General features: G+C 41.8%; 7 protein-coding genes across 7 annotated transcripts; 3 read left to right on the forward strand and 4 right to left on the reverse strand.

The window, feature by feature from the left end:
* Positions 1–7,264: 7,264 nt before the first annotated feature.
* Positions 7,265–8,295, reverse strand: LOC120443164 (ATP-dependent RNA helicase DDX54-like). Its single transcript, XM_039621193.1, has 5 exons — positions 8,181–8,295; positions 7,978–8,091; positions 7,779–7,889; positions 7,573–7,663; positions 7,265–7,409 (listed from the first exon to the last, which is right to left on the reverse strand). Exons 2-5 carry the CDS (start codon positions 8,025–8,027, stop codon positions 7,341–7,343), a joined length of 321 nt encoding a protein of 106 aa, XP_039477127.1. The 5' UTR covers positions 8,028–8,091; positions 8,181–8,295; the 3' UTR covers positions 7,265–7,340.
* Positions 8,296–12,819: 4,524 nt separating this feature from the next.
* Positions 12,820–31,298, forward strand: cds2 (CDP-diacylglycerol synthase (phosphatidate cytidylyltransferase) 2). The gene is made up of 13 exons (XM_031742832.2): positions 12,820–13,027; positions 20,798–20,940; positions 21,427–21,523; positions 22,255–22,352; positions 22,831–22,970; positions 24,346–24,404; positions 25,478–25,560; positions 25,674–25,761; positions 25,933–26,001; positions 26,829–26,981; positions 27,252–27,371; positions 27,484–27,587; positions 29,451–31,298. The coding sequence occupies exons 1-13, from the start codon at positions 12,956–12,958 to the stop codon at positions 29,587–29,589; spliced, it is 1,365 nt and encodes a 454-aa protein (XP_031598692.1). The 5' UTR covers positions 12,820–12,955; the 3' UTR covers positions 29,590–31,298.
* Positions 31,299–33,222: 1,924 nt separating this feature from the next.
* On the forward strand, positions 33,223–49,359 carry arhgap25 (Rho GTPase activating protein 25). The gene is made up of 11 exons (XM_031742807.2): positions 33,223–33,842; positions 37,792–37,994; positions 40,079–40,166; positions 40,328–40,441; positions 43,200–43,404; positions 45,080–45,212; positions 45,336–45,409; positions 45,603–45,724; positions 46,113–46,267; positions 47,613–48,157; positions 48,584–49,359. Exons 1-11 carry the CDS (start codon positions 33,779–33,781, stop codon positions 48,780–48,782), a joined length of 1,902 nt encoding a protein of 633 aa, XP_031598667.1. The 5' UTR covers positions 33,223–33,778; the 3' UTR covers positions 48,783–49,359.
* Positions 49,360–51,685: 2,326 nt separating this feature from the next.
* On the forward strand, positions 51,686–55,665 carry bmp10 (bone morphogenetic protein 10). Its single transcript, XM_031742834.2, has 2 exons — positions 51,686–52,499; positions 53,020–55,665. The coding sequence occupies exons 1-2, from the start codon at positions 52,091–52,093 to the stop codon at positions 54,051–54,053; spliced, it is 1,443 nt and encodes a 480-aa protein (XP_031598694.1). The 5' UTR covers positions 51,686–52,090; the 3' UTR covers positions 54,054–55,665.
* Positions 55,666–59,186: 3,521 nt separating this feature from the next.
* On the reverse strand, positions 59,187–62,973 carry ch25hl3 (cholesterol 25-hydroxylase like 3). Its single transcript, XM_031742772.2, has 2 exons — positions 62,279–62,973; positions 59,187–60,880 (listed from the first exon to the last, which is right to left on the reverse strand). Exons 1-2 carry the CDS (start codon positions 62,716–62,718, stop codon positions 60,505–60,507), a joined length of 816 nt encoding a protein of 271 aa, XP_031598632.1. The 5' UTR covers positions 62,719–62,973; the 3' UTR covers positions 59,187–60,504.
* Positions 62,974–64,043: 1,070 nt separating this feature from the next.
* erlin2 (ER lipid raft associated 2) lies at positions 64,044–85,795 on the reverse strand. The gene is made up of 12 exons (XM_031742809.2): positions 85,688–85,795; positions 80,757–80,864; positions 80,305–80,386; positions 74,013–74,059; positions 73,712–73,773; positions 73,470–73,595; positions 73,290–73,363; positions 69,852–69,910; positions 66,774–66,865; positions 66,579–66,668; positions 65,961–66,040; positions 64,044–65,866 (listed from the first exon to the last, which is right to left on the reverse strand). Exons 1-12 carry the CDS (start codon positions 85,771–85,773, stop codon positions 65,687–65,689), a joined length of 1,086 nt encoding a protein of 361 aa, XP_031598669.2. The 5' UTR covers positions 85,774–85,795; the 3' UTR covers positions 64,044–65,686.
* Positions 85,796–109,416: 23,621 nt separating this feature from the next.
* On the reverse strand, positions 109,417–112,966 carry znf703 (zinc finger protein 703). The gene is made up of 2 exons (XM_031742818.2): positions 112,314–112,966; positions 109,417–111,758 (listed from the first exon to the last, which is right to left on the reverse strand). The coding sequence occupies exons 1-2, from the start codon at positions 112,569–112,571 to the stop codon at positions 110,256–110,258; spliced, it is 1,761 nt and encodes a 586-aa protein (XP_031598678.1). The 5' UTR covers positions 112,572–112,966; the 3' UTR covers positions 109,417–110,255.
* Positions 112,967–144,179: the final 31,213 nt, after the last annotated feature.

Here is a 144,179-nt window from a genome sequence, read left to right on the forward strand (position 1 = left end):
TCGCCCATTTGCTGGGAGTAAGGGAGCCCTCCGTTTGCGAGGTGCGCCTGCTGCTTGCGGCGCAGAGAGGAGAGGGCGGGGCGGCGGGGGATTCTCTGGCTGACTGGAGCGGCATCTAATAACCAACTAGCAAAATAAAACAAAATAACAAACACGAAAACACCAGACATCATGATACAGACTTATAATTTGCACCGATGTTTTTTTCAAAATTCTATACACGAAAACTGAGCGCGAGAGCCCTCGGTGCGCCTGCTCGCTGCTGAAGTCAAAGTAAACTTTATTGTCATCTCCGCTACATACAGTCCAGTATATAGAGAGACAAGACGACGAGGCTCCAGTTACAGCAGTGCAAGTAAACAAACAATAAATATAAGAAGAGTAAGAAAATAAATATACACTTTAGGACTCGGGGTAAAGGGATCAATGACAATTCAAAATTTACAGTTTGATGATTTAAAGTCCCACACACAACCAGTCGAAAGGGGAGGAGCCCCGGCTGCTTCCAAATCGAGCACATTTCATTCCTAATGTTGTAAATCCAAGTCTGTTATGTATTCATGATTTGAATCCTGGGTTGTGTGAAATCTCAGAAATGCACCCTAGACAAAGTGAATCTGTGAACTAAGGTGTAGGTCTATTAGGTTATGTTGTGGTGATCCTCGGGTTGGGGGATGGGTGTTCATACTGGAGTGCAAAATTAAAACCAATGGAAGATGGACAAGAAAAGTTCAAAGCCATCAGGTGCTCAGTTTAGAAAAAATAGAAAAGAAGAGGAGAAGAAACTAACAAAAGATACAGGTAAGCAGATGTGTCATTGGATAATGGCAGGTCATCCTGAAACAGTCAGAATCAGAATACTTTATTAATTCCTAAGGAAATTACGTGTGTTACAGCTGCTCCAAGAAGAAATGGTAAAAATAGTAACACTAACAGATTAAACTCCAAACAATACATTATGTTACAGATTTTAATATTAATTAGTCATTGTCAGTTGTTGATTTGTCCTGTTCTCATTGTATGAAGAATTATGATGTCTGTTTGGTAGCCGTTTGCATACTATGCATACTCTCTCTGTCTTCATATGTGTGTGTGGAACACAGTTTTATGTTAATGTACGATCCTTAATATGTTTTGTGTGTGTGTGTGTGTGTGTGTGTGTGTGGTGGAGGGGGGGCGCCAGAGGGAGTGTTCGCCCAGGGCGCCAAACAGGCTAGGACCGCCACTGAGAGCATGTATAAAAAGGGTGTAAGTGTATTAGATGGAGGAGTTGTACAGGGAGATGGCCACAGGCAGGAATGATTTCCTGTGTCGTTCAGTGGTGCTTTTTGGTAATCTCAGTCTCTCACTGAACGTGCTCCTGTGAGTAGCCAGCAGAAATGGGTAATGCGTTACTGTAATCCGATTACTTTTTTCAAGTAACGAGTAGGGTAAGGGATTACTATTGCAAAAAAGGTAATTAGATTACTGTTACTTTCCTCTAAGAACGCTGCGTTACTAAAACTGTGATTTTTTTGCGAGAGTGTCTCATGACAATGACGTAAGTGAGTGCGACGTTCATGGCAACAGCTGTGTGCAGATCAACAATGGATAATATATGGAGTGTGGGAGAAATTCACAAACAAACTCGCGGATTCTTCCACTGATGGCTGCGGCACACCTGCACCAGGGCAAACATCCGCCTGCTATACAGGTGAAAATAGAGCAACAGGACCGCTGAGTCTTTGATTTTATTTATTTTCTGTTGTGTTTCACTTGCATTTATTTGAAAGAGTGAGTGTAAGCACAAAAAAATATTTTATTTTATGTGCTGGAATGTGCAGAAAATAGGTTTAAATGTTAAACAAATTTCTTCCAGCCAGAGAATGTTGCATATAATTTAATTTTTGCTTGATGTATAAAGTTAAAAGAATAAAACTAATAAAAAAAAAAAAACTAATAAAACAAGTTTTAAAAAGAGATTTTTCCATTTGATTAAATTTTGTATGATGGATTATGCAGAAAAAGTAGAATTGGGCTGAAAGATCTATTGCTTTATTACCTATTCAGGTTGTAAATCGTGTTTTTAAAAAGTAACTAAGTAACTTAGTAATTAATTACTTTTGAAAATAAGTAACCAGTAAAGTAACGGGATTACTTTTGGGGGGAAGTAATCAGTAATTAGTTAATGATTACTTTTTTCAAGTAACTTGACCAACACTGGTAGCCAGCATGTCATGGAATGGGTGGGAGGTATTATCCATGATTGTCCTTATCTTGGACAACATTCGCTTCTCAGACACCACCCTAATGGAGTCCAGCTCCATCCCCACAACATTACAGGCCTTGTGGATCAGTTTATTTAGTCTGTTGGCATCTGTGACCCTCAACCTGCTGCCCCAGCATGCAACAGCACAGGCCACAACAGGGATACAACAAGATAACATTAATTAGTAGGGATAGTGAAAACTTCTGTTTACGTTTGTTAGCCACTTGGCTTTGATAGCAAACAGTAGACACTGATGTAGCTTACTGAATCTTTTGGACCGTGTTCAGCACAATAATAATTAGTCAGTGTCAATTGTTGATTTGTCCTATTCTGATTGTATTAGTCGTTTGCTGTTTGTTAGGGGGGGGCGCCAGAGGAAGTGTTAGCCCAGGCGCCAAACAGCCTAGGACCGCCACTGTTTGCACCAATCAATTGTTTTCATCTTCAGCTGCATTCACACAGACAACTATAAGCCTCAAGTCTTCATGAGCCAGGAGCCAGCAGCAATCAATAAATGGGTAACTTATTATGGTATGTATGCATATCATCCCGAAACAACAGGAGCATTATAATCACATCCAGATGGACCAAATTAAAATTTTATCTCATACTTCTAATGTGATTTGGCCCCATATGCATAAAACTGAATTGAACTACATTTAATTTCTTTTGTAAATTTATCTATTAATATCTTACATTTCAATTTTATGAATAAAAGTAAATGTGGATATTATAGGCATATAAAGCAACTGATGGCTCGGTCATTGTGGCTTTTTATAAAACAGGAATTATGTTTCTTATTTTGTTGGTTTGTTATTTTTGTTGGTTAAGTGAACATGCCCAATACAGTTATAATAAAGGTCGTCAACGTCACAGTTATCTTAGAACATACACGTCAAATTTCCTTTCTTCAAACTTTCCTTCCCTAAATGTAAGTGACTGACAAAAAGAAAAATTTACCAGACAAGATTAAAAACATTTTAAAACTGGACATGTAAATGATGTTTACTATTATGTCTGCGCTTTACGGAGCGGAGATGTGAAAATTACTAAATTACTTAAAAAAAAAAAACTTCTATACCAGCGCAATAACTGAAAAACAATATACAATAACACAGTACAGACTCACTATCCACTAACCTATTCAGCTGCTTATGAATGCAAATATCTAATCAGTCAATCACACGCCAGAAAAAAAAAAAAAAAAGGTGATTTAAGTGACTTTGAAGGCAGCATTGCTGTTGGTGACAGATGGGCTATTTTACGTTTTCAGACACTCCTGATCTTCTCAGATTTTTCTCAGGAATTTACAGAGAATAGTCCAAACAGAAAAAGCGAAATAAACATTTCCTGGGTAAAAATGCCTTGTTGATGCCAGAAGTCAGAGGGGCATGGCCATGCTGAAGGCAAGAGGAATTCTAAGCCAGTTTCTCAACCCAGCCATCTGATATCAATAACCACAACACATTCAAAGTCAATTAAAAGTCGCCTTTCTTGCCCGTTCGATGCTCGCTTTGAACTTTGAAATGAGACCACTTGGACAGCGGTAATGATAAATAATTTTGAATAGGACATGTGGAGAGGGTGAGCAGCTCCACAGTGAGACCCACCACATGTCTTTTAGATCCAAACTTTTAAAACACTTTATGGATTTCTTGAAGCTGAGCTTTTATACATGATGAATTGCTCTCTTCAGTCGGGTGTCTTCCTGCTGCCTTTAAAACGGCGGTGGTGAGGCCCTTCTGAAGAAGAGCAATTTGGATTTAATGATTTTAATAACTACAGACCTGTATCCAACTTACCATTTTTAAGTAAAATTTTGGAAAAACTTGTTTTTACTCAGATTAATGACTTTTTGAATGATAGACAGATCCCGGAGATATTTCAGTCTGGATTTAGGGTGAACCACAGCACAGAGACCGCTCTCCTAAAGGTTTTAAATGATCTTAGATGTAACTGGGACGCCAAAAGCTCTCAGTCCTGGTGCTACTGGATCTAAGCACAGCCTTTGATACAGTAGACCACGCTATTCTTTTAAACAGACTGAAACACATGGTGGGCCTCTCTGGTGCTGTACACAACTGGTTCACTTCCTATCTCAGACAGAACTTTTATGGTGAGTATGGATACATGCTCCTCTATGATCCATAAAATGACATGTGGTGTGCCTCAAGGGTCGGTTTTAGGCCCTGTACTTTTTAATTTGTATATGCTCCCTCTTGGCAGTGTCATCAGGAAGCATGGAGTGAACTTCCACAGTTACGCTGATGATACTCAGCTGTATATCTCCGTGTCTCCTGATGACACCAGACCAATGGATGCCCTTTTAACTGTATTCTAGATATTAAATCTTGGATGGCAGAAAACTTTTTACAGCTTAACCAGGACAAAACTGAAGTTTTAATCATCGGTCCTGAGGCTCAGAGAGAGAAACTCTTGTCTCAAATTACAGGCATTTTCACTATGTCCTTCGCTACAAGTGAAAAACCTGGGTGTTATTTTTTGACTCTGAGCTTGGTTTTATCCCACATATTAAACATGTAACCAAAATTGGATTTTATCATCTAAAAAATATAGCCAGAGTCCGCCCTATTTCTCTCTCGGGCCAACACGGAGATGCTGATGCATGCTTTTATTACCAGTCGCATTGATTACTGTAATGCCCTGCTCTCTGGTCTCCCCAAAAGAATATTTCACCTTTACAACTTTTACAAAACTCTGCAGCTCGTGTGTCGAAGACCAGAGGGCGGGCCCACATTACACCAGTTTTAGAATCGCTGCACTGGCTCCCCGTGTGTTTCAGGATCGATTTTAAAGTTCTTTTATTGGTTTTAAATGTCTTAATGGTCTTGGGCCTTCTTATCTCTCAGATCTGCTTTTACCATATGAAACCTCGCGGACCCTGAGGTCCTCTGGTACTGGCCTTTTGAGTGTCCTAAAGTCAGGACACATACTCACGGAGAGGCAGCTTTTCAGTGGTATGGTCCTCGTCTGTGGAACAGCCTGCCGGAGGAGCTCAGGGCCGCAGAGAACGTACATGTTTTTAAAAACAGGCTCAAGACCCACCTTTTTAATTTAGCTTTTACCTAACGTTTATTTATTTTATGCTTATTTATTCTATCCTGTTATTCTATTTATATTATTAATTTAGGTTTTACCTAATATTTATTGATTTTATTCTTATTCATTTTTATCTTCTTACTCTATTTATATTTATACTGTATCCCATTCTTATTTATTTTATCATTTTATCCTGTATATATTCTTATTAGGTCATATCTCCAGTGTTTCCTCGGAGGGGCTCTCTGCACTGGGGCTGTGATCGACCGTGGCTGCTGGGGCTCTGTGGGTCTTCTCAGCCTGGCTGGGGGCTTCTTTGCCTCCTCTGCTGTGTGCCCAGCCTGGAGGCTGCGGTCTGTGACCGCCCCGGTGCAGACGGCTCCCCTGTGATAGTGTTTCCTCACCTGGCTCATGTGTGCCCAGCCCAATTTTACTTTTAAGTGTGTGTGTGTGTGTGTGTGTGTACTGATTGATTGATTGGTTTACAGAATTTAATGTGGTTTTTATACAGCACCTAACTAACTGGACGCCATTGCTGCTGCCCTTCACTATTCCCCTCCCATCTGGAAACGAAGACTTATACATCAAAGTACTTTTTGTTGATTACAGCTCCACCTTCAATACAGTCATCCCTTACGAACTCACTCACAAGCTGGCAACACTCTGTGGCTGGCTACTGGACTTTTGACTGGCAGGCCCCAGTCCGTCAGGATCGGCAACAGGACTTCAGCCAGCATTATTACAAACACTGGTGTTCCACAAGTCCTCAGTCCCATCCTCTACACTGTGTCACCTCCAACAAAGATAACATCATTTTGAAGTTCATGGACACGCTGCAGTGATTGGTCGCATCACTGGAGGGACAAAGCAGCTTACAGGAGAGATGTGTCATGGTGTGAGGACAACAACCTCACCCTCAACACTGATAAGACAAAGGAGATAATAGTGGACACGAGGATGAAGAGGAGGCCTCACCAACCGCTGTTTATCCGGGGCTTGAAGTGGAGAGGGTGAGCAGCTTTAGATACCTGGGCGTCTACATCTCTGAGGACCTCACCTGGACACCGAACACCACACAGCTGGTCAAGTCCAGAGTCCAGAGGAGAGCTGCCTCCATCCTCAAAGACCCCACACACACCCAACACGGACCGTTCACAATGAGACGAAGGTTCAGAAGTGTAATCCAGAACATCCAGACTCAACAACTCCTTCTTCCCCACTGCTATCAGGCTCATGGACAGCTGACCTATTTTGAACAGTAATAATAACTTTTGCACATCAGGTCATCCTGCATATTAAGCTCATTACTCTTTTACACACATCTCTGTTTCACACTTCAATATTTTGTCTTCTTTTTTGTCTTCATTTATTTATTTGTACTATTTGTATTTTATATGTTGTATTTCTATTGTACATATTAATCAGCATCTGTGTGTGGACAGCAAAGAAAGAATTTCATTGCACAGAGAAATGCCTTTTTGTTCTTTGGACACATGACAATAAACACTTTGAATTTTGAATCTTGAAATTAAGCACCTAATATCTGTATTTTCCCAATTTGATAAGACATATTTCAGTACTCCAAAACACTTTTATTAGACTGCCAACATGCTTACAAGTAGTAAATCCAGGTTAGTGGATCATAATTAAACATAACTCTGTGGCAAACGCAGAGTTCAGCAGGCCATCAAGGAAGAAGTGACGTGCATTTCTGCAGTGTAAAGATGCACAAATCATTGTCTCCTTAATCTACAGTCACACAAAGCGCCAGGAAAATCTTTGGTGATGTTCTCAGGTGATTCTGATGCTTACTTCCTCGTGATGTCCTCCACACCATCAACCCTCTGTCCTCCTCACAGCTTCTTCCTCAGCTTGTTTTCTTATGGCCACCCTTCCAAAACCTGACTTTTTCACTTCTCCGAGCCACTTTTGTTCTTGGAGTGGAGCTTGCTCATCCCCCCGCCCTGCAGGAACTGGTGCTTCTGCTTTTTCTTGATGTGATCTGATCACATCAAGATCTGATCCTTTGTTTTCAGCTCCGAGCGTGCTTTGTGGTCACCGGAGCTCTGTACGTTTGGACCTCGTCGGCCACGGCCACGACCTGGGAGAGGCACGACACAACAAAGAGGTTGGAGGTTATAGCTTGCAAGGCTGGAAGAGTGACGTTAAGTATTTACTTTTAGACTTGAGTTAAAACATGGTGGCTGATGGTCTATATTTAACAGGCAGACGTGTTTGTGCTATTCATTTTGATGCCGTCCTACCTCTTGCTGGCTTCCTGCCTCCTCCGCCTGTTTCTCCGTCTGATCCAGATCCTGTATCATCAATCTTGTATTTTTCTTCCACTCCTCATAACTGACATGTTGTCAAGTGATACAACATCTTCACAGTACAGCTTAACATTGTCATAGGAGTAGAGAAGAGGGTCATTGAGAGCAGCACACAGAGAAGCTTTTTGTTGGAAGGATACAAGTTCTTCCTGTTCTTCTTGTTACTGATAACCTGACCGCTGTCTGTTTTGATCTTCTTCTTCTGGTCTTCTTTTCCCGTTTCTCTCACAAAACGCTTCTTCTTACGGTCCCTAATAAAACAAAGGGGAAAAAGACTTTAAATTATAGTTTTAAATGACCATTTTATGGATATTGAGTCAAACATAGGGAAATTTGTACCATTTCATCATTTTTTTCTGCTGGTTAAGGCGATCGCCTTCATCTCCCATGAGATCAAGGACAGCTGAAGAGGCCTGCTGTTCAAAAGCACTGCCCTCTCCACCGAGACTCAACCTGTCGACGCGTAACACAGGACAAAACAGCATAAAACACAAAGCCATTCACATTTTTAAAGAAACAGATGCAACAGTTTAATGCCTCACCCTCTCTCAGAGTCAAAGTCTTTAGGTCTGTAAGGGATATAATACTCTTCATCTTTGCCTGACTGCCTTTTTTCTTGGTCTTTGGTCGTTCTACACCATCTTCCTGCTGACCTCTTCTTTTTTACCACCTACCACCTCTGAAAACACCCCTGGTGGAAATGGAAAGAATTACATGGTACAAAGTGACAAAACATGATACAGAGATCCTACTATCTTCCTCTTCTAGTTTGTATACAACATCAGCTACATCAAAACTGCATTTTATTTTGCTTCATCTCCATCAGACAGCACAAACAACTTTTCTTTTGACTCAAATATTGGTTTTGAATGAAAATGATGAAACAATCCTGGGTGTTTATTCAACTTGTGAGCAGGTTTCTAATCCACCGTACTATTATTATTGACACTAGTACATGTTCATGCTGCTGGCGAACTAATACACTTAAGAACATAAAGCAAAGCAAAAAAGTGAAAAGTAGGTCTTGCCTATATAAATAAACATAAGACAATTGTGAGACTTTGACATAGTAACATCTGCAGTAATATTTACACCTCTGATGACATCTCACAAGGGTTAGCTTTATTTTGAAACCAAGATTGTTTACACAAAGTTTGTAATTGCAGAGAAATACTCCATTTATTTTGGTCATTTCATTTTCGAGCAGGAAGCTCACCTTTTTTGTTATACCCTTTAGATGAATAGAGAGTTTTTTAATTAAATACATATTCTTTAAATAATGTTCCCTCTTATAAAAAGTAGGATAATTAAATTTTTTTTAAATAAAACAGAAAAATGTCTGTTTTTCTGTTGTCTGTTATATAACATTAGGTATGTTCGTGGCAATTAATTTCTTAATCAGCAAAACAGGTCATTTAAGAAACAGTTAAATATTAAGTTAAATTTGAAAACAGTTTAAAAAAAAATATCCCCATTCCAAAATTTCACACGACAATCTCATTGGCTCACGGAGTGATGATGTCACAAGGTCGCCTTTAAGAACCTTTAATCCTTTGAAGTTTTTTTCCATAAATAGGGGTGAGACACAGCTATTCTTAGTTCGTTTCTTCGCAGCATTTGTGTTTGCAGCCTTCAAACGTTCACCACAGAAAGTTTTGGAAAGCTTTTCAGAGTCGTTGTGTACAACCTTCAACATGTATCCAACAAGACACCAACCAAAACAAAATGAACACGCCGCTTCTCCTTCCTGGCGTGGCCGGCCAATTTCCCCAAATGACCTCTTATTCATCCAAAGGGCATTACATGACAGTAGGAAGGAAAACTACCACCTCCAGAATAAAATTCAAAAATTGAAGAAGAGAAACTTCAACTGGAGGAGAAGTGTAGACAGATGGAAGCGCAAAATAAAAACCTGGAGGAAAGACAACAACGCCAGCCCGACATAGAAATTATTAATGAGGGCTGGGGAATCAGGTTTGGACAAGCCCGAGAGCAGATCGTCTTCTTGATTAAAGAAAACAAGCAGAAGGCGGCGGAACTAAAGGAGATGTCCAACCAGCTTCAAGACAGCAAAGCTACTGTTGAGAAGACAGAATGGGATCTCCAATATATGGACCAAATGAATCAGCTGCTCCAAACAAAGTTTGATGAAGCTGTGAAAAAAAATAAAGAAATCCTCCAACAGAAGGAAGAACAGGAGACAAAGCAAATAGACTTGCAGCACAAACTCAAAGTCACGGAGGAAAACTACAGATTGCTGAAAGAAAAGTTGGATGAAACAGTGCGCCAAAATAAAGTCCTTCTTCAAGAGAAAGTGCAACAGCAAGAAACATTGAAAGAAGAGAAACGTATTGTCAAAGACTTTGAGAGTAAAAATCTAAAACTGCAACAGTTTTGTAATGAACTGAAGAACAAAACAAGTGAACTAGAAGGGGAAAAGGAAAAACTGGACAAAAGATGCTCACAGATGCAGAAAAGGATCGATCACATGGCAAGAAACAACTCAGAGCTCACTAAGGGGATATTGTTGGAATACAACAACTTGAAGCGCAAACACACTGAAATGCAGGCGCAAAAGCAACACCAAGACAAAATACATGACGACCTGCAGCGTACTCTCCAAGACATCCACAGAAGAAATGAGGAGTTAGAAGACATGTACAAAGAAGTACAAGAGAGAAATGCAGACATGCACAAGGACAAACTAATGCAGGAGGCAACATCCAAAGAACTCAAAGAAAAGCTGAAGAAGAAAACAAGCAACATTAGATGAGGTGGAGCAAACATGCAAGAAACTTGACAAGCAAAACGCAGAAACAATCGATCAGTTGAGAACCCTCATCCTGGAGAAAAAGGCGCTTGTGGAAAAGTCCATGAAAAAGAAGAAAAAATGCTTCCGCTTGCCCTGGAGGAGGGACTCTACTGCTTCACCTGATGTAGCCTCGTCTTGCTCCACCTCTGTCCTTCCCCCCAACCAGTCCCGGCAGTTGACTGTCCCCTCCTGAGCCTGGTTCTGCCGGAGGTTTCTGCCCGTTTAAAGGCAGTTTTTCCTCCCCACTGTCGCCCAGTGCTTGCTCAGAGGGGATTGTTGGGGTTTTCTCTCTTTTACCTTGTTTCATTATTTACTAGTTTAACATTTTTGTTCTTACTTCATTTTACCTTGTTTCATTAGTTACTTAACATTTTTGTTCTTACTTCATTTTACCTTGTTTCATTAGTTACTTGTTTAACATTTTTGTTCTTACTTCATTTTACCTTGTTTCATTATTTACTTGTTTAACATTTTTCTTCTTACTTCATTTTACCTTGTTTCATTATTTACTTGTTTAACTTTTTTTGACTTGCTTGTTTATAATAAACCAATTGAATTTATCTTTTGAGTATTTTTCGTCTAATCTTTACAGAATTTTTCAAAAACATTCATATCTGTCGCTTATTTTCTTCTTGAAACCTCATAAATGGTGAAGGAAAAACCCTGGAACATGGTTTGAAACACTGAAATTGTTTCAGCTCAAACCGCCAAAGTCATACGTGCGTGTGTGTGTGTGTGTGTGTGTGTGTGTCACAGGTGACACGGTGTCACTGATTAGGTCATCATGTTTAGGCTCATTCACTCAAGAAATTATTTAGGCCAAATCTTTAAAACTGTATCATTGGATACACATTTTCAATTCATTTCAATCACAAATGCAGAAATAATTATTTGCAGTATCTTATCTCATTTATTATGAGAACGTCATGCCTGATCATTTGCACCCACACCATCAAAAATGGGGGCAAAAGGGAGGAGATCGCATTTAATCGGTTATAACAAGAGGTCAGAAATATAAGTGCTGCAGAAACCTCTGAATCTCAGCTAAAAGCTCATGTAAACCATTTCTACAATCACAAAACAAATCGAAGTCACCAAACAGTTAAAAGAGCAGTTACGTCACCATGAATCTGTGGACAGGTAATATCCATATTTTGATTTATGATTTCCTGGAGTTCAATGTGTGTGCTTAATCCTTTATGAAACTGATCTGAACCTGCAACTACAACGAACCAGGGAGGAAAGAAAGAAACAATACTTCACCCATGCTTACATTTAGATCACTCTCCTCCTTTTCTGTGATGTCACAGTCAGCAGTAGTGGTGGGGTTGATTGGCTGCTGCAGCCTGCTTTCTGCAGCTCGGTCCTCTCTCTGCTTGCTGAATTTGTCCACTAGCCGAGTGTCTTTAGAGCGTTTGCCTTTTTACCTTCATCTGATCACTGACCTTTGAATCCACATCCAAACGAATCAGAACAGGTTCTGTCAGGCCTGGGAAAAAAGTTTGTATACACCCGTGTGAATATAATTAGGATTATTTGCCTTTAGATGCTAAAAAATATGGAAGCTAAGTTGAATGAATATGTTTCATGATGAGAAAATAAGCCAGAAAATCTTTCAGAAACTTCACCGTGGAGGGTCAATTTATTAAATTAACCCAATGTGTAAAGAAAACATTACTTCTTTAGTTATACACAACAAACACGAAAACACCAGACATTATGATACAGACTTAAGTCTCACACACAACCTGTCGACAGGGGAGGGGCCCCGGCTGCTTCCAAATAGAGCACATTTCATTCATAATGTTGTAAATCCAAGCCCATTTCATGACCGCCACTGACCCTACAGACGGCCGTTACTGTTGTTAACTACAACTGGATTAAAAAAAACAAAACAAAAACAAATCTATGATGTGACTTTTTTTTTCTACAACCGGGGTGAAAATGAAAATTGGAATTTAGAAGAAACAAATAGCCACATTTAGTATCAGCTTATCGTGAATTCATATTGCAGTCGTACAATATGCAATACCGGTATATACGTTAAATATTTGGGCAACATGAAACAACGTGAAACTTCCGGATAAATCAAGTTAATAAAGCCTGGAGGTTTACCAGTTTATGTTGAGAGTAGTTTCAAGCATCTTATTGTTAACATTTTTTAAAGGCTGTCAGTAAAGACGAAAGGAACATAAAGAAAAAAAAAAGGTCTGTTTCTTGAAGCAATCCCTAAAGAGTTATGTGTTGCATAAATTGTAATAGTACCATTAATATTTATTCTAAAATAAGATTCTTTAATACCATGTTAGCATGATGTTGGGTAGTCAATAAAACCTTTATTTTGAAAACAGGAAGTGAATGATCGTGAATTGGGTGGAAAGTGTTGTTGACAGAAATTTAGCTAGGAGCTTAGCAGAGGAGGTGTCAGTCTCCCAAAAAAAAAAAGAGGTTGTTTGTGGGAGCCGCAGGACCTTCGCTGTTGTCGTCAGGTCACGACCCGCTAAGATGGCAGAGCTAAGGCACCGTGGACCCAAAGACACCGACCCTACGGTTCAGCAGCAGCCGTCAGAAGACAAGGTAACGTTGGCTTGGACTCAGTCCTGCCATTTAGCGGTCCTGACGCTAGCTAGCCACCTAGCGATTTGAAATTCCCGTTACACTGTGACTGGTGTGACTAAGAAAGGTCATGTCAGAATGAATAATACGGCATGTTTAAGTTTTACAAGGCAGTCGTCAATTTACTCTTATAACAGCAGCTTACAACGTAAAAGCTGTTAAAAGCATCTGAAAGACGCTATACAAACCATCCGCCAAACTACTCAAATTTTAAACTTGATTGGCTGGCGGTACACACCGTCTTCCTGTGTGTTCGTTCGATGCGAAAACAACAGCAAACCAAATGCAAAAGTTCAAATTTCATCGATTCTGGAGCTGCCCTTTTCACCTACGTTATGCCGATGTGTACAGCAGCTGATCTTGTCCAACAAAAACCCTTTAAATATATTTGAAGACGCTTTTTCTTGAATGCTAAGCAGTCTATCAGAAAATCCAAAAATAATAAACTTAGATTTGTAAGGCGTGCTGCAAGCTAGCCACATACGCCGTTGCACACAGAGGTAAATAAGCGATGAAGGTCTCCATGTTGGCCCTTTATGAGCTAGCAACGATGTTAAATGTTCTGCATCAACATTAGCTAAACGTGTTATTTTGTTTGTCTATTTATTCATTTATTTTTAATTCTGGTTTGTTATGACCGATAGCGATGATGTTCGCGAGCCCTGGTAGGCTAGGTGTTTAGTAGCAGTAGTTACAAAAACAACAACTGCTTAGCGTCGTAGACTGATGTTTAGCACGATATTATAATTAAGCTCTTTGAACAAACCGTTATTAAGTTGTTGCAGTCAGAGTGAGGGGAAATAAAAGCAACATTTATGACTTCAACATGGACGATGCGTGTCATTGAATGAAGAAAGGGGCGTGGTGATAGACGTGTGGATATCTAGGACGAGATAATTACAGAAAATTGGAGAGTAGCTGAAAGCAGTTGGAGAAAGTAGTGGAAGCATTAGTGACATCCTCACAGTGAGCCACACAGGCTAATGTAATTTTCCAGGGAAGCGCACTGTGACTGGTTTAACGTGTTCTTTATTATTTACTTTTTTGCCATGACTTGTTTAAGAGCAGCCTACCTCATGACCTTGAGCTTGCAGTTGTGCAATCAGGTGAATAATTTGTATTATTTTCTTTAATAATAATAATGCTACAATTCTGATACAAAAGTATCCATTTTATGTCCACCTCTGTTGAAATAATAGAAATTGACACTGACAATACAGAATACCCAACCAGATTATTTGCAGTTAACTATTTATCAGTAGTTTGCCTGAGCAGAACCAGGGTTTATTTGAAAAAGTCTAGCCTGGTGGAGGCGCACATGTGGACAAACATTTGTAACTCTGTGTAATATCACGCACCCTATAAGGTGGGGATTGGTGCCGTTTGGTTGATGTTGGATCTCGGGGATATCCACCCATAAACACTGATCTTACTAAGGAAAAAGTTGCTCTAAAGACAGTTATATTAGCTGATGAAATTACTTTTGTTGAGGTAGTTTTATGGTGGATTGCATAATTTGAAATATAGTGAAATTCAGTTCACAAGCACATGAATGCTTCAGTCTTTGATTAGGTTACATAACCAGTAATACTCCTCATGGTACAGCTGCAGTGCCTTGATGACGGCAGTAGAGTAAAACTGTTTGATCACAGTTGTCTGCTTTGGCTACTTTCCAGCATGGTGCAGCTAGATCACAAGCCTGCACTTTTGTATCTGCCTCCCCGTGAAGGAATCGCTCTCCTCTTGGCGTGAAAACCGTGAGATCCAAATAAAAATGGCCTTTTATGGCTGACAGAAGCAGCTTTTTCTAATCAGTTAGAGATTAAAGAAAAAACCCCAGATGTGCAAGACAACATAAAAGGGAAGGAGTGTTTATGTGAAAGAAGAGTCTATTTTTAACTCAAGCATCCTGAATGACGGATATTGTCTCCATAGAAACCAGGAAAAGGAGAATGGGCCTGTGTGTATGTGGATTCTTGTGTGTGCTTCTGCATTCGTCTCCTGGGTTTTGACTTCTGGGTGACAGTGCACACTAGTGACTGTTTCATATAATTTGAAGGGAACTTAATTAAATTTTCTAAGTCTTACAAAACATACAATGTTTTTTAATATATATTTGGCTGACTTGTAACAAACATGATGCAGCCAATCAGGGAATCACTATTTTGTTCACAACACTAACAGAAACATGTGATCCTCAACCTCTGGATTAAATCTCTCTTAAAAAGCTTGCAAACTTAACAGAGCAGTGTTTTGTTATTAGAACCTTTTCTGCTTTAAGTTCTTGCTCACAGGAACTATTTATCTTGAACCAAGTTTTTAGTTTTAATATGTTAGTTTGAATAACAGAAAAAGTAGGGATACTTACCAAAGTCAGTCAGATACATAGACCTTGGCCTGGGGCGTGGGCAGATGGAGACTATCAAGTTAGAGGAGTACTAGTCTGATATTAGTGTAAAAAGCTCAAATAAGTCGTTCTCACTCTCTAACGTGTGTGTCTGTGTCTCTTCAGTGTTCCTTATAAGTATTTATTGCATCTAATAACCTGTTACAACCAACTCCATTAATATTGTTTGACTTCATTTATCTCCTGGATGGTCAACTGCTAATGTAACTTGTGTATGAGGAGCAGTAAAATGAGGTGCACTTAGACTGAGACGAGGAAAGCAGAAACTATTATGACTTTAAATATCACACAGTGCTGAAGTTAGATTACAGGAGATAAATTAGGTGAATACATTTTTAATGCTTTTTATTTTGGTTCTGTTTCCATTTAACTGGTCATTTGGATTTAGTCAATTTATATTCAAGGATATATATATTTGCTACATTTTCTTTTATAAAGTTACCAAATCAGTGTTTTGAGCCTGATATTGTTCACGTCTCTTCCTCGCTGTTTTGGCAGACTTTAGGCTAAGGCAGGAGTGTCAAACTCCAGTCCTCGATGGCCAGTATCCTGCTTGTTTTTGAGATATCCCTGCCCTACCTGCTGCTGATTACCTGGATCAGGTGTGCTTTGCCTATAAGAAGCTACAAGGGCAGGTTAGTTGGAAAACAAGCAGGACAGCAGCCCTCGAGGCCTGGAGTTCGACACCTGTGGGCTAAGGTATCTGTATCTTGTCTGTGTGGCTAAGTAAATGTAGAACAAAGTGAAACTGAATTAAATAGAACAACTCACCAGCATTTTACCAAATGTCTGATCACGCTAGTTCATACTGTACTGATATCAATATCAATATTTGAGTGATGCATGCCTAACAAGAAGTATTATTATGTATTAAAGCCGGAGCCCGACTCATATAGATATTTGATGATGTAAATGTCCAGTATACCAGCTGATTTTTTTAGGACACATTGTTATTTGTTTGTTTTTAATCTAATAAATATCCAGCTGTAGTATGGATCATTTGCCAAATTGTAAATGTGAGACCAAGTGGGTGTCACAAAACCACATGTCAGCCATCTGCTGGGTGAATTTGATGTGACAACTCCAAGCCTTATTTGGTCACCAGCAGCAGAGAGGGCAGCAGGGGGTGAATGAGAAGTGAAAGAACAAACTGCCTTAAAAAAAACCTCCCTATTATTGGCACAGGAGCTCTAACCATCCATATTTTTTCAGCATTGCCGCTATGGGGGGATAAAGATCAGTCAGACCTTCATTAGCAAACAGATGGTTTTGAGAAATCAACAATATGGATGGAGATGATTTGGAGCAGTGTTTAGCCTCCCACACACAACTGTACACTGACAGTCCATTAATCATAATATGTTCATCTTAGATGAAGCCGATTTTTTTTTTCTCTCTTTTTCCATACACTCAGACACACCCTGAGCAAAATTTGTTGTTCGCTCTAAACCACTTCTCAGAAAACATTGCTCTGTTGCTTTATATTTCTCCTCTTGCACAATAAGTCAGTAACTGACATTTAGTATCCATCCGTCCATGTCTCTCGGGAAAGAGAAGGAGATTACGCCTCTGCGGTGTGTGCGCTACAGCGAGTGAAAGTAACATCTGCAGCACGATGTTTGTTGCAGAAGTTTGAGTGAGAAAAAGAAAAGTATGTTTATAGTGGTACCTACTGCAGACAAAAGAGAGTCTAATGGACCCAGACCAGAAAGCTAGTTACCAGCCACGAGCCAAACTCAGAACACTAAGCATTAGCCAGAGGTATCTGTACTTCGGAGCCGGGGGATCTGGTGATAAATCTGCCATTCTGACACTTATGTGAACATGGGAAAAGTATGCTTTTGTTGCGAAATCAGTTTTACCCCGGTTCTTTTATTCCTTGAGGCATCCAGAGACGGCACTGGAACTCAGTAGTTATTTTCACAAAACCTTTATTCATCTTTATTCATCTTCATTTAAGCATGCACTTCTAGAAGGGAAGACGAGGCCGGTGTCCCTCTGCAAAAATCTTCACCCCTTTGTTAGTTACAGCCAACTTTATAGGGGCGACCCCATCATAAAACCCCCATGGTGTGCTCCAAACTCTGTCTCTGTGTGTATGCACGAGCACGTGAGTGCCTGTGTGTGCGCGTACCCGTGTCTATGTAAGTGCAGGGCTCGCAAAATCACTAGCCCGACGTCCTGGGGCTAGTGATTTTTCCAGTCGGGCTACCAAAATCCATCTCAGCCCTGCCCGTCAGGCTATCATAGGAAGGAAAAATATATGTCAATGCTTTTGCATTTTCTTTCGCAAATGTAGCTGAGTAAGTATGTTATTGGCATCGATGAGCCACTGTCAATATGTGACATATTGAAATTGTGTTTGAATTTGTGCTTGTTTTTTGCTTTCACTTTCACTTTGCGATTGCGCGACCAGTGTGTAGAGAGCGGCAGTACTGATTGGTGAGTGACGATTAATTGCACACCAATTCCTCTGACATCGTCTTATCACTCATTAGCTTACTATTCAAACCTGACAAGTGAAATCTCCCACAGCAAGCTTAAACATGTGAGAGGTTGATTGCGCAGAGAATTGCTGACCGTTATGTGAGTGCATGTAAAAGCAGCAGGATTTATGCAGGTATTTTAGTTCTGCTGAGCCAAATAAGACAGGTCAGGGTGAAGGAGGGGCAGCCAATGAAAAAAGCCTACCACAAAACGGAAAAGTTATGACAAATCAGACTATGAGGCAAAAAGAAAGCTCAGCTTTTTTGGTTTCATGGACAAAAGAATTTATGTGGCTGGAATATGACGAGCTAAATAACATAATGTTCTGCCGGGTGTGTCGTGAGTTTCATTTCATTTGAGTCGACAAGCGCCTTTGTAACTGGGACCAGTAATTTTAGAAAGACCCCATCAGAACCCATGAGAAACGCAAGAAATGCATTATTGCCCAGTCTGCAATATCTTTCCCAGAACAAACAGCAATTGCAAAAAACATACTAAAAATAAACCAAGCACAAGAAGAAGTCCTGAAAAATCTTTCAAAAGCGTACTATGTTGCAAAGAGTGAACCACCATTGGCCAAATTTAGCAGTTTCTGCAAACTTCAAAAAGCAAATGGCCTCGATCTTGGTTCCACTTATCTCTTACCCTTGACTTCAGTGGAAATTTCAGATTCAGGATCTGACACAGACTGATTCATGTTCTACACAGTTCTTACAAGTTCATAGAAATTTCTGTTCAATTAGAAACAAGTATTTGAGTTGATGATTTTAATTTTTATACAGTTGTTGTGATTTGTATTTTAACAATTTTCTGATTAATTTTTGTTTCCGTTACAATATTATACTTTAATGTATAATATTGTAAAGGAAACAAAACATTAAAAAATTGCTCTCTTTTTTATTCGGGCTACTTAAATTTATTTTGGGCTACCAAAAACTGAAGAGGGCCTGCCCGAAGGGCTACCAGAGATTTTGAAATTTTGCGAGCCCTGAAGTGCACGTGAGTGAGTGTGCATGTGGATGTGTGAATGTAACAGTTGAAGCACTGTGTGTGTGTGTGTGTGTGTGTGTGTGTGTGTGTGTGTGTGTGTGTGTGTGTGTGTGTGTGTGCTGTACGTGACTTCCTAAGGGTCATAAAAGCCCATCTCCCTTCCAGACCACAGTTATCCAGTTACAAATGTTGAGACCCCCACCCAGGTATCCTTTGGGAATTTCCACTCAGCATTAACTCCTCTTTGTCTTACTTTCACAGTTCAAACTGGGGGAGGGTCTCCTAAAATCTACTCCTAAGTTCATGACACAGTCAGGCCTTTATTTATATCCAGGACAGTGTCAATTTCTCTACAACAATTCTATATCCTATCTAACACATTCCTAAACTCTAAAATAAGCTAAACATTCCTACACTTTCGATATGGAGGGAAATATGTCTCAAAGTGTTGCAAATGTGTCACAAGCAATGATTTGTACACATTTGTTACATTTGTACACTAGGACTGAAACACAGCTTACATTTGTGGATCTGTGTGAAGCTGACATCTTTAAATTAGTCTCAAAACTATGTGGGCATGCGATGTCATCTGTGCGTATCAGGCGATTCATCCACATGTATTTAAGGTTTTGTGAGCGAGCGAGAGACTTGATACATGTAGTTTTAGACACTTGTATGCACAGAAAGGTTTTTGAAAGAGCTGATGCAATTTTACATTATGCTCAGGGCTGGACAGTTGATTTCTGCCTGCGGCTTGATGAGAAAACAAGATGACAGCACACTGAAATGGACTGAAGTCATAATTACATACAAACAGTTTTCATGATTATTTGAAAGTGGGACTCAAATAGACCTGCAAAATGATGTTTTATTTGAAAGTAAGCCTGCACATGTCAGAGCTGTTTTTTCTCCTCGTTTGTTAAACAGATCTTAAAAAGTAAAACAGGTCTTATTATGAAGACTTCTTAATATTCTTGCATTACAAGTATGTAATAGTATGCATTATCCTCTCCATAATCTGTCCATTTGTTACCCACCCACTATCACCACACACACACACACGGCTCTTTTTCTCCTAAATCAGTAGCCTAGCATTACTGTTTTTGTTTTTACATTGTTTAGTTTTGATAGTTTTATAATACATTGGTGCTGTGTGAAGATGGAAAATATTACAGACGCCAGCAACCAACAAAGAGCAGGTCTGACAAGCTGTCAGTTAATATCTCACTTATTCAGTTTTTTGGGGTTTTTTTTTTTTTTACTGAAACTGTTAGAGAAGAACCACTTCACTGCTATTTTAAAATTGTGTGGTGTTTTCACAACCACCATCTCACCTCAACCTGAGTAACTGGCAGAACTGAAAACATCTGTGCAGGTTTACATGCTGTTAGTTCTAACCAGCCTGGTTTTCATACAGTATTGGTAATAAAGTGTTTGCGGGGTGGGGAGTTTTTAGACTTGCATATGTTACCATTTTGGGTACGATCGATTTAATTTTCAACTCAACGGTAAAGGTGGTGTCAGTCTTTTTTGTTTGTGTTACATGTGTCACAAATGTGTCATATGAGTGTTGGGCAAAAAGTACCAAGAGACTACTACCAGGTATTTTATCGCGTGACCACAGCACCAGCTCATTGCCTCTGTAAATATGTAAAAAAAACAAAACAGACATGCGTCATGTTCCTGGATAGCTCAGAGAGAAAAGGTAAACTCTCCTAAGTTCATTCTTGAGCAATGATTAAACAACACATATCTAAATGTTCTGTTATGGAAATACTAGAATAGCTGTTTTTCTTCCCTTTCAGAGCCACATCTTCCATTTCTTCTCTGTTTTTGTCTGTTTGCAGGGCTCGGACAATGAACTTAAGGCAGAAAAAGATGGGGTGTCAGACAGTGAGTCCAAAGTGGACTCGGGCGTCCCAGAGGTGCCGGTCCCTGCTGACGACACCCCTGAGGTTTTAAATAAGGCACTGTCTGGACTCTCTTCAAGGTATGCTGAGTATCAAAGGAAATATAAACGGCAAGCTGTTTGCAGAGTGTTTTAAAAGTATGACCGTAAAGACGTATCCTCTTCCTAGAGCCGGAACATGCTCGGTCTTGTTTATTGATATCGAACACCCCCATTGTCTCTGTACTGTGAGTTGCTATGCACTCATTTTAAACCCACCCACCTAAACAAGAGGCCCGTATTTTTTCTGGACTGCATGTAAGCATGTAATGTTGCCAGTGTGGAGGTGTCATGATTCACACAAAGGAATTCCTTGTCACATATTTGAATGATTTAAATCACTAAAAAGCAGGATCGTTTGTTAAAGGGAACATTTTGGCCTTTTTGATAACATAGTATAACTAAAAGTTTTAGCCCAGGCTCTTTCAGTAGTGCTTACGTTTAAAATACAACTCTCTTGTTGCTTTATTTATTTATTTTTTTTGTATTGTCATTTTGCCAGTGTCATTGTTTATGTCTTTTCTTCAGATGGAAGAACTGGTGGGTACGAGGCATCTTAACACTAGCCATGATCTCCTTCTTCTTCTTCATCATCTACTTGGGCCCCATGGTGCTTATGATGATTGTGAGTACAAACTACTGATATGTCTTGGTTGACTTGACTTGATTTGTCATTCCACTTTTAGAGCCATAGTTTGTGACTTGAGAAAAATTAAGCTTTTTGATACAGAATTATTTCAGTTAAGATGAATCGTGTTACGAATCAGACTTTTTCTCACTGAGTATATACAGAGGACGTGTTAATGTTCAGAGCTACTCTAAGCAGCGCAGTCAGTTAATTTTTAATGCAAATTAAAATCAAAATATTGTGGATTAAAGAGGATCCAGTCTCTCTAATCATTTGCAGGATAGCTGCCACCGTCATCGGGGAATACCCTGAAAATAGGCCTGTCAGCCATTTTGTGTCAGTAGGACACCATACTGTGTCACACACACAGAAACGCACACTGAGTTATGCTCAGGGTTTTCCTGCACAGAGGAGTATTTAGTGCCCTACAAAGAGGTTTAACAGAGCTAATGGAGAATCAGCAGTGTTGTAATAATGATCTTTTTTAACTAGTTTTGTTTATTTTGGTCTTATTTACACAAGTGTGATCCACAGTTTTGCTCATCAACACATTCAAAGACCAGAAATACCAGGAATATTCATCCGTTTCTGTCAGATAAAGTAACCGGTGTCTTCTGCTGTACTTTGACTGATCGTGCCATGTTTTCTGCCCAACCCAAAAGCCCATTCTGGTTTGCCCTATCAATATTTTGCCTTTGTGCTGCTGACACAGTGTTTTATCTACGCAGGTCCTCTGTGTCCAGATAAAATGCTTCCAGGAAATCATCACCATTGGTTACAGTGTGTACCACTCCTACGACCTGCCGTGGTTCAGGACATTGAGCTGGTGAGGACACAGACACACACAGTGTTCACTTGGCAAGACAAAGAATCGGATATTAAAAGCAAATGTCCATGTGGCTTCTTTCTTATTGTATTGTCTCATGTTTTTACTTTGTTACAGATGTCCTGAGGTTTGTTATCAACCTATTTTAAATTAGCAGTATCTTAAAGATTATATATTATAGCAGAATTACAATGAATCATCAGCGCTGTTTGATTTGTAGCAGTAGTGGTTTATAGTGTAGTGTAGTCCTGATATTCACTATGCCAGGAAACTGGCAGTGTTCCAACTCCTTGGAACACTGTTCTCCATGTACAGATGTAAACTTCTAGCTATCTGCAGTTTTCATGAAGAGAAGTTAGTTAGCCTTGTTGATTTATTTGTATTTATGTTTTTTCCTCCGCTGGCATATTGAATTCAGAGTCTGATTAGCTGCTGTGACAACACCATCAGATGTGTGCATTTACTCTAACCCTTACAGGTACTTCCTGCTGTGTGTGAACTACTTCTTTTATGGTGAAACCGTGACTGATTATTTCTTCACACTGGTTCAGAGGGAGGAGCCCCTTCGCATCCTCAGCAAATACCACCGCTTCATCTCCTTCGCGCTCTACCTGACAGGTAGAAAAACATAAAGTCCTACTGTAGATTCTGTGGTAACGTCATCATGCCAGAAGTTTTTCAGTAGTCACTTATAATAAATGTTTATTACAGTAGAACAAACTGTTGAACATGGCATAAGTGCACAGTAAATAAACAGACATTAGATAGAGTTTACATTGTCATAGCAACCAGAAGTGTCAAATTTCTTTTAACAGATGTCAGTGATTGGTCAGTCCGACTTGACAAAATACGTTTACAATCAGTGATATTTCCATGTGTCATTAAACAGTTCAAAGTTTTATTGTTGTATGCACGGTAAAGAAAAATGTTTCCCTGTACAATGAAATTGTTCCTTTACTATCACCAACAGATGCCAAACAGAAAAATCCACATATATAAATAGAATAAATGCTCATTTAAAAAAAAGAATAAAAAGTTGTAAATACTGCATTTGATAAATACATTAGAGATGAAAGAGATGGGAAAAATAAATAACTTTGCAAATAAAATAAAGGAATCTGAGTTGCAATAAGCTGTGTACATATTTAGAATGCTACATCAGCTGTATGTGCATGAGAGAGAACTGAGCAAATGTAGACAGGCACTGAGGTATGTAATTCTATTTTAGATATCTCTTTAATCTCTTAAGGTTGTTTCTTCAGATTTGGCATTTTTGGTTATAACCAATGACTTTATATATTAATACATATCATATTATTCAGTTATGTTATTTGAGTTTCAAGGGATGTAAACTAGAACTTGACTGATTGGCAGAAGCACACAGGCATGCTTTGATGGAAAAATGAGTCTCAAGGTTTTATATGTTAGTTAGTTCAAAGCTCATTGTTTCAGTTACTATGCTAACTTTGGATGTTCCACTTCCTGTACTTCTGTGTTAGTTAGTAATATATTACTACTATAGCTTCTTGCTGATGCCAAACAGGATGTGGGGAGGAAGGAAGCACCCAGACTGTCTTACCTACTAGATTTAAGGTGCAATTGAATGGCCCGTTATGACTTTGAGCACAAATGCTCTGAAGCTCGTGATTTGAAGTGACATAAAATGCAGAGTTTTGTCATCCTGTACATCTTAATGTCTTGCTTGAAGAAGCTTTACTGTCAGTCTGAAGAGTCCAGGAAACCAACAACGTCAGTATGTCTGAGTCATCTTCCGTTCCAGCCACATTTTCTCAGATATTCTTTGCTTTACAACATCCTCTCGTTTCCTCAGTCATGTAAAAAAAAAAACTATTCACTGCATCCTAAAGTAGGCATGCTGTGAAATAGGTCAAGCTAAATTTAATCACTTTGACCAAAGATGACCTTAAGGAGGTTTCCTCCTCTTTACAGATGCTGTTGGTCTGTGTCTTAATAAGTTGTCCTGTTGTTGCAGGTTTCTGTATGTTTGTGCTGAGTTTGGTGAAGAAACATTACCGCCTTCAGTTTTACATGGTAAGTGCTGCCCTGCATACTCTGTGCATCCTGCCTCAAGGCTACTGGCTTATTGATGAGGCTCACTAAAATATAAACCCTCAAGTAAAAGGGAAATTGGGTCAGAGACAGATCCTGCAGAAAAAAAACCCACTAGTACATTCTTCTTTCTATAATACACCACTTTGATTTGGCCATGCCTAATGTGCCTGTTATTTCTGTCAGATTTGTTTTGCTGTTGACAGGTTATGAAAGTGTTGTTTCTTTTGCATTGAGAGCAACTTTGACCTCCATTTTGTGGAGGCCAAATGCAACATATAGAATCATTTCCAGACCTGCTTAATCTAAGATAATGAAAGAATAGCTGTAGTTACAGTTGAATCAATAAAAATATGGAATTATGTTAAAAAAAAAAAAGACTTCCTCAACAGTTCAACATATATCTTGAATACGTCTTTGTCACAGTTCAATTCAATTCAATTCAATTTTATCACAACAACAGTCGCCTCAAGGTACTCTATATTGTAAGGTAGACCCTCCAATAATGCATACAGAGAAAAACCCAACAGTCTTTTTTGGTGACAGTGGGAAGAAAAAACTCCCTTTTAACAGGAAGAACCAGACTCAGGGAGGGGCAGCCATAGTTGAAATAATGTTGTCAATGTACCAAAGTAAAAGGATCCAGCTGTGTGTTTACAGTAGGATGGGTTTATGTTGAAACACTAGTGGTCTTAAGAAAAACACACCCGAATGGAAATACAGTAACAGTTTTTTTTTGTAACACAAAAGTTTGTAAAAACCATCTAAAACATAACCAGCGGGTACTAATACAATACAATACAACTTTATTTATATAGCACATTTAAAACCAAAGGTACACCAAAGTACTTCACAACAAGGTTAAAACATAACAAATATTTGTACCCTGTTATGGTCTTATAAACTAACAAGTGAGAAACGCTAGTTAAACAATCAATACAGATAAAACTCTTCAACGTGACACTGCTTATAAACAAAATTTACAGAGCCTGTGTCATTTTCCAAAAATGTATGAATTTAACTACACGTCATTGATCTTGTGCCCGTCTGCGCAGTTTGGTTGGACCCATGTGACTCTCCTGATCGTTGTGACCCAGTCTCACCTCATCATTCACAACCTGTTTGAGGGAATGATCTGGTAGGTTAAAGGCTCCCTATCCAATTATCTAAATCTAATTAAAATTCAGTTATTTTTCAGTATAATCCAAATATCCATACACCTGCCATGTAAACTGTTCTTTGTGTGATCAGGTTCATTGTGCCCATTTCTTGTGTGATCTGTAATGACATCATGGCCTACATGTTTGGTTTCTTCTTTGGGCGAACCCCTCTTATCAAGGTCGGTTATTTTGAACGTTTGAAGCTGCTTAAACCTGGAATGCAAATACATAAATGTTTAATGTTTTTAATATAATGTTTATCGTGAATTATTGATGCATGTAGCAAATCACCTAAAGGCTGTTGTGCTCTGTATGGTGGTGTATGATTTCTTTGATACTGGCTGTTGCAGCTGTCGCCTAAGAAGACTTGGGAGGGCTTCATCGGTGGATTCTTCTCCACCATTGTTTTTGGAATCATGGTAGGATGTGAATTTTATTTATTTATTTTTTTCCTTTTAGCTGTTAGCGATGTAGCATTCTGTAGGAGCTACTTGCAATTGAATATGCAAAGTGGTATTTATCTCACAATGAATTATGGTTAAATAGAGCAAAATCAGCTGTGCAGGGCAGAAAAACTCACTCTCCTCATGTCATATACCAGACACACCTTCCTGATTTAGATGCCCATTTAAGCTGCATCTTCTCAGCTCTCACTCTAACATGTTATTGCGGCTGCTTCCTTGTGTGGGTGTCTGCTGTTTTAACCCCGCTGCCACCCCATCGTTTACCTATAGGCCTCGAGGGGATCATTGTTCATCACTTCAGTTTCTGTATGTGTCATATTTCCGGGGCGTAATGAGCTCTGAAGCTTTTGTTCTGCTGAATAACACAATGTGTTTGTCTGAACTAAATTAAACATGCACTCATCACAAATGTTTGTGGCTGAGACTCACACTGAGGCTGATTGCTTGTTGCTGGCTCTGAGCTCTGGATATCTTTAGCTTTAGCCTCTTTGGCAGCTTCTTTAAAATGCCCGTGTTCAGCTGGGTGGTGGTGTCTTAAGTGTCTGACTGGATTTGCTGTAGCTGTTGTTTCCAGTCACAGTGACTACTTTCCACACTAATCACACATAAATGCCTTACTGGTGCTGGCACTGTGCACATGCATGCACAAACTCCTTTGTAACTGGTCATATGGGAAGGCTGACTGGCGGGCCGAGAACACAGGAAACCAGTCAGTTCTGATCCCTGTCCAGTTAGCTGGTGACAAGTGACATGGTTGAAGTGTAACTTTGCTCTCCTCTCAGCTCTCCTACGTCATGGCTGGCTGTCGCTACTTTGTGTGTCCGGTGGAGTTCAACAACGACTCCAACAGCTTCCAGGTGGATTGTGAGCCATCAGAGCTGTTTCAGCTCCAGGACTACGCCCTGCCCAGTATGCTGGAGTCTGTCACTGGTTGGGTAAGAGTCAGTTTCTGTTGCTGTTCGTTTGCCAGTATTTAGGCTTTTTACAGTCCTCTCACCAACACATTAAAAGTATGCAGAGCTTGTAGAATTTTATTGAACACCGCTAAAGGAAACCTTATAGCCTGTTACAGCTTGGAACACAGTATACAAAGTTTTATACCCACCTAGAGAAAACATAAAGCAATATCTTATTAAAACTGTCAGGACCAAGTTGTTAGTTTCAACAACACTGGATGTTGTAACGTGTCCTCTTTGTTTCCACAGACCACAGTGTGCCTGTATCCATTCCAGATCCACAGCATTGCCCTCTCCTCCTTTGCCTCCATCGTGGGACCCTTCGGTGGCTTCTTTGCTAGCGGCTTCAAGAGAGCTTTCAAAATCAAGGTATGGATGTGGACCAACAGGACCTATTCACCACACATAAGGTGGATGTGGCCTACCACATGATTATCAGGCAGTGTTGTGTTGCTTAAGCCATTGTGTCATCTTCTTTCAGGATTTTGCAAACACCATCCCAGGTCATGGAGGTATTATGGACAGATTTGACTGCCAGTACCTCATGGCCACATTTGTTAATGTCTACATTGCTAGCTTCATTAGGTAAGCATAAATTTCCCATATGAAGTTTAAAATATAATGTATTTCATCTTGCTTTTTGTCAGTCTTTGTCCTCTTTGTGTTGCTGAAGCAGCGTTTGAGCTTGTAATAAAACCTAATAATAGTTTAGTGTAAGCTAATGTTCACCATCTGCACAGACTGAAGGGATAGTTTCTGTGAAGTGGGGTTGTATAAGCCACATCTGGGGGAAATTGCAAATCTTGATTTGTCAGTTTCAACTTTTGTGGATACAGTGAACGTTACAGACATAGACCACAGCCTTACATTTAATAGCCTATTGGGCTAATAACTAGACGAGGAACAGAAGATCAGGAGAAATAACAGCCCTACATGATGAATTTATCTGTGGTGTGAGGAGAATCAGTGGTCTTAGTGACTGCTAACATTAGTTAATGTGGGCTTATTAAGCAGTACTGTACAGTTGGCTCTCTATGTTTGGAAGCTTACTACTCTTAGCTTCCAAAAACACAAGAAAAATGCATTCACATGAAGGGCTTCTCACTCCTACTAAGGAGTCTGCAATAAGGTGCTCAATATTTACAGTGTATTATCAGTATTTAATAAAACTATTTGCATGATAGATATGGGCGTCTTCAAACCTTCAGGCTCAACTTCTAACTACCACTGATGCTATTTAAACAAAACTCTCAGTTCAAATAGCAAACTGTCAGGAGCGCGCGGTGAGGAGAGGGCTGAGGTCAGTGTCAGCTGGAGTTTAAGGGTGTTTTCACATCTGCGGTGTATAATCCGTTTAAATCAAACTGGTTTGTTTCTCGGTGCGGTTAATTTATGCCATGTTTGTATTCTGTATGCAGCAATGGCCTTGCAACTAGCCGTAAAATAAATGTAAATTCTCCATGTTCTCCAGTAGTCAGGAACACAGCAGCCTCTTGCTGTGTTTACTTTTGTTTCTCCTGCCCCAGACACCTGACCAATGAGCAGACTGAACATTCTCAGCTGATTTGTAGGACACGTTTTGGTTCGCTTAGAGTTCAGTTAAATTTTTCTCTGTGTGAAAACAAACTAGACAATAAAAGAAAAAAATAAACAACAGGGGGAAAACTACAAGTTTACAAAAAGAAAAAAAGAACTACAGGTGTGAAAACCCTCTAAGATGGTTGTGTCCATCAAGGGGTCCAGTCCAGAGACTTGAACTTAACCAATCAGCAGACTCCATCTCTGCACACTCCGCACATACACCCACACAAATCTTGAGGCAAACTGAAAATCACACGGTGAGCATGGATCATAACACATGGCATCACCTGACATGAATCAACAGGTCTCTGCAGTTTTCATACTGTACTGTTTACATCCTGTTACTGTATGTACAGAGTAGAATAAGTCTCCTGTGACATATAAACATGCTAAAGAAAAACTGGTTGATCACCACTTTAAATGCACATGTTTTCATCTAAAGGTTGACCTTAATATCTTTGCAGAACAATTAAAAAAAGTCATACTAGTTTTATCTTGTATATGAATTTAGATAAGTGTCATATGCTAGTTGGTCTATAATTGTATGTTCAGTGGTTTCTTCGCAAGTTTCTGAAAGACTCATCTGTCTCAAATCGACATGTTACTAATCAACCAACCCAGTGTATTTCCACTGGTTGGGCAGATGACCCATAAGCCAAAGTCCACTGCAGAGGCCAGTCTTTGAGTCTCAACCCACTCCCTCCCCACACCAAACCTGCTTTTCTGTCCGCACTCTGCACTGCATTTAAAATAACTCTTATAAGTTGTGTCCCCACCTTTTTTAAAAAAAATTTTTTTTTAATGCAGTGTTTTCTGGATAAAACTTTAAGTACATTTGTGTTTAAGCATTTCTCCACCTTCTCTCAGGGGCCCTAACCCCACCAAGGTGATCCAGCAGCTCTTGGCCCTCCGTCCCGATCAGCAGCTCTATATCTTCAATTCCCTGAAGGCTCACCTGACCGAGAAAGGCCTGCTGCCAGCGCTGGAGGAGGCCGCTGCAGCTTAGAGCCTCCAACAAACACAGCTAGCTCGCCCTAAGAGGAGGGGAGAGACGGGAGAGGAGGTTAGCGGCACCCAGGGAGCCCCGCGCACCCCTGGAGCTCTGGGAAGACTCAGTGCTTTTGCGTGAGCGAGAACACATCCAAGAAAAACAAACCGAAAACCACAAAATCGACAGCCTTGGGTCATTCCATTTCATGTGGGAGTCATGCTTGTCTGTGTTCCTACAGTCTGTGAATCATGTTTCTGACACCAGTGTTTTCAGGTTGAGTTTGTGAATTACTGTACTTTTACACATTTCCATTACCGTCAACCTCTATCTATTTACACTGTTAAACAAAATGTTGGTTTGCTGTACATTTCTACCTGTACACACAATATCCTCTATATATACCTTATTATTAATGTGTATCGATATTTTATTGTTCTTTTTTATTATTTCAATGCACTGCTCTCAGCGCTGTTACTCACTGTATTCTTACTTCTGCTGCACCCTCCCTCTAATTTAAGGGTAATTTTCTTTATTGTGAGTTTTTCTATTTATAAATAGATGTTTTTATATTTGGTATGGTTCTATTATATCTTAATGTTGTCTTTTTTTCTTTCTTTTTAAAAAAATTCAGGCTAAATTCACCATTGCCATCTGCCATGTACATTTTTTGTGTTTTTTCTGCCATTCATCAAAGCCTCTCATGCTTGGCCAAATCTTTAAGACGTTATTGTGCCGAAATCAAAGGTGAATGACTAAATTAGACTTGAAGGGGACCTCTAATGCTTTGTTCCAGCTCTCCACTTTTGTTCTTGGATGGTACCAGAGGAGCTTTGCGTGATTCACAATTCCTTATTTGTCCTACCCCGGGCCTTGGTGCAGCTCCTCAGTTCATCCTCGGAAACGAGTTGTTTCAGCTTCCTTCCCTTTTAAACTTTCTTCTGATTGGCCGCCGCGCATAAACAGACTTGATATCACACAGAGCCAAGAATAGGGGGGGAAAATAAGCTTTCTAAAGCCAGACAGCTCCCAGAGATTGCACATGCACTGACCTCATGTTTGAAAGGTTAGCCATGGTTGTTAATATGAGCGTCCACCATTTTGTGTGTGTGTGTGTGTGTGTGTGTGTGTGTGTGTGTGTGTGTGTGTGTGTGTGTGATAACAAATAAAGGAAAGCAGCACAGGTCCACCTTAGGTCCATCAAGTCTTTGAGTTCAGCTATTGGTGGTTTTGTGTTTAGGGAGCATAAAAGCTGTGCTATCTTCTTGTTGCTGTTCAGCAGAAATGATGTCACAAATAGAGCTGGCTGTGTTCGTTTTACATATATTTTTTTTTTTAAATTTTTGCGGCCCGTTGCTTGTTGACTGTAAGGCACAGAGGGATTGTTGCATTATGGCTACTTCCTCTGACAGCTGGAATGTGTAACAGTGCCACAGTTGGGGTTTCTACACTGCCATCAGCTGCTTGTGCGTGCTTTGATGTCACTGTTTTTCACCGCTTGAGCGCAGCACAAACGGCACATCGATACAGACTGATCAACTTGATTTATTTGTGGCCTGTTGCCGTCTCATTGGGTGAAACTTTGGCCAATACAATCCGTTATTGTGTACGTATTGCAGTTCATTCCCTGGGGTTTTCCAGTGGCAGCTTTCATTGTTTTTGCCACTTTCAAATGTGTGTTTGTGTGTATTGGATTTAACGATAAAATATAAAAGCTGGGACTTCATCAAAGTTGGCTTCTTTTCTGATTTCACACACAATCTGGGGATGTTGACTTGCCACCACATCATTGTTTTTATTAAACCTGCCAGACATTGACTCGTGCTCTTGAGCATTTCGTAATCTCCAGACAGATTTTGGCGGAATAAAGTGGGCCTTTGAGTCAGGGATCCGCTGCTAAGATGCATTGTGGGAATTGTCTGGCTGTTTCGCCCTCGGCTTTTCCACTTTTTCTTCCACTGTGCTGAGTTATTAAAGTTCACAGACAGATGGAAAGTTAATCCACTCAGATTACAGGTGGTTGTTCAGGTGAGAGGCCTTGAAGACAAAAGATTTGGATGGTGTTTGTACACATTCATTGTTTTGTTTCATGTCTGTACTCATAGGACAAAACAGCAATATGAACATTCATGCAGTAGTCAGTGTAGCAGGGATATGATCATGGACAGTAAGAAACACATACTATTTATATTATTTATATATAAATATTTATTTATGTTGTCTGTGTGACAGCACGTCTCTATGCTAGCCATAGAAATCAGCTGATACAATAAACGACTGCTTTATTTTACCTTAAATTTCCTCTGATCTGATACTTCAAAAAAAGAAAAGTTACATTTATAAGCAAAGCACTTTTTTGCTCCCCAGATTTAGATTGTGGCAATCAATTTATAGAAAGGTGACCTTTTCCCCCATAGGAGCCATTGTGTAAACCCAGGCATGGCTTCATGTGTTGTGTCATTCCATTCATGATTTCCATGCCACATCCAGCCACTCTCCGTCTTTCTGAAGATGTTTTATTTAAGCAAACCTTTTTGAAAGTTACTATATTATACATTTATTAAGAGGCTGTTTAGGAAGACTATTTTGAGTGTTCTTTAGTATTTTTCTTAGAGGAATATTGAAAGTATTATTATTATTATTATTATTATTGTTGCCATATAGGAAAAAGTGTAGAGATGACAGAAAGGCGTTTTCTTGCTGTGGCTTTATTGGTACATTTGGGTGTTTTTATTTAACCTTTTTCCCGATAGCCGTTGTATGTTCACTTCTGCGTGGAGTGCGACTTGAATCAGTGTGGATACTCATTCTAGTAGGTTCCAGGTAGCTAGTGTCGCAGCAGAAATAGATATCTTGCAGGGTTTTTTGTTTTGTTTTGTTTTAGCCTCACTGTCTCGTTGTCCTTCGACGGTTCGGGTTTTTAAGCCTGCAGCTCTGTACTGCCATTTCACTGCCTGGTGTTCCCGACGGCCACTAGAGAGAGCTGGAGCTCCTGTGCTGGGTGGATGGGTTTGACCCTTTCTGACTGCTGCTTGATACATTCCAGTACCCCCTAAAGTTGAGATTTGCTCACAAGCAGGTCATTTTTAAGAGATAATCATGACACTTTCAGAGAGAAACCTGATTTTTGTTGTTTTTTTCCTCTTCCCCTGTTTTCAGGGCACCTACAGTAGGATACACCTCTGTGCTACTTTTAATCAAGACAGTGCCACTTTGCTTTTGTCCATCCTGCTCAGTCAGGAGTCTCTTTGAAATAAAAAAAAAAGGAATGTATGGGAGAGATGTGTCTGTCCCACATGCTGTGTAGACTCCCCTCCTGCCTTGTGTTATATTTTGTGGTTTGAAGTTATTATACAGCTATATGATTTCACTCTATAATTATTCAAATGTGCAATGGTTTGTGTTGCGTTGTACATTGTCTAGAGAAAAGCTGTACTCTTTTTGATGCTGAAATGTGCTTTGTCTTGTTTCAGAGAAAATTAAAAGGTATTTAAAAAAAAAAAAAAAAAAATGTGGTTACTGCATGACTGGTTTCTTCCTTCTTGGGTTTCTTCCCCATTTAGTTGCATTTCGTTGACTTCCTTACACCCAGCTGTGTAATAGTTGGTCATTTGTTTAATGATGGAGTATCAGTGCAGTCAGGAGTATTTTGTGGGGCAGTGTGAGATGCCTAACCTTTCACCTTAGATGTAAAAGTCAGCATTTACAACACCTCTGTAAATACTGACTTTTGCTTCAGTGAAGGCTGAGCTGTGAAGCAACATGCTCACTAAGGGAGTGACACCAAGAGGTACAAACCATTTCCTTTAAGAAGACACCGGTGGCTTTTTTTTCCTCCCCCCTTCGTCTTCTTGTGACTCCATCCAGCATTAGTCACTTGAAGATTACCCCACCACATGAAGCCCTGGAGCTTTTTGCATCTTTTAGTGAAACAACCTGGAAGCCATTTCTGCTGTAAGCTACCAGATCAAGTATGAACATGGAAGTAAAGTCAACACGAGGGGACGCGTTGTGAACGGCTGAAAAAAAAGAGAAGATTAACACCCAGGAAGAAGGAAGTTTGATCTGCGAGATCTCCTCTTTCTCTGTGTGTGTTTGAGTGTGTGTGTATGCGTGTGTGTGTGTTTGTGTGTCTGTGTGCGTGTGTGTGCTCCAGCGAGGTGCATGCGTGAACTAAAACACTGACCTGTGGCATGAATGAAGGACAATGTCTCTGAAACTACCTCGCAACTGGGACTTCAGCACCCTCAAGGCAGAGACAGCTCGCATAGGTAAGCCGGTGGCCGTGCTGCGTTCACTGACAGCCAGAGCAGATGCAAGGCTTTCACATTTCACATTTTAGAAACGAAACAGTTTTGTTCTTATCTAACGATGTGTAAACTTTAAACTGACCAGCTGACATTCCAAGAAATCGGGGATCACATTCACATTTACACGGCAAGATCTGTACCTTGTACAACAAAGATTTGTACCTTGTAGAAGAAACAGTGGCCCTTTGATTTCTTTGCCTATAATTACATGTGGTATAACCAAAGAAGTCAAAGGTGGTTCATATTAGAAAACAAACCGATAGCAAAGGCATTACAAGGGGGTTGTGTGGGTTTTTAAGCACAATGGCAAAGTTGACCACAGTTGCTTAACACCCCACTTTTTTTTTTGTTTTACACACCCCTCGTTGTAGACCATAGAATTCACGGTTTCATTTTACACAAAAAGCTTTAAGACTTTGCGTCACTTCTCTTGAGGGCCTCAGAGTAGCCCCCAGTGGCTGACCAAACAACACAGATACAGGGATGTATTTTTAAAGTGTACAGCGGGTTAGACGCACTGATACTGTGCTCAGTGGTGTTTGCACAGGGTGGAATCAGTGCAGAAGTTAATGGTGTTTCCTCTCAGGTTTTCAAGGCACGACAGGTTAGCACAGACAGTAGCAGTGACTAGATGAGTTTCTACAGTACAGCCGTACTATAATTTTTAACTCTAATCTTTTTTTTTTCTACCAATGGTGTCAGTGTTGTTCAGCACTGTGGAAGGAAGTAGCTGCCTGAGCTGCATCTATTTTATCTGCCTCACATGGATATTAATATCCCAAACTTGCACCAGTATGGAAGTAGAACTTCCTCAACGCTGGTGACCCTTCATGATTTTCCTCATGCTACCCTGAGATATCTTGTGTTAGGGAGTGAATGTTTCTTTTTCTTTTTGCTCTGGGACTAAAGTGATGCAGCCTTTCAACAGGAAACTGATGCAAGAGCTGAGTTCCTGTGGCTGTGTAACTTTGCCTACATACTGTATATGTAAGTGCAGGCTTGTATGATGTGCAAATGTCTGCACAGTCATACTGCATCTGTCCTTTCATAAAGTATTGTAAAGGTCGAACACACACCTTCAGAGTCAGTGTTAATGATGAGGAATAAGGCATTTGACCCAAGTACTTCCCAATCCTTTAACAAATGTCATACATTGACATTTTTTGAAGATGTTCTTGTTTTACAGGATTAAATGAGAACATTGAAGCAACTTTAACACCTCTCTATTAAATATGAAGCTTCAGACTGAAGGCGTTTAACTTATGCTACAAAAGAGGAACCTGCAGAGCCTCTGAAAGTCCTAAAGTACAAACATTTAAATTGGGCACCAGCAAACTAAAACTGCATCGCGTAACTTTTCGTTGTTTGGCATCCAAAGTCCTCAGAGACATATCGTACTTTACCAAAAGTCTTTAGCCACCCCTTATTTCTTTGTATTTTGCAAGTAAAAGTGCAGTTCTACTGAAAAATGTGCAAACGTTACATAGATGTATACAGTTGTAATGAGCGTGAAAGTCAATTTGGCATGACTTTCAAAGTAGGCATCAACATAGCTTGAACTGTCTTAGGCAGCTTTCTTGTAATTTTTTTAAGCAGTCTTCAGGAATGGTTCTCTAGACCTCTTTAAGGACATTTAATGTTGGCTACTTTTTGTTCTGTTCCCTACAAAATTCCAAGGTCAAGATAATTCCACACTGCTTCAATAATGTGGCCATCCGGGCTCCGGGGAGACCAATCCATGGCTGTTAGTGTCATGTTCTAGCTAAAAGGACTTAGGGAATCACCTTGTTGGTGAAATATACTGCTTTGTGCCTGTCAGGGTGAGTTACCTTTGGCATTTGTCACATATTCAATAAACAATGGGAACAAATCCTATGCTTCTGTGGCAGGCCTGCAGAGAAGTGCCTAAAGCAGCATTTAAAATTGGTTCTGTTATATCTACACACAACTGTGGTTCATCCCTGGAATTAAGTTCCTTTTTTATGCTGGAATTACTCATAGGTCAGTATTAAGTGGTTTAATAAAAATAGGTAAACGGACTGGACTCTAACCTCAGAGAGTTATTGCTCAAGACCAAATTACAAGGAAATTCGGCTTCTTGAAAATAGAATATAAAGAAATGAAGAAATGGGATGGCTTAAGACTTCTGTACAGCAGTGTAAAGGATTTTTTTAAAATAATTCACTAATAATAAAAAAAATTGTACCAGGGAATGAAGTATCTCATAGCTTGTGATCAAACCCTGACTTTAGAGTAACTTTGCAGGAAATAGCTAGTCAAGTTCTCTTAAACATAAATACTTTCACTAGCTCCGCAATCCTCATTATATAACACAACAGTGATCTTTTTAAAGTTGGTTCTGTAATTGTACAATATTATAATTAGCAAGTTTTAAGGGTTTTATGTCTCTCTGCTGAGTATGAAGTTTAACTGAGAGCCAGTTAGCTTATTAGCATTAGCAAGCTTTGTTTGCTAATGCTTTGCCAGGATAAAGATTAGGGAAAAAAGTTAACCTGGCTCTTAAGAGAGTTAAACTATAAATATCACTGCTACACTGTAATATATCAGCATTTACAACAGTTTCCAGTTTAACCAAAAAACAAGTAAACAAAGCCAATTAACAAAAACATGATCTGGGACAGGCTAGCTTTTGTCCCTTCTTCTGGTTTTATGCTAGGCTGCATCTTACTTCTATTTAGCACAAAACTATAAGAATGAGATCAATTTTCTCAGCTAACTTATGGCAACAAAATATAAAGTATTCTTTGAAAAGTATCAGTCTTTTAAAGTAAAATATTTATTGTAAGTATTTGTTTGGTCATACTTTTATGTGGTCTGATCACAAGCCATCATAAAACGAGGCTAGGCACGTACATTTATTGATGGTAGTCACATTTATACACTTGAGCAGAAATATGTAAAGTGGTAAAATTACAGTTATTAGTTCGATATGAAACTCTTCACAGTCTGTGTAAAACTGAACATCATACTTCCCCGAGTCCATCTTGACTTGAAAGTATTGTATTTATCGCAAATATCTTCTAAATAGTGGTCAGTGAATATATCTCTGAGGTTCTGTGGAAATCTGGCTAGTCACGATATGAAGTGACATTAAAGGAACTGTATGTTTGTCAGCTGAGGGTGGGGTGTGACATCAGTCGCTGTGTGTGGGCTCACGGTTCCTCAACTTTAACTTTCCACTAATCAGGGTGGTGCTATTAAAATGAGACCAAAGGACTCTAAAGCTTGTAGGTGGAGACCTTCAAAGTGTACCGGGCCTCCGGCAATGATGTGGCTACTTCCTGTTTACCCCACTGTGGCCCTTCTTCTTCTCTTTTTACTCTGTCATCTTGCCTAACAAGACACAGAGAATTAAAGAACCACTGAGAAAATGGGCTCAGTCTCAGTCCAGCTATCTCTGGTCCTACCTCGCTGTCTGGGACTCAAACCGTCTGTGGCCTAGTCTGTGCTCTCTAGGCCGCCTACACGTCACCTTTGTTCTTTCATCACTCCTCGTGCCCTCTAGTGTCACAGGTAATGTGACATTATCTGTCCATAACTTAACCACTAACCTTTCCATCATATTGTTTGGTGGTCAGTCTACTGCTATTTATGTTAGTACAATCACAGCTACATTCATGCGCCTTCCACAGGAAACTGGTCAGCTTAGACCAGCAGTTTCCTGTCAGCTTGAAACTCAATAGCTGAGGAACAAAAATAGCGTACAGCGAGCTGCTGTCTCAACCCTGATAGGCTGATGCATATTCATATCAAAAAAGAGGAAGTGCTCTGCTGAAGTTGAGTACCGCTGGTGTTTTGGTAATATTTCATTGCTCCGGCTGTGACACAGCACGCTGGGGGCTGTTGTTCTTGACGTTTTTACAAGCTGCCTCCTTGTGGTGTTTGTCAGCGCGGTCCAAGAGTGTGATACCTGGAGAGGGAGGCCCAGGCCAGGGCTCGCCGCGCTCCTACAGGTCCATGGAGAGGCCGCTGAAGGCCGGCTGGCTGAAGAAGCAACAGAGGTCTTTAGTGAAGAACTGGCAGCAGCGCTACTTTGTTCTGAGAGGAAGCACTTTGACTTACCACAAAGATGATAAGGAGACCACTGTCCAGGTAAGTCTGACCTTACCAGAATAATCCAGATTTTCAAAATGATTCATTTCTATATCCACTTCGTCCTTTGTTAGAATAAAATCACTTCCAAAACAAGTCATTCACATGTTATATATATTTATATATTTAAAAGTAGTTCTTATGATTACAAGACATCAAAGTTATTTCCATGTCCCAGTTACTTATTGAAGCTCTGTTTCTTTCATGCAGTGGTTAAGCGTGGAGATAAGCACAGATAAAACCAAATCACCATTCCTGTCATATAAACTTGCTATTTTTGCAATAAATGCATTTATTCATAAATAAATGCACACGTTCGTAGAAAAATTCACCTGTTAATAAGAATTGTGTCTTTTATCAGGTCTAATTAAGACCACAAACTTACTGCTAACTGTGTGGCTAACCTTACACATTTCCTGTAGAGAAAACAACTGTTGCAGGAAGCCTCACATGAAAGACCTTCTGCCATTGAAAGAATTTTAATATAGCACATTTATGTTTGATTTTAAGCCATGTTTTGCATGTATACATCTGTAGCGTTTATCTCTGATAAAGCAAAGTTTTTGTTTGTACGCTGTAGATCTGTCAGGGCCAAAAAACAAACCTTCAAAAAGATGATGCCATAAATAATTACATGTTTTATATTGTAATAGCCAGCTTAACCTGTACTGTAACCACGAACGCTCAAAGAAATAAAAAAGATGTGAGAAAAAGTATCTTAAAAATCTTCCAACTTAAAAAAAAAATGGACTTCCGTTAAAATGTCTTCCTTCCTTTGAGTTGCATAAAGAGGTTATTTATATTTACACAAACTCATCAGTGCCTAAACGTAAAATGTTGCTCCGTTTATTTCTAATGTTTCAGCGTTAGCGTGCACATCACGCTATTACCAATGGACATGCAGACGTTAACCAACGTCTGCATGTCTGCCACAGTCAGCACTTTCCACTGCTGTCCACTGATGTTGTAGTGTCCTGTGTGGGTGTGTCAGGGAAGTTCCAGATTTGCAGCAGCAAAGCTTTTGGACGTTAGCTGAAATACTCGCAGCTCAGATGCTCAGGTTGTTTTATCTGCCTTCATGTCAGAATCGCAAAGCTGACACTAAGTGTGCAGTGACTGATGGATGGATCGATAGCTGCTATGTTAGCAGAAAGAAGTGTGCACAGTCATGCTCTGCTCAGTGATAAAATAAAGACCTGCGCTCCAAACCTCAACCCATTATTCTGATGCTTATCTACGTCTATCACTGCTTGCAATTGAAAAGACTCATTTGCAATCTCATTTCGAATAGTTACATTATGGTATTTTGCAAAGGTGCACGGTTAAATTACTCATCACTGTCTATAGCATTTGAATATTGCTATACTGCTTAAAATCTTACTGGAATTGAACTCCTTAATAAGGTAGTTGAGTCGGCTTAATAAGCACTTCGTAACTGAACTGTAACTACATGTTGGTGTTCATTATAAAATCAAGGCAAGCAAATTATTATTATTGTCTGAGCTCTGAAAATGTCGTTTTGTTTGCAGCGAAACTGGTGTAGCAAAAGTGGTCAAAGTTATCAACCATATCAAGGTGTGAAACATGAAGAAACAAAGCAGCATTTTATTTCCTTAGATATAAAATGTAATTAGGACTGCATGTTGCCAGCTGTAGCTGCTCCTAACCTCTTCTGTTGTAAGTGATTTGCCTCCTGCAAAAGCACAAAATTGAGGATTTACTCCAAAAGCCTCCCAAAACCCTTCTGTTTTAATAATGTTTTAGTTTTAATACTTAGGGGGGTTGAGAGTAACGGGAGATAGAGGAAGTGAAAACAGATGCTAGGGCTGTTAGTTCTCTGTCATAAACAGTGAACATTAATGCATCTTAAACTACATAATAACAGGTCAGCTGTAAGCATTTAAATAGTACTAATAAGCAACAAAAGCACCTGTTTAGGCCTTCCCACCTCTCACACAGCATGGATACCAACTGCTTTTTAAAGGGTAAATGTAAGTATGTGTGTGAATTGCGCTGGTTGGTTCTTGGCAATGAAGGACTTTACAATTCTGAGTGTGTTTGTGTCTATATGATCTGGCCTGCAGGGAGTCATCCAGCTGCGCTTCAGTAAAGTTAACGAACTCCCCCCGAATTCAGATGACCCTGGAAAGTACCTCTTTGAGATCATACCACGTAAGCATGAAGTCAACACTCACAATTGAGACCTTACATGATATTTTTACTCTAAGGCCTAAAGAGGATTTTTTTTTTTTAGGGGAATCCCTTCATTGTCATTGGACAGCAGAAACCTTTTTATATTTCTTTATATTTCTTGTTTCCTGTTTGTTTGTCAGGCTCAACTGGAGACAGAGAGCGATGTCCCCATGTGCTGATGGCAAACTCCCAGAGTGACATGGAGGAATGGGTGCGCACCTTGCGCAGAGTCATCGGAGCGCCAACAAGCGGAGGTTCAGTAAAATCTGTCACATATTATTAAACTGAAACAATCCTGTTTGACTAATGAAATGAAAACTTGGACTTTATTGGCAAATTCAGCTGAGATAAGTGGACTAACGGTGCTCTCATATTTGACCTTTGACAACGTGATGCTAGAGTCAGCTGCTGTTTAGCTTAGCTGAGCAAAAGGAATGGAAACAGCTAGCCTGGCACCATCCAAAAGTAAAATACTTAATCGAACAAAAAAACTAAAAAATATCCATCTCAGCAAGGCTTAGCTAAGCTTCGTGTAAAAGAGGAAGTCATCAATCTAGCTATGAAGTAGTCAAACATATTACCTACCCATAAAACCACAATATTACAAAAAATTTGCTATAACAACATGATATTTATTTTAATGTCCTGTATTAGTAGTGTTGGAAGGTAGATTGGCCTTGGCTAGAGCCTAGCATCAGACAGAGTCAAACCAGCTGTTTTCTCATGTCAGTCAGTAAATCCTTGCGGTTTTGACAGAAACTATGGAAATGGGAAACATTTTAACGCATTATGATTGTTGCCATTGATTCTCTGCATTCTCATGTTTATGAAATATGAAGCTCACAAACTTAGAAAAGCTTTATCAGACTAAAATAACACAGCAATGGTCAATCTTTAGTTCCGCGAGCTATGGATGCCAAATCCATAAGAGTAAACTCACCGAGGATAACAGAGAAGTCAGTATTGCTGGGGCAGTCGAAGGACCTTGGAAAGAAAACCGTCTGGACTTCTTTAAGTTGCTTGAAGATGTTTCACCTCTCATCCGAGAAGCTTCTTCAGTTCCAAGGTCAAACGGTGGAGAGTCCCAGATTTAAACCCTACGGGAGTGTCCCACCGAGAGGGACAAAGGACCCCCTAATGATCCTCTACCTAATCATATGAGCCAAGGTGTGAGAACGAGTGGAGGTCACAATCAGCCAGGGTTTTGGGTGAGCTCATTGTGAAACCTAGCCCCACCCTATCGTGTGATTTCCTGAGGTCAGATGGCCCAGGGTGTGAGTGGGCGTTAAGGCGTCTGGGAAGGGATCTCAAAACTGGATTATAGATGGCAGACAGTTGGTGTCGTAAACCACCGCCTCTGTTCAAAGATGGTTGCTCACAGTGGACATAGATGGCCTCTTTCACTCGTCTTTCAAACCATCTGTCCTCTCTGTCCAAAATGTGAACATTGGCATCCTCGAAAGAGTGACAAAGCACTATCTTCAAGCAACTTAAAGAAGTCCAGACGCTTTTCTTTCGAAGGTCCTTAGACTACGATGACCTGGATGACTGAGAACCTTCACAGACATATTGCTGGGGCAGTTTTGTTTGTGTTTGACTTACTATTGCACTTCATCTGCAGTGAGAAATAGTAATAATGAAAGTCATTTTCAGAGCAAGTGCACTGCGTTTTCTGACAAGTATTCATGTGGGGCTAAAAGAAAGAGAACAGCCAGCATGACAGTTGCTAAATCGAGGACATCCACTCAGAGTTACACAATTTCTCTCGGTTTCATTTGTCAAACTAGGCCATTTTTAATTTGATTCACTTGCACAATTTCAGGTTCAAAGGGCCATGCATAGCTTCATAGCCACTCTGAAGGAGGCTGATACATGCTAATAGATATTTGTTTTCCTCAATTTCACAGTTTCTATATTTTATGGAGAAAGATAATTGTAAAAATTAAGCAATTATAAGATAAGATCATCTTTATGATTAAAAGATATATATAGTATATACAATATAGTGTCAAATAGGGTCAGAGGAGTGTATAGAGACCTGTAGTACAGTTTAAAGTGGGGACGGATCAAATGTTCTTCAGAGAAGGAACATTTGACGGCCTGTAGAAGCTTTAGTTGCAGCTGTAGAAGCTGTAGCACTTTCTAGAAGAGAGTGGGTAAAGAAAAGGAATGACCAGGCTGAGAGGAATCATTGACTATACTGCAGGCTTTCTGCTGGAGTCTGCCAGTGTAGATGTCCCTGATGTCCCTGATGGGGGCTTAGTGTGCTTCTGCTTCTCTCACCACCCGCTGCAGGTTTTTTCTGTCCTCCACTGTACAGCAGTAGGTCAGGAGGCAGTTTTAGTTATCTTAGTTCTATAATTTCACCACAACAACGTGTGGTATTATTTGCAATGACAGTTCAAATACCAAATATCCATAAATATCCTACTGTAGAGTAGCCATGTTATTAAAGATCTACACATTTATATCTGTGAGTGATATTCACAGGCTAATTTGTGCTTAACAGTGTCATTAGTAGGCAAAAATATTGTTGGAGCTCCATGCAGATTTTTTGGGCCAAAAGATTATAGTGGTGTTTAAAATGCAGTAATATTGGGTTTTTCTGCTGGTCTTTAACCTGCCCAGTATAAAGTCTGTGTGATGTGTCAAGTCAGATCATGTTAGTGTGAAAACTGAGCTGCTCATATTTGAGTGCATTCACACTTGTGAGCAGGAAAACTCTTGACTAAACTATGGAGTATTTCTAGTAAGGTGTTTGAAACAGATTATTTCCTGCAGTGTGCAAATCTAAAGAAAACTGATGTCAAAAATAAATATGTTTTTTCAAGAAATGTACAGAAATGAGAATTGTTCTCTCGAAATAAATATTTTTATTCAACCAAATCGAGTGATTAAGCATTAAGCATTGCCCTACGATCACCTTTTCACTAACATGAAAAGGGAAAATAGCTGTTTTATAAATCATTTGTCTAACTATACCAAATATCTTTGCTCTCCGTATGTCTGCAGTGTTTGGAAAGAGTCTCATGGACACTGTGACATATGAGCAGCGCTTCGGACCTCAAATGGTGCCAATCCTGGTGCAGAAGTGCGTGGAGTTCATCAAAGAACATGGGCTGGACGAAGAGGGGATCTTCCGCCTCCCTGGTCAGGATAACGCTGTCAAACAGTTCAGAGATGCCTTTGATGCAGGAGAGAGGCCCTCCTTCCCCAGGTAATGCACTCACTATTCTCGCTATAGTAATTCAAGACATGGGAGATATGGGATTATCATTACATCTGACCCTGGAAAACTGAGCACATCCTTCCAGCTTCCATAGGAGTTATAAGGTAGCCAGGTGCTGCTAATCAAATGAACTTGATAATTGATTATCAGCAAGTGTGAGCACTTCTATAAATGCAGAAACTTTGGAGCATTCAGGTATGTTAACACAATACCACAATCTTCCCAGGACTGGAGCGAATAATGGCCCGATTTTATTGGTCGGATCTGCGCCAATGGTGCGTGTCCTGCCCCGAGTGTCAGCTGGTGAACCTACATCTCAGTCTTTACAGGCATCAGTTAGCATATTACATATTAAAGTTAATGATAGCACAATTAGAACAAGACATAACGAGTATGGCTTGTTTGAAAGTGTTCTCAGGAGAAAGCCTCTTCTCTCTGAAAAGTCCTCGGTAGCACAGCCCAGCTTTGCAAAGTTGCCTCTGAATAAACCACCTCTGCAACAATGCGGAGATGTTTGGCCATGATTGGTGGAGGGGTGATGACTTGGGCTTGTTTTACAGCCACTTGTCCAGGGCACCTTGCAGTCATTGAGTCAACCATAACCTCCTCTGTATACCAAAGTATTCTAGAGCAGCAGCTAAAACAGAAAAGAATGAAGGTATTGCAGTGGCAAAGTCCAGATCTCAACACCACTGAAATGTTTGACCTTAACAGAACTGTGCATAAACAAATACCCGCAAACCTTAATGACGTTAAACAATGTAGTAAAGAAGAGTGGCCAAAATGTCTTCACAATGATGTGAAAGATTGATAAATTACTTCATGTTATTGCTGCTATATACGCTAATGAATCATTGGGTGCATTTAGCTTATCACAGCAGTCCTGCGAAAAAGAACGGCAGCATGAATTTCATATAGAATTCACAGGAAACAGTGAGTGTAAAGCTGTTATGGCATGAATTAATTATCACATCTCAAAGAAACTTTAAAACACAGTAAATGTGCTTCAAACAAATTTTAGCCGTCTCGATAAGAGCCGCTTCCATAAAAGGAGACAAATATCCTAACCTCAATCAATCAGCAGCATCAGCTCGTTTTTTTCTTCTTCTTCTGAGAAAGCAAGGACAGATGAGAGAGATGTAGAGAGAAGCTGATAGATTTGTGTCTGCTCTGAGCTGAGGGTGATACCACATCCTGTTCTGGCAGGCACAGGGGAGGATGCCTTTATTACTCAACATCACAAGCTCCTCTGACAGAAAACTGCAGATGAAAACATCCATTTAACTTAACTTGTTTGTTTGTCTGTAATCTAATGTGAGTAGAGTCAGGGAACATGAGGTTTGAGCCAACCGATAGATACTTTGCAACAAAAATCAAAAGCAAGGCCTCGAGTTTCCCTCTTGAACTGCACTCCTGTTGTCACATTTACAACAGCAAACTCCGTACAAGAGACCCAGACCCTGTTTATGCTACACACCACCATGTCAAGATTATTTGTGCGTCCAAGAAAATATTTACACATATCTTAGTGTGATTGAAAGCATAATTGTGCAAAGCATTTCAAGATGTACAGATGAACTCAAGAGCTTCCACACCAGTCAGCCAATCTGCATCCCTATGGTTTATTCTCGCTGGGTAATGAATATCGTTTAAATTGCCACAGCGACACAGATGTCCACACGGTGGCGTCACTACTCAAGCTGTACCTGCGGGAGCTGCCTGAACCTGTGGTCCCCTGGAGTCAGTACCAAGACTTCCTGGACTGTACCAACCTGCTGGACTCCACCAGCTCTGAGGTGCACTTAATTTAAACACACTCCAAGATGAATACAGAGCTGAGCGTACATGTGGACAAGAAGTGGATATCTGATGTTTTGAGTGTATGTATCCTTTAACTGGTTGCTTGCATGTGTTTTCAGGGCTGGGAGAGGTTGAACAAGGAAATTGCTCTGCTCCCCAGAGTAAACTACAATCTTCTCAGCTACGTCTGTAGGTGAGTAGATGTTGAAGGACGTCATTCGACCCCAACTTGAAAATGACCTAATATGTTTAAAAGAAAGACACCCGTACATCTACCAGATCCTACAGAGACCCTCTGGTTCATCACCCCAGCATTGTTTTGAGATCAGCCTCTCGGTCTGATACATACTGTCCTGCATCTGGTTACGTGACCTTTTGTTTTTCAGGTTCTTGTTTGAGGTACAGCTACACTCCAAGGTGAATAAGATGAATGTGGAGAACTTGGCAACTGTGATGGGCATCAACCTGCTAAAACCTCAGATAGAAGATCCTATCACTGTGATGAAGGGTGAGGACACACTGCTTACTGATGTACCTGTTTTGGTTCATCTCAAAAGACCCCAGTTTCAGCTGTGTTTGTGGTAGATATATTGGGCAACAACAAGAGACAACAGTGTGTTTGCTCAGATAAACCAGTCTTGGGAAAAGTTGTACCATTTAGATACTTTTGTAATATTTAGCACATCTGCTTCTAAGTAGATGCTACCTCCGCTCGTTTTCGGCTCCTTTTTTCAGCCAGTGATCTCATGTCTATGTAACGATCTGTCTGAACTGCATAAACCCATCCAAGTAAATATTGAAGACTGAAGAAAGTGTATCAAAAATGAGAATAAAAGCCAAAAGATAAGAGCTTTTGATCATAATCTTTTCACATTTCTGTTATTTTTTCTTCACAGCGACTCCTCAGATCCAGAAGCTGATGACGGTGATGATCAGACGACATGAGACTCTGTTTCCTCTCTCCAAAGATGTGCTTCCTCCCTCTCCTTCAAACAAGGCAGAGAGCCAGAAGAATGCTCCCCGAAGCTTCGTGGGCTGGGAATCTGCAGAGGTACGAGCCTCCAGCCGCACATTAGGCTTTTGCAATGTGCTTGTTAGTGTGTCAAAATGACACGTTATTTTACTGACATTTTAATTTATAAAATATTTAAACTAGCTTTTTCATAGGAATTTATATATGTGACAAACAACAGAGCTAGTTTATTAACAAAATCGGCTTCAGAACAATGACAATTACCAGGTGGCTGGTTGATGTTGGGAAATACTTATTGCTCATTGTGACATCGATATGATAAACACACAAGTGGATCCAGGAGATTGTTCATGTAGCACAGTGATTATTTGACACAGTGATTGGAAACAGCTACTCTACACTGTGAAGAAACCCTGGGACCAGGAGGAGAGACTGGGAGGATCAGGAAGAATAGCTGGCTTCAAAATCTGCCAAATCAAACATACAGATCTGTCCTCTGTGGTGGCCCCTTGTGAATAAGGGAGCAGCTGAAAGAAGCTTTATGTCAACTAAGTACACAAGGATCGCGTGATGCGTTAATGGTCGAGCTGTTGAGGTGACAGGACATACATGTTTGTACCTTAAACAAAGCTGGGCTAGCTCTTCATTCTTTTTTCAGTTTTCCAGTCTTCTCATGTAAAAAACAAACAAACAAAGAAACAGTGGAGTTCCACTCAGACGTGATCATCCTGCTGCTGTCGTTGAGTCTTTTAATTGCTGCTCACATCTTATGTGTTCATATGTGTTTAATGTGTATGTATTTGGTTTGATGGGACTTATTCTGCTCATTCTCTGCTCTATATGTTATTGTTGGACTCTACTAGGGTAGCTTTGCATGATTAACTGATCAAAATAATCCTCATCTCTCCCATGCATGACTTTGGTGAGGCCTTATGTTGTCTGGACTTGTCTTTGCTCCTTTTCCTCTTAATTTAAGTCAGCTTTCTCTTGATTGGCTGCCCCTTGTGAACAACAGGTTTAAACAGGAGCTGTGTGCTTGAGATGATCATGTTAGGGATGCCCACTGTCACTGACATCATATAAAACAAAGAGTAGAAAACTTAGGATTAACTGTGCTTTAAGACGGAGCTAATGGGGCTCCTAATAAATAAATAAATAATGCAGATGGGGACGTCCACATCGACTCTGGTGTTAATTCCTGTGTCTCTGTATGCTACATGACATGTATGACTGTGACTGTTATCATACTAATGGTTACTAATAGTCTTCCTACTGGTAAATTGACCGAGAGGTTACAAAGTACTTTTGCTACACGGATAAATTTGAGGATTATAATAGCTTAATAAGAAATTTAGGCTGATGTTGTCAGCAAATAGCAAACCTCTGTATCTGTAATTAATCTTCAGCTCTGTGTTTGTGACAGATGGGTGACGCATGCCTGTCTGAGTCTCCAGAGGAGGAGGACAATGACAGTCCGGGTCCACTCAGGGGAGACCACAGCCCCAAAACCCCGCTGCAGGAACCTCTGTCTCCTTCTGTAGATGACTGGCTAGGAAGCCCCCGCAAACGCACCCAGACCCTCCCCACCTTCAACTGCCCGCTCACCGGGATGGCAGCCAAGACCGAAGCCCTCAACAGGTGGAGTCGGATCCAGGAGAGCACAGACGAGAAGAGCGGGACGCTGTCAGAGGACATTTTTAAAATCCTAGACCTGCGGACGTCAGGATCGTTTTTCGGGGGGTCTACAATGAGTAACAAAGAGGAGGAGGACAGATTGACCACTCGGAGGGGGAGTGAGAATATAGTTTCTTCCACTTCTGTGCCGCAAACCCCTGAAAGTGACTTCCAGTCTCCCCGGATGCTCTCCAATCAGAAGAGTGTAGACACCACGCCAGTGAGCAGTCCTCCTCCACAGATCAACAGCATGCCAGAGCTGAAGAAAGACCCCGGGCTGCCACTTCTAGACAGGTGAGATTAGCAAAAGAGTCACATGGACACCCTGACCAACCATTTAAGTCATTAAACACTAATTTTCCTAAAATGAAATGTTTTAGAAATACTGACTTGAAATGCTCAATTTCTACCCCGAAACTCTAGATTTTGAAAGAGTGTAGATGTGGTGTTGTAGAACACTTAGAGCCTGGATTGAATGTGAGAGGATCTTATATGAGCAAAGCAGACCCTGGAGTATAATAAATATAAATGGGACTAGATTCCTGGAAACTTAAAAAGAGTTTATTTACACTGGAAACAAGTCCATGTGTTCACACAAATCTGACGTGAGTTTTTTGGAGGGAAAACCGCTGGTGCAGAAACTCCTCCCGGCACAGCTTTATCCTTAGACTTTCTTACTGCACATGTGAACTTGTTTATGTCTGTCATTGCCTCTTGCAGTTTGCAGCAGGAAAACAAGGAACTGAAGGCCACCGTGGCAGAGCTCCAGTCGGCCTTGGAGGCAGAACGCCGCCGTGTGGCAGCTCTGGAAATCTGCCTAAAAAATGCAGAACGCAGCAGAGACGAGGCCCAGAGACGCAACGGCGAGCTGCAAAGAGACATTCAGCAGTTCCTCTTGAGAGAGAAAGCTCCTACTTAAACGTAATTCTGAGATTCACTTACATGTGGATTTATGATCCTGTTAACAAGGGAAACCTCATCCATTAACACGGGAGCTGGGAGTCACGTTTGGTCCTATAGATAAATTATTGACTATTATATTTGTGTTTATTTTAAGGACATGTTTGATCCTCCCGTTTGCAGCAGTCACATCACTGTGTATGAATTGCCTTGATGTAACTGTTATACAGAACACATTTGCATGAATTACTTGCATGGAAATCTAGGGTCAGGCATCAGCTCTGCTCAAACCCTTTGATCAGAGGATAACGGGACTTTATCTAATATGAATGTTAGAGAGTACAAAGAGTGTGTGTCATTCAAACATGTTTCACTTCAGTGGCAAATTAATAAAGCTGCACAAATTGAAATGTGTCCGTTGATGTGCAGAATTATCTTACAGCACATTCAAGCTTTTTTGTACCAATATATGTTGTTTTACCCTCACAGTTCAAACAAATTAATAAAAGAAAACAGAAAAAAATCTTCCTTGAGGAACATTCAGGAACATCGGGACAGATACATGGATGAAAAAATAAAGTGAACTTCAAAAAGATGTCAACCCCCAGAGACTCTGTAAACTCCCATTAAAACCTCTAAGGTCTGTTTAGCTAACTCATCAGCCTTCATCAGCACTGTACAGGAGGTTAGGTTTCGTCTAACTCGCCATCAAAAGGGGTTAAAAATGGGTGCGTGCTGCTTTAACTGGCACTCTGGATGGTACAAACAGCTGTAGCCAATAGGTAGCCGATCATAACATCACTCAGGCCAAGAGAGGACAGGGTGATGTTATGATGGCTACATCCATCTTTTATATACAAGCTATGAGAGAAGCAAACCGTTCAAGCCTATCCTAGCAGTCATCAGTCTATTGCAGGGCCAGACAATCGAAGCAGACAACCATTTCCGCTCATATTCACACCCACGGTCAGTTTAGAGTCACTTCAAAGTAGCCCCACGCTTGTGTTTTGACAGTGGGAGGAACCTAGAGAAACTACAGTCAAACTAGGCCCAGCTATGAATTTGTCTTCTGTGCTGTGGTCCATTCTGGGTCTATGAAGAAATATCAGAAATCATTCTTTGGTCTCAGTTTGCATTTGTGTTTGCCTGAGAGCAGCAGATTCTGGTGGAAACAGTCCCAGCCTTCCAGTTATTAATAACAGGTACTGGAATATCCACTAAAACCCCACAATATCATAACAGAAGTGCGGGCAAAGGTTAGGAACTGGTGAATATCCAGATCTTTCCCTCAGAAGTTGCCGAAGACAAAGGGTCTTCGGCAACTCTGGGTCCTGCTGGATGTGTTCGAAAATGATGACTTTGTCAACGTTTTGTCAACGATGTCTCAATGTGGTCAAAAATGATTATGTACTGCTTTAAAAACAGTAAAAATAATAAGAATTACAGTTGAGGTTTTGTGGTGAAAGTTGTGTTCATTTTCAATAGTCCTAAAAGGATAACACTGGGGAGTGAACATACAGAAGGAAATCATTAAAATTCAGAAACAGGATATCAGCACTTAATATCTGCTCCTATAACTTTCGGTCCAAAAATAGCAGCTTTGGGCTCCATAAATCCTCAGTTGTAACACTCTTGGGCCGATAATGGAGACCATATGGAGGGGCCTGACTCTGTGTGCAAATAGAAATTTTTTACTATCAAGCTTTCTTAAGTCCACCAGGAAGATGTGACGGCCTGTTGCAGCAGCAGTTTAACAAAGAGGCAGATAACAAGAACGTCTGTCAACCATCAGCCTGGCAGATGAGTGGCAGAGGCAGGAAAGGCTCATTCCTTCCCATCTGTGTGACGCACCAAAATCAGGAGTGTATCTGCGGGTCACACAAAGAAGCTCAGGAATGAAGGACAGTTGTGTAGTGAGACGAGGGTTCAGGTGACGAACCGAGCAGTTGTTCGGATCTGATTGGAAGCCAGTGGGAATCGTTGCTAACTAATGTCATCAGAGTCTCTCACGGCTTAGCTGTTTGTTTGCTTCACACGTACTGTAGCGTGTAGCACGTGTCAATGCATTGGACGAGGCCTCGGACGCCCGCTTCATTAGTCACCCAGTTTCCACTGCCATCACCTTTGACTTGTTCCTGTTATTCTAATTGAGAGGAATGCCTTGCAAGCTTGTGCCCCAGATGAAATGTCGTGAACGTGCCTCACCTCTTCTTGCATTCAGTTAACCCCTTTTCAAACATACTGCTGCTCTTCTCAGAGGAGGAAGTAACTTTCATCAAGCGTTACACAAGTGTGGAAGTGGTTGAATGAACGGGAATGATGATTTTGTACTGCTCTGTCATTCATACTTGAAATGTTGTCTTTACCCAAAGTGAACTCAGTATCTTTTATGCTCTATCATTAAGGCCTCACACCTCATTGCATTTCAATTTCATTTGCGCCACTGTTGCCTAATAGATGCATCCTGTTGCACTGAGCGATATCAACAGACCTGTGGTGTATTTTGTCCCCCAAAAAAGAGAGAAATGGTCAATGGAGCCTAGGCAGCCGCTCGCAAGAATCCACCATTTACAAAGCAAATAAACAAGTGCAGAATATCAACTCTGGAGCACCCACCCAAACAAAATAGCTCTTCCACAAGGAAGAGGCTACAGGACAGTGTTTACAAAATCCTCATTAAGGAAGTTGTGAGATAACACGCTCATGTGCATCTCACAAAGTTGAAGGGAAAGCAGGCACGCACACACACACACACACACACACACACACACACACACACACACACACACACACACACACACACACACACACACACACACACACACACACACACACACACACACACACACACACCAACTAAGAGACCATAAGCACAGAAGCAATGCAGAGCCCACCATATCATAGATAAGGGACAGAAAGAAAGAGCTGGCAACAGAGAGCAGAGCACAGAGGGAGACTGACAGAGCAGAGGACACAACAGAGATGAGTCGGACGGACAAAGACGAGCCTCGGCCACCCTGCCACCGGAACTACAGCGGCATCGCAAAGGACATCAAAAGGTGTGCGTGAGAATAAATGCTGTGAGGTCTGGAAGACAGCATCAGGAATACACACGCCCGCAGAGAGGCTCACACTGGCCTGTGCAAGGGCCACCAGCACTTTTCAGCTAAAAGAACTTTCTTAGCCTACAGATAAACTGATCTTTACCTAAATTAACCTCTGAATTAGAGAGGTTAATTTTAACTTTTTTTCCTTTTTTTTTTGCATGAGCTCATCCAAAGACAACCCTAGAGGGCATAAATTAAATTGCTGCAGATTATTTCTCCCATGGCGAGCACTTGGGTCTCTCAACTGGGAACCATTTGCACCTCCAAGACCTTGTTCTTGACATACTCCATCCTGCTGCTTCAGGGGCCTCTCTGTGCAGAGACCAGCCCCATCTCCAGTGCCCATCAGAGACAGCGTCCCGCTCCAGGGCTCGGAGACGGGCATGGAGGGGTTGTGGATTTATCGTTGCTGGAGCAGGACGGCAACAAGGATGTGCAAAACCTGCTGGAGAGCCTAAAGGAACAGTTTCTGAGGACTTTCAACCTCTCTGGCATGGGTCCTCCTTCCTTGGCTCCTGGAAGTACGCGACAGGAGCCACCTGAGTACATGATGGAGCTCTACAACCGCTTTGCTAATGACCACAGTGCCATGCCCACGGCCAATATCATCCGCAGCTTCAAAAATGAAGGTACGTCACTGCTCGTTATCTTGTAAATAATGAAGAAAAGGGTTACTTTTTTCCCTCTGAATTATCCTAACCTTAAATTATGGTAAAGCTTTGCCTAAATGTTCTGACACACATCCAAACATTTTATTTTTTCCAAAACAAAACAACCAAACATAGAAATCCTTTAAATTTCCTCTAAAGCACAGGTTTAGGAATAAGGGCTACTTGTCCTTAATGAGGACCTTACAGGGTTAAATGCAAAGTTAATATGCGTGATGATTTTTCTTATCACTTCTTCTTATTCTTATCACTGTGATCTGTAAGACTTGTGAAACTGGTCTCCTTTCAGATATGTACAAAGTTTATTATTTGATTAAGTTCATGACACTGAAACTCTTCCTTAGTTTAAAAAGCCTCTTATTTCAAAATGTTATTTCTACTTTGACATGATGGTTTGGATTAAATTCAAACAGGAGTTCAAAGTTTCTCTGTCTTGAATAAACAAGTTTATGTCTGAACCACTTTTTTTCTCCTCGCCCAGATTCTTCTCCCAGTGCTGTTGGTGTGGGAGGAGTGAGGCGCCACCCTCTCCTCTTCAATGTGTCAGTCCCACATCACGAACGGATCACAGCTTCCGAGCTTCGCCTCTACACCCTAGTCCAGACCGATCGCCACCTCTATGCTGGTGTCGACCGCCGGGTCACTATCTACGAACTGGTATCGCATGACGATAACGTGACGGATGCGAACGCTGCCAGAGGAGACGCATTCAGCGGAAGAGAGGAGCGGATAGAGTTGGTGGAACTGGCTTCACGCCAGGTCTACGGCACCGATAACGGCTGGGAGGCGTTTGACCTCACTGCTGCTGTGCAGCGCTGGCATGGATCTGACGGTGGAACCACACACAGGCTGGAGGTGCATATTGCCAGCATCGCAGATGATGGTAATGTTCAAGACATGACAGAAGCCAACAAAGACAGCAGTCTGCCTCAAGGGGACATGAAGATTGACACAAGCCCAGAGGAAAAACACAAACCCCTGCTAATTGTTTTCTCCGATGATCAGAGCAGCGATCACCGCGAAGACAGGCGGGAACTGAATGAAATGATCGACCACGAAACCTCTAACATGGTCGTGCAGAATGACTTTGGGACTTGGGGGAGTGAAGAAAGTGAGCCAGATGAGGAAGACCTAATCCAAATGCGCTCCAATCTCATCTATGACTCGGCTTCCCGCATTCGCCGCAACGCCAAGGGAAACCACTGCAAGAAGCAGTCTCTGTATGTAGAGTTCAAGGACATTGGATGGGACAGTTGGATCCTTGCCCCCACTGGTTATGATGCCTTTGAGTGCAGTGGAATTTGTTCCTACCCACTGACAAAGCACGTCACACCCACCAAGCACGCCATCGTCCAGACACTGGTCAACATCAACAGCCCTCAGAAGGCGGCACGAGCGTGCTGTGTGCCCACCAAGCTGGACCCCATCTCCCTGCTGTACCTGGACGACACGGGGGTGGTCACCTACAAGTACAAGTATGAAGGCATGGTGGTGGCCGAGTGTGGCTGCAGATAATCCGGACCATGTTAGAAAGTCTTCTGAAAGTCTTACGATAAGAGGAAGGACAAAATAACTAAAGAAAGGGAGATGAACTGAGAATGCAGATTCCTACAGTCTCTGTAAGGGTTCCTCAGCAGGACTGAATGTGTTCAGTCACTATGCAGGAAACTATAAGAACTCTGAAATGTGCAAATATAATATCTTGTACCACGAGACACACATTATTTCATCTTATACAGCAAAGGTGAATATGGACAGGGGAGAGGAAGAGTAAAGATGAGCCACTTGTTGTCAATAACGATGCACGTCCTCATACCCGTAAGACTAAAAAGTCTCGAGACTTCCCAAAGAACCAAGCCCATCCTGCAGCCTGGTGGGAACTAGTGGGCCTGCTGCCCCCCCCCTCCCTCTCGCCTTTCCCCTGACATCTGCCTTCCTCTCCACTTATCTCTGGCCTCTCCACTTGATGCAAACACTAATCAGCACTTCATGTGCCTCGGCGCAGTGAAATGACCTCCCCGAGGCAACCTGACAAGGCATGAACTCTCCAGGCCCACCGCCTGCCTCCTGTGGCCTTCTGATACGTGGGTACTGTGCTGAGGTCCCAGGGTTATCAATTCTAACCCCGTTTCCCACTTCACATGCCTCTTTTCCACTCCCCCAAGCCTCAGCGATAACAAGGTGTTGTTGGTTGAGAACCATGTATGCCACCACTCAGCTCTGGAGAACTTAAAGCCGCTGTGAGAAGCTTTTGAGGTGATGCTTGGGGGGGAGTGAGGCAGGGGTGGGCCACATTCCTAGGCGACAAACATTCTTAACTAGCTTGTCTTGCTGACCTAGCACTGTGTGGACCCGCCGCCCCCCACAGACACACAAATCGGACATATCTCCAACTCCTTTGTTTTTCCCACTTTGATGGTAAATGTCTTTGTTGGAACATTATTGTGGAGTGGGGAAGTGGCTACACATCATCGATATATGGATTCCCAAAGAAGATCATTATTTTCTTTTGTTAGAAGCCTTTTGATACCTCTGCTGCTTGTGTCAAATAAAAGACTATTTATTGTTCTAATTTATTGATTTTTATAACAGAGTAGAAAACTATATATGTATAACTGTAAGTCAGCATAGAGACGTTTTTTGCAACCATGACAATGCATTTGCAGCACAAGTGAATTTTGTTGGGAAGAGAAATGCTAACAGTTTCTAAAAGAATAAAGAATAATTATTAAAAACAAATCCTGAATGAATCGCGTGCTTAACTATAATTGAATGACTGATCCCTGCAGTTTCACCAAACTTGCACATCACCCGGGCCAACAGTATCAGCTCGCAGGTCACAGTTCGTGCACCACAAGCAAACAAAGAACCATGGGAAAATAAATTGTGGCCCCGCTAATGATCAAAACGGACGAGTTGCTGCTCGCACTGACAGGTCGCAGGCCGCAGATACCAGTGATGGAAAACCTGTTCATAAAAAACAAAAACAAACAAAAAAAAGCAAAGAAATCTCTTTCTGCTGTCGCAAAGGTTTCTGTGAATGTCTGCGGGATTGCAATCGCAAGACTGGCTGTGATGTTGTTTTCATGCACCAATGCACACTGAAGATATAAATAAAAGATGCAGTTCCGACCTGAAATGTTTAAGTCTTTCTGTTCTTTCTGATTTGTTAATCATGTGGATCACAATAAAGTTCTATGAAATGCACTTGTGCTCGCTTTGGGTAAATGATAGTGCTGTGCATTATCATGCATTTTTGGTATCTGATTCCAAGTAAACACAGGGCCAGATACTGATACTTTTACTTATAAAGGCAGCTTGTGTAGGGGAGGTCAGTGTGTCATGGGTTATGAGATTAATCATCACAAATTTGCAAATTATGAGCACATTTTAATGGCCGCTAAAAACAAAAGACACATTTCAGCTTTTCATATATTCTGAAACTGTTTTTTTTTTTTTTTTGGAGACCTTTAATGCAAATGTGTCTGTCTGTAAAGCTCTTTGGATGCGTTTCTGTTTTTTGAACGTGTTATAAGCTATTTAAAAAAAGTAGACGTGACAATCAACACAAAAAGGTTCAAAGAGCATGTTTGAGGCATATTTTTTAGTGGGCTACACAGAGGATTGAAACAAAGTATCGATCCCGTCGCAGTAGTATCAATCCAACACAACTAATGGTATAGAGACTATCAATATTTGGATCAATCCGCCCACCTCTAGTAAATAAAATTGCTAAAGCTGCAGGAAATCAGGTCGGAGATGAAATACGCAGACTTAAATGTGTGAAGTAAACTATAGAAAGCTAGGAAAAGATTGGAGTCTGGCAGCAGGCAAGCGACTATAAGATAAACATATAGTCACAAATGAATATAGAGAACACGCATACAAAACCTCTGTTTGTAACCTCTGTTTTAGGCCAAGCTAACTGTAGCCTAGCTGGCTGCACACTTGATACAAAACTCAATGATTCTGATCACAAATACAGCAAATAAATGTGAGAAGTGTAATGTTTAACTGGGGTAAATGCATGTTTTGAAATCATAGCATAGCTAAATTATTTCAGTCCTATAGTTTTGCAATCCGCTGCCTTTCAGAATGTCGTATTTACAAAATAGCTGCGCTTGTTTTAAGTTGCTTTTGCCAAAAAAAAAAAAAAAAAGAAAAAAAACTGCTTTGGCCACAGCCAGCTGATGACAAGTGCACTGAAATGTTTGAGAAGCAAACAACTCAGGCGCTGGATGACCCCTCACGCAAGAGGAGAGCAGAGGTCGGCTAAAAATGGCAACAAGAGAGCGGGAACCTCAATTACTGAGACAACAGGCGGCCTCAGCTATGCGAAGCTTGCTAATTGAATATTTACAGAACTATGGAAGAAATATGAATCTGGCCTTTGTCACTGAATGGCAAGCTTTCAGGGAATATGATGAAATGGGAAGTCTTTGGTCTGTGCTCTTTTGATAAGGACTACTGCAGAGCTCTTGTTGTTTCTCACTCTTGATTTGAAAGGATTTTATGAAGTGTTACTGCATGTGGAGCACTGCGCCTACGTGCCAAGTTTAAGAGCTCACCTAACAAGTAAACATTCAGAGCAGTTCCCCGTGTACAGACGCTTCAGTAATTCTCCTCGGGCTGACATCACGACGCCGACTGCTGGACCCCGACGTGCGTCCCGCTGTGAACGTGTGTTTTGGTGTGTGTCACCCACAGCTGAGTGACTCGCCCTAAACTCTGACGTCGGGTCTGTAATAAGGCCTGATTGTTTCCGTTTTGGGTCACATGCTTATCGTTAAATCTCCTGGCTCCACCACCCAGCGCTCATCTCTTACTGCACAGTCCTCAAATCTTCTCAGGAAAAGCGCAGTTTTCCCAGGCACTGCATGATCATCATGAGCAACAGAAACAAAAAATCTCTTCCAAATGTTTAAGCACCTTTGAAACATTTGCATCTGCTGTTGCGAAACTTCAGAGAGCCCATTGTAATGGCAAAGTAATGAAAAACAGACGACTGCGGTAGTCCCAGCCAAGGATGACTTAGCAAATTCAGCTTGTTGAAAGTATTCACATGTCATTCTTCATTAAAGTAATGGCCCTCACTTTTCCAAGTTTCTAAAGAAATATATTAAAAGCTTCTTTTTTTGGCATTTTTGCCTTTACTGGACAGTGAAGTGAAAGGAAAGTCACGCAACAAAGTGCGTAGCTTGGACTGGAGCACTTACCTTACCTGCTCACCCACCTAGCTAAGGTGGTGTAAAGTACCTGTTTGAAAAGTTTAATGTGACTGATACATGAGGTGGTTATCTCTCTGTAGAGGGGATCTCTCATTTTAGACGGTGGGCCACATACAGCCCACTTTAATCCTAAATTGGTCAGTAAAACTCCCCTTTCTGTCACTGTAAAGACATTTAACTACACATTTAATCCCTGTGATATCATAATACAAGAAAAAGAACATTTAACTTATTCTACATGGTAAGGAAATGCTCTTGTAGTAAATCAAACAAATCTCTCAGGACGACTCTTTGGGCTTGAAAGTGAAATTGAAAAATTGCAGACCTGTAACAATAAAACAGAAAGCTTTTGTTAATTTGCAGAAATTCAATTCAGTGTTATTTATATAGGATCAAATCGCAACAGATGTTGCCTCAAGGCACTTTATATTTCGTTAAGTAAAGATGCTGCAGTAATAGAGGCAGAACCTCAACAATCAGACAGCTCCTTGAAAACAAGCATTTGCCGACAGTGGGAAGGAAAAACTCCCTTTTAACAGGAAAAAACCTCGGGCAGAACCAGGCTCAGGGAGGGGGGGGGGCCCGAAAATAACTGAACTAAATGTGTAAAAAACCAACCAACCAACCAAACCAACAAACAAACAAATGAAATGTTCTGTCAAGTAGAAAAGCAATGAGAGCCTTCTTTATGAGGAGATGAAGCTGTGAAAATACAGTCAGAAATTCCAAAATGTGTGCCCTTGTTCACATTTTCAAAGCTGCAGATGGGCCAGATTGGAGTCTTTTTTTGAAGGATTTGTGTCCTGAGGCCTTATGTTTGACCCCCCCCCTCCCTGCTCTATAAAATTGCATTTGGCTCCTTGAACATATCCTTTAAGCACATGTGCATGCAAGCTGTATGTGTCCCTTTTCTCTTGCCATCTTTGCCTGCCTTTGGCCACAAGTCTTCCCGAGAACTTCCTTTATTTTCCCTTTGCCTCACTCCCATGCTTTTGTGTATTATTATCTGTATTTTAGCTTCTTTGGAAGAGATTTTATCTTTACTATCCACATTGCTCTTGCTTGTGAATGACATACTTGCTTCAGTATGTAAGCCATGCTCCTTCCACACTCATGAACAGGCTCACCTACTCATACTTCTCAGTGTTTGCAGACCTTTCTTTTGCCCTCCTGAAGATTGCAACACTATGCCTCACTCTTGCTTACCAGTACGCATGGTGTGTCATGCTGTATTCCCTTGAGGCAAACTTAGGATAATGGGCCATAAACAATTGCTAGACTTACCACTGCTGTGAAATGCAAAAGTCTTTAGAAACTCTCCTTCTATTTGTTATATGTAAAGGAGCCTCGGGTAGCTGGAAGTCATCTGACATGATGCCAGCTGAAGGTTGCAACTGCAGAAACCATGGAAAAAAAGATCTTTCCTCTAGAAAAACACATGGCTTTAATTTGCTTCGTTGTGGCACCAAGGAACCATGTTAGTAGAGCATATAACAGATTACCGAAAGGCTCAAAATGTGCTATACAAATGACTAACCGCAGCAGCACAGTAGAAACCTGAGCCTGAGGCAAAAAAAACAAAACAATCTGTGTCCTGCTTTCATTCACTAAGGCAGTCAGGCAGATTTCCAACACAACTTTACAATCACTCATAAACAGGCCCTGAATGTAACAGGAAAAATAAAATAAAGAAGTGTCTAACTAAGCCTACTTAAAATATATACATTTTCCTCACAAAATAGCTGATCTGTCTTAAAATTTTCAGTCTAAATGCATTTAGAGTTCAAAAAGCAAAGCCTGCACTTGAATTTGCAGCCCTAGCAGATTCTTTCCCCTCTGCTTGGACCGGTTTACTTGTTTCAGTTTAGATTTTAATTAAATTTTCTGTTTTGGATGTGGGGGGGATCTGAAATGTGTCCAGATCTCCTCGCCTCGATAAACAATATGCCATGATTGTTATCCGCTGTACAATAACAATATACCGGCCACATTAAAAAGCCAGAGCTTAAAGTATTAAACTGATAAACTGTAAAATGTGATTCATTGTACTGGGTTGTATAAACAGGTCATTGTTTCTGATTTACTCCTCCAAAGTAACCAAGTCACTCTGAGTTTATGAGAATATGTGGGGGTGGGGTGCATTTTCAGTTGCATGGAAAAAAATGTCTCGCTTCAGCATAACTACAATGGCTCATTGAGGAGGACGACAGTTTTTTTTTCTAAAGGAAAAGGTGATCTGATTTCCTGCCAATAGTTCAGTTTATAAATTCTGAAACAAGCCAGTAGGGGGCAGGCTCCTCTGGTTGCATAAAGACTTGTATTGGCATGGCACCGTCTCTGAAAACAGTCTTTGGCTCCATTGCTCTGTAACCTTAGCAAATGCTTTCTTCATGACTTTACCGACCCAGCTCATTTAGTAAGTGATTGAGTCATAAAGAAGGATGAATCAGGGTACACCGACTGGAGCAGTCAGCATCCGGGGCCCAGTTTCACAATCCGCTCTAGTCCCTGAAAGCTCTGACGACAAAGGTGAAAACGCTGGTGGTCTTCACTTACGGCCTACGATACAGTGGCCACATACATCATGCTGTCATAAAGTATCAGTTGTAATTGTATTGTATTATTGATTGCGACGATGTGTCGTAATAAATGAGCGAACAGTGAGATTACATGTAAAATCATCAGCCAAAAGATAACATCCTTCATTGAATCTGAGAAAAAAGCATGCAACAGGCTTGTCACTGAGGACGTGAATTCAGCACCGATGCGCGATACGTCCCAAAGAGGTGGTCCCAGTGCGTGAAGAGAGGGGCGTAATTTATAGTTTGCAAACTGTGGTGTGCGTGGTGGTGGGGGGCTCCTCCCAGACAGGGCAGCAGTCTGTGAAGAGCCCAGGGCAGGTCATAGCCGCAGTGGTCCTCCACGGCAAGCCAGGTGTTGATGAGGTGGAAGAGGGCCTCGCTGAGAGGGTGACAGCCCACCATCCAGGCGCTGCTCAGAGACAGCAACAGTAGAGACAACAGCTCGGCCGAGCTGCAGTCCTGAGCTGCCAGAGCGAAGGGAGTGTGGTACTGGTGGTGCATCTGGTGGATGTTGCGGTACAGCCAGGAAAATCTAAGGATGAAAACCCACACACCGATTATGATTAAAGTGCTGCTGTAATGGAAAATTGCTGGGATGTTCTCAGAAGTCAGAATAATATAATTTCTACAGACAAAAACAGAAAACGAGTGCTGCTACTGGTACTTTAACTGGCACTGTTACAGCCAGTGGTACAGCTATTAGCAACACAAGCGATTTATCAAGGACAAAGATCAGGAACCTAACACTGATTTTAGATGGGAATGATATGAATAAAGATAATGTTACTGGGAAGCTGGAGTTCATGCTTGACACTTTTGGTGAAGTGGTTTACATTCCTCCTAACGGAAGAAAACCCTTTGTAGGACGAAAAAAACCGAAATCAGTCCTTAAAATGTATATGCGTAACAAGTATCTAACTTTAGCCATCAGCTCTTTTGTTTTCTCACTGGTCTGCTGTTTAAAAGGTCAGAAAATAGAGCAAGTGCAATCATATAAATATCTCAGGACCATAATAAACGAAAAACTGAATTGTGATGAAAATTGTAAATCGGTCTGCAAAATGCGACACCAGCACCTTTACTGCCTCAGGAAACTTGCTTATTTCCACACTGACCGAACAATTTGAACTTTGTTTTATCGTTCTTTTATTGAGTCTGTTTTATCTTTTTGTTTGCTGCCATGGTTCGGTCGGACCTCTGTCACAGAGAAAAACTCACTGAATCAGATAGTGAGATGGTCCAGTCGTCTGATAGGTGAGTCACAGCCATGTTTAGCCTCCCTGTACTCTAAACAGGTACGAAGGATGGCTTTATCAATTATTAAAAATGGTTCCCATCCTCTATAGCACAGGTGTCAAACTCCAGGCCTCGAGGGCCGGTGTCCTGCATGTTTTAGATCTCACCCTGGGTCAACACACCTGAAACAGATGATTAGTTCATTACCAGGCCTCTGGAGAACTTCAGGAAATGTTGAGGAGGTAATTTGGGCATTTAAATCAGCTGTGTTGGATCAAGAACACATCTAAAACCTGCAGGACACCGGCCCTCGAGGCCTGGAGTTCCCCCACCCCTGCTCTATAGGATGAATTTCAGCTTCTTCCCTCGGGACGGAGATTTCTAGTTCCAAGATGCAGGCCAAGCGAACGCAATAAGAACTGTTTTATTTGATTCATCTTGACTAATTAAAAAAGTATGTGTCCGTCAGGTTACAGTAGGTGTGTGTGTTTTGTGAAGGGATGCCAAATGCTATCATTTCTGTGTAAAGCACATGTCAAACATAATAAATTAAGCGTTAAGCAGCAGCAGACTGGTGCAGTCCAAACCCTCCGGACCTCACAAGCAGACCGCTGGACCGAATGTCTTCTTTTAAACCCTGGTTCATGTTGGGGACCAGGAGGAAGGAAGCCCAACAAATGCGCGTGCTGCTCACCTGTGCATGACCAAGTGCCACATGAAGAAGAGCATGTCAAAAAGCAGCAGGCATGCCACCACCTCCACGCAGAGCTGCCAGCAGCTGGGGGCCACATCAGGTAACTTGAGGTTTATCAGGGTGTTGAAGAGCGCAGTGACGGGCAGGACCACGGTCACGTATTTATACAAAACCCTGCAGAAACACTCTAACCATCGGCTCAGAGACGGCGGCGGACCCGACCCCGCGGTCATCCTCCATGACCGAACCCGCTGACAGACGCTCCCCAGCGCATCCAGCGCGAGGAAAGGTGCGCAGAGCAGCACGTGCGCCAGGAACGCAAAAGACGCTGGCAGGTACGGCGAGCGGAGCACGTCCTCCTGTCCGCTCTTCACATACTCCCACAGCCCCTGTAGGACAGGCGCCTGTGCCTCTCCATACTCAGTGCAGGGTACGACCATCACGACCTTCTAACCACACATTCGTCCCCTACATCCTCTCATGTGTGCGGCCGTCCTGACCAGATGCTCCAAAAGGATCTGTAGCCTCCTTTTCATTTTTTCTTCCCGGAGAAGTAACTTACAGCTGCTCCACAGAGAGAGACACGATGCTGTGGGTGGAGCTTCGTTTCCTGTGAAAAGGTGAAGTAAATCCCCAGATTTCAGTGCTGGAATTAAAGGGGAATTCTATGACAGGACTGTGACTTTTTCTTTTTTTCCCCAGCCATCCAGTCATCTGATGTCGCCCGCTGCGGTGGCTGCTGGTGGCTTCACTGTGCGCACATGGCTCTGAGTATAAATGTGCACCGACAGGAATAAAACGATCCTCGGGATTTATTTTCTTTTTTTCATACCTGCCTTCTCAAAAGCGTGTTTTCGTTACGCATCTTAAGATTAAGATAAGATAAGATAAGATAAGATAAGATAAGATAAGACTAATAAAGGTTAAGTCTAAACATGCATAACGAAAACACGCTTTTGGTGCTTTACACAACCGAGAACCATCAGAACTATAGGGCAAGCTAGTTTAAAGGCGCAATGTGTGAACTGCATGTGAACTTGAAAACCAAGTCCATAAAAGTTCAATCAAGCATTTGGCACCGCGCACAAAGGGGACAGGAGGCTAATTCTTTAACAAACACATACATTAATGTGGTGGTGTGGCGCACTGGAGTGGAACTGTGTACAAAAGAGCTCCAACGATGTAAAATAAAGAAGTGATGGAGCGTTACTTAAACATTTCTACAGCAAATCTACAACACAGAGACTTCTACTGCATCACATTCACACTTTGTGACACAACAGCAGTCCTCTCCAAAGCAAGATGTGTTCCTCAAACAGTCCTTTGGAACGAACTTCAAAATACAAATTGTGTATATAAAAGCCACTGTGACTTGTTTCTAGGCTCTGATTCTTCTGGGGGAAGGAAAATAAAAAGAGAAGGAAAATAAAAAGAGAAGGAAAATAAAAGGGAAAAAGAAGCTGCATTTTAAAGCCTCATTAGTGTGGTTCCCATGTAATTCACCCCGGCCTCATCGAGCAACTAAAAGTCACTCCTTTCTCCTTCCCTGGAACTTACACAAAGCTTTATTTTTATTCTAGAACACCCCTTAAAAATAGAGTTAAAAAAACAAAACACATTTTAAGAGATTAGAGGAAACTTTATATTAAAACAGCAAACTTTTTAAAAGAAACCATCACCAAATTTCAGCCCTGGGGCCAAATCTAAAACCAGTTTTAATATAGAAATATATAGTTTCAATATAGAAATCTTACACTACACTGCAAAGAAGAAAACACAGTACTTTATTATCAGAGAACAATGCCTTGATTGTACATTCACAGCTGATGTCAGTACAAAAACATTTGCCCTGTGGGTGCCAGTCCCTTTGAAAAACATCACTGACAGCAAAGTGCGTCCACTAACACATGATGTGAAGATATAGCTACAAGAAATTAAAAAATGACAGACGAATCAATTACAGAAAATCTTAAAATAATAATAACTTTTTGTAAAAATGCCATTTGGCTCCTGGCCTAAAGAAATATTTGCTCACAGTGACGCTGTGTATACCGAACACGCCAATTCCCCTAAACCAGTCGGTTCTTGACACCAAATGGTTCTTTGGAAAATTAAGCGCATGGTTATCAGCGCTCAGTCGTGCATTCTGCCCCAGAGATGACTCAACGTGGACTCATGAACATTTCCCAGCAGATTGTTTTCAGACACGCTGGACAAGATGATTTCTATAAGACCACTGAAGTGAGTAACAGAAGCCTACACACTGAGTTTATGGACAGTTAAAAACTCTTCATCATTACTACATCCTGGAGCGTTCCTCCTCCACAGCTGCGTCACGCCACCAAAGACTAAAAGGCAATTACTAATTCTTGTCTTATGAAGAGTCTTACAGGACGCCCACGAAAATGGTTACATAAAAATTTTGCTTAATAGTTTTGTGAAAAGCTGATGTCACAAATGAATATTTTGGTTATGTCATATTTCTTTCACAGTGGGGGTGGAAAAAAACAGAAGAAAACTCCAGAAACAAATAGTCTCTTAATCAGTTATTCAATGTGAGAAACAAAAACAGTAAGTGCCACACACGTATACAGAAAATATATAACAACTTCACACAGGTGCACAAATCCAGCGTTCAAAACAAGTTGAAAAAACAAACTGCAGCAATCCAGTGATGGTGTCAAAGGTGACAGTGAACAGCTACCTCAGTACATTCATCCTCAGAGACACATTTGGTCCGTCTTTCAGGCAGACAGCAGAGAAAAAACACTCTTGATTACAGTCTGTGTGGAAATGTGGAACACGTAACTGAGTAACAGCATGGTTTCTACAAAACATTCACCCAAACGCTCAACCTGCTTTGTGATGGTTATTTTGCTTTTTAAATAATGACGGTATCAAAAACTAATTAAAGCATGTTTATCTACCTTTACATGAATGAGACTACTGAGCTGATTTCCCCATAGAGACAGGCAGTGTTTAAAGGTGCCCTTTAAAAAGAACAACCTTTGACATTGTTGGCTGTGGGCATGCTTGATGAATACAGCCATTACTTTAGTGGAATGGGTGGTACAAACAAAGTATTGATGGATTTGGGATCCTTGATGCTTTGGCTACGTAGGCTCGATGCACAGACCATAAAAAAAAAAAAAAAAAGAGCAGCAGCAGCAAGGACAAGTTTTTAAATTCTTATTTTGCTAAATGACAATAATAACTGATATTATCACACTGTGTCTAGAGGACTTCAGTGGCCATCAGGACAGAGCGAATGCTCATGTTGTCTGCTCTGAGGCTGGAGAACAGGGATTCCTAGCAGTAATTCAGATGTGTTCCCTTGGAGGGAAGCAACTCCTTCAGCTGATAGTGCTCTGCCTTTGAGCAGTCCAGCAGGTGCCACTACTTTCCTGCTTAATCCAGGTCCATGATGTGCTCGGCAACAATGTCCATGGCTGCGGAGGCCTTGATGGAGCTCCCTGCTGAGCCAGAGTCCACAAACATCTGTGGTATGTCGTTCCCAAAGTAGATTTTGCTGTTGGCTGCGATGGCCTTGTATTTCATCAGCTGCAGGTACTCTGGTGTTAGCTTGAGCTGCGAGAGGGAGCAACAGAATTCCAGTCATGGAAGGTCACTTTGCAGCCCACATTTGTCAACCACAATATGTGACGCGTGTTTGTGTCTTTACCTTATTGGCCTCAGCCGCTCGCTGAGCCGTGTAGAACTCCGCATCAGCCTTGGCTTTCTGCCGGGCCAGGAAAGCACCGTCTATGAACCAAAAACACAAACTCATTTGTGGTAGGGCAGATTAACAAAAACTCTATGTAGGTGTCAGAGAGCGGGACCCTGGAGGATTTTCTACATTGCAAATATGTATGTGACCCAACTGCTAATTCCCAAATGCAGCAGCCAAAACAAATGCACTTGGAAAAGAGCAAACACGTGGTAGTGGTATGCAGAGGAGTATTTCAAAACACAGAGCGTGTCCAGCCAAGATATCTGCATCTGGGCTACAGAAACAGAAGACCACACTGGGTGTCCCTCCTATCAGCTAAGAACAGAAAGCTGAGGCTAGACGATTAGAAAAATGTTGCCTGGTCTGATGAGGCTTCATTTCTGCTGCAGCATTTGGATAGCAGGGTCAGAATTTGGCAATAACACAGTAAAAGCATGTCTCCCTCCTACATTGTATCAATGGTTCAGACTCATGCTGGGGATAAACTTTTGTTTGTAACAATGAATAGTTTCTCCTCGCTGAATGCAAAGCACCACGATCGCTCTTCTTCCTTCACTGCAGGATACAAACCTTCAATCGCAGAGATTTTTTTTTCCGTTTCCTTCTCCATGACTTTCTGCCCAAACTTGATTTCTGCAACTTGAGCCACTTTCTCAGCCTCTACAAAAAAAACCCAAAACATCGCAGCATGTTAGCATGTTTAGTGCAAATAACTCGTCTCTGAACAAAGCGCTCTCAACATGTCAGTCTCTCTTCGTTTCTCACCTATCACCGCTTTAATCCTCTCCGTCTCTGCCTCCTTCTCCACAACCTTCTGTGTCTGCTGGGAGATCAGCAGCTTGGTCTTCTCGCTCTCCCTGCGAACATGTTAAAAGAGCAATTAATAAAAAAACCCCAAACAAAACAAAAATGCTTTAACTGAGAGCTACATGTGACTTCTCTGTGCAAACTTGACTTTGGGAGCTGCTTGCTGCCGGATGTCTGTCATTTGTTTCAATATTAAATTCCACAGAAATCAACATCATTACCAAAGAAGCTCCGAGATTTGTGGAAGGGCATGACACAGCACTCAGACACTGGCAAAGGAGCTCGACCCTGGGTCTGCCCCCAAAACTTTCCAAACCTTTTTCTCAAATCTGTTATTCTGGCATCCAAACCACATCTTCCAGTAAATTCCTCAGTCTACACACTGATTCTCTGTTTTACCTTCAGCCTCAGAGGAGCCACTGGTGTCCACTCAGGAGACTAATGACTAATGCCTTTCCCACAGACTGGACTGCCTTTTGTAACACTATGATCTCAAGTTTCAAATTCACAATGTTTTTATTACTGTCCAGAACAAAAACCAAAACTAAGTCTGTCGTGAAAACAAAACTAGACACATTCAGAAAAAATTAAAACAAACTGAAAGAAACACGTGAATCAAAGATCTAATTACCCTCCACAAACAGCAGTTATAGAGGAAAACAGGATAAAAAGCCTGACTTCCTGTGCTGCTGTCTAAACAAAGTACCAGAAATACAGATGCTACTGCCTCCCACAGGTCAGAAAGGTACTTTAGTGACCGACTGTAACAAAGTGAAAGTAGTGATACTGGAGACTTATTTAAAAAGGAATCAGTTTATTACAAGACACTAGATTCTTATCAAGCTGTCAAAGTATACAGCTCACTGTTGTGGCTAGTGTGAACATTTCTTCATAATTTTACACATGCACACATGCACTCATGCATGCATGCCCTCTTTACTTAAAGAGATGTGAGTTACTGCAGAGCCCTTGCTAGAGCAGTTTCGCTGCTGCGTCCAGTTTTCCCATGACTGCATCAACAAGTTGAAAATTTTTTTTTTTGATTTCGGTTTTAATCCATGCAGCTTTTTAACTCTTCCACACACATCACTGCTAACCAAGAACCTCCACTTTTTAGAAGGTCAGTGTTAGATTTGTATTGTTGATTGTCATTTATGCTTAGAAATATCTACTCATATATGCTTAGAGGTGTATAATCAATGCCATGTTGGTAGAGGTTTGATCCTTAGTAGTCTGTGGAGACTCTGTGTGCCTCCCAGAGCATTCTGGCATGCACACACAACTGAAGGTCAGGAGAGAGGTTATATCTGCTCTTACTGATATATGGTATATAGGAGGACACCTACTCTGTATCTGGTTAAGTATAAGAGCCTTTTGTTTAGATGGACTGCTAGACTCCTGGCACCAGCTTTGAGGAGTCTTCACAGGGTCATACTCTGACCACACACACACACATATACTTACACAACGCACAGGCAAGGTACTCTTTGTGTGTATGCATGAGGAACACAACAAACTTTGCCTACTTGTGTCTTGCTTTTGCTGTGTAGTAAATTGTCTTGAACGTTCCAGCGAATAGGTTTAAGCTACAAACCTATCAGTCAGAAAAATAAAACTCGCTTTTTTAGGCTCTCCCCCAAAAAAGTTTTATCACTCGGACTCCTCAGCAGCACAAGCATGTTTTGGCTGCTCCCCTATTCAGAAGGGCCACAGCAGGTAGAGCCCCATGTTTGAGTTGGAAGATTTTTAAGTTGGATGCTTCACAGCTCTGCGGTGTATCAACACATTTGCCTTTAATAAGAAACATCACTGAATGGAGAATCAGATCAGAGGTGTTGTGTCAGAAAGAGCATCTGGTGTGTAAAATTAATGAAAAAAATAAAAAAATAAATCAGACAAATCAAAAATATGTTGCGTTTCCGTTGTAGTGATCACATGTGAATAAGAGAGCAGCTTCCAATAAAACTGAGAGCTTCAGCTCTGCTTTCCCTCCACTCACAGGTTGATATGAATGCTGTACCTACGTGGGGGCAAAAAGAACCGATTTACTGCTTATTCTACCTTCGTACCTTCACTTATGGCCAACATAGAAACCACAGTTTCTATTTTGTGAGTATGCACAACATGGGCGTCTGAGTGCTGTAAACCTCGTAAGAGCCTGAAGGAAAGCAGCATAGATGTCCACGAGCACACCAATGATTTTTTTTGTGACCAGTCAGCCTGTCCATGTGACACCAAACACACATGCATCCTTCAGACAGGCTCCAAGTGGACAACAGCTCACCTGTGCCGTCTGTAGGAGCATACGCCGCCAGCATGAGCTTAAGAGATCAGTTGTGTGTTTTTTCTTTTAGTTGTGCTGGTCACAGTTACAGAGTTTTCCATGTAGCAATGAAAAGATATAGAAATCTGTTTGAATGTTGTGCTATGGAATGTTTAACAAATGTAGTGAGTGAGGGCTTGGCGATCAGATATGCAGGTTTACACATGATTATGTTCTGCTCTGATGGATTTAGGGTCATTAATAATGTATAATGTCGTGATTTAGTGTAGTTTGTTTTAAGGCCAGAGTGAATGCGGGTGCTCACTTCACCACTGTGAATTTTCTGCTACATGTTCACACACAACAGATCCCTGCGAACTGTTCACTTTTCTACAGTTGCATTGAATGTTTGCCATCGCCTTGCAATAAAGAGCTTAAAGGATCTTCATTCAAGGATGCTTTCCCAGTAGAAGAACTCAGATTTATACATAGTATTGCGTAATAAAGTAAATGCACCCACAGGTAACAAAGACCAGATGACTAACTACCATCTAAATTTTGTCCATTATGTAACAACATATGGGCGTCCCTGGAAGACTTAAGACAATGTATTAAATTATTTCATTTCAAGTTATTTTTTATATCCTTCTCATTCTGTCCTTATAAACATCCCCAACGGAGAAGTCTGGAAAAATCGTATTGTTTTTTTCCTCCCCATTTCATATTCCTCGTGGAATAATTAGAAGACAAACAAATCAAAAAACAAAACTCACATAAGCTCGTAGTTCCGGCGAATGCTCTCTGGGATGTTGGGCTTTGTGACACGGACCGCCTGAGGATAAACGGGTCAGAAAAAACATTCAGATGGAATGCAACGACCAACAAGACCATAAAAAGAGCTTTTTACCAGAGAAGCTCCTGCTGGAGAGGAGCCCAGGCTCAGTGAAGTCCTGTTAAAGACGCTCTCAAGTGAAACTGTTATTTCAGCAGTTCCTGTTGATTTAAAGTAACCATGTGTGGATGAGTAAAGCCCAGTGAAGCCCTTAACACTCCGGAGTGACACATGGCTACACTGATGAGTGCAGTGAGGAGGTGAATTAACAGTGGGGAAGAAGAAAGAAAAAAATCATCAGGCTTCCTTGGAACTTTAAAGAAAGACTGTTTTGTGATTTGATCCAAACTGTGGGAGAGAGCCTTTGTAAAATGATTTTATGGACTGAGGACTGTGTTTCATTAGGCTGGAATTATCATGTGTAAATTATTACAAATGTGAAATGTTTCTCTCCGTTGCCTTGTTTGAGCTTTCCTTTTATTAGAACAAGAAAACTTTTAGCACTTTCTAAAAGAATGATTCAGAGTCAGACCCCCCTGCCATCCAGACATTCAGTCAGCATTCAAGATCAGAAAAGGTCGACAGAGGATGAATAATAACGCTCCTCAGGGAACTTCACCTAAACTGAAAGTGAAAGCATCCAAGCTAAAAAGACAACACAAAGCCTCTAATGTTTTTTTATATACACCCAGTAGAAAAGCAAAACTTCTATAAATATATATATAATCGACCACTTAATAATGAGAATAATGTGTGTACTCTAAAATCATCAAAATCACATTTGGGGTTGGACCAATCAGAACTCCTCTGAAGAACTAAATTCAATCCTTTATAATAAATATCTACAGGTCAGAATCTGATTCACAAATCTGAACCATGTATTCCATTTTGTTTGACTCAGACAGCTCAGTTGTATAATAAACTAGTGTTTCATTTCCCAGACGAACTGTAATTTCAGTTGCATCAGTAACCTAGGAATAACTCTCGTTGTTGTTCTTGGCAACCGTTAGAGTATACAGACACCACTCTAACATGTGTCCTGCAACAAAAACAAGGAGAAAGCTAGAGCAGCACAAAGGCTGGAAGTGAGATTGAACATCTGGCACTGACTGTTTTTTGGAGGAGTTCTCACTGCACCAGCATGATTACATTTTACTTCTTCTACAGAGTAAGCAAACAAAATGAAGATCTTAGGAAGGTTAAGCAACAGCAATTTTAAAACTGCTGACAGATCTACAGTCAGACCTTCTTTATAATGTAAATAAACTCTTTTAACCAAGTTATCTTAGCAACATAGTCCTACTCAGTCACAAAAGTATGCTAATTAACAAGGCATGCAGAGACTAAAGCCACAGCTTCCACTTTAATGAAGACATAACAACATACAGTCCTGGTCAAAAGTTTAAGACCACTTGAAAAATGGCAGCAAAAATTTTTTTATATTTTGCATGTTTGGATCTTAACAAGGTTCCAAGCAGAGCTTCAACATACAAGATGAAATGGGAGTGGGACCAAACATTTTTTTGAGCATGCAATTTATTAAAAACAAAGCTTAAACTGAAACAGGCTGTTTTACAGCTGATCAAAAGTTCAGGACCACATGCTTTAAAAGGTCAAATCTGTGCAAACATGTGGATTCATTATCATTTTCTGTCAGGTAGTCACACTGTCATGAGGCAAAAAAACCTTTTTGATCGCAGTCGGGTTGTTGAACTGCGTAAGCAGGGTGTCTGGCAGCGCGCCATCGCTGCTGAGGTGGGACGCAGTAAGACAGTTATTTGGAATTTCTCAAATGATCCTGAAAGTTATGGAACAAAAAAGTCAAGTGAAAGACCGCAAAAAATTACACCATCATCGAGCCGAAGAATCCAAATGGCTGTCTGTCAAGACATTGGATGATCCTCAGCCCAAATTAAGGCTGTTACTGGTGCCGACTGCAGCCCCATAACCATCAGACGGCATCTGAGACTGAAGGGCTTCAAAAACAAAAAATGTCTTCAAAGGCCTCGTCTCCTTGAACGCCACAGAACTGACTGTTTGGACTTTGCAAGAGAGCACCAAACATGGGACAGTGAAAGGTGGAAGAAATTTTTATTCTCTGCTTTTTCCTTCAGTGGAACAATGAAGCTTCAGGAGGTGCAGGGGTGTCAAACACGTCCAGATGTTGCAGAGAGCATCGCTCATGACTGAGGGTCCTCGTCTGTGTGTTAACGACTGGGTTTTTCACCAGGACAACGCTACAGTACACAATGACTGCAGGACAAAGGACTTCTTCCAGGAAAATAACATCACTGTTTTGGACCATCCTGCATGTTCCCCTGATCTAAATCCAATTGAGAACCTTTGGAGATGGACGGCAAGTGAAGTTTACAAAAATGGACAACAGTTCCAGACACTCTTCATGCTGCCGCCTTCGTCTTCATCTACCACTTGGTGAAATGTTCCCACTCACCTCATGGAAACACTTGCATTAAGCATGCCACAACTGATTTTTGAAGTGAACAACAAAAAGGTGGAGCTGCTCATTACTGAGTTCATGTTCGTTGGAACTTTGCTTTGCGTTTTGGGGCGTTTACAGGGTTTTTTTTGGAGGTGTGGTCCTAAACTTTTGATCAGCTGTAAAACAGCCTGTTTCAGTTTAAGTGTTTTTTTTTTCAATAAATTGCCTGCTCAAAAAATGTCTTGTCACACTCCCATTTCATCTTGTTGCATGTTGAAGCTCTACTTGGAAACTTGTTAAGATCCAACTGTGTAAAATATGAATTTTTGCCATTTTTCAAGTGGTCTTAAACTTTTGATCTGGACTGTATGATGAGACAATATGATAACCCAATGGATCGAAATGTTAGCATAATATAAGCTGACTGGTCCAAAGCATGTAATGTTTGCAGTGTGCTTTTAAAACCAGCTACAAGCACCACATCTACACTGATTCTTCTCCCAACAACATGATGTACATGGAACAGAGTCTGAGAGAGGACCTAGAGGAATATGCAAACCCTTAGAGCTGTGTTTTACTATACTGTAGTATGAGTATATGTTAGACTAGTGAGAACTGCACATTACTACATTACTACAAAAATGACCATGTACTTAATTAGTGATGCAGAAAAACTTTTAGACCTGATTTCTAAGTCTGGTTTAGACTTTAAGGCTCAGTAGGGTTTATTGGGATTCAAAGGGTGTACCTGACCACCCATTGCCCATTATCTCTCATTCAGTCTTGGGTTTTGTTGAGCCAGCTAACACAAAGAAAGCCCTGCTGTGTGGTACACCCCTGTGCTGCCAGCAAACTGGAACTGACACAGCTCTGACCTCATATTTACAATCACACTGAACTTCATTCTGGCCTGGGGTCTGTCTGATCCTCTGCCTTTACCTGAATGATAAGCCCAGGTGCCATGCTTGTTAGATCCTCTTGTAGCGTCAACTTCAGATTTTCATCAATTTGGTCTGTGGGGGAAAAATGCGCAAAAAAGGCAGGTAAACATGAAAAGCTCTGAAACACTTCTAGCTCTCCAACTGTTAACAATGGTGCCCTGAAGGCCCCGCCCCTCACCAAACAGGCCGATGTAGACCTCCTGCAGAGAGTGAACGCTGCAGAACTGGTTGAGTTCGTGGTGAACTTTGTTGAATATCAAGGCTTTGTCATAGTCTGCAGTGAAGTTCCTCACTATGTCATACACTGCAGAGATAGAAGTTTTAAAAATTACATTATATATAGTCACAGATAGATATGGATGGATAGAGTTACAGCTGTCCCGATGATATCAGGATAAACACACAGTGTGGTGAAATTACCCGCCGATGGAATGAGGTAGTTCACCACTTCTATGCGATCAAAGTAAATCATCACTCCTCCACTGAAAACAGAGACAAAAAGAAGCAACATATAATTCAAAAGCTTTTACCCAAACACCAGTGTGAACTGACAGGGGCTATTGGGGTTTTTTTGGTAGTTCAGACACATGTTGGTGAATCTCTGATCCGTGCAGCGTACGAGGTTGTGTGTGGGAGTCTGTATTGTGTCATGATAACTGCTGAGTTTAATAAGGCACGAAACCACATCTGATACTGCTTAATCCAAAAACAGCAAACTAACCTTGTGCCGCATGGTACGTTCTTCACTTCATCTGTCTGCAGCGTCGTCTACGAGATAAAGATCACATGTTTGACATGTTGTTTTTCAACACTTCAAACTCCTTTTATTGGATCCAACATCGTTATAACAACCCACGACCAGTAGGACTCAGAGGAAACAGCAACAGGACATCACATTATTATTATATACCAGTGCAGCACCACAGAGAGCCTGACCAACATCTCAGTCTGGAATTATTTTGTTTCTCCTCGTAAGCCTAATTAATGTGGGCTTAATTCTAAATACGTGTAGATCATTCCCTGCTAATATCAGGACTCAAGAGGACTCTGTATACATATGATGCAATGTGGTCCTGCAGTTTTCCTCTTAACATTACAGAAGATTCAAGATTCAGTGTTTATTGTCATGTGTCACAAGAGAAAGGGCATTTCTCTGTGCAATGAAATTCTTTCTTTGCTGTCCACCCACAGATGCCGATTAATATATACAATAGAAATAGAACATATAAATACAAATAGTACAAATAAATAAATGAACACAGAAATGGAGACAAAATATGGAGGATGAGGATGAAGGATGATTTGGATGGAAGGATGGGATTATTTAACAGGAGTAGTGGACATTTTTTGGTTGTAACACCAAATAACCCCGACTAACAGTGTTTTTGGAAATCATCGTGATGCCACAGTGAATTTGACCTCTAACCTTTTGGATGTAAAAGGGCATCACTTCATCAGTCATTGTCAAGATGTCCTTTGTGAGGTCTCAGTGACCTCAGTGACCTGTGACCACCAAATTGTAATCAGCTCCACCTTCAGTTCAACTCGACGCTTGTGCCAAACATTCCATTAATCCCTAAGATATCATGTTCACAAGGAGGAACGATCAATTACGCCTCCATTCACAGCTGTCATACCTACAACTGGAGGCACTCGCCAAAAATGGAATGAATACACTGCTCAGGACACTCAGTAAGTATGCGCGCTTCTCAGAGATATTTATTCTATATCTTTCAGGATGTAGACCGTTATCTCTGCATCATATTTCTGTGTATGCACAGTCATGTAGAAAGGAAAGTGCACCCTCTTTCAGTCCTAAAGCTTCATATATCAGGACACAATAAAACATTGATCTGGTCCTGAACAGGAGCATGTGACATCATTGGGATCATTGTCCTGCTGCATGACACAATTTTGGCCGCCGAGCTTTAGCTGCAAGACAGATTTGACTCTATGATACTAGGATAGCAAGGAGCCCAGGTCCTCAGCCCTCCACCACCGTGCTAATATGAGGTGTTTTTATGATATGCTGTGTTTGGTTTTCACCACCTGTGGCACTCTGCATTAAGGACAAACATCTCCACTTAAATCTCATCTGTCCAAAGGACATTTTTCCAGAAGTCTTGCGGTTTGTTCAGTTTCTTGGAATATTTAGGGCCCGAGCACTGAGAGTGCGAAGGCCCTATTGTATCTGCTCTGTTTATTATTATTATTATTATTATTATTATTATTATTATTTTTCATTGAAATGAATTGCCTTTTTGAGGGCTTTAACATGCTCAAAACTCATGAAATTTTGCACACATGCCAGGTCTGTGAAAAATTTTGTATTTTAATGGTTTTATATATGAGCACTGGGAAATGGCTCTGTAGCGCCACCTATGCGTTGTTAAATGCAGCCCTACGAACACATCTTTTGAGCTACATGTATGAAATTTGGCACACATGTGTATCATGCCAAGACGAACAAAAAAAGTCAATGGGACCATTGACGCAGACCCAACAGGAAGTCCGCCATTTCAAGTGAAGGTGACATTTTGGCTCCAATTTTGCCATTTCCATGCCTCGAACTTTTTCGAACTCCTCCTTGGGATTTTGTCATGGAAACTTCATATTGGGACAGTGCCAACTACACACCTGGGCCATGTTAAATTGCGGAGCTTTTGAGTTTTCGGGATACGGTGAGGACGTGGCGCCATGGCGAATTTCGATGACTCGCCATGAAAATATTATTGCCTCTCATTCTGTCATACATGGTCCGACGTGGACCAAATACATACGATAAGGCTCCACCCCTGAACATATTTCAACTGCCATATTTGACATCAGGGACAGCGCCACCTAGTGGGAACAGGAAGTGTCATGTTTTACACTTTGAACAGTATTGTTATGGTTGACATCTGCAGCCTCAAATTTGTCCAGGAAAGCCATAACCAGTTGGTCTTGGGTTACAGTGAAAACTGTGACTTTTCGTGAAAGGGTGTGACCCCAGCAGCATGGCGAACATTGATGTCTCGCCATGAAGAAACAATTTAGTATAACTCAATGAAATCCAGTCTGATCAGTACCAGACTTTAAAGGCATGATGTCAGACCTGCCCTGAAACGATTGATGTGCCCATTGTCAGGAATATGTAGAGCGCCACCTAGTGGGAAGAGGAAATGTCATGTCTTACATTTTGTTGTACTGATTTTCACAGGTTCATCGTGGCCACTTCAAAAGTGGTGAATATCACCATCAGTCCCTCATGATGCTTCAGTGAGATAATTGTGACTTTAAACTGAGCGGCGCACCCTGGTGGCAACGCGGTTCACCATGAACAATGAAGTGGAGTTTGAGCGGCTTGGGAAGTTTAAAATGTCTTGAAATTTCAGCACACCTCCAATGTGATGAGCCCTTTCTTGTTGTTTACCATTTTCATTGAATAGTGCAAAATGGCTCAACAGCGCCCCTACAATATTTCAAAACATCAGCCCCTGCTCTGTGTTTTATCTATGAGTCTGAAACCTGGTAACCTTATAGGAGGTTTGAAGATGTACAAAAAGTCTCTTGGAGCAATATCCCAAATCCAACAGGAAGTCAGCCATTTTTAAATTTAAAGTGTAATTTTGGCGACATTTTCCCCTCTTTGCAGGCACCGTAGTTTGTGAACTCCTCCAAGGGATTTCATCAGATTGAACCATTCTCCAGTGTGTGGAATCTAAAGACCTTTGTGATGTTAAATTGTGAAGCTTTTACATTTAAGGAAACAGGGTGGTCATGGCGGCATGTGGAGTTTCAATTACTCGCCAAGAAGCAGTAATCTGCTGTCACTCAAAAACACAATGTCCAATCTCTCCGAAACTTCACAGGCGTGATGAGACTCGAGCTCGGTAATGTTTGTTATGCCATTTGTCAGTAATGGTTAGAGCGCCACCTAGTGGGACGACTATAATCATGATTGAATGAGATAAAATATTAGCTGGTGGTTAAACGCATGAATTCCATCAATGTGACATCAGATTGGACGTGCTGGTTTTTGTGTGTTGGGCGTGGCTCGACGCCGCTAAAAGTGCGAGGGCCCTCATAACGCTGCTTGCAGCTTTAATATAATTATTATTATTATTATTATTATTATTATTATTGTTATTGAGCTACAAACCAAATGATAACATGCATGCAAAGGCTACCAAAACCATAACCTCCTTCCTAGCAACAATAATGTCTCATAAATAAAGCGGGTTACCTCAAAGCAACTGGGCCGTATGGAAAAAAATCATATCCATGCCCCTAGCTACTAAAGCCAAAACAACAACAGAACTCAACCTGATAAGTTGCTTCAGCTTTAACAAGAAACTCTTGATTACCATCAGCTGCATTCAAACCAATAATTGCATAAAACTTAATTTTCATTTTTCCCCTTGCTCAACGACTGCAGGTGGTAGCCTGTAGCTAAATCTGATACAAAGCATCTTTTCTTTGTACAGTGGCTTGCAAAAGTATTCGGCCCCCTTGAACTTTCCCACATTTCGTCACATTACAGCCACAAACATGAATCAATTTTATTGGAATTCCACGTGAAAGACCAATACAAAGTGGTGTACACGTGAGAAGTGGAACGAAAATCATACATGATTCCAAACATTTTTTACAAATAAATAACTGCAAAGTGGGGTGTGCGTAATTATTCAGCCCCTTTGGTCTGAGTGCAGTCAGTTGCCCATAGACATTGCCTGATGAGTGCTAATGACTAAATAGAGTGCACCTGTGTGTAATCTAATGTCAGTACAAATACAGCTGCTCTGTGATGGCCTCAGAGGTTGTCTAAGAGAATATTGGGAGCAACAACACCATGAAGTCCAAAGAACACAGCAGACAGGTCAGGGATAAAGTTATTGAGAAATTTAAAGCAGGCTTAGGCTACAAAAAGATTTCCCAAGCCTTGAACATCCCACGGAGCACTGTTCAAGCCATCATTCAGAAATGGAAGGAGTATGGCACAACTGTAAACCTACCAAGACAAGGCCGTCCACCTAAACTAACAGGCCGAACAAGGAGAGGGCTGATCAGAAATGCAGCCAAGAGGCCCATGGTGACTCTGGACGAGCTGCAGAGATCTACAGCTCAGGTGGGGAATCTGTCCATAGGACAACTATTAGTCGTCCACTGCACAAAGTTGGCCTGTATGGAAGAGTGGCAAGAAGAAAGCCATTGTTAACAGAAAACCATAAGAAGTCCTGTTTGCAGTTTGCCACAAGCCATGTGGGGGACACAGCAAACATGTGGAAGAAGGTGCTCTGGTCAGATGAGACCAAAATGGAACTTTTGGCCAAAATGCAAAACGCTATGTGTGGCGGAAAACTAACACTGCACATCACTCTGAACACACCATCCCCACTGTCACATATGGTGGTGGCAGCATCATGCTCTGGGGTGCTTCTCTTCAGCAGGGACAGGGAAGCTGGACAGAGTTGATGGGAAGATGGATGGAGCCAAATACAGGGCAATCTTGGAAGAAAACCTCTTGGAGTCTGCAAAGACTTGAGACTGGGGCGGAGGTTCACCTTCCAGCAGGACAACGACCCTAAACATAAAGCCAGGGCAACAATGGAATGGTTTAAAACAAAACATATCCATGTGTTAGAATGGCCCAGTCAAAGTCCAGATCTAAATCAATCGAGAATCTGTGGCAAGATCTGAAAACTGCTGTTCACAAACGCTGTCCATCTAATCTGACTGAGCTGGAGCTGTTTTGCAAAGAAGAATGGGCAAGAATTTCAGTCTGTAGATGTGCAAAGCTGGTAGAGACATACCCTAAAAGACTGGCAGCTGTAATTGCAGCAAAAGGTGGTTCTACAAAGTATTGACTCAGGGGGCTGAATAATTACGCACACCCCACTTTGCAGTTATTTATTTGTAAAAAATGTTTGGAATCATGTATGATTTTCGTTCCGCTTCTCACGTGTACACCGCTTTGTATTGGTCTTTCACCTGGAATTCCAATAAAACTGATTCATGTTTGTGGCTGTAATGTGACAAAATGTGGGAAAGTTAAAGGGGGCCGAATACTTTTGCAAGCCACTGTATATGATTTACGTATTTTGCAGCCAGTCCCTGAAAAGAAAGAAAAGATCAACAATCAAGAATGAACAGTGTATGAAAACATTCAGTGGAGACGAGTGTTTGGATCTGAAAAGAGAAGCTTCTCTCCTACAGGGCTACCAGAGGGGTGGACGCTGACACCAGAGACAGAGCTCCAGTTATCTGAAGCGTCTGGTTGTAGCTGCTGCTAAAGGTGGCCCAACTTACTGTTAAGGTCATAGAACTGATTACTGTTTTACAAAATTTGGCTTCACCATTCTAATGTTTAGTAAGACTGCTTTTGTTTTATACGCGATATAGTTTGAAGATATAACAACTTAGTGTGAAGCTAAACAAAGAGCTTTTCATGTGTCTAAGTGTGAAACACGCACTATATTTTCCCATCTTACATTGAAAGCACACTGTAATCTTCTGGGAGCGAGCCATATAATGGCTTAATCATGCCCACTTATATTGTACAGTAGAGCAGACACTCCTTTTCTGCACACACCTTTTAAAAGTTATGTTTAAACAGTGATTATGAAAGAAAGAAATCATTTACACTTTGCTTATATGGTCACATAACGCTTTGATGGTATTTTTTTTATAAGTTGGTATGGGGAGAACAGTCCTCCTCACACAGATATTCATTCAAAGAAAAGAACAACTGAATAACAGAACATGCAGCATTCACATCATCACTCCATAATACAAACCACTCCATGGAAAGCACAGCATATTTATGATGTAAGATAAGGAAATCTTTGTTTGTTTTTCTGCAAAATCACCATGAAATTGTTAACTTCTGTGTTACCAATAACAGTATGGCATTAATAATATTTATACTCCATTTATTTTTTTTGTATCCCACAGAAAAAAATGTGACATTAAGCGAGTAATGTTCAGATTATTAATAACCTGAGAGTTCCAATAAAAGGACCGGCATGACTCACCTGCACAGACTTGTATGTGGTGATGAACGGAAGCATAAGATGGAAACCAGGACCGCTGGTGGTGGTCAGGAGAGCCCCTCCCCTGTGTGACGCACAGTTAGAATCAGTAAAATCATTAAAACAAAAAACATCCAACCTCAAATTAGAAACTTCAACCTCAACCTAGAAACTTTCCTGGCTTCAGAGGACTCATTTGTGCAAAGAGCTCCAATTAAACAGGAAAACTATGCAATTAAACCAATTATTTACTGCATGTCCATGCAAGTGATGGCATCAAAATATCCTGAAGCTAAGATGGCTTATAATAGCTCACAGCTGGTAATTACAGTGCTCACCGTGGGACAGACAAGACGCTAAAATCAAAATGATCTGAAGCAGGTGCTTGATTCTGGGAAGTTGTGCAACGGAGGAGTGTAACGCTAATCTCCCACATAACAAGTAAAACAGCTCACCTGTAGTAAACTCCAGTGTGCCCCTCATCAATCTTGTGCACGGAGGCTAACAGCGCTGCTCCTCCAAGAGCAGCAATTATTGAGAATACGGCACCCCACTGTGCCATCCTGGCAAGAAGACAGGAGAGACAGCATGTGAAAATAATGAGCAGATGGAGTTTCTCTTCTGGTGTTTTCACACCAACGGTCCTAATTACAATCAAATGCTCACACAATCTTCCAGCTACATGTCGCAGAACAACTGTCTATCCTGCCAGCGGGCCACAAAGTGCAGTAGTAACACACTGGAGCTTCCTTCTTCCTCGCTGGTTTATCTCCTCTCAGCTCAGGCTTAGCCAGACATCAGCTGTGACCTTGTCACACTTAAAGAGGATTGAGCACAGTTGGCCCACTTAAGAAAACACGTGCAAATAGTCAGAACATGAACCAACACAAACTCAAACGCGCCATGCAAGTAGCAACAAAAATGTTTCCAAGCAAAAAGTTGAATTTGACATTTAAGCTGACAAGCAGCTGACTTCAATAACTTCAAAAGTCCTAAAGCATTGAAAACAAAACAACAGCATCCTGGTCTGTTCATAGATTTTTAGTCTATTTGCAGTATTAATGTGCAACATCTGTCGTCAAATTAATGAAGACATGTTCTTGGCTGGCTGGTGTTTAGTCCATGTTTGTTTGTTTGGTTTTTTTAAACTGGAGTATACTGAGCTCGTTTGTTACTGAGTGACACTTTTTACTTAGGCTCCACACAGAGAGAGTCCACAGAGCATCATCAGGCTAGATTTTTCAGTTCGGTAACTAAAGGATCGTTACTAAACATGTCTCACATTGCAATGGAATGTGGATGACTGAGGAATTATTCTCCAGGCTTCCCGGAGGAGATTCAAACTCCTTCTTTCGATGTTTCTGCCTTTTGTTCTGTTTCCTGTTATGTTGATCCCACACTGCTTCAATAAAATTTGGATTCATCACTCCTTAAGATCTGCTGTCACATATTTTCAGTCCAGTCCTTGTGTACTTGACAGCTACCCTCTCAATGAGATCATTTCTGATGCGACCTCAGCAAACAACTGGTGGGATCAACTGAAGAGCCTCAGGTCCTTTCAGGTCTTTGGAGTTTTTCCTATTTCTTAGGAACATAACTTTCATATTCTGCTCATCTGCATTAGATAACTTTCAGGCCTCTGTTGTTGTTGTTTTTTAAGTTGAGACTGCACACCATGCCAAGATGGGCCAAACCTTCAGCCAATAGTTTTTTGCGCCTGTGAAACTGTAATCATTGGCATTTCTCATAGATGTAACTAAACCAATGAGAACATATGACTTGTTGTGACACGCTGCTAGTAACAAAGTGACAAAAGACAAGAGTTTTCTGCTCATTTCCACCCCTAAGTCTTCAGATCCAGTTTGGAAACATGGTGACAGCTAGTCATCTCAGCTTCACAACAAGACGACACCAACTAGTGAGTGACATAATTAGTTCATTAGCTCTACGGTCTCTGGTTGTAAACTGTGTTACAAATCATTCTCCCTCCAGTGGTTGTGGTTTTCCAAGTAAGACAAGTTGTGTCTGTCTCTACATGCTCAAGCAGTGCCTCATTTACACTGGAACCATTACAGAATGAGACACAACACCACTTGTTTTACTGATGTAAAAAATTGATGTCCACAGGTTACAGCATGTGGAGGAAAGGAGGCTGCATTCAAACTTACTGATGTGGTGTTGCACACCGCTTCTTTCTCAACAGGGCAGTGTTCAGGGGTGTTAAGCTGGGCAGACACTGTGCGATTTTTTTCAGTCGTGCTATTCAGCTCCTGCTCAAACTGTACGACTGACTCGCAGGGGTTAGAAGTTCATAGGTCACGATGCAGGGTCTCACACTATACGGCCCGATGCTCTGATGCGACCTGAGTGCTCACACTGTGCGTCCATAAAAATTAAGGTTATAACAGAAAATCTGTCGCTTTCTCTCCCTCTCGGTCTCTCACTCACACAGACACGCACATCACCACCATCAACTTTGCTAAAATGCTAATGAAAAACATTGATCAGGCAGCTATGATTGAGCAGCAATGTAAATCCAACTATTTTCACGGTTGTTGTGGTCGTGATAATTTTGTGAGGCCACATCGAAAAGGCTCGGATGAGCTTTCCAAAGTCCTACAAGTGCCTCCATCGCTTGTGTCCAGATCACACGCTGCACAGCCGTGCTGCTCCGTCTTTTCACCGACGTTTATGTGTTTGCGTGTGCGCAGTGTGAGCGGCTGCGGTGACACCCTCACGACGGTCGGGAGGATTTCAAACCTGTTTGAAATCCTCCCGACCAAGCGATTGACGATCGGGAGCTGGTCGTGAGGTGTTAATCGCTTCTCGTTACCCCATGTGTACTACACGATGAACGACGCACGATGAAGGCCAAACTCGGGCCGATCACCAAAACGGTCGCACGACTCAAAAATCGGCTCAAAATGGGCCAAAAATCGCACAGTGTAAGCCCAGCATTAATTACTAATTAGATATTTAGATGTATTTAATATAACATGATATAGGATAGATTTCTATATCCAATTGTGGTCAGATGTTTCCATAAAATCATTATGAGCATGAATGTCATTGTAATTTTGTGTTTTTAATTATTTTATTTGAACTGTTCTTTTTCTGGGGTGGAAGATTGTACAGTACACATCTTGGATCGCTTAAAAAAAAAAAAGAAAGAAGAAAAGTAAGAGTTTGGTGCACAAGTTATTTCTATTTTGGACTTTCTCTAATCCACAAGGCTCACATGTATATACAGGCACAGATTTACACATACAGGCCTGCTTATATTTGGTTTAATGTCTTTTAATTAAGTAGCACCCACAAGCTTTGATATTTGACCACTTTTCGTGGCAGAATTGGCAGAGTTCACTTAAATTATTTGGGTTCCCGGCACAGACTCGGCTTTTAAACAGAGTTTCAAGTTTCAATAGGTGAGGTCGGGGCTTTGAGAAAACTACTCCAGAGCATTAACGCTAGACTGTTTTATCTGTTCTAAAAAAAGTTTTAATGTGTGTTTGGGATCACTGTCCTGTTTGAACACACAGTTGTGTCCAACTATTAACCATCTAGCTGCTAATTTGAGGTGGAAAATTCGGAGTTAGCCGTCTTTCTTCATTACTCCATCCACTTTGTGCAGTGTGCCAGTAACAGGGCAGCAAAACAGCCCCAGAACATGTCGTCACCACCACCATTCTTGGCAGCTGGTTCAGTAGGTTTGAAAGCCTTGCCTTGACCACTTCAAACATATATTTTGTCGTTGTGATCAAATAACTAAATCTTGGCCTCATCTGACCCTAAAACTTTTCCCCAGAAGGCATTTGGCTTGTCCATGTGGACAGCTGCAAATTTCAGTGAAGCTTGCAGGCGTCGATTTTGGAGCATCACTTCTTTCTTGGTCGACATCCTCTCAGTACATGGTGATGTAAAACTGGCTTTACTGGTATTCCTGCAGTTTCTGGTTGATGGCAGGCTTGAGTCTTAGTAGTTCCTGAACATCCCATTATGAATTTACTCTCATCTGAGGGGTAACAATTTGCCAAGGTCTGGAAGAAGACTCCAAGTGGTGACACGTGTGAATAACTCCACCTACGTACAGCTGTTTGAGATGATGATCCTGGAATGGCTCCAAGAGATCTTCCCAAATTGTGAAATTCTCCTTCTTAGATCTGCACCGTGCTCCTTGAACTTTCTCACTGTGCTGAGTATTAGTGAATACAGTTAGTGCTGCCAAATAAATCTTTTTTATGCTGGCAAAGAGAACCTACCAGTCATGAGGACTAAATTAAAAGTCCTTGGCCTTGTCGAGTTAAAACAAATTGTAGAACCTTTGGCGCCATTTATGGAAATATCTAAGTGAGTCTATGAGATATTTGAGCCTGTATGTACACTCTTGACCTTGTGTGGATCACAGAAAATCCCAAATAAATTCAAATTTGCGGACCCAACCCTTGTTTTTATAAAATCATTAAAGCTGACTATACAACCATTCCACACTAACAACTCACTGAAAACTCCAAATTGCATCCATCACATTTATGCCCATGCCGAGTGTGTGTAAACTTGTGACCACAACTGCAAACTTCCTGTTGACTAACTTGACCTGATGGAGCTAGATACGGAGCCATTGCAGCTTTGCTTAGTAAGGATTTGCAGAGATGCAATCTGGTAACCCTGCTACCTCAAATGGCTTTTATAAATACAATGCTTAAAAACATATGGAGAGATATAATCCAATGTTGATTTCTCTACTGATCTACAACCTTTTGCTTTTTAATATACAATAGTGTTGGATATATTCATTAATGCTGCGCACTTTAAAAACAATGAAACTGGGTTTTCTTCTCGTATTAAACGTTTAAAACAAGTTGTGTGCACAGCTTCCTCTGATAAACGAACACACCACCATTGCAGCATTTCAAAGTTCAAGTTAACGTTGGATTAAATTTAAAACACACTTAGGCGAAACATGTACGCCGAATAATAGGAAAGACCCTAAACATCTGACTGTAGCATGAAAATTATTAAAATGTGACAGCCACCTAAGACATACAACTAAACCAAATGAAAAACTCCAAAAATTTGAATGGGATTCAGATTCATGGGCTTCGTGGCTTAGCAACAGCGGGATATAAGTTGTTACATCATTGCTGCCTCACAGAAAGGAGCCTCTTTCAGTGGTAGATCTTATCCAGATGTCTCAACCTTCACTTGAGTGTCCGTTTTAAAAGCTTAACACGAGGCCAAACACTAAATCATGTTTAGCTAACACTGCTAAGTAAAACAACCTTAGCCAGTCTCTTTCCTTCTAATATGCTAGTGGCATGTGAAACGGCCATGGTACATAGTTTAAATATGCAGAAAGGCACATTTCTGTAGCTCAACAATATCTTACCTGCAGTTTCTGCTAAGATGACAGCAACACAAATAAGAAGCACCTCCGGTACTTTCTTTTTCGTTTTCCTTTTGACTGTGCGGCATCTTTTGCTTTTTTGTACCTGCGCCCTCTGGCGGACAACCAGCAAACCGCATGTGCCTCACTGAGCCAGGGCTATCTATGGGTCAAGATGCAGTTTTATGTTAGTGTTGTAGGCCAGCTGATTCACTGTGTGCGCCACAGTTTTAATATGGTGGGGTTATTATCACGTGATGCTGATTAGGTGACACCTCTGACACCGCCACAACAGGAAAGAGAGCCACAGACTATGGTTAAAACCCAAAGGCCCCTTTTTACAGTGGTTTGCTGTGGAGTTACTACATGTTTGCACAGACCAAAGCAAATATTTTATAACTGTATATATTTATAGGAGAAGCTAGGATTACCTGTAAATACCCAATATAATGGCTCTTTCAGCACTATCATATAGGCTGACACATTTCGGTCTTATGTATCACTTAAACATCACAGCTCTATCACTAAATGCCTATGTGGTGCTTTTAAATACTAAATACCTAGAGCTAAAGCACAGTTACCCATGAACTTACCAATGTGAAAGTGAATAAAGCATTTTAAATGAAATACTAGTATTCTCATAATAGGTGCAAGTGTAGAAGAAATGGGTTCTTTCACCAATAACTAAAGCTCACTGTTAAATTCACTTTACTTAATGGCCCATATATAGTCTGGGTCAGACTATAGCCTGCATATAAAATATGCAGGCTTTGTATAGAGTATTTGGTTGACCGGTTTAAAAAAAACAAACCCAAAACAAGCAAGTTTTAAAACATGTAACATGCGAGGAAAAATCATTTACAGAGCAGAATGAGGACAGCAATAAGTGCAACTTCAGCTTTTTGTCTTATTATATTTGCCAAAGACGACATGTGTGTGTCATTCTTTCTGTCTGTAAACATGACAGCTTGAAATGTTTTCAATAAATCTCAGCCAGAGACTGAACAGGTTGGTCCGGAGGCCCAGCTCTCTTCTAGGATGCCCTCTGGACCCAGTGGAGGTGGTGAGTGACAGGAGAATGGTGGCTAAGCTGTCTTCCCTGCTGGACAACATCTCCCACCCCGTGCAGGAGACTCTGACAGCACTGAGCAGCTCCTTCAGTGGCAGGCTGCAGCACACATGGTGTGGGACGGAGAGATTCCACAGGTCTTTCCTTCCTACTGCTGTCAGACTCCACAACAAACACTTCACAGCTGACCAAACACACACACATGTGCAATCCTCTTTGTCTGACAACATAGCATAACATGTATGCATCGGCTCACTCCCGGTGGCTGTTTATCGGGGCCTGGCACCTGTGGCTTGGTCGGGCCCCTTCGGGGGGGGTGGTGTGCCCTCAACCTCTGGGCCTGGGGCTTGGTCCACTCTGGCACAGCTGGCTGCGAGTGGAGCTCGCTGGCATGTCACTACAACCCCCTTCTGGCTCCTGCTCCGTGCCTGCTGGGTGACCCCTCGTCTGGGGCTCTCCTCAGCTCTTTCCAGGAGGGTGTCACAGTTTCCCCTCCGTTGGTCTTCCTTGGACTTTCACTCTCTGGGGGTCTCTGGATGTCTGGGGCCTGGATCACCTCCATACCTGCTTCATGCCCTGGGGGATGGGGCTATGGCTCCCCACACCCTCTAGCAAATCGTTACATGAAGAAACCTTTTGAATGATTGCGAAGACACATGTTTGAAATGTTTGAAATAAAAATGAACTGAACTGAACTGAATACAAGCACGCTCATGCTCACAGGTGTTCACAGACACAAACGACACCTTTATGGCTGCTACCTCAAAGCACACTGTGCACTGTCGATCTTACGTTGCGCACAATAATATTCAATATTTAGTATTTACTGTTATATACACATAGGTTATTGCAATGGTGTTGTGAGATGATAGATAGATAGATAGATAGATAGATAGATAGATAGATAGATAGATAGATAGATAGATATAAAAATATGTATCCCCCCCTCCCCTTTTTTTGGTCCCCTTTATCACTGTTTCTTTACCCCAGTCATGTCTGTCCCGTATGTAACAACTGAAAATAAAATAAAGTAAATAAACAATAAAAACAAAGATCAATCAAATGGACCAATACGGCAAGGCCGGGATGGTCCACTTGGTATAGTAAATACGTTGGGCATCTTTCTTGGCCTTCAGACAATAACTCTGATGGCAAAAGAACACCCCCCCCCCAAAAAAAACCCAACTTATTCTTATTCTTATTATCTTGTCCTATTCCATTCTAAGGAACTTGGAAAGAAAACCGTCTGGACTTCTTTAAGTTGCTTGAAGACGTTTCACCTCTCATCCAAGAAGCTTCTTCAGTTCCAAGGTCAAACGGTGGAGAGTCCCAGTTTTAAGCCCTATGGGAGTGTCCCCCCGAGAGGGACAAATGGACCCCCTAATGATCATCTACCTAATCACATGAGCCAAGGTGTGAAAACGGGTGTAGGTCACAATCAGCCAGGGTTTCGGGTGAGCTCATTGGGAAACCTGGCCCCACCCTATCATGTGATTTCCTGAGGTCAGATGGCCCAGGATGTGAGTGGGCGTTAAGGCGTCTGGGGAGGGAACTCAAAACTGGATTATAGATGGCAGACAGTTGGTGTCTTAAACCACCGCCTCTGTTCAAAGATGGTCGTTCACAGTGGACATAGATGGCTTCTTTTACTCCTCTTTCAAACCATCTGTCCTCTCTGTCCAAAATGTGAACATTGGCATCCTCAAAAGAGTGACCTTTGTCCTTTAGGGGGTCCTTTTGTCCCTCTTGGGGGGACACTCCCGTAGGGTTTAAATCTGGGATTCTCCACCGTTTGACCTTGGAACTGAAGAAGCTTCTCGGATGAGAGGTGAAACGTCTTCAAGCAACTTGAATCCAGACACTTTTCTTTCTAAGCTCCTTAGACTACAATGACCTGGATGACTGAGAACCTTCACAGACATCCTATTCCAGTGTTCTTCTTAACTTTTGCTACTGTAACTTTGCACTGTCCATTTTCTGCTGTGACACAACAAATTTCCCAAGTGTGGGACTAATAAAGGTTATCTTATATTATCTTATAAAACCTTGTACAGGTTAGAGGTGGGTCATGTTAACAATCCACTAAAATTTGACGTCTTTTTGATGAGGTCTTCAAGGTCAACTTAATGATTTATTGGTCAAAAATGAACAAAAAAACCTTATAATTTAGAAACTGTGAAGATTACAAGTGTGCTCTGTATTGTCCACATATAGAAAGTACAGTATAAAAAATTAAAATATCATGTCACATTTGACCTTTGACCTCTCATTCAAGATCAATAGATTGATCTGAAGGTCAAAGTGATAATCATGCTATATAGTATTACTATATAGTACAATTTAAAGCTATGCAACAGACAAACTGCTACAGTTCAGTGAGTGTTGAAGGAGAACTCAAATGCAGACACAGGAAGGCAGGTGGAAATGAACAAAAGGCAAGTCCTTTATTAAGCTGATGTGAAAACTAGCCACAGAAAAATACAAATTCAATGGGAAAATAAGAACGAAACCAATGTTGAGCAAGAAAACACGAGGGAACTAAATAACACACTCTGCCAAAGGACAGGGGAGACTGAGACAGGAGGGTGATTAGGGGAAGTGGAGACACATGGGAAACACAGCGGGATCAAATCATCAATAACGAGATGGGAAAGTTAGGCCCAACAGAACACACAGTAGACAAGAGAGGATCACAATAAAACAGAAAACATTACTAATACTAAGACTGCGACTAGGATATGCAGACTTGACACAGGGACAGATCCACACAGAGAAAAAACACAGACCAGACAGACAAGGGGGCCTGACCAAGGGAAACAAAGAGATCACAAAACTAAATGTTCCAGACCCAGGAAGGGCCAGAAGATAAACTGAGACTACAAAGGATATGCTAAGAAAACTAACAGATATATTCATTTGTAAAGAGAGACAAACAAGAGTGTAGGATTCTCACAAAAACTTAAGACATCACAAAACCCAAAATCTATAAAGAAATAAGCACAAAGCCTTATTCTCAATACAGGGAACCATACATGGGATTCTAAATATCACATTACTTTGAACCTCTGACCTCTTCTTGAAGGTCAAATATGTATTATAATGACCTTAGATTATGATTAAAATTCTGCTGCCTTTGTTTCTATTGGGAACACTGAAAAAATGATGCTGGTTTATGGAGATTCTGAATGTCACATTATAGTTTGCATTAAAATATTATGTCACATTTGACCTCTGAGCCTTTTTGATGTTACACAGCTGCTTTTCTTTGACCACAAAATGTGTGGGTTTTTTTTTACTCCACTATAAATTTCTATGAATAGATGCAAAATATAATAATTCCATTTAAAGTGAATACTGGCTTCGGTGCTTCTTGTTTCACGTGCACTGCATTTCACAGCTGATGTTTAAAAGCACAAAACCTTAACATGTACAGCTTTTGAAAGTACATAACTGATCTTCACTCACTCCACAGCAGGTTTTATGCTTTGCAAAGCCATCCAGAGGGCAACACTTGACCTACTGTAAGACCAGTTCAGGCCCTCATGCTGGATGTTTGATGCTTCCACCGTAAACCTAATAATGCTGGCTGGGTCTGTTGACAAAATCATAACATATCAAATGCCACTGTTGGCTCTATTTTTACACTCCTTGCAGTTGTTGCCATTGCCCATTGAGGCTGCATCAGCCTGAGTTGAGTTTACGAGCTTGATCTCGTACTAACGAGCCCACAAAGCATTTGATTCAACTTTATGAATTAGAAATGCAGGTGAAAGCTCACGTGCAAAACTTCACCCACTTTCTTTAAGTAAACAGCAGGCGGCGACAGAGACCATTGGAAGAGCACTGCTTCATTTCCCCCGAGGACGCCATGCAGAAAGCTTCATTTTCCTGCTACTTCAGCCTGCCCAGATTTGAACATTTCACAGGCAGTCCCTGCTGGTGAAACAGATAAGGCTGACCATGGAAAAACCCAACCAAACGAAAGTCTTACGTCTAATAACAAAAATGAAAAAGGGGGCAATTAGAAAAGAAACATCAGTTAATCTTTAATCACCAACAACCCACTAGCGGTTGTACACAGCTAGAGGTCTTGACACGTTAATGGTTGTGGTGCTTTATTTTTAGACGTTGGCCTACTGAGAAATTTGCACAGGACTAGAGCTAACCCCAAGGTGCCGCAGTGGCAGCTCTGTGTTGTGCATTTTAAACAGAGAGGGGCGGGGTGGTGGAGGGTAAAGGGAACAACAGAGCAAGGGAAAAGAAGTTTGTCAGAGTTCATTAAGTATCAAGGGAACATCGCTGGAACTGGCAGTGTAAGCCGCGCCGGGGCCCTAGTGCCATTAATCACGACTGACAAGAAACCAGGGGCCGAGGGAGGAGGTGGAGGGGAGTGAGGGGAGGAGAGCTCTGCCAGAGACTCTGGTAGTGATTATAGAACGAGGTCCAGGCAGCCCGGGCCAGGGAAGGTAAAAGACACCGCAGCTGAGGCTGCAAAGTTCAGCTACCTTCATGCAGATCACACTCGCTCGCACACACAGGTAGACGGAGAAGAGAGACGTCAGACTCGAGGCTGCACGGCGGGGTCATTTCAGAGGGAGTGGGGTATTTCGGAGTGAGAGGAGAAGTGCAACGCAGTGTGTAGTGGCTGGATCTCTCCCCTCTCTCCCACATTTATATGAGCTGAGCCTCTGGCTTAATAGCATGCAGGATGAAGAGAGTGGAAGTGCGGCAGTAACAGAGTGCCGCCCATATATCTCTGTCGGACTCCCTTATTTTCTCCCCGCACCCCCAGAAGTCTTGTGGTAGCTCGCCACGCTGCTGCCACCCCAGAAGAAGAAATAAATGGGACCGAGAAAGAAGGAGAGAAAAAGAAAGAGGCGAGCTTGTGACTCGTGAAGATGGAGGCCTCTGTTAAGTGCTGTGCTTGAAAGCCCGTCCGGCCTCATTAGCTGTCAGTTGTAACAATACTGAGCTGGCAGCGAAGACTGCTCCCAGTCTCGGTGCCATAAATCACAGGCTGACAGGGCCCTGACAGGGCTGGGAACCACCACACATGCAAGAGTTGCTTATTTTCTGTTTTTTCTGCTGTTCCCTTTTCTTTCTCCTCCCTCCCTCTTTCTTTCTGTTTTTCCAATGCTCATTCTTTCCCCCCCTTTTTTATCCTTCTTTCCCTCGCCCTTCCTGCTCTTCCTTTATTGTTACTTTTCTTTCTCTTTATCTCCCGTTCACCCCCTTCTTTCTGTCACACACGCTTGCAACACATTGCAGCACGTCAGCAGACAGCCCGGGACAGCCTGCATGCTCACGCACTTGCTTTTTGCAGCACTTTTTCGTTGCCTTTCCATACATAAGCGTGTTTGACAGGTAGGGATTTGGAAAAATCTGTGACTCTTTGATGGATGAGATGTGGGTACTGGGCTTGTGTGAAACACCAGCATAGTTTAAGGTGGACTGGTCAAGGTTTTACTAAACATGTTGGCTAATTATTGTTTTCATATCAGCTAGAATTACAAACTGACCCTTGTTTCTCCTCTCCCTTGTATCCTCAGCAACATTTAGGGAAATCGACTGACTTGCTCTCTTGCCAAGTGTAAGTCGAGAAGATCGATAGCACTCTCATCCCGCCAAATATAGAACAAGAGTCAGCAGCCGATTAGTTTAGCTTAGCATAGACAGAAAATTTGATCCTGAAAGATAAACTCAAACAGTCAAAAGTAAAGCCAAAACTTGTTCTCTTTAGACTTTGTACAGACGGCAAAATATTAGATAATCTGTTCATGAATGAACTTTTGGGTAGCTAACTTTTTAAAGCTTCAAATAGAATCAGAGGAGCGGTTTTCCCTATTTGTCCATTAGTCTTTATGCTAAGCTAGCTAACCACCAGTTAGCTGTAGCTTCAAATTTAAACCTGAAATAATTTTATTTGACTTATCATCCCACTTTTAAACAGACTTAAAAGCAACCTATACAGATTTACACATCCAGCAGTTACAAAGCAACATTCAGAACAAATAGTTTACACTATAACAGCACAGTCTAGCAGCAGTTTATCATACTGTGAGTAATGACGTAAAATCAGCATAAGGTGGAGGTCAGTCCAGAGGTGTGGCTCAAGCAAACAGTAGGCTTAACAAGGCAGACTACTGTTTCTTTCTCATTTCAAGAGGTTTATTTAACTATGACTTAAGTGCATATGTACCATTATGACCTTGACGAAAGGCATTTAATAGATGAAATTGTCTTTATGCCTCTAAAAACTAAAGGGTACTTAAGATGTATAGAGCTGCAGTTTATTGCTCCAACAATGTCTCTCGAATTACATCTGTTCATTTACCTTTATTTCTTTTCTTTTTCTTTTAATTCATTATAGTGTTTTTAATAGACAGATATGTGAGTGGTAATGATTTTCTCAAGGTAGGAAAGGGTAAATAATGGCAAGGAACTTACACCCATTTGCTGAAGCATTAAAACCACCTGCCTAGGTCACTGCAGCCAAAACAGCTCTGACCACAGGACCTCCAGGGTTGTCCTTGTCCGGCACCAGGATGTTGGCAATGGATCCTTTGGGTCCTGTGGATCACGTTTGTTCCAGACCATTTCACGGATGCCTGATCGGATTGGGATCTGGGGGTGTTCAGAGACCGGGTCAATGCCTCGGTGTTCCCCCAACCATTCCTAAGCAGTTTCTGCAATGTGATGGAGCGCATTATCCTCCTGTCAGTGGTTTTAATGTGGTAGCTGATCGATGTGTTCTCTGCAACACTAAACCTAGTTTCTCTCTGTGTTAAAGAAGTACAGAGAAACTGAAAAAAGTGCATCTTACAAAGACTGTAAGTTGAGTGGAACATCATCCAAACCAATCCATATATTTTTTGTCTACTTTAAGGTTGCGGGGGTGGGGAGACATATCCAAGCTCTCACCGGATAAGAAGCAGGCTGCACCCTGGCCTGGATGTCAGTGTCCACGCTATCACAGTGCCAATAATACTTCTACAAAATATCACCAAATATTTTGTTATTACGAAAGCAGTTATCACTGCGTTTTTAATCTATCAAACAACAGCTGAAAAGAACAGCTTACTGATTTTGTAATGGGGCTACTAATGTGCAAAGACTCCAAATCCAGCTTAAAACGAGTGCTTTCACATGACAAGGATGTTATGGTTTTCCTATTACCGTGAGGTCAAGCGGGAGCTGCAACAGCCGCCTGCTGCCGTCACTTATGGTGACGTGTGGTGATAGTGCTGATTTGTGTGACATGCTTGGAAAGGAAGGAAGTTGAAGAAAGCAGGGCTGTAGGTCATTAATCACTGATCTTTGACACATGAACACATACACTTATATTCCAAACACAAACACATTTATGAGGCTTAGTGTTGCTGAGTGTGCAGCTGCTATAAACTCAGCTAACATTTATACACACATTAAGTGTGTGAAGCAAGTGAGTATAAATGCAGGAGCACAGAGAGTGAGCTCACAGTTGAGCTAAATACTTTGTTGGACTCCTTCAAACTCTTACACTCGTTTTTCTTTATTCCAGAGCTGCATATTTGTACCAAAAACTAAGAGCACTTATCTGGCTCTAACACACCGCAGGTCAGCTCAGGTTGCATTTTGGCACCATCTTAGTTATGTCTGCTCACTGCAATCTTATGGTTGTTCCAAGTTTTTAAAAAAAAAAAACGGGTGAAAATCACAAAATATGAACCTCAATGAGACGTCTCTGTGATGCATCAGTCTTCAGAATGTCTTAAATACCTAAAAAAAATATGTTTAAGTTGACATGACAAATGTGTTAGTATCTTCGCTATCTTCAACATCAATGTGAATTATGGACACTTAACAGACCGCATAAAAGACATATCCTCTGTGATATTTCTTATTGGCTGGTACGTGTCACTGGGGAGCCTTGAGTTGTGCATTTTCACTGACGCCATCTCCATTTTTCTAAAACCAGAGATAATGCACTGATATGGTAGCGACTTGCAATACCTGCTACATCTTCCTCTGTGACTTTTACATGATATAAAACATCATATTGTATTTAATAACAGCAACATAGGATTCCTGGTCAGTCGCCCCCTGCTGGCTGACTTAGGCAGCACTGCTTTTAGCTGACAATGGTTCATTTCTACCTTAAGGCTAAATATGATCACATTAAATAACTTCATTAGTTACTATTAATATGTGGCTCTCTTTCACAGTGTGACTCCCTGAGCCTGGTTCTGCCTGAGGTTTCTTCCTGTTAAAAGAGAGTTTTTCCTTTCCACTCTCGCCAAGTCTTGGCCATAAGGAGTTGTCTGATTGTGGGAGTTTTATCTGTATTACTCTGGGGCTTTTAGTTGACAATATAAAGCACCTTGAGGCAACTGTTGTTGTGATTCGGTTCAATATAAATATAATTGAATTGAATTAAATTGTCCCAACCTTCTAAATGTAGTTTCCAGCCTCCTGTTGATATAAGTCCAGGCTTTTTTCAGTTTCATTTTTTCTGTTATAACCTATGAAAAAAATATTGGATTCTGCAACAGCTAAATTTTCTCTCTCTCTTTTTTTCTCCTGAAAACAGCTGCCTGCTGTGCCCGATGATGGTGGTGAGACAGAACAGTGAAGCTGACAGTCAGGAAACAATGAATTTGAAGTCGCTGTAAATCAGCAGCTGGGATGCAGCTAATTTTCTGTGGGTTTGTTACAAGAAGTCACCTTTTTTGTCACATATATAAATGCCACTCATTGGTGTTATTATAATATTTATTATAGCAAATTCCACCCATCTGTTGCATCCTCTTCGCTCTATTTGGAAGCTAACACAAATGTCTTGACACCAATAAGTTCTGATTTACCTTTAAAGGTTTGAAGATCCATCTTCATTCTCCTTTCCTTTTACCTCCTCTCAGCACCATCTGTACCTATTATCGTGTGAAAGTTTGGGATATCCGGCTCTTTGTGGTGCTTCAGAGACTCAGAGGATGTCCTGGCACAATATTACACAATTGGCCCCTCTCTGCAGGGCTACATTAATCTTCCCCTGGTTTTAAATTTTTCCTTTTAACATCCTCCTCATGGGTGTCTCTCTGCTTTTGCTTCATGGTGAAATTTATTAGAGGTCTTGTGTGCGATTGTGTGCATGCGTGCCTGTGTGTGTGCGTGAATGTGTGGGTGGACAGGGTAATTGGTCCTGTGAATGTGCTCGGCTCTGCTCAGGGCAAACGATGCTGCAGTGTACGTACAGTGTGGTGTGTAGCTGAGCTGTGGGGGTGTGGGAAAGCGATCACAGTGGACTTCAGAGGGAACTGAGGAAGAATGAGGAAATTGCAGACAGATAGGCCTAATGGTTGTGCTGAGGCAAGAGGTTGTAGGCCAACAGCTGCTAGCCATCCATCTGGACCAGCCTGCACCGCTAAGCAGTGACGTATTCACCTTGAGGGGACAAGTGTGCTGGGACTTTCCATCAGAGCTGGGTCAGTAAGTATTTGTAATAAATTCATGGAGTTTGTTTTGAAATCCCTTGAAGGCCTCATTTATTCAGATGCAATGAGAGGAAACATCATTTATGACTTTGTTGCAGCAGCAAAAGAACTTTTTTATGTACCATGTTTAACAGAATGGAGTTCTTTTTTCTGGAACACTGGAGAGCAACACCAACTTGTGGCAGGAAACACAAGAATGAATTCACGTTCATTTTTTAAAGATACTTTTTTTCTTGTTTTTTACTTGTCAGAGAAACAATGTGGGACATGCTGATACCTCTTTCCTTGAAAAACATTTCCAAAGTGAAGTTTCGGTTTCTTTGTACTGGATGTGCCTTTCTTTCCCAGGTACTCTCAGAAATTAACATGAATCATTCCTAGAAAAGTTTTTGTTAGAAAAGACACATTTCTTTTCTTGTTTTCAGTAGCCAGAGAGACAATGTGGGAGATCCTGATATGTGATCCTGATATTTTTCTGTGAAAAACATTATCAGTGAAGTTTCGGTTTCTATGTGCGTGCCTTTCTTTGCCAGATAAGTATTCTCAGAAATTAATTTAATTCATACCTAGAAAAGTTTTTTGTTAGAAAAATAAGAACAATAATATGTCCTTAAACCATAAGGTTTAATCTAAAAGCAAGAGTTCAGACCAACATGTGAAACATTTCATTAATGAATATTAGATGTAATCCACGCGGGGTCTATAACCATTTGCATAAATAAGGTTTGGTTTTTAAATGATACTTGGAATGGACGACGTGACATAAACTAAGTGGAAAACTTGTAAACCATCCAGTACAAGAGTGTGAGCAGGAAAAAAAATATGGTAACACAGTATCTTTTGTCAGATACATATTTCCCCCGACAACTCATGGGAATACTATGCACCGCTACCAGCAACAGCAGACACGTCATTTTGTTAGTCAGGTGAAAAATGTCAGCTAACAGGTTTGGGCAAGTGAAGGAAAGTTTGTTAAGCTCGGACTGAATGTTTTTGGTTGTCATTAAGAGACAGGAAATTCCACAGAAATTAAAACTTCACTCAGCCTGTTTGCTCACTCGAGCTAGAATCGACGCCCTTACATCCAGTGCTATTCCTGTAGCAACCACTCTTTCTTTCAGCTTAGGAAAAGTTTCACACATTATTCTACTTTGCTGAAAGTTGAGTGAGAAGACAGATGCAGGCTTGTTTTCTTTACACTGCTTAAAGGTTATAGTCTGAAGTTGGTTAGTTAACTCAGATGCTGGTACCTGAAACAAGGTAGTCTTGCTTTGTCTGCTATCAGCAGCTCTAAAGCGGGCGATTTAACAGGTTACATGGTGTTTGTGTAGCTCATACAGAACAAACTGTCACTTTCTGTCCCCTGCAGATAGAGCAAGTCTACCTAATTCCCAGTTTCCTGGGTCAATGCTAAGCTAATTGTTAAGCTAAGCTTCAAGACTGCCTGCTACCAGGACATGAGATATAATTAGCATGCCATTTTCTATACTAAGTTATTTTGGCCTGTTTTGGCCATTTGATATGACCTTGTTTGGCCAAAATGATTCGGACATCTCAGTTAATTCAATTCAGTTGAATTAACTGAATTCAACTGAATTCAGTTGAATTCACAACGCCAAATCACAACAACTGTCGCTTCAAGGTACTGGCTAGCTAGCAAGTTAGTGCTACAGTTGGCTAGCTAGGAAGTTGCACCTCCAATTCAATGTAATTAACAAAGATTCTTAATTTGAATAGTGAAAAATAGTATAATAAAAATATGTAGGCCTATTTGTGAGAAAAACTAAATAGAAGAACAGTCTTAATACAATATTAAACATTAAATTTGCTAAAACTCTACAAGCAAGTTATACTATTATTTATCACCTGCACCAAAGGAAAAAAATAGCCATAGAGGCCCAGATCGTTTTTATTCCAGGCTTCAAACTGTTGATTTTCAATCTGCAATTAATTATTCCGACAACATTTTGTAGCCAGCCATTTAAAGAAGTACAGTTTTTTGTATTTCACACTGGCTTAAGGGTGTTGCATGTTCTTTACCCTGCTTGGTGCTTTTTGAAATAAGAGGCTGTGTTCTTGATTTGCACATTTTGGTTGCATGCTATTTTGTTCAAGGTCACTTAAGATCTGTTACATACAACAGACAGATAATATCTAGACATGTTCATAAATGCCCTAAAAGTGGCAAGCTGCTTACTCATAGTTCCTGGAAATCCTGTTTCTATTTTCTCATCAAACTCCTAGCAAACGTTGCTGGCTCTACCTTCACATTCATGCCACAGATATAGTATATGACAGTAGTATTGATCTTCTTGTGTATTTCTCAGCTAGAAAGCAAATAACTGTATTAAAAACATGTCATGCCACTGTCCTCTTAATTCTGACGGACTCAGACTCTGTTAGGTAATATTATCAACAACACAGAGCAGAGAAACATCAGATAAAATCAGTTACAGCAGAGCAATGGGAGAAATATTTCTTATTCTGTTCAAGTCTCATCTGTGGGTAGGGATATTGGCAAGTGACAGATTAAAGTCTAAGTACTTCTGGACAGCTGTTTGATTCGTTCTGGATGTAACATCGATCCTGCTGTTGATGTTCAATCATGAAGCTCTAATGTAGATTAAAAAAAAAAACAACAACCTCAGCTCGCCTTCTCTGTTTTGTGTTGATTTGTCAGTGCACAGGGCGAAATCTGATGAGGTGAATTCGCTCACTGCTCCCCTGTGTTCTCTGATACCTCCTCGCTCCTCTGGCCATATGGACCAAAAACACCCTTTTCTCCCTCTACAGCCACCACACATATGCATATGTGCGTGCACACAAATACCCGCACAAACTCACATACACTGCGACTTAAGCACATACACCCTCTAACCTCACTATGGTCTCACACAGCAGGCCTGCCATAAATCAATGGGCAGGATCGTGTCTGCCAGTTAGACTAAACAAGAGCATTTGTGAGGATCTGCTCTCGCCCATTAATCATCTTGACAGCTTGAAAAACACATTTCCCCTTTAATGACTGTATTTGGATAATCAGCTCTGTTTCCCTTACCGCCCTCTCTCCGGCTCTCCCTCTCCTCCCATACCCCATCCCTGTTTTCTTTCTTATTTTTTTGCCCCAAGCGCACTCATAGGCATGTGGATAGCTTGCTATTAGAAGAGGGGAAGGTAGAGGAGGGATTGTAGAGGTGAGGGAGGGGTCTCTTACATCAAAAAAGGGTCCTCTGAAAAAAGTAAAAATAATCACGCTGCCCTGTGGAAAACAGTTTGGTTTTTTTCACCCTCGCTCAACAAACCACAAGGCCTCTGCTTATATAAACTTGTGTATGTGAGCGCACACTCTCACACTGTTACAGTCCTGCTAAATCAAACACAGAGAAGTCATGGATGGCGTACAGCTGCTAACACAAACCATCGTGTGTAAAGATTTGTCACAAGTAAAAAAATAAATACAGTGACACGTGATGTGGAAGTGTGACGCACAGCGTGTGACTGGAGACGATCTGAGCACTGACAGGTTGAAACGAACAGGTCCATCTTTATACACAAGACAAAGGCAAGTGGCTATTAAAAAAAACTGAATTTACTTTTAATTTTCTAAAAATAGGGTTTGAAATGGCATAATTTGCTTTGTATTGTGTAATTTTGCGTCAGTCATGTCCCAGTGAGACAAAATCATGAATGCACCTTTTACCTCCAAAGCACCAGACACCCATCGATGTTGTTTTCTAGCTTATACCTGGTAGGCCACTCATTAGCCAACCAACCAGACAAGTCACTAACTTGTGAGTGACTTGCGATTGAGAAGTCGTTAGAAAATGAGCGTACCCTGGATAAACCTGGTTTCCGACCCCATGTCACAAGACCAAAAGGTTGGTACAAAAACCGGACTCAAGTGCAGGAACCCAGACTGCAGAAATTATTGCAGTGTTTATTGGTTAAACACAAAACTTCAAATGTGATAAGGGCAGAGGCAATAAAACACAGAACTTGACTTGCGAGGACTAGTTAACGTGGCTAGGTGGACGTGGATTGAGAGGGGGGGAATTGGGCCGGAGGTGTAGACTGGAATGTGACGGTTAAGCAGTCACACTGAGGAGAGAGGACTATAGAATTAGGCAGGTAGTGGAGAGGCGCACTGAAGATGGTGAGTATATTGTATGGTTTTCTTACTTGCAGGTGGAGAAAGTAAGCGGTGAGAGGAGGAGTGACGTTAATCCGGAGTGAGCAGGATGGTGTAGGGATGGCTGAGTTCCCGGAGGTTCCTGATGGTATGCGGTGGCAGGAGGGCAGACAAGGCACTGAGTGATTTCCACTGATGATGTCGGTAAGGTATCCTGAATCCGAAAGAGGAGCTTAAGCTTGAGATTTGAGTCGTGGTGAGTCCAGGAACTGCGGCACAAGAAAATAAGGCAAGCGGAGTATTCACAAAGAGCGCTTGAAGCATGTGCGCCGCTACCAACACGAGTTGATGACGAACTGGTGGTGAATGAATGTCAGCGTGAGACTTAAATCACTGGCCCGATTGGCTGCGATCAGCTCCAGGTGTGTGGAACTGCAGAGGAGGAGATGGCCCTGCCCAGGGGCGGATAACGCGTAGACTCAGGAGCCTGATGGAAAATTCCAGCCGCACACCCCAATAATGCCGCCCCAATAATGATCAACATTTCACAAAACAAACCTCATGTTTTATTCAATTTGACGCGACGCTAGTGACAGAGGCCATAAAGTTGTCAGGAAAGTGTTTACTGAGGTGAAAGAGCAAAGGAGCTGAGGGCTGATTTCCCCACAGAATACTTCACAACTGAACGTATTTTTGCAACTGCATGAGTCACTGCCTGCCGGCCTTTAAAAATAATACAGGGTTAAAACCCTTCTGCTTTGGTTTCACTTTTCAGACCCAGAAGCTGTATCCACTTTTTAATACTGTCTGCTGTCACAATTTGGTTCAAAGGTGAGTGGAGAAGAGTTGTCTTTTCAGGCTATTACAGTGACCTGAATTCAACCTCATTTTGACCATTCACCACTTGATGTTTAACCACTGAGCAGTTTTATTAGAGGTCTAAAAACATGCCTTAAATGTACACATAAGTCTCAAAGTTGAAATCGGGCTAACTTTTAGCCTGATTTCAGCTAAACTGCTAAATGTGACAGTTTAGTGTACATCTAAATCACAGCTAGCTGCAGCTTCAAAAGTCCTACTACCCAACAGCAACTTTTTTAATCCATGAAAAAAGGTGTTTATTCCATACCTGGCTGTAAGTGATGGCTCTTATAGAGTTTATTGCTCCCACATGCTTAAACAGCATGATGGTGCTGTGGTTAGCGTTGCTACCTCAGAATAAGATGGTTTCAACGAATCTGAGGAAGTGTTCAACAGAAATATTTCTGTTTAAAAAAATCTCCACTAAATTTAGTTGTCTATTTTTAGACTTCTTTTCGATGACTTCAGGACAAAGGTTTTCAATTTTCACTATTTTAACCAAATCTCAGTGTTCAAATGTCTGGGCACATCCTCTCCAACATCTTCAGAGCTTCAAGTGCAGCAGCTTAGGGAGACATGGGAAGTGAAGCAGAAAGTGAATGTGACTGCCATATCCACACATACGTAACTTTGTCATGAATTAATATTCATTCAAGTTTTTCCACTTAGTTTATGTAACCTGCCTGCTGCTCCTGTCCTTGGTTTGATTAAAGCCTCACTCACACAGGCCCGGAGACTGGTCGGCGACCCCCTTGCAGTGTGCGGTTGCTAGGTGAAATGTTTATCTCCTGAACTGTTGGCAAGTGATTGCCAGGTGAAATGGGTCTCAAACAAAGGACAGTACCAAAAACTGCTTTGCAATTACTTTGGTCTTGAGAAGATTGCTGATGTTTCTTGTAGTTTGTCTGGAAGAATCCAACTTATCTGCAAAAACGTGCCATTTATTCTGAGCAGTTATGTCTTACTGCTGAAGTCAACATGTTTTAAATGGTGCAACTTCCAGTTTCTATCGCGCTCTTTACAGATTCACTACCACTTGGTGAGCAGTGTTTGCAGACAAGTTTACAACCTCCATGTAAACTGTTGGGAACCTGCTAGCAATCAAAAAAGGGTTTTGGTGTTGTCCCATATATCACTTTGCAATGAATTTCACTCCAGTGACAGCATGCAAACCTCCAGCAAACACTTGCTAACCAGATGTAGAAAAAATATTTTACTTTAGCAACTGGTGATTACCATGGGGTCACAGATTGCTAAAGCCCCCTGCATGAATGGGGCTCAATTTAGCAGTGACTGCCAGCAACCTTTACAGCCACTCACAACTTGTTGGAGAATATACATTTTTCCTTCAAGTCAAACAGGCCTAAAGGTCAGTCACTGGCAACGTGGTAAAAATGGTTGCAAAGAGGTAAACGGTGCTGTTCTTTATTCTACAATTACCTGTAGTTTGTATGGAAATCGCTGACTTGACGGCAAATACTACTCCTTCTGGTTCACCTTCAAAGTAAAAGTTGAGCCTTTTGAAGCGTGTCAGTCAGGCACAACTTCTTCTTTGACACCAAGCGATTTGAGTTACTCTATTTCAAATTCCATTACTGCTTTGGGGGTTGTTTAGCAAGTATTTTCTGGCAAGTCAGGGGAATCTAATAGCGACCAAAATGATCACAAGGAGGTTTTGGTGCGGCCTCTTCTTGTAGTGTAGTGGTTCACACGTTTGCCTAACAAACACTCTGAGGTAGGGCATGTTGTAAAAACCTGTGCCAAATCAAACATCTGCTGTGGTGACCAATTATGAATAAAGGAGCCGCTAAAACAAGTTTAGTTTGTTGAGCTAGATCTTGATTTGTTGGGTAGTATTCTGTTTAGCTGGTCTGATTTATGCACCAGCTTATTTCATAATTATGTCTTCTTGGTTTTTGAGTAGATTACAAGCTGTTTTTTGAATAATATACTATGTCTGTGCCTCTGTGTCTTTTGACTGCTTTGTCCCTTACAGAAAATGAAACTTGAATGGCGTCTTCTCTCTTAGCAAAAGGGAAGATAGCATTCTCACAATGATAGATATCAACTCTGGCACAGAGGACATGAGCAGTACCCAAACAAAAGGATTTCATTAGCAGTTGTCATTTCCATTTTAAATAACCGTTATTTATGCATCCAATATGCCTAATGATTCATAGCTTTAATGCATTGTTACACAGGCTGAGAATAGCTCACATGTATTAAATTATATGTAACATATACAGATGTGTAATGTATACAGCAAACGCGTGTGTGTGTGTGTGTGTGTGTGTGTGTGTGTGTGTGTGTGTGTGCAGCTGCATACTACAGTGTGTTGACAGGTGGAATAATGCATATTTCTGCTGTGGTGTCTGAACAACACACAGCTGAGTGATGCACACAGACACAGTGTTTGGAGCTGGCAGCTGAAGTCCAACTCAACTGACAGTCAGCTAACAAACATCTCGTGTGTGTTAAGTGACCGAAGAGAGACCTTGGCACACCCAGCCATTGCAAACACATTTAGACATACACTCACACAGACAATTTGTGATGAATTAATTCCAGTTCACCTAACCTCTTATTAAAGATTCTAATCCTGCAAAGAAAGAAAGAAAAAAGTAAGCAGCAGAAAGGGCCATGAAATATGAAATGGAGACATAAAACAGAAATTAGACCCACAATGCTGACACCGAGCGCATTATAACCACAGGCCGTCCCAAAGTGGAAGGAATACCCAAGTTGTCAGTCCGAGCATGAATCCTGATCGTCAGCAGCTGCTCGCTCTCCGCCAAGGCACGCTCGTTTCCGAACGGCCGTGACATCTTTGCAGCGATCTCCCAGCGTGGCGGCAAATGGAATCCAGCTGGACGCACGGTTCAAGCGCTATTAGCAGAGCACCGTACTGTAATTGAAACGTTCATTTCTCCACTGGTGGTTAGGGAGGGTATGTCTATTAACGGTGCTCGCTCTCACCACGAGAACTTTGTAGACCGCAGCAGCTCCGGGCAGCTTTCCACGTCGAGGCCAAGTGAGGCTCTCCAAGGTCAGGGCTGGATGGAAATCAAACCCAGAGCACTATTTCTCTATCTGCAGCTATACAGCTGAGCTGACAGCCTCTCTTTGTCACTAATCAATAAATAACTCAACCCCAAAATGAATTGTACAAACGATCAAGTTTGTACAATTCGTTCAGGTTCAGCACATTTTTAGTTATGTATTACATTTCATTTGTGTTAGACTGTTAATACTTTGCATCCAATAACTCACAAGTTTTATATAAACTTTTAGCTGTGTAAATGTGAAAATTACTTTTAAAAATGGAAGAATTTTTGGGTAGGTGAACTGAGAACCGCTGTTAGAAACAAGTATTTAGACATATAAACATATAAGAAAGATGATCTAAGTGACTCTGAATGTGGCTACTCTGAGTATTTAAAAACTGCTGATTTACTGGGATTTTCCCATAGATCCATCTACAGGCTTCTTATGTCCAGAAAGAGAAAATATACACTGAGTGGCTCTTATCTGCTCAAAAATGCCTTGCTGCTGTCAGAGAATGGCCAGACTCCTTTGAGCTGATAGGAAGGCAACAGTAACTCAAATAAACACTGGTTACAACCAACGTATGCTGAAAAGCATCTCTGAAGACACGACATATCGAAGCTTGAAGCTGATGGGCCAAGGACGCAGAAGACCACGCCAGGTATGAACAGTTCAGGTTGTTGTTGGTGGTGTAGTATTATGGGGGATGCTTTCTTTGCACACTTTCAGCCCCTTCACCCCAACCGAACATCATTTAAACTCCACAGTCCTCCACTGTACTCAATCCAGTATTGTGCATTTGAGATGTGGGGGAAGAGGAGTTTCACATCATGGATGAATGAAACCGACAAATCGGATGCTGTCATGTCGGTGTGAAGCAAAATCTCTGAGCTGCATTTCTAACACCGTCTTGAATCTATTCAATGAAGAATTAAGGTCCTTCTAGAAACATGTCCCACGTTGAGCTGACATCTTGAAATGCTTCCAGGCATTTATTAAGGCAGTTATTTGGAAATACTATCGCATTTAAATTTAATCTTGGTGGTGACCAGGACATCACAACTGCATGAATAGAATCCAACTCAAAGCTGACAAAACGTGTTTATAAAGTTGCCTGACTTTGTCCTAAATAGGGTTTTTAAAACGCTTGTATCCCCGGATATTAGACTTCTGCTGTTACTTCTTTTGTTGCTTAATTCTTCAACAGGTTTCACAGATTTCTCTTCTGGATAAAGCCTCTTCTGAAAAATTTGAGTCTTAGTCTTTTAGTCCTACAATTGGAGTCCTAAGTCTACAATTGGGAAATTTGCCATTTATTTGAATGGGAATTACATTTTTATGAGACAGGACTCTGTATTGTAGCCCAGTGTTTTTGTGCTATTGTGCACAAAAACACATGACATTTCCAAGAGAGATGGCCACGACGCACCCAACTAAATCTATGTATTGTCCACAGTCATTTTATTTGTCAAAAGGTTTATTTCCTCTGATTAAGTGCACATGATTGCACTTGGAGGTGTGGGAGGAACTTGTTCCAACCACCTTTCGCCCTGCAAACCAACCTGGAAGTCTTTAATATGGCTTTTATTTTTTCCACGTAGAGCATTTCAGCATGGCTGGCTGCAGACGTGAATGAGAGTGGAATCGAAACAGGCATGTAGAGGAGTCAGTCACAGGGCTTATGTGGAGAAATAAAACAGAGATTGTGTGACAGGCCCTGATGAGGGATGTGTTCACGCCATCTGGGTTGCTTTAACACTGCGGTCACTGTTGGATGCCGAAGGCTCTGTATTGTGTCCTGATGTTAAACACAGAGGTGGTAGTCATGGAGTTGAGGTTAATGTTTTGTTCTGAAGACACAGTGAGAACGAGAGAGAGAGACTGAAAAACCCTTCTCTCTCTCTCCCTCTCTCTCTGTCCTGGCTGTCAGCAGAGACGGTGAGCCGGGGTAGAGCTGGCGTCTAATTGAAGAGCAGCTCCACACCCTGTCGTCATTAATCACCGAGCCTGTCAGCCGCTGCTCAGGACCTCACAGTGGCACTCTGCACTGACGCACAGAGAGGAAAATATTAGTGCCCTCCATCACCAGCACCACCTCCGCTGATACTACCTACTACTACTACTCTGATTACTTTCATTCCACCACATTACTGTGCTGAACACAGCTGTCCTTATGACTAGGAGCACTTTCAGGCCTACACTGAATGAAAACATCAGTATTTGTTTTCCAGTTTTTTTTATATCATATGAGTTTAAAGAACAACGTGTAACAAGGTTCACTCCTGTCTCTGATCATATGTTAAGATAATAAAAGAGTGCGACATCAGTGTTGTCAGTCAGCTTTACAGCAAGAAATCATTTTCTGAGAAATCATTATAAAATCAAAGCATTGATTTTTCAAGTGAAAAACAGAGATTTTGGAAGGTACAGAATAACTTTATAATTGTTTTATTTTATAAGTTACTGAATTATTTGGGGAAGTGTTGTAGTTCTTCCTTTGGGGTAACAGTTAAGATATACCCAGACCACATATACTGTATATAAAAGATGGACATGGGCCCCCTGATCACTCTTTTTTCAGACCACATTTTGAAACTTGCCATTGTAATGAAATTTTTTATTTATTAATTTAGAACCATAGGTGACCGCCTTTCATTCATTTGGATTAAGGGTTGGAGTGCTAAGATTGCAGCTCATACTGGCTAGCTTGTTTAGCAAATGGCATCCATAAACTGTACATACTTGCTAATTAGTGCTAAGTAGCAAACTAATAAAACACTATAATTTCACTTCTTGAAAAGTCCGTACCACACAGGAAGTGCTAATATGTTATATGGATAGACCCAATTAAAATACTCCTACAGGTACAAATGTGACAAACATGGACAAGAGCTCCAGTTCCAACTGGAATATTTTTTTTTCTTAACCAGGCTGCAGTCTGCTTTTTAATTCTGTAAAGACAGACGTTTCTACATGGGAGTCTATGGAGGACTGAGTCACCCTCTTTAGAAAACAAGAAAAGTATTATTTTCATTCAAGCGCAACAAAGATGAAGCAGAGCAGAAATTCAGCAGAATAAATTTATATTTGTCATATTTACTTTAAAAACAGATTAAATTACTGGGAAAATTGCTATATTTTTACTGTGGAGTACCACAGTAAAAATACACTCAACCCACCAGAGTCAGATAGTGTTTCAGAAGAAATAAATTAACTCAGTTCTTTTTAACAAATTGAAATCTTAAAAACGTCCCCAAAGTCGCTTCATTTCAGTATTTTTAGTTTGACAAAATTGAAATGTTGATTTTTTGTTATTTTTACAGTCATTTACATATGTGCATGTGCTGACAGGCATAAGAAAGTCATTCATACATGATCATTTTGAGCTTACGTGTACATGTCTGCACATATCTCGGAGTATAAAAGCATGCACCGTTTTCTTTTAGAATAGAGAAATTTGGTTATGCTGAAAAAGATCGTCAACTGTACCCTTATTAAAAAAAATCACCATTTTTGGTGAAAGGGACATTTGTGCAAGCATGTATCACTCTGTGAACAAAAGATCAGAGCTGGATACACACACACTCACACACAGTCTTGCGGAGGCGACATAAATGGAGTGTGTGGGTGTTGACTCAGCTGTGAGAGTGTGTGTGGGGGGAGAGAAGATAGATGTAGGAGATTGATGAGCGCCGGGATAGGGAGAATAGTGAGGCATTTGATGAACGAGTGTAAACTGGCAACAGTGGAATTAATTCCACCACCCTCCCGACAAGATTGAAAGTTCTCCCCTCTGCGTGACCTCCAAGTGTGAATCATCTTCAGATTCAGGCCAGTGTAACCAGGTCTCTGTGCATAGTTTGTAAAACAGCATCCCAGCAGCTGCATAGATGTGTATCAAAAGCGAGAAAACAGTGACGATCGCTTCATTTTTCACCTGTGTTTCACCTGCACAACTTTAGGGGGCAACATAATCCACTACATCTCTAGCACCACAACTCTGCAAGTTCCAAAAGAAATACACTGCATCCTTGACCTATTTTGTCTAGACTACTTCATAAATGACATAAGAAAAGCAAGAGCCTGAAAGTAAGTCTGTCCTCTCTCAGACAAGTGCTTGGCTCCGGTTTCTAAAGGAGAAAAATAAGCGTATTGTCCCAAAGAGCTATCCAGAGTGGTGATCAGGGCGCCGTGACCTTGCTGGTGTGGCAGGGGCTGGATGTGGTTTGGGAGGGTCATCCATTTTGTTAATGGTCCTGTCAAGTGACACCTGTGCTTGCCTCTCCCCTGTCTGGAGTGCTAATGAAGCGCGAGAGTGGAGGAGTCTGGGAGTCGGGGTCAATAGCCACCTTGGAGACCGCAGCCTCGGCGCTCTGCGCCACCTACGCCCTGTCAGCCAAATAGAGTGGAGCCACAGATACATTATCAGGGCTGAAGCACTAATGGCAGTGGTGTGGCTTTAAGATAGACCGAGTCCTTCCCTTTAAATTAGCATCCAGCAGCTCTGAGTGGAGAATGCTGACTTCAGTAAACCACGGGGCAGCAGCCAAACAGCACAGAAAATGGCTCTTCGCATCAGGACAGTGGCCTCCATGTTTGCGGTTCCTGCAAGAGAGCCGGCTCTCCTCAGGGGAGGTGTCAGCGCGTTGATGAATATTTCTCTATTAACCGCCTCCCATTGTCAGCTCTAGCCTTTGTGTTTCAGGCCAATCCGTCAGAGCGCGAGGAGCTCCCAGGTCGACGTCTCCCTCAGGTCATTATTGAAGTCCCAGTGACCCGGCACAGCCGTCCTCTTTGCTGAGGTGGCCGCTTCCAGGCCTCACAAACAAGAATCAGCAATTAAGCACAGCACCCGCAACAACAAAAGCAATGCGGGCGATGGGAAGAGTAGGTGGGATGAAAGTCTTCAGAGACTCGCTAACAGGGCTAATGTGACCCGGCGTGGCCTCTTTAGGACGGCCCTGTCAACTGATATGAGCCATGAAATATTACACACAGCCACATATAGCGCGGCTGTGAGAGCCAGTATGATAGATGGGCTTAGATAAGTGCAGTGCTGCAGTCTGGCGAGATTTACTGTGTCCTCTGATGCTCGAGACAAAAAGATACTTCATGGTGCTATATATAGAATAGAAAAGAGGAAAAAAACAAGTTGAAATGCAATCATGTATCATTTATTTAACAAAATAAGACTTTCTCCTATTGGTCGGATAGCACAGCCATCATTGATTTTTTTTTTTTTTTTTTGTATATTGTTTGTTTGTTTTTTTTAATCTCTGCACCATTTGCTTGGGAGACCGTAGCTTGCTGACCCCATGTAAGCTTGAAAAAATATTACATCTTTGCATATGTACAAATAAAAATAATGGCATTGTTCAAGATAATTCTCAAAGACATGCAATTCTCCAGAGTCTGAATAACGCAGTGAAGGATGAGGAAAAAACAAAACAAAACAGCAGTAAGGAAAGAAATTAAAAACGAGGTTCTCAGAATAAAACCTCACAATCCATCTTCATTATGGTGCAACTTTTTTTTTAGTGTATGATAGGCATAATGGTACTATACTTAAATCATTCCTTTTCAGTTAGAATACTTAAGAACAATTCATTTGGACAGCAAAACTTTTTCCCCCCCAGAGTTGAATACCAAGCGCTTGAGTGAAAAATAAATACAGACTTTTTAAGATCTAGGAGAGAGATATTGAGAAAAACAAAAAAATCAAGACAAGTTTATCATTTTCAAGCTCTGCTTCCCACCCGTCTTGGATCACTAAAGTCTGTTCTTTCTCTGCTGCTGCAGTTGATCCATCAGTCTTTTGCCTTTGGAGCACCAGTCGCAATCCTGAGGCTAACAGGTGGTGTTCCTGGCAGGCAGGCCAGCAGGCATGATGCCCTGTACTGGTGATGACCCCAATCTTCGAGTATCCATCTTCAGGGCTGCTCTGGAGAATCCCGAGCTGGTGCCTGCAGTCTGTGGGCGTCAACGCAGTTTTAGATGTCACTGGTATCCAAGGGCTGAGGCCGAGCCCAGTCTCTGACTGTAGAGGGCATAGGGGGAGTAGTAGGCTGAGGAGGAGGGCAGGGATGGCATGGGAAGTCCTGGGGCTCCAGGCAAGTGGGATTTGCTGTAGGGGTGGTAGCGTGCCAGACCCAAGCCAGGGGAGCCTCGGAGGGAGAAGGAACTGGGCAGAGTACCCGGGCTGCTGGGTGGGGGCAAGTGGAGATGGCAGGAAGCTGTCGATGAAACCGATGACGGATAGGCTGACAACAACTTAGTGTCCACCATACCAGGCAGGGCTGTGTGGGTACGCAAGTGGGCCAGCAGCTCCTCTGATGTTGCAAAACGCTTGTCACAGGGACCCCCAACAGACACCCAGTTACAGGCATGAGGCAGCGGTTCGTTAGGGAGCATGAAACCATACGTGTAGAGGGGGTGGGAAAGAGAGGGGGTCGTGCTGGAGGACAAGGAGCTAGAGTGCAGAGAGTGAAGGTGATGTGAGGGGTAAACCAGGGGAAAACCAGACTTGAGGCTCGAAGGGTCATGGACGCAGGTGGAGCAGTTACTGCCTCCTAGGTGGGGTGCATTGGGGTAACTCAGACAGTAAGGGTCCCGGCATAAACTCTGCATCAGAGATGGGGGTGAGGCTCCAGTGAGCGGGCTGGAGCTGGGGTGCTTCCCTGACAGTCCTAAAGCCAAACTAGATTTGGTAGGGTCCAAGCCAGGGACAAACTGGGACGGGTAACCGGCATAAGCCCCCACAATGGAGCCATGGTAGCCCATAGAAGCCGGGGGTAAGGGGAAGACAGAGTGTCCTGGTTTAAATGGGGAGACTGGGGCGATGTGCCCTGAGCCCAGACTGGACTGTGAGGAGGCCTGCGGGTCAGCCTTGCTCTCTGGCCGTGGGCTGCTTGCAGAGCTGGCGTTGCTGGAGTTGGCGCTGGCCCGTACGTGGCTGGAGTTGGCTAACTGTGCACCATCCATGCCTGACTTAGCTGCATCTGAGTCTTTTTTACCAGCGCTGTTGCTATTACTGTCCGAGCTGGCTGGCTCTGAGCTCCCAGGTTTGCTGTCCATGTGTGGAGCCTGCGAGTGTGGTGGGGGCTGTGTGGAAGGGGAATGACTTTGTCTGTGGGGCTGGCTCTGACTGTGCAGGGGAGGAGAACTAGAGCCGGGTGACCGTGAATGGGGAGGAAAAGATGGACATGAAGCACCACCGGAGCTTCCATTTGGCACCCTGAAAGACGCTTTATCTGAAGGCCCCTTCGTCACCAGAACATCCTTACGGCAGTCACCTGATGACTTGGAGTAAGGCTTGAAGCTGGATTTGTCCTCCAGGGACTGGTGCTGTTCTCCGGGCTTGGATGACCGGCTGGAAGGCTCCTTGTCTCCCAGACTACCGGAGGAGAGGGAGGCCAACTTGGAGGAAGAGGGGGGGTCTGGTTTACCAATTTGAGAGCAGGTCTGTGCCAGCAGGGCCAAAGGACTCTTCTTGGCATCCAGCTGAGGAAAAATAAAAACAAAAGCAATAGATGAAAGATCTTTTTTTTTTTTTTTTTTTTTTTTTTTTTTTAAATTTAAGCAAATCAAACATTACACCATAAAACCCATACAGAAAAAAACCCCTTAAATTCCGAGGTATTATATTCAAATTTTTCAGTAGTAAAATGAATAAAGGACGTCAGAGGGTGAAAAGTTGAAGCAAAGTTTAGGAAAAAACGAAGAAAAGAAAATGAAAAACATCGTAAACATTCCATAAATACAAACGGAACGATTAACAAAGTGGTGTTAAAGTGGCGATTTCTAAAAAAGTCTATAAGTTGCAGTCATTTTGTATTTATAAACTCTGGTGTCTTGTATTTTGCCCCCAAAAACTGCCGTGCGTAAAATGGCGCAGACGGCATTTTCGTCGGATAACATTCCTGCCCTCCTACACCCGTGGATATAAGAAGAATTCATTCAAATTAAGAAGAATAAGAAAAAGAAAAAAAGACAAAAACGACATCTGGCGCCGCAGACATATCTTAAATTTCTTTCTTTTTTTTCTTATCCACTTACTTCAATACTGGCAGGCGCGGATGTGAGAGGCTGGAGGTACTCCGGGTGCAGCAAGTGGCCGCTGTGCGCCGTCAACATCTTTACGATCCGGATAGGAAGCCTTTTAGCCTGGCGCGAAGGATCCGAGGGAGAAAGACAAGGAGTGGGTGTGGGAACGGACGGTCTCTCCGCTCCTGTCCGGTGTGGATCGTCGGCGGCGCTGCGTTCCGGGGACTGGCTGCGTAAAAGCGGTTCAGGTCCACCGGGGAGATCTCTCATCTGGATCGGGGCGCAAAGAGGGACGGAGTCATGTAACGGGTGGACGTGGGGTTCACTTTCATTTAGAAGCACATTTCATGGTGATGAACATTAAAAAAAAAAGAGTGCAGTAATCCACAGGGCAGTGCGCTGTGCGCGTCCTTCGTGTCGGACCAAAGCTGGCTCTACAGAGGAACAAATCGCCCAAATGTCATCCTTTATGGGGCTCTTTAATATTACCCGTCAGTTATTCCTAAATATTCCTTATCCAGTGTTGGAGATGATGGAAACAAAAACACCACAAGTAGTCACTGCTCTTCAAAATAACGGGTAAGTTGAAGGAATATCCCCGCAACGGACAGAGTGTGCGACAGTCCTCCCGTGTGCGTGTTTCTCTCCCACTGCAGCAGCCTCACAATACCTCACTTCTTCCACATACTAAAGACGGGAAGGGAGGGATTTCAAAGCAAGGAGCCGCCGTCCAATCACAAGTGCCCGCATTTACAAGCAGGGGCGGGGCGAGGATAGGGTGGAGTGGGGTGAGGGGGACGAGGGGTGTTTGTCTCCCGGCCTCACCCTCTTACCCAGCGCTGTAATGTAGGTGGAAATCTGTGTCAGTGACCTCCATAAGCCCAGTGCAAACTACACATAAAGTAGCAGTAAAATATTTGCACCACAGATCTGAGAGCAGTTTAAGCAGCACGAACTTTATCCACAGTGCTTCCACACACAAACGTCTCCCGACTGCTGGGAACTAACTGCGTATGTAGTTTTCTGTTGAATGTACCCAACGCCATTCATGGAAATAAGGTGCATGTAATTCCAAATAATAATAACCTACTGTCCATGGGCATTTCTGGCATGTTAATAGCTTTATTGCATTATCACAGCCCTGCCGCCATCTCTGCTGGACATAACTCAATTTTTCCAGCTTAGAGCAAATTCACATGATTCAAGTTTTATGTATTTTGCTGTGACAGCACATGATATCTTTCCATCTCGTTTTGTGGATTCACGGTCCCCGCCCTCTCAAAACACTGGCATGTTAAGAGTTGAATGACAGTTGCTATTGTAATTATGAGAAATGCATGCTACTTTGAGAACTCTTCTCCAACTCAGACATGATTATAAAATAAAACAGCAAAAGAGTCCCTCCTTGGCTGCCAAATTAGTAAGCCAGTAATTGAATTTCATTTTCCATAAAGAACAACGAGCTGTGCTTTATGGGGATTTCCATCCCGGTTTAAACGCCACCTCCTACCAATCAGCTGGCTTGGCTCTAACTCCCCCATCCATAATCCAACATCCAACAATCCAACACTGTAACAGTCAGCATGTTTAAAGTAGTTTCATGGGTCACTGATTACTGGCTAAAGAGAAATCAGAACAGCCCTTTCTTCAGAGGTTAAATAGGTAAAACTGTTTGACATTTCACAGCACAAGCCGGCCTTATCAAGAGGCACTGCCATCAGCCCAGCGCCTTGATTATAATGGCGGCTGCCATTTATCTGCAGCTGAGTGGAAAGTCAGTGTGAGGAGGATGAAGTCACTTCAGCCTCATTCAACAGCATCACTGTTTGACCTGTCATCATTAGGCTTAGTCATCACTCATCACCCACACGCTGCCACTCACGCTTCAATGACCTGAAGAGATCCAAGAATATGTGAACGTGCACGCCGCCAGGCTAAGTGCGGTGGTACAGTCTCCTGTCTGTTTGTTTAAACCTGTCTGTCGCCACCTCGGGTCGAGACACATAAACAGGTGACGCACTACAACCGCTCTCTCGCTGCGAGATGCAAAGGTGACGCTGAGAGCTTAAGATTTTTTCTTTCTTTCTTTTTTTTTTACAACACAGACAGCCGGTTAAGTCGTGTGTCTTACTGTTTACCACACAGTCATCCACTTGTTAAAAGGGTGAGTGGGTAAAGTCGTAGGTGGGGTTGGATAAGGAAGGGGCGTCCAAAAGGAGACCGAGGAGGAGGGCACTGGGAAAAGCCAGACAAAGGCAGCAAGAGAATGAAACAAGGGAGGGCTCAAACAACATGGAGCAACTCCTTTCATGTGTCCCCTTGATGTAGGCTGGTAACAGCTGTTTTGGCGTGTCGATGACTGATGGCTGTTTCCTGTTGTGGATATTTTAAGGCGACAGCTTTTCTGTTAAAGAGTTTTCTCAGCATGCCCAGGTCCTGCTGGCCCTTGGGGCATTTCCATGCCTTTTCCATGGTTGTATCAAAGCAGTGGGTTTGGCTGGAACAGCAGCCAAACAAACCACCCCCTGCTCCCCAGGATGGGGGCCGATAGGGGCTGAGGAGGAGCGGACCCCACATGCCCCTGTGATCCTGTGATTTATAAAGCCGCTGAGGCCTGTAATGGACGCTATAGCTCTGTGGTGGGGTCTAATTCATTCCTGTGTTGAAAAGCTGCCTTTGCTTGACTCCAGAGTAAATATATAATGCTGACATTAGGCAGCTGAATTCTTCAAACCTGGCTCAAGCAAATCCTCATCTGCTCGTTTGTCTTTGCTCCATGTTTGGAAGTGCTGAGGAGTTTTGTGGCGCACGCGGGGATTAGCCTCGTGTAGACGCTGTGTGATTGTTTAATGAGGAGATGACATTGATGTGCACACATTTGAGTCTTTTTTGTTTCCCCAACACTTCTACACGTTGTCACTGGTGTCAGCCAGACTTTGACAAGATCTGGCTGGGTCCCTCAGCAAACATTTTCTACCCTTACAAAGATCTTGACATTAAATTTCCAATGTTTGAACATTTATTTCAAAGTCAAAATTGTGAAGGTTTTAGAGTCCAAGATGTTACCTTATTATGTCCATCAAGCACATTCAAGTATTTTCTGTGCTTTCTCGCAACAAAGAGTTTTTGTATATTAGTCTGTTTTATTTTTTTTATTTATTTTATTAGACTGGAACAAAACAAACCTAGGTGGAAAAAAAAGATAATCTAGAAAATATGACCAATAACATGCAAAATTTACATCTTAGCCATATAACCAATATGGACTATATATATATAGTCTATATGGAAAAGGCAACTTCTGCATCTGCAAAGTGAAGCCAGTTCAGATTTGCTTTAAACCTGCGTTCTTGCTAATGGGCAGCAGGGTAGTAAAAAAAAAGTCTGACTGCATGGACACAACTGTTGTGTATTTATGACTCGCTAAACATGCCATGTCCAGAGGACTGACCAGGCTCGATCCGTGAAATCAGTCGATTCGATTCTTATCAGTTCTTGTCGATTGTCTTTGGGTTCTCATTGGCTCCGTTTTGAGAATCACCACCATCACAAAGCAGCAACAAAAAACGCAATTTGTTGTACTACTCGTTACATTATTTTCATGTTACTCCGTAAAAAGCTGAAACACACTGTCTCATAATCACTATTTTACAATATAAACATCCCCACACACCAACACAAATCCCTAACGAGGACACACATCTTTCTCTTAACAGTGATCGCTGCAGTGGATCTTCTTTAGAAGCATAAACAGGTAGAAAGGGAGGCTGCAGCCTGACTGCTCATCTGCTTGTTACCTGTTGAAGTTCAGGGTCTGACTGCATTCACTCAGCTTTCACCTTGGGTTCTTGGCTAGCTTAGCTGTAGCATGCATAAATGTGCATATCCGCGCTCTTGACTGCATCTCTGTTTTCCTCCTCTAAAATCAGCTGATTGTGGCGCGATTGCACGAACCGATAACCGGGATCGACAGGCAGGCGGACTCACAGTTTCAAGGAATCGGACTACTGGGAGCCAGTTTGCTACGAGAACCAGTTCTTGGTTCCCATTCCTAATTGCTAGTGGTACATGAATGACTCTACCTTGATAAGAAGCAAAACAAACAAACACGCTTTTGCAATTTTCCCACTGGAACGTTTTAACTCGGAAATGTCGTCACTCCCGAGTTCTGAGATCTGACTTGTGAGTCATGTGGAACGTGGTATTACCACACACATTGCTAACGTGCTTAGATTGTAATTAAAGTTCACAGTCACATACGAAGAGGATCACCATTTATAGATACATATAAACAAATTGACCATGTTTAAAAAATGGTGTCCCATAATAAACGTCTAATTACTGAGCATGGAGCTGGCAACGTGCGGCTGCTGATAACAACAGATTAACAGTCAGATACACCACCAATTTAATGGTTAAACGGAAAAATATGGACACGTGCATTTGCTCTTTTCATAGCATAATATGATCCATATTTCCTGGTTTGTAAGACTAGAACACCGTAGGATGTGGAAACAACGTCCCCTCTGGCTGCCCGCCTCACAACCGTTGCAGTTTTTGGCGTCGGACCGCGACCGTTTTTGGCCTCGGCCATAACGTCGGCATCTGAAAGATATGTGCCGAGACTGTACAAAGAGGAGAGAGAAATGATAAAAGCGCCAAAGAGGCAGAGGAGGGAAAACGAGTGTAAATAACTCCTATTTAATTATCTGTGACTGACTTATGGGGTGTGTGGAATGGGAATAGAGGCCTGAGGCTGGGGCTCTGCTCAACCCCAAGTGTTTTCTCCAGCAGTAATAAAACCAAGGGGGAAAAAAAAAGTGGATTAAGACAGTTTCATGGGGTGTAGCAGACATGGCATTTAGACCGAAACACTTAAAAAGAGCCTCGCAGGCAACATTCCAGCCAGGACAGAATGTTGAAACAAGGATTTCCTTGAGCTGAAAGGTCCACAAACAATATCTACACAGTGTACTTAATGTGTTCACACTTCCTCGTTTATCTTTCTGTGGGTGCCTCTCCCTCTGTCTTTGACATACACACACTAATCCTTTCACAGTTGAATGTGCGTGCGCTCGAACGTGCAAATGTAACCCTGTGCGCGCAAACATAAACAGACAGTCCACACTGTACACGATAACATCTTAACAGTGTGTGTTTTTGTAGTGCCCGTACAGTGCCATCTATCTGACTGCCTACATAGAGAAGCAGTGTGTGTGTCAGAGAAAAAGCTGTGGTTGACAACCTTATCTTTCCGGTTTAGGAGGGAGATTGTCTCTCTTGTCAGCTCATCACGTCTCGCGAGCTAACGCTCTTATCCACTCTGCCTACCTGTCGTCTATCTGTCTGCATTATAATCACGCTGGGATAATAGGCTTCCCCCCTGCGTGTGCAGATTGGCGCTTTTATTTCCGAGTCCCGCTCCGTGCGGGGTTCCACCTCGTCGTGCTTGCTCCACCTGAAGCACATTCACAGGAAGGCCGCGCGGGGCCGCGCGACGCCCACGACCTCAAGTCGTCACTGCACGCTCGGAAAACAAAAGCAGCTATTGTCCTCCACACGCAGAAGTTATCAAGAGCACGAGGAGGAGGAGGGAAGGAAGGGCCTGCACTGCCAGACAGGGTCTGCCTCAAATCAGATCATCCTGCATTGTTGTGTGAAATTTCAGATGACATCAAAAGATGTTTTTCTTTTCTGCTGGTCTGATGAAGGAGGGTGATGGGGGGGTCATTTTGATGGAAGCACAATCAAGGTATTCACAAGCTGGAGCCGTGACAGGTCTGGTAAAAGGAACAACAACAGGCCGGGCAAAGAAAATCTCCCTAACACATTCCTCACGCTTGTTAAAGTCACTGGTGCTTCCTCTGCTCATGGTCAGAGTCACCGCCTCTGCGTCTTCATCATCCAGTCTTTGCTGAGAGGGAGCACGCACTCTGGATTCTGTCTTTCTTGAAGAAAAGCTCTGGCGTTTTATGACAGAATCGAAACCAGAGCAGAGTTTCACATAAAGAATCTCAAGCTGAGTTCCCCCCACCCCCCAAAAAAGCTGCTCAATCTAGCAGCTCGGTTATTTGAGAAAGTGACTCATTGGCATTTGTGACCTGATGAACAACAGAAGTTACAGCGGTACATGTCAGTCATCGCAACCTCCTCCGGGGCCAAGTCATGTCAGCTGCCAACAGCTTTGATGTGACAAGTGATGGTATCGCTCAATTAAAAGCCTATCAGTGTGAACAGTAAGTAAATCAACACCTTTCGAGCTTGGCACATCAAACAAGTCATTAAAGCAGCCCGCCCATGCCATTAATCTTTCTGCGAGATCTCGCCAAACCAGGGTCACTGCGGGAGCAGGAAAACTTGCAGCGTAAAGAGTGTTAAGTGCAGTCATTATGACAAAGTCAATTCTCAAGACTGTTTTTAGGCTCACTAAACAGAAAACTATCCTGCTTCAACCCAGTCTGACAGCAAAATGTGTCAGAGATAGGTTAGCCTACAGTGCTCAAACAAGTGTTCGTTGCCAGTGTTTCTTAAAACTGCAGTAATGGTGCCTTAAAAGCTGACTGAAAACTAAGATATCATAAAACGTTACCCCAGATCTAGTGGCAATAACATTACCTGAAAATTGATGCTAAGCAAGTCTAGAAATAAAAAATAAATAAACACAAATATACAATAGAAGTGAGTCCTGAATTCTAATATGGACACCACCACCTCCTAAATTATGACATTTTGTGAAATATAAAAGTACAAAGGCGAGAAAAACAAACAACCAAACCAGCAAAGGCATGTTGTAATTATAGAGCGTCTACTGAAAACAATATTTTGCACTGTGGAGCAATATAGCCTTCTGCACATTTTGCTGCGAGACCTGGTTGCCTGCTTTATTGAGTTTAACTACATGTGGTCGGGCACAAGTTGGGATTTACTTTTATTAATTCTCCATAAAGCATAAAACTGTAGTTTGAGAACAGGCAGTAATGGAAAACACATTCCAGACATAGACCTGGTGTGGTCAAAAATATTTTTCTCGGTTGGGTCCTTGTGGTGACAAAGCACTGCGCTTGTCCCCGGCAGTATTTCACCGGCTAGGATGAATACATGAAAGTGAAGCACTGCCATATATCAACCTCCACCGCCCCCTCCTCCTTCCCCAAAGTGCTCTATGTGAGCTGTGCAAAGTCACACGCAGCCGTTTGTTATGCGACTGTGCATTCTCATTTTCGAGCTCTGCGTTGAGGGCTACGGGCCAAGCTGACACTTATGAAATATTTCCCTTGCTGACCTTAGCTACTGCCTCAGCTGGGGAGATTAATCCTCTGTCGGCAGACACTGGGAACACACTGCAACTGCAGCACACACACACACACACTGACGGCATCTCGGTGACTAGGAAACACAGCAGTTGCAACAGCAGAGGCACACAACTCTGTTCTTGGTAGTAATAATTACAGCTTCTGTTGATTTATTTCAGCTACACCTGATAGCGTGCCAGTTGCAAGGGAGGTGTAAAGAGAGTTAGCTGGAATGCAATACAGGTTCTGAACCACAGTTATACAGCAAATATTGCACACGCCTCTAAATAAGCAAGATGCAGGCAGTGCAAGGATATAGAATCAACAACGAGTTTTTACTCTAGAAGCACTCCTATGCGATTTAATTTTCAGGGTATTTCCAATATGGTGGCCACAAAGCAAAACTCAGAGTGAAGGCAAGTAAGGGAAAACTGCTGGCTTCTAGTCAAGAGGCCAAAATGGTGAAGAGCAGGAATGACAGGGTTTTTAAGGAGAAGGAAAATTAGGATAAATATAGAAGGGAAGCAAAGAAAGGCTTGCTTAGAGACTGTACATAAAAGCTGGCTGTAGCTGCCATATGATTCAGTTCAATTCAGTTTTATTTTATTTATATAGCACCAGACCACAACAACACTTAACTCAAGGTACTTTATATTGTGAGGTTAAGTTACTAAAAGAATACAAGAAAACTTCAATATTCATACATGCCCCCCAATACACACACACATCGTGAGCTAGCACTTGGTGACAGTGGGAAAGAAAAACTCACTTTTAACAGGAAGAAACCTCCAGCAGAACCAGGCTCAGAGAGGGGCGGGGCCATCTGCCATGACCAATTGAAGGTGAGGGAAGAAGCTGTGGAAAAGCAATAGAGATTAATAATTTATAATGAGTTCTTTCCAAGTGAGCATCGGAAAGTTGGTCTTTCTAAGTTGAAGAGGCGTTCCACAAAAAATTTAGACTTACTTAGGAATGCACCACAAGGGAGGGTTCAGAGTCACCTCTGCTAAATGATGCTAAGAGGTCTTTATGAGTAGATGGGGCCATCACTGCCATCAACATCACTTAAGCGAAGTGATGTTGTGGTTGCCATCTTGGTGTGTTAAAACCAGATTATGTTAAATTGTGTTAAAACCGTATGTGTGTGACGCCTTAACGCTCAGTCACATCCTGGGCCATCTGACCTCAGGAAATCACATGAAAGGGTGGGGCCAGGTTTCACAATGAGCTCACCTGAGACCTTGGCTGATTGTGACCCACACCCATTTTCACACCTCGGCGCATGTGATTAGGTAGAGGATCATCAGGGGGTCCTTTTGTCCCTCCTTGGGGGGATACTCCCACGGGGTTTAAATCTGGGACTCTCCACCGTGTGACCCTAGAACTGAAGAAGCTTCTCGGATGAGAAGTCTTCAAGCAACGTAAAGAAGTCCAGACGCTTTTCTTTCCAAGCTCCTTAGACTGCCAACAGGGTAGTTTTTTCAACATATGCTAATACCCACAGATTGGCAAACAGCTAATATTGGTCCACACTGATCAAACTCTAGTAATGAAAACGCAAAATACAAGCAATTATTTATGATGTTTAAATTATGATGACCTTTCTTTGCTTCCATATTTCAACACTCTCACCCTGAGGCATAACAGCATTGTGGACTCCATCCACAGAACCTTTTTCTTCCCCCTGAAGGTTGATCAAGTCTCTGTCCAGCCCTGTCTTCTCCTAATGTGTAGCAGCAGATGACTTGGCTGAGTTTGGTCTTTTGTAAAAGGTTGTTTAGTTGACAGGAGAGAGAGCAAGCTGCTCTTGCAGTTCCTGCCAGAAGGTTGCACTACCGGTGTATCGTAAATTACTCAAGACAGTGAACAAGAACAGTGGGGGTGGAGAGCAGAGGGGGCAAATGGCAGAGGAAGGAAAGGGGGTGAAAGAGTAAGTGCAATTTTCTTTTTGGACCACGGTGATGAATGAGTCTCTGAACAAGGCAGAAAATACATCATATCACCTTTAATTGGTACACATTTCTGCAGCCGTAACTCAGTGTTTAAAAATAGACAGTGGAGAGTGAAATACGACATCATATATTCCGCCCAGTGACACTTTTACAAGCCCTCCCTGCAGTATAAAGGCATTGATTGCTATTTCAAAGCTCGACGTTAGAGTCAGTGAGTGCTGAGTATCTCCAGCTGCCAGTGACTTTAACGCATGAAGACCAAAATGTTTTGTGGTTTTCACATAGGCTTTTTTAATATGGAAAAACTGCCACAAGTCTTTACAAAACATTTCAATCACGAAAGATAAGTGTTTCAGAAGGATTAGGTGTTTTTCTATCCACTATGGGTGGTCATAATGTAGGAAAACAGTGACAAGTTGGGGGGAAAGGAAAAAAGGAAAATTCACAGCTCTCAAAGTGGCTGCTAAAATGATGTATTTAAAATCTATTTAGCAGTCGGATGACATTTTATTGGAGTTGTTAGTTAGCTTGATAGTAAAGATGTTTTTCCTGTCATGACTCCAGTGGGTGGTGGTGGGCTGACAGTGCTGGAAGGCTCATGTTTTATTAAAAAAAAGGTAACATAGGCTGTTACAGAGAAGTTACAAGATTGTGTATAAGAAAGATTGTAAGAGATGGATGTAGCCACTGTGACGTGTCCTAAAATTAGCATTCTGTCTGCTAGCATGTTGAGTTTTTTTGGAGCCAGTGACCGTATTTGGACAAGAAGGTGCTACTTCGTTTAACCCTAGCAAGTTTGACTAGCTAGCTTCATCAATAAACTCTGTAAATGTGACATACAGACACAGCTGCTCGCTAACTAAAGCTGCATAAGACTCATAAAACTTCTCTGAACAGAACTGTCTCATAAACATCTGCATCACACAGAAGGTCATATTAGTAGTAAGATAAATCCATTACATTGTTTCAAAAGGCGTCAACACCACAAATACAAACAGGAAACCGACTTTAGTTTTTGGACGATAGATGGTATAAAACACGGATGTTACATGTAGGTCAGAGAAATTAAGCCAATGCAGAGATGCTTTAAACTTGCTTTCTATCTGAAGGACACCAGATGGTAACGGGTGTGGTTGCCAAAGGACTTCCGGTCCTGCAGAAGTCTCTCAGAAACAACTTTCTGACTTGGCCATTGTAAACACATTCTCCTAAGTTTATTGGCTCCGTCACTTTTTTGAATCATTTTGTATAAAAATTAAGTCCGTTTTGTAAATCTCAGTCATATGATTTTTCAAAATGACGATTATCTGTAGTATAAAATGACAACCTTATTGGCTAATGTCATTAACCAATAAGCTTAAAGTTTTGTAATCAGATCTGTAATCTCATCTCCAGGATTCAAACCAGGACTTCATAAATCAATGGGTAGAGTCAGAGGAGAATGGTACATCTGTCAGTCACAGCAGTCACACCCATATCTTTAGGCCATAATGGTATCAGATGGGTGAGTCATTAGAAATTCCACTCACTGTAATTGTTGTCTTGCAATTCTTGTAACCAAAACTGTTCTTGTACCGAGTATGTTTTTGAATGCTGTAAGGTGCAGCATTTTAAAAGTGATGATTTCCTTAATTCTCAAGCCAGACTCTGGTGTCCTTTAGAGGAAGTGCAGTTTTTGGGACTTCTGCACTGGCATCATCTATTTAGACCATCACATAAAACATGACTGTAGCTTCTGTTTTGGAAAAATGAGGCCAGCATGAAAACAACTTAAAACTGCAGTCAATCTGAAGACCACTAGATGGTTTCCTATAGAGATCTAATGCTTTCTGACAAATGACCAAGGCCATAAACCTCAGTAGACAGTTTGTTGATGAATTTATGGCCTTGGTCATTTGTTTTGGGTCGTATCTTATAAAAACTTAAGTTTGCTTTGTAAAGATTAGTCATATTATATTTGAATGAAGTGTTTTCAATGGTGTGCTCGTAATTGACAAGCCATTAGCCAATGAGCAATGGGTTCACAGCCAATCTGATGGCAGAAATGCTCATCTAAAGCCTTTAAAAGAGGACGTCAGCAACTGATGGATGACGTCATTGTCCCTAAGTCCACATTTTGTGCTGTCTGTCATTTAGCCCTGGAGGTTGCTGCTTGATGCAAGTAATGTCACTAGCTTTCATTTGTATAAATTCATTATTATAAATTGTTAGTCTGCAATCATGCTCAAAAAGACAATGCCAGCATGCTTAAAAATTTAGCTGTTAGCATGCTAACAATTTATAATTAAGTCCACTAATTTTGATTTGTTGTTCAAATTCATCCTAAAGGGAGCATGAATGGACCAAAGGTAAGGACAGTCCATTCAGCATATGTTGAGACATATGCAAAAGGGCAAATTAGAGAAACAACCAAGTCAGTCATCCTCTGGAGACCATGCACGTCAATAAAATTCAGTTTAACAAGTTTAGACCTTTCACTCTAGGTTATCTTTCACTCTGATATGTTGTGTAGACAAGTTCAATAATATACAGACCAGCGTAGTGTGGATTGTTATCTGCTGCGTCAATGCGATTGGAAGCAAGAGCAAAAGAAATAAAGAAAGAGAGCCACTTATCTACTTCAGGAGTGCAAGAGAACAGGGTAGAGACATGGTTAGAGGGAGAGACTGCTGACTGGACTTATGGCTTTGGCAAATTTCAAGTTCTTCTCAGTGAGCAGTTCCCAGCTGTAAATTTACTGTGTTTGTTCGAGCTGCTATTAAAACCAAATCCATGGCCAAATCCAAGGTCATTTATTTCAGCAGGCCAGCAGGGAGGAATTTTCCCCCCTGACAAACCGCCTATCCATCAATAATGGAGAAAATGGCAGGCAGGAGAAAATTAAAGTGCGTACATGTATATTTTATCACCCTGTCCTTGCCTGTGATTTATGGTTATGCTTCCATGAAAGTAATGTAGTGTAATTTTACATGATAACATACAAACTGAGTGAAACAGGAGGCAGAGGCAAACACTACGGGAAGCTTAAAGGTTTTGATGAAAGTTACGGTCACGTGAATCCGACCTATCTTACATTCCAAGGTGATTTTGTTACCTCACACCACCATATTGTGCATGTATATATTTTTGTATACAGTATATAAACGGTATAGATGTTTGCATATGAGCAGAACATTTCATGAAAAGTAATATGACTTTGAGCGACTCATTTTCATCAGTAATCATGACCTTATAAGGTACTTTATGAGAGTCTGTGCTCATTTTCAGTTGACCTCATCCTATAACACAGATGTGAAAGTGTGAGCGCGTGCTCATGCACACACCTGGAGAGCCGGCAGCGGCAATTTCATCACTGCTTATTACACAAAACATAATGAGAAACACAGACCTCTCCCCTCCACTCTCTCTCTTACACACACACACACACACACACACACACACACACACACACACACACTGATTTCTCTGGAAATAATTTAAGGTACTTTTTAAAAACATTCTTTTATCCACCAGAGATAATGCTTTATAAACACATTATGTTTCTTATTTTGTTGCTGTGAGTTGGTGTGTTGTTATCTGTAGTGAGTACCAAGAATCTGCCCTTGAACAGGAGCAGCCAAGGTTAAAGCCTTGGAGTCAGCAAACACACTTTCTCAGTGTCCCTGAGCAAAGACACAGAAGCCCTCACGGCTCTGGGAAATGTCGTTATGGCAGATGACCTCTAACCACCTTCTTGGCTCAGAGGTGAAACAAAGAGAAAGGTTGATTGACGAGGTTTAAAGTTTTCTTTTAATACTTTATTTTTTAAAAATATATTTTAAAAAATGATACTTTATATAAAAAATAATTTTATAATCATGCAAAAACAAATTCAATAACTTGAACCACCTTTAGCACTAATAACTTTAAATAATTGTTCCCTGCATGACTTCATCAGTCTCCTACAACGTTGTGGAGGCCCAGTCGTCTTTACAGTGTTGCTTAAATTCAATAAAGTTTGTGGGCATTTTTTAAGGCCCTGCCGCAGATTGAGGTCGACATTTTGACTGGGCCATTGAGACGCCTTGATTCTTTGCTAGTATGCCTGTGACCTCTATCCTCTTGTATGACCCCAGCTATGGTTAAGCTTTACATGTTGGATTTATCACCTCATGTTTGACTCTAGAATACTTTGGTATAGGGGTTCATGATCGACACAATGGTGCAAGGTGCCTGTATCCTGTAGTTGCAAAACAAGCCCAAATGATCACCCCTCCACCACCGTGCTTGACAGTTGCTATGAGGTGTTTGTGCTGGTATACTGTACATGGTTTTAACATGGCACTATGCGTTATGGCCAAACATCACCACTTTGGTCTTGTCTGTCCAAAGGACATTGTGGTTTGGTTTATATGCAACTTTGCAAAATTAAGTCATGCTCTTGTGCTCTGGCAACCCTTCCAAACAAGCTGTACTTGTTCAGTCTTTTTCTAATTGTACGTTTAGGAATTTTAACAGTGAACATGCTAACTGAGGTATGCAGAATCTAAGATCTAGCTCTTCGGTTTGCTGCAGTTTCTCAGAGCGTTACATAGTGTGACCTTGGAATGAATTTCCTGGGATGTTGACTTCTCTGAATATTGTGTCATAGTGTTAACACACACCTGAGTCCTGTGAAAACTTTCCTCATTACATGAAAATATTTTACATGATTAGATCTAATTTTGACTTCCTCAGCATTTGTTTGACATACTGTGAATTTTTTCCCTATAATAAGATGCATGGGCAGAGCCAAGGTGCGGTTCTTACTTCTTGGCCGCCTCACACTGAGCCGACCTTTTTAATGGTAATTATCTGATGAGCTTTATCAATAATAGCACAGGATTAAGTTTAAATAATGGCGAGCTGAATTTTTAAAGAAGCTTATTCTATGTGCATCCTCATGGTGTACATTCACATGGCAGTCATACCTGAATCAGTAAATGCTGAGATTGAATGATAAAAAAGACAGTTTGGCCACAGAGAAGATAAACAGGTAGGTAACAGTGTCTGCCTAGCCACCCCTGTAAAATTTTCTTGCACCGCCACTGATAAGATATATTCCTGTATCAATGCAACCCCAGACAGTCTTCTCAGATTCACAAGCGCAACAATGATCTTGTTTCTGCGAAGTGGGAGGAGCCACAGTGTTGACAAATACTTTTAAATCTTTTTCCCCATTTGGAATTGAACTTTTATAACCACAGTATTGCAGAACACCAACTCACAGGACAAACCGCCTCTTGTGCAAGACTGGAAAATTTTCAGGACCCAAACCGGAACTGCCAGGTTCTGTTCCAGAAGGAAGAAAAGCTCGTTCAAAACGCACCTGACTTTGGTAACTATGCTAATAACCAGGACACAGCTTTGTAGCACTGACAACAAGAAAGTGGAGGAAAAAAAACCCAACATCAGACAATATCTTTTCTCAGAAAGGCTATATGAGAGACTTCTCTAGAGTTACTCAAGCTAGAGGAACAGGCTAGCCCGGACATATCTGTGTTGCATAGGAAGAGCAACAGAAGGGGTTGGACCTCAGTAAGCCATTGTTCTTTTAGACCAATTTAACCCTATTACTTGATCCTACTGCTACGATTTCACTACCATCATAGGACTAGATAACATGCAGGCAAAAGAAAGGCGTAGACCACATTTAATCTACATTTAACCCTATGTGGGCTACGTTTAGATTTTATCCCAGATGACACAAGTTTGGGCCGAATATGGGCAGTTTTTGGCACTTATAGCTCAGTCGTGGATGTGGCAAACACTGTATGGGCCAAATGGGGCAGAGATGTGATGAGGTGGGTATAAAAATGACTGGATGTGGCTCAAAAGTCCCAAGGTAAATTGGCACAGGTAACAGAAAGTGTTCTTTGGGTCAGAATTCAAGCAAAAATTTCAGAACACATCTGGCCCAGATATTTACCTATGGCTGAGTTGAGGTACCTCACACAAAGTCTTTGCTGTCAATCAAGGTCAAACGTGATAAACAGCACACTGAAACTGTTGATTACATTTGGGCCAAACCGTTAATGCTATCTGAAGTACATATATAGAATCAGCCCGTGTAGGCAGCTGGATATGCAGACAGATGAAAGACTGTGATGGTGGTGCTGTCACAAATGGAAAGTATAAATTTTAAAAGCATCATCACCATTGTATCAACTCATGTTAGACAATAGCACAAGTGATATGTATTTATTTAAAATTGCATTATTATTTGCCATAAATGGAGCTTCAGAAGAGCTACAGACTCCATTTATAGGCCTTGTTTTGACATAAAGTGACATGATCCCATAACATCCCATCTTTGGAATTATGTCTTCGTCCTGTAGCCTCAGCCTTTCTATCCCCCACCTCTGTCTCCGAGTCCAACACCCATCAGTCTATTAAAACCTATTCTGGACTCTCGCCACAGGCGAACCATTTAAGCTGAGGCTAAGGAGAATTATTGTTGTGTAAAATCCCGAAGCCTTTTTAGAAGATCAAAGTTCCTCAACATAAATCATGCTTCCCTGTAAATCCAACAGCGCACTCACTCTTTTTCTCTCTGCAGCACACACCCTCACGAACACACACGAGGTGCACGCACATACTGTACTTACACAATGCCAGACAGATCAAACAAAGGTGTACACAAATATCCCTCTAGCTGTGCTTGGGGAAAAAACAGACCTTAAGCTTATTATTTAATATGTCTATGATGTCGAGAATTTAGTGTATCAGAAAAGCACAAAAAATGCCACGAGGTGATCTCTTTTCATCATTTGTGCTTTACATATTATGCAACCTTTCGCTTTGCTCCTTGTAATACCAATCCCATCAACTTTGCTTCCAACCTCTTGTGCTTTTTCATTTCTCTGCCCGCGCCTCCACTTTGCCTCTCTTTCTCTTCCTTTATTGTTTTGTGGTTTCTTGACATGCCCTCCATCTCCGAGGACATCATCTGTATCTGTGTAAGAAGGATGGAAGTGGATTGGCTGAAAGGAAGTGATTTTGAAAAGAGATTTAGTGCCTGTTTGACCCTAAGGGGAAAGGATGGAAGCATTACACCCTGTGCAGGTGTATGAATGACTTCTCAGGCTCACCCTCCTTTATACTGACTGCTGGATAAAAGACTGGCAGGATTTACCTCTTCATCAGATGAGGATTTTAACATTGCAGGGTAAATGTTCTAAACAATGAGGAGCCATCGAGGCTCTCCACCGTCTTTATTCTCGGCCTTTCTTTCTGCTGGATCAGAGTCATCCCTCAGGCCAACCCATTATTGGAGGCAGAGCTTTCCGGAGTAAATCATCTGGTTAATTCCTCACTTTACTTTCTCACCGCACGTATTTGTTATCATCGTCACTTTGAAGGCGTTGCTCTCTTCGATGAAGCAGCCAGGCTGACTTGTCGTGCCACTTGCAGTAAATCTGACAACAATAAATTACAGTTGCTTATGATCAGTTATTATGTAGGTATGCTACAAAACATCTTCCCCATTTTTAATAGAAATAATTGACTTGTAACAGGTAAATTATAGGGGCAGTTCACATGCTGTCACAGCTGTCATTGCCTGTTTGCGGTTGTTTGGCAGTTTTCACAGTAGCTTCTTTTGTGCTTTTGTCATGAATCACTTGAGCACCATCTTTTAGCAAGTCACTAAATCTTTTACTTAGACATATATTAATCTTACTTTTGTTAACATGAAAGAAAACTGCCAGTGGGCTGGAAAAAAAGACTGAAAGGCAGTTTAATCAGCTGAGGCCAAACTGAAACGAGACGTTGTTATTGCTCGTACATGTGAAGTTTGTGTTTGAGTCGTCAAAAGGAGAAAATTCTGACATAATTTAAATGTCTAGCAACCCTCATTTCTTTATATTTTGCTTCCAAGGAGCCAAACTTTGTTGTAATTTTCAAATGGCCTTGAGCAGGAGTTCCCTTTACGAAGCGCTTTCACTATTTTTCTTTGGACATTTGCTGTTTTTTCACTAATTTTCATCCAGTTGTTGCGCCTGACAGTTTTCAGAGGAATGTATGTTTTGTTTGTTAACCCATTTAACACAGACCTGTGAATCATTCATGCATAAAAAAGACACCTAACTCAAGGGATGAAGCAGTGTTGTGTTTACAAATTACAAACTTAGACGAGAATCATTTTTAAAACGTATCTTTAGTTACTTTGTTACTAACAGCCTGTCACAAAAGTAGTTTCATTGAATTTATGAAAAATTCCAAAGATAACACAGTTTGATGGTAATAAAATTGGATTTTTACAACAACAAGGTAGATTCTGCGTAAAATATCTCAGCATGTTAAGTTTGTCCTTGAAAAATCTGAGGAAGGTGGACAAAAGAAGAAGTAGCAGGCCTACAAACAGTGTCTGTAAGTCATGTCCTTAAGAAATAGGGGGGAAAAATCCCAAAAAAGACCTGACATAGGACTTGACAGATACTGGCACTTCAGTCAGTCTATCTGGGGCTGGATTTCAGCCGGTGCTGTTGAGGAGCTTGTCAAAATTGATGGAATAATGGACTCAGAGAAGTACCATCTGATTTGAATCAACCATGCAATACCATCTGGAAAGTGTCTGACTGGCTTCATTTTTCAGCATGACAATGATCACAAACACACTGCCAATGCAGTAAAAGCATACCTGGATAGAAAAACACACAGAGGAACAAAATCAGTCATGGACTGGCCTCCCCAGAGCCCAGGCCTCAACATTACTGAAGCAGCATGGGATCATCTTGACAGAGAAAAGAACAAAACACAGAAACATCCAAAGAAGAGCTTCGAATGTCTTGGAAGAACTGCTCCTGAAAATACAAGAACTCTTGCCTAAGAGAGTTCAGGCTGTGCTGATGAATAAAGGTGGTCATACCAAATGTTGACTTTCAAGCTCATAAGAACTCCTATTTATCATTTTCCTAACAATTGTTAAGACTTTTCCATCAGACTGTGTATTTGCAGGGGTCAAGACAATGAAGCAGGAATAAATGTAGAAGACTAGAAGACCAAACATCAGATAAACACATGCAAGTGTTTCTCCTTCTTTCTATATAAAAAAAACACAAAAGAAATATTATTCGGATTTATCTGGATCTGTGAAGGCGAGCATCCTCCATCCTTCTGTGTGATCCGCCACGGCGTGTGTTGGCTGGCAGATTGTATCAGCAAACACGGCAGCTGTACGTACACTACATGCTGCGAGACAAAATAAGAAGAAGAGGGTTTAGTGATAAAACTGTGAAGGATTATCTGTCATTTGGCAGGCCCGTGGTGATTTGCTATCAAAACGGATTTCGCGGGGTTAAAAAAAAATGCAATGACAGGAATGGAAAGATGATGGAAAAAGGATGGAGAGAAAAAGAAGGAGTGGAGGGCGTGGGTGCTGAAGATAGAAGAAAGGGGTGGGGGGATGGGGGGGACTTGTCATGCAGGGAGGATTTTGTTTTCTGTTTAATTTCTTGCCCCATTCCCTCCCTTGCAGACACCCCTTCCATCCAATGAGCTGAGTGTCAGTCACAGTTTGAACTTGCCAAGCAAACACAGCAGAATGATTGGAGCTGTCAGTCAAAGCAATGTGCCGTTTGTCACTGGAGCAACTGGGAGGAAGACAGAGGTAGGAGCAAAGAAGAGGAAGTCGTAACCATGGGGAATACTTTTGATATTCAACTTTCGCATCTAAAATTGCCAACAATAACTTTGAAGGTGGCAAAATAGATGCGCGGCTGCACAAGCCTTCCCGATACCGAAGCATCACACGTATGATCTAAAGAGCTGCAGCTCGGCTTTAGCCTGTGTTTCTCTGCCTCTGAGAAATATGGGCAGAAGAAAAAATGCCCTTGATGTTGACTTTCTGTAAGCAGTAAGCATGCACAGTTTGTTTTCTGTCAATGTTTTGATGCATGCAAGCGAATCGTGAACCTTTTGGAACAACTGAACCCCCACTATAAACAACCAAAAGACTGTGTTGACAGTGGTACAATTTCATTTCGGATGGCAAGGTTGAAATAGAAATGTGGACACTGATATACTTTAAAAATAAAAAAAATACAAGAAAACCAAATAAAACAGATTTATACACCACTTTATATTTAATCATGAGTTATTATTAATCTGCGGGTCTCTTCCACAGCATCTTTTGTCTTGTCTCGCTCCCCTCACCCCCAACCGTTGCGCAGATAGCTGCTCCTCCATGAGTCTGGTTGTGTAGGAGGTTTCTTCCTATTAAAAGGGAGTTTTTCCTTCCCACTGTCGCCAAGTGCTTGGCCATGTGGGGGTCGTCTGATTTTTGTGATTTGTCTGTATTCTTGGAAGGGCTTTACCTTACAACATAAAGCACCTTGAGGCAACTGTTGTTGTGATTTGGTGCTGTATAAATAAAATTGAACTGAACTGAAATTTTCCTAGTAGCATGTGACCAGCTCTCTCCAACCCTTTCCCAGCACACCCACTCCAGCCAGACGCCCCTATTGTAAACTTGTCACCCTCCTGACAAGCTAATATCCTTTTTTTCCTTTGAGGAGAGTGGCTGTCCCTCTATGTTTCAAAAGGAGGTGTGAGATGAGGCACCTTTGTTTGTCAAGCATCTCTTAAGCCAAGCTCAGCACCAAAGGTTACTGAGTGCTGAGCTTGATTTTATGGAACTCAGCATGCTGCCTATTCAACAAGACTGTCATAGAGAGCCAAGACTGTGAGTCAGGAGTCCTCCCCTCATAAACCATGGGAAGGAGGGGGCTAATGTCGATTAGCAATGTCTCCACACTGAAGTGGCTCAATGTGCAGATGACATTTATGCATAGAAACTGCCCCATATATCCACTATTCTAATCAACACCAAAACTAAAGTAGACATAATCACAACTTGAAAACGAGAGAGATGTGACCAAACAGTTTCAGGCATGTCACTGTACAAAATTAAAGCCCATGGGTTAGATGCACTAAACGGGACAATGTGAAGTTTTTTTCTAGGTGAATGCTAAGCTAGTGCTGTTCATTAGAAGATGCGAGAAAGGTCTCGCCTGTCACACGTTATTTTGATTGTGGATCGTGTCTAAACAGGGTAAAGTATGAGTGCAATACCCGTATATCGGTCATAAGTGTGGTTAGTTTTACGGGTGATTTACAAAACTTGCATTAAATATTGGCGCGATTAGCAGTAAATTGTGTGTCAGTTTGCATGCTTGATTTAAATATGCTCCTCCCTATATTTTGTACCTTGAGAAAGGATTTCTAAAAGTACATATGCAACAGGATCAGTTACCTCCTACAAACAAAAATGTTACTGCACTCTCTTTGCAAATACCAACAGCACTAATTTTCTTTGCCAAAACCCAGTTTGTCCAGGCGCAACGCCTTAACCACTGATGCACGCTCTGTTCTGTGAACTGGCGATGTTGCTTGCCTTATCTTTTGGCCCGTCATGAGGGATGTTCCAGGTGGCAAATATTTTAGTTGACTCAGTGAGGGAGAAAAATGTCTAATCTAATTAAATATTTGAAATCATAGCCAACGATAACATTGGAAATACTAATAAACTGAAACGAGTGCCACATTGTGCGGTGCATTATGAATCATGCACATTGTTTTAAAATTTATGATAACTAGTTCAATAACAGTTTAAATCTAAAATAACAAAACAATAAATCCATCCATGTTCTTCCGCTTATCTGAAGTCAGGTCAAAGGGGGCAGCAGCTGAAGCAGGAAAGCCAAAACCTACCTCTCGTCACCTCCTCCATCTTATCCAGAGAAACATAAAGGCATTCCCAGGTCAGCCAAGAGACGTAATCTCTCCAGCATGTCCTGGGTCTCCTCCGGGACCTTCTCCCGATAGGACATGGCTGGCCGAAGCGCCTTACCCACAAGGCGACCGCCTCAGCTGGCTCCTTTCGATTTGGAGGAGTTCTACTCTGAGCTCCTCCCAATTGGCTAAACTCATCACCCTATCGCTACGAGAGAACCCATCCATCTGTTGGAGGAAGTTCATGTCCACCGCTTGTATCCGTGATCTTATTGAAATAGTTTCAACAAAAAGATCAGGCCTAGATTCAGAGATTTATGGAGTTTCTCAACAATGATGCTCCACCCAGTGACATGTGGAGCATCACTGTGAGCTTGGTAATTGTCACCTTGCCATGACATTTAGAACACCATAATTTACCAGAGTTGGGCATTAAATGTTAACAGTTAGATTAACCGACTAGTACATCTGATACCGACTAATGACAGTTAGTCGTGTAGACAGGTTGTTGGGCACATCCCTACTTGCCACGTTTGCACATGGAAGGGTGAGGAGGTTTCAGCACAGAGTCAAATATAAATTACTGCAGATGGAATAACAATCCTATTTTGACTTAAGTGCTCCTGACAGAAAGTCTTTTTTGGGGGGTAATCCAATCCTAAAACAATGCACACTAGCTTTTAAATATATATGCATGCTTCTTGCTATGACAGGAATTTCCCAGTTCATATACCAAAGTCATCTGCAGTGAAAATGGTGTGCGTACTTTTCTCTCTTACAGGATGACCAATGTGCTAATTCGCTGGTTTCAGTGACATGAGTGTGAAGCTTGCACTTTGTGACATGTGCTGTAACGTGTCTGACAGTCACCCAGTACTAACTTAAATAACTCATGATCAGAGCACATCCAGTTCATGCAAAGAAGGGCCAGACCCCCAACTCAACTTCATGAACCCTTTTCCTCGTGAAGATTTTTTTTATTTTTTAATTCAGGATTGTGTAGCAGGTGTGGTACATCTGTGATAGTGTGTTTCCATGTCAGGAAAACAGTTGTTTATATTCTCAGACAGGTTCAATTTGACTGACGTATCAGTTCAAACGTGGAGTCTTCACCTCTTAATGGGTATTATTTACAAGCTGCAGTCATATCACTCTTTGATGCTCCTTTAACTGTCCAAAAGAAAGACGTGTCACTGAGAATCATATTGAAATACAACCCAAGTCGGAGTACAGGCAAGAGAACAAAGGTTAAACCAGCTGTAAAGCATATGTTTCTGAATGAGGAATTTTAACTGGTTTTATTTATCTTGTGTGTGTGTGCGTGTAACGCCAAATTTCCTACTTTATTAAACACAATAAGACTGAGCAGGCATTGTTACAAGGCAGTCAAAGGAAAAGGTCAGAATCACAAGTGACAGCTAAACCACAGGCACTGGATTTAACCCTAGCCAAAAGGCCTCCCGGATTACAGAAGACTGTTAATAGCGTTAGCAAGGGCCTAGGACGAAGAGCTAAAATGTAGCTTTTAGTAGCTTGAAATCCAAAATTTAGGATCAAGTATCAAAAGCAGGTTCACAGGCTGTCACAGTGGAGCTATAGAGTATATCTAAGTATCGGCCATGAGCATCCCCTGCCAGTATGAATGCAGCTGAAGCCTACCTGAAAGATTTTTGACTTCTGACAAAACATCAGAATAATTCCTCGGATTTCTGCCTTTACAAGAACAGATTAAGCTTTGAGCTGCCCCGACTCCACAAAAATAAAGACAGAGAAGACGGGAAGATGACGGGTGGGGGGTAGAAAAGGTGTAATTAATGTTTCACAAACTCAGCGCCTTCCCTCAAGGCAAACTCTCTTCTCATCAGTTCTCACTTTCACAAAATTAAATGATACTCCTGTTGTCTTTCTCTTTGCTCCTGCCCTTCTGTCACTCGGGTGTCTTTGTAGGAACTTTGAGGAATTAGGATTGTGAGGGCTGGCTGCTGGTTATGGCTGCGGGCAGGGCTCCTCAGGTTTCACTCAGGGCCGCGTGTCTGCCCGAGGCGACAGGAAGATGTCAGCGTGTGTCAACCTCTGTCTGTCATCTAAGCCCCGTCAGCAGCGACTGCCGGCGCTCCATCACGGCTCTGTCGCTCCGAGTTTCCTCACGGCTTATGATCTGAGACACCCAGACGGCGCAACTGGCTTCGCGGCACCAAGCTCGCCACCTCATTCTTCCTCGGCCTCCTTTTTCCTTCGCTGCTGATACTTAATGTGACACAACAAACACAAGGTCAAGGTGTCTGTCATGTTTCACCGTGAGGGTCTGAGTGTAAATGCATTGCAGTTGTTGCCAGTGCATGAAAGCCGGGCGTGTCACCTTGCCTGTGTGCGAGTGCGCGAGCGCAAGTCAGGTTGTTTTGAGTGACAGTGTGAGTGAGGTGCAGCCAGGCGGCGGCTCTTTGTAAGAGTGCACCTTCCTCCTCTTCCCATAAGTCCCTCCCGGCAACAAACTGTCACGGCTGACAGCCCTCACAAAAGAAGGAAAGGAAAGGGAGGCAGGGGGTACGGGGATTAAAAAAAAAGTTTAAGAGATGAAATTAAAGCAAAGAAGGGAACCTGACAGCACCTTGAGAAGAGGCATTGTCTGTGAGGGGAAATATATCTGTGCGAGCGGGCTTTGATCAGTGGAGGATGAGAGCAGGGAGAGCTTGTAAAGCTGGATCCCGAAGCCCACTGAAAAGAGTGGCGAGAAGAAGATGAAAATCAGCCTCACGGTTACTTCAGCTGCGGCTCAGAGCAGAAGCAGTTTTCTCATTAACAAGAACATCACGGACTTGGTTCTCTCTCGGCCCGTCCTGGTTCGCTTTTCTCCACTGGGTTCCCTTCCTCCAGTTGTCTGAGACGCTGGAAAATACACCGAGTTGAAGAGACAAAATTTAGCAAACCTTTGGTAAGAAGTGTTTTCCCAAGAACAAAACAACTGTTTGAAGGGTGGCGCAGGAGGAGGAGGAGGAGATGAGGTGAAAGAGAGGAAGTTTTAAAGCTTTGAAACACATGAAGGAGAACACAGAGAATGAGGAGCCGGAGGGAGGAAAGGGGAAGAGGAGGTGGTGGTGGAAGGAAATAATCACCTTTATTTTGTGATTCATTGTCGGGGGTGGCGGGGGGTGTAGCGGCTCGGCTTTCTCATATGACGAGGGAGAAGGGGGGAAGTGGCAAGGAGCGCTGCTCCAGTGCCCTCTCAATGCTATGGAAGCACTTTGATAGACAAAGCAGCGTGCTGAGGGGGAACCTCCTGCTGGCATGATCTGAGGAGGCTGTTTAAAGAAGAGCTTGTCTGATCTAAAGCTCTGCTCACCCTCTTGTATGGAAAACACTTGGCCTTTGATGTCTCTCTCCCTTTCTCTCTCTATAAATTCCTTTTCAGTCTTTCCTTTTATACACCAAAATTAATGCATGTGTTGTTTTTATTTTTTTGAACATGGGCAGACCTGCTCTAATCACGACCAGTAGAGAAGAGTTTGTAGTAGTTTTTGTGATATTCAACTTCATGTGACTATTTTTGGCAGGATGGCCACAGAGGTGGGCGGCTCCACTCGGCGGGACTGGAAACGAGCGGCTAGCTGCCGTGCACGCTTATAAGACGTGTGTCAAAGCCTCCATGTGAGACACTTTAGTCTGGCAGACTAGCAATGTTTCGCTCAGGGCAAGCTTCATTTTTACAAGAACTAGTCTGTCACTTCACTCCATGCATCGATTTATTTATTGCTGATATTGGTCCTGTTTTTTTTCGATTTCTGAGCTGGGAGTGACTCAAGCCTTGATTATCCTGCTATGGATATAACATGACATGACAACCGAGTAGCCATTTCACCTTGATTGTACTTTTTCTGCATCTGCAAGTCCACTGCAAGTCACGAAAATTTCGTCATCAGAAAGTGAGCACGGGGGTCTGTGCATACGGCCACGTGGGCTCGTCCAGAAATTTACATTACAATGCATCAAGTACACATACTTCCCAGGTGGCAGACTTCAAAGTAGTTCAACAGGAATGACCACTCGTCTGTCAGGTCTCCAGCTGTCTGTGTCCACAATGAAGTATAAAGGCCCCATTACCACAGTCCAGTCACAATTTATACCAGCACTGGGGGCATGGGTACTCACTGCAGTACTCTCCTGAACATTGGTGTCGCCACTCAGACCAAACATCTGCATCATCGCTGGTTTAAGAGTAGACAAAATTGAAACCGGAAGCAATGAAATTTGCAAGTTTTCTCGAGATAGTCTCATCTTTTCTAGCCATTCCAGCAGCTCCCTGTGTGTAATCAGGGAATTGCTGAGCTTCTGTACTGATATGTCTTTGGATTGCACACAAGCACAAGGTTAGCAGGATTAGAAAAACCGAGAGAAACAGCAGCAAAGACCAGCTTGCACCAGTGGATGTGACGTCACGTTTGGAGTTACGGAGACAATGGTGAGTATAACGGGCCCATAAAGGTGCCAGTATACCCTCCGCATTGGTCACTTTGCAAGCTGCCGCAAATTCATCACACAGGAATTTTTTTATGTGCACTGTTAGGGCACAGAAAGTCACTGTAGTACTTTAATGAGCAGTAAACTGAGACACTGAGACAATACTGCAATATCAGCTTTGATATAGGAAGGGCAAACAGTTTTTCACTGTTTAGAAATAAAAACATTAACTTTAACTCAAACCTGTAAAAATCTAAAAAAACAGTAACATATCCACTGTCTCAACTTCTACTGAAAACTGACATAATCAGATTTGTTGTATTTTAATGTGTTTTTAAAATGAACTCGGAAAAATCCCCGTTATAAAAAACACTTGTGTGTGTGTGGACGTACCCTAAAGTCATTACTGGCTCATGTGACTTTTTGAGGATTTTTCAGCTCACTGCTTAGCACCATTTATGCAGGCAGGAAATTAATGAATTGATGATAAAATTCAAATTTTACATGAGAGAATTTATACAAACTGTGTCCTGCCCAAAAAAGTCGCTTTACCCTTTTACTCCTTTGGTCAGTTGGTGCATGTTTTTTAGGGTTGCAGTAATTTTTGCAGTCTCAAGTCCAGGATCCACTACCAGTAGGGTGCATGGCATCACTCTGGAAAACAGGCAAGCCACAGAGTCTGGAGATACTAAATACTTGTAACTACTGTAAAGCCATTTTATCCCAGGAATGAATGTATTGTGCCGTTTTCTACTGAAGACAAAAGCCAGTGTTAGTGGGTTTTTTTGGTCAAGTGTAAAGAAAAAAAAGGCTTTATTTTCTCTGTGGTTGACACAAATCACTATCTGCTCTGCATTATTTAGTTTGAACCTTAGGAGATGTAATATATCCTATGCTGAGTTTAAGGATAAGTGCACTGCATTTCTTTAAAATTCACCCACTGAAGATCAAATGTCTGTGTGTGAGTGTGGAGGGGAAACACTGACTGAGTCAAACGGGGCTTGCTTGTCAACAGGCGGTCTAATTTAATATGACACATTGAGCCTGCCAGTGCCAATAACTCTGCACAAGCAGCACATGTGTGCATATTTATTAGAGTCCATAACTTTTGCTCCCTTGTACAATATTAAACCTCTGCTCGTGCCAGGAACTGCTGAGTGTGTTCAGAAACCAGAGAACATGTTTTTTCAGTCCTTCGTCAGATACTGGAGTTTATATACGTTTGTGAATGGCACTGTTTATGCACTTGTCTTTGTTTTCAATTATAAGTCTTGTTCCATGTGTGTTGCTCATGCATGTTCATGTTTGACAGTGATGTACCGACAGAGACAGATACAGTGGGAAAGCTTTTTCCAACAACAACTTGGAAATTCTTTCATTCCCAACAACTGCAATCAGATGGTAAATTTACTACATGTTAGCCATAGCACCGGGCCATTTAATGATCTCTGCTATTTTGAAAGGAGGGTGGTAGTAGTGATCACTCATTACAAGTCATTCACACATTAAGCGTACCACTAGTAACTAACAATGTAATAACTGTATGTAATTGCAATTTTATGTTTTCACCACAGGAACCTTCCCCAGGCATCAACAACCCTTTGAGGAATTTAGTTCCCCTCCCTGCTTTTGCATGCTCACAGCATCTCTATACCTCTGCCGGTCCAGAAACTTCTTAAATGAGGCTTGAACCACTTAATGTTGTGTACTAGTGTTCCTGCTGCATTATTACTTATCCTGCCCCTCCCCGAGCCTGGTTCTGCCAGAGGTTTCTTCCTGTCCACTACCTACCTGCTCGGCTCCACTCGACCTTGCTTCAGTTGTTTTCTGTTACAATTGAGTACCACTTCATATGCATGGTAATTATAGCCAGTCCCTTGACATCATTTGTATGCCACTGATTGGCCAATCACTGACATGCAGTTTGTTGATGTCACATTTTCGGAGCGACTTAGCTCTCTTCGAACCCTAGCCAAGCAAGTACTAAAAAAGGTACCTACCTGCTACTACCTAATGGAAAACCATAAATCGAGCCAAGCCGAGTAGGTACTAGTGGAAAAAGGCTATGATTGTTGGCAATTTTCTGTACTATTGTAAGATCTTTATAATATAAAGTGCCTCAAGGCAACTGTTGCTGTGACCGAGGCTTTATTTTGTATATAAAATAAAACTGAATTTAAGTGAATTTCTAAGCCCCAATAAAGGCAAACATTTTGTTTTCCCTGTAGTTTATGGGCTACTTTAGCATGGAGCTTATCATAAAATGATATGTTCAGTTGCTGTTAGCTAATACCACAGAGGACAACATTCAAAATGGATTTGAAGCCACTGCAGTTATGGTACGTCTTCAGACTAACTTGACTTGCTTTGGAAATTCAAATCACAACCCAGGAAAGCTCCATCAGTTCCTAAGCACTAGCTAGCTGTAACCAGGCTCAACACACTCTGATTAAGAGTCAAGGAAAAGAGTGGAACCCCTCACTCATAAATGCTTTGCAAGACTTTAGTGTCACCAAAGAAATGATGTCAGCCACTCAACTCAACTTCTTTCCGTAGCTCATCTGAACGAAGCAGTCGCAGATTAACCATCTAAGCATTCACTGTCTCTCGATTCAAAATGCAAACTAAAAATTGCAAACATCATAATGTAAGAGGAGGCATCCAGCTGTTTCATATGGGACAGACTCTTAAAAGCCAAAATCAGTGCATTACGCACAAATTTAACAAGCAACATGCCATCACTCACATAAAAAAACAAAAGACAGAAAGAGACAGAAAAATAAAACGAGTACGTGTCAGAGGTCTGCTTTTCAAACTAATGGTGCACATTATTGAAACAACAGATCACTCTGTTCTAGGATTGATTTATACTGCCGGTTATTTCACTTTAATCTATGGGCATTATCTGCACAGGATTTATGGACCATTAGCTGTATGATACGCTGGAATGTAAATGAGGCATAGTAAATCAAGTCAGAAGGAACACTCAGAGCATGACAAGTTGCTTGCATTTATATGGATGCCTTGGTAACTGCATTTGGATAATCAGGTCCTTGTGCTGTATCATTTGTCCTTTGTAATTTTGGCCAGCGTCGTACTGCAAATAACCATGAATAATGCTGACGACCAATGGATGTGAAGCCCTTGAAAGGACTGCTCTTGGATTAACAACAGAGTGACAGAAGTGTTTAAAGTGCCTCACAAAAGCACAAAACCTACAGCATTGAAAAGGAAACATGTTTTTTCCCCCTATAATAGTGCAGAATCTGTTCAGAGAAAGTTTTGTAGCTATAATTTACAGATGTCCTCTAAACACATCAAACAGTTACCACTTTGCAAAGAGGACAGCTATTAGGATACACTCACTCAGTGATTGAGCCCGTCCAGAACATGCTCGTGTAGAACGGGCAGATTTTGGCTGCAACTTTCTCGAGATCTGCTCATCCAAAGAATATGACTGACTCACAAAATTTGTCACAAGAACTGAAAAAACTGGTGATTTCATAAGCAATGTTGCAGCAGCAACTAGTGTCACCACACATCTGTGCTCAAACCTGCTCAAACCTGGGGTCAGGCAGCACTCACTCCGGGACAAACCCCAGAAACAGACAATTGCTTTTAGCTAGAACTTATTCTGATACCCAACAGCACAGTTTCCAAGTTTAAAGTTGACGTGACAAATAGTTGTCAAGGTGGAAGAAGAGAATTGGACGTGGACATACAGACATTTTTCAAATTATTAGTAAATGTTTTACACTGTAAATGGAAGCTCTATCTGAACCCTACTGCACTGTCTTTACTAATGCTCAGACGTCAAGAGAGGCACTCTTTCAGACTGAAGTCTATAATAAGTAAGGAACGCAGCAATGCTTTGACACGTTCTGAAAGTGCACGTTCTTTCAAAACTGTGGAAAGCTACACCTCATCATTTGCTAGTAATTAAGGCTGTACCTGAATCCACATTTTTTCCAGGAGTATTTTTGGTCTAATTTTGGGCCAACCCTTTGATCATTTGGAGCGTCTTTACATGAAACGGGATCTTCACTCTCCAGCTGCCAGTGGTTGATGTTTTCTGTTGTCAGGAGATGCTTTTTGTTGCTCTGCATCTCATCAGTCTCCTGTTACTCTGGATTCATTTTTCTGTTCTTGCATTTAGGTTGACAAGTGTGTTATTTGGAGACATTTACTTTGTCAAATTTGCTCCGTGATTGATATGTAACAGAGTCGTACCACTGCAGCTTGTTAGCTAAGCTTAACTAATTGTCTTTGCATTGTGCTGATTTGTGTAAAGGTTAAATAGACAAGGAACCTGCAGAACTGCTTGTTGTATGGCAAATTTCCTTCCATCCATTTCTTCTGCTTACCTTTTCAGGGTCAAGCAGGGCCTAGAGCCCAGCTATCATAGGGTGAGAGACTGCCTGTACCCTGGACACTAAGCTGTTGTGGGGCTAACAGCGATAAACAGATAAACATTCACACTTGCAGCCAATTTAGAATCACCAGTTAACCTAATATTAAAGTACAGGTGAAACAAGCAAACCACACAGAAAGAAACCAGCCGGCCGGTGGAATCGACAGTGCTAACTGCTGCACTATCATGCTGCCAATATGACAAATTTACAGCCATAAAATGTACAAACTCTACATGTTAACATTCTACCCAATGGCAATACGGTATCTCTCAATGCTAGGACGCTGATGCAAATTTGCCACGTTGATCTCCGTATCTCTCACAAACAGCCAATGTTTCATAGCTAACAGTATTAAATTACAGGGAGAGCCAATAAACCTACAGTAACATATTAATGTAAAACCACCATTTTAAAGACTGAGATGACAAATTTTGTTACGCTTCCTCTGATAACACATCCAGGGATCTGCAGCTGATCTTATGTAAGCCCATTTACATTTTCACCCAACGACAGCATGTCAGCAGGAGCAAAAATTACAGATGTGGGGAAAAAAAAGTTTCAAATCTACCTACCAGCTAGTTTAAAGATGGGATGTTTTCATGGGTTGACCAGGTGATCAGCATGCCGTAAATATTATTATGACATAATGTATAATATGTATAATAATATTTGTTTTCATTGCACTCTCTTGCAGCTTTAAATAAAATGTATCTGTATTAATCAGACATGGTAAACTGCAAATCACCTATTCTTCTAAGGAAACAGAGGAAACAGCAGCACAGCACCAATAGCTGTGGTAAAGGTGCGATGCGGTCTTGATGTTGTTTTGTGGCTCTGATAGCGGGCAGTGGTCAGTATGTACAGAGGAAAGTGAGATGACACTGTTACAAATGACATACCCAGCTGGTTGGCTCAGGATGCCAGTTTGAGGACCAACTTTCCCCTTCATTCACCCCTTCCCCACCCCTCTTTTTGGATATTATCTCCAGCCATTCCTGTGGAATAATTCTTGCTTGTCTTCTGCCCACTGATTTTAAGATGCATCCAAAAGTGCGGCTAGAAGCTAGAAGGGCTTTGTGACCAAGCCGATGATCTATTGGACAGAGACAGCCAAAGAGATCAAGCAAAATATGAATAAATGGAGGTAAAGAGAGACAGAGAGAAAAAGGGAGGACAGTTGTTGCTTAGAGAAAGCTGAGCCTCAACTGCTGTGAAAACAGATTGTCCAGAGTAGAAAGACAGGCGGTATTTTGACTCGATCACTCAAATGTCCATTTGTGCGCAGAACACCCAGCTTCTATCAATTCCTCTGAGTCATTCCACTCAATTGGAGGACAACTGGGTTTGACTGAACTCACGCCCTGCTTCCCTTCATCCTATAACCCCTCCTACCCTCTCTTTCCCTCTTGTCAGTCTGTATCTCCTCAAATTACCCCGCTCACGGAGTTGAGCGACTACACAGACTTTTCCTGGCCCTCCACCCGTCCCTCCCTCCCGCGGCATTTCGACACGGTCTCCCCGTCAACCAGTGTGACAGATTGGACGATGAGGCACATGACATTAGTTCAAATGGGAGACAAGAATGAGATTAGACATGTGATTCAGTGTGAAGGGGTCAGAGGGAACGATTGCTCCAGCCTCCACAGACACACGCACACACGCGCACGCACATATTCGCTCCATCCACATCCCGACCAATGCTAATTGTAAACATATGATCGATGCTCTTCCGTGCAGTGGAACGGCATCTCCCCTGCTTGTTGTGCGCACCCAGTTCCAGCCTAGTCACTATCAAGCCCCAATCAAAACAGAAATATGAAGAAAAGCCAGGGCCCGCTGCTGCAGTGCGGTGGCTCAAATTGAAAGTGACAGCTTGACACATAATATGGCACCCGTAATGTGATTAGGCCAGCGTGGCACTCTCTTCTTAAACTCCCACATCCCGAAGAGCGAGCCTCACGTCCAACTCCGCCAAACACACTCAGGCTCTTGCCTCTAAAAGGGGGGCAGAGAGGG

Source organism: Oreochromis aureus, linkage group 12 (genome assembly GCF_013358895.1).
Source record: "Oreochromis aureus strain Israel breed Guangdong linkage group 12, ZZ_aureus, whole genome shotgun sequence".
Lineage (NCBI taxonomy): Eukaryota > Metazoa > Chordata > Actinopteri > Cichliformes > Cichlidae > Oreochromis > Oreochromis aureus.

Excerpts from the sequence above, each read along its gene's own strand:
- cds2 (XM_031742832.2), top strand. The coding sequence starts at position 12,956 with ATGGCAGAGCTAAGGCACCGTGGACCCAAAGACACCGACCCTACGGTT. Across the intron at positions 13,028-20,797 it reads AGCAGCCGTCAGAAGACAAG|GGCTCGGACAATGAACTTAA; the intron begins GTAACGTTGGCT and ends GTCTGTTTGCAG. Across the intron at positions 22,971-24,345 it reads CTTCGCGCTCTACCTGACAG|GTTTCTGTATGTTTGTGCTG; the intron begins GTAGAAAAACAT and ends CTGTTGTTGCAG.
- ch25hl3 (XM_031742772.2), bottom strand. The coding sequence starts at position 62,718 with ATGGTCGTACCCTGCACTGAGTATGGAGAGGCACAGGCGCCTGTCCTA. Across the intron at positions 60,881-62,278 it reads TGGCACTTGGTCATGCACAG|ATTTTCCTGGCTGTACCGCA; the intron begins GTGAGCAGCACG and ends TTTCATCCTTAG.
- bmp10 (XM_031742834.2), top strand. The coding sequence starts at position 52,091 with ATGGCGAGCACTTGGGTCTCTCAACTGGGAACCATTTGCACCTCCAAG. Across the intron at positions 52,500-53,019 it reads CCGCAGCTTCAAAAATGAAG|ATTCTTCTCCCAGTGCTGTT; the intron begins GTACGTCACTGC and ends CTCCTCGCCCAG.
- znf703 (XM_031742818.2), bottom strand. The coding sequence starts at position 112,571 with ATGAGAGATCTCCCCGGTGGACCTGAACCGCTTTTACGCAGCCAGTCC. Across the intron at positions 111,759-112,313 it reads CCGCGCCTGCCAGTATTGAA|CTGGATGCCAAGAAGAGTCC; the intron begins GTAAGTGGATAA and ends ATTTTTCCTCAG.
- erlin2 (XM_031742809.2), bottom strand. The coding sequence starts at position 85,773 with ATGCCGCACAGTCAAAAGGAAAACGAAAAAGAAAGTACCGGAGGTGCT. Across the intron at positions 74,060-80,304 it reads CCACATACAAGTCTGTGCAG|ACGACGCTGCAGACAGATGA; the intron begins GTGAGTCATGCC and ends TTTATCTCGTAG. Across the intron at positions 66,669-66,773 it reads GAGGATTAAAGCGGTGATAG|AGGCTGAGAAAGTGGCTCAA; the intron begins GTGAGAAACGAA and ends TTTTTTTTGTAG.
- LOC120443164 (XM_039621193.1), bottom strand. The coding sequence starts at position 8,027 with ATGGGAGATGAAGGCGATCGCCTTAACCAGCAGAAAAAAATGATGAAA. Across the intron at positions 7,890-7,977 it reads CAGAAAAAAATGATGAAATG|GGACCGTAAGAAGAAGCGTT; the intron begins GTACAAATTTCC and ends TTGTTTTATTAG. Across the intron at positions 7,664-7,778 it reads AAGAAGAACAGGAAGAACTT|TTATGAGGAGTGGAAGAAAA; the intron begins GTATCCTTCCAA and ends ACAACATGTCAG.
- arhgap25 (XM_031742807.2), top strand. The coding sequence starts at position 33,779 with ATGTCTCTGAAACTACCTCGCAACTGGGACTTCAGCACCCTCAAGGCA. Across the intron at positions 37,995-40,078 it reads ATAAGGAGACCACTGTCCAG|GGAGTCATCCAGCTGCGCTT; the intron begins GTAAGTCTGACC and ends TCTGGCCTGCAG. Across the intron at positions 45,213-45,335 it reads TGGACTCCACCAGCTCTGAG|GGCTGGGAGAGGTTGAACAA; the intron begins GTGCACTTAATT and ends ATGTGTTTTCAG.